The sequence below is a fragment of the Lissotriton vulgaris genome, chromosome 5, assembly GCF_964263255.1.
Source record: "Lissotriton vulgaris chromosome 5, aLisVul1.2, whole genome shotgun sequence".
Lineage (NCBI taxonomy): Eukaryota > Metazoa > Chordata > Amphibia > Caudata > Salamandridae > Lissotriton > Lissotriton vulgaris.
Window position 1 is genome coordinate 1,509,585,495 of NC_141693.1, and position 144,179 is coordinate 1,509,729,673.

Genomic DNA, 144,179 nt, shown 5'->3' on the forward strand with positions numbered 1-144,179 from the left:
TGTTGTTGTGTGTTTGAAACAAAAACTCTTTCTACCCCCAGCAAAGTTGCCACACAAATATTCCCACTTTGATGTCAGAGAAACAAAAGTAAACAAGCTCCCTTGGAAGACAGCGCCTGGCATTTGACCTAGGTATTTGAATGTGCAGCAGCTGGGACGAGATAAGAACAAGGGGCCTGATTCACAGATCTAACTGAAGACAAAATCCGAAATTTACTACCATTTTGGTATTCACAGAAGGCACTTACTCATTTTGGTAGTCACAGAAGGCACTTACTTATTTCGGTATTCACAGAAGTTAGGAGTCCTAACTTTAGGACTCCTAAATGCCTTCTGTGAATACCGAAAGTCTTAAAGTTAGGATTTTTCTCAGTTTAGGAGTAGTAAAGTTAGGACTCCTAACTTTAGGACTCTTAAATGCCTTCTGTGAATACCAAAAGTCTTAAAGTTAGGAATTTTCTCAGTTTGGGAGTAGTAAAGTTAGGAGTCCTAACTTTAGGACTCTTAAATACCTTCTGTGAATACTGAAAGTCTTAAAGTTAGGATTTTTCTCAGTTTAGGAGTCCTAAAGTTAGAAGTCCTAACTTTACTACTCCTAAACTGAGAAAAATCCTAACTTTAAGACTTTCGGTATTCACAGAAGGCATTTAGGAGTCCTAAAGTTAGTGCTCCTAACTTCTGTGAATACCGAAATGAGTAAGTGCCTTCTGTGAATACCAAAATGAGTAAGTGCCTTCTGTGAATACCAAAATGGTAGTAAGTTTAGGATTTTGTCTTAAGTTAGTTCTGTGATTCGGGCCCAAGATTTATATGTCTGTTTACAGAAAGGGAGCACTTGAAAGTTACTGAAATAAGGTTTGGGCAAGGGAGGGTACAAACCCAAGATGGATGGCCTAAAACAAATAAAGCCAGCAAATGGAAAGCAAGAAAAAATGAGTTACAAACCACATAGTCAATGGCAAGAAACGGGCAGAATGTATTTCTAGGTCGACTTTCTGAATGTCCCCAAGACATCTTTAGCACAGCAGAGAGCTGCACTGTCTGGTAGGCTGCAACATTAAAATGGCATTTTCAGAAATGTGACTTAAAATCCGACTTTACCTTTAAAAAAGGATCTACATTACAATTCTTTAGACACCAAAGTCGACATTCCTACCAGCTCCCAAGTTAAAGTTATCACTTATTCATTGTAATAAGTTAACCCAATGTTATCCTATGAGCGAGGCAGGCCAAGCGGCAGTGAAATACAAATTTGAGGTTTTCACTACCAGAACATCTAAAAGGTAAAAGTACATGTTCATTTTTTTAAATACACTGCGTCCTGCCCTCTGGGCTGTGTAGGGCGTACCCATGGGGTGACTTATATGTAGTAAAAAGGAATGTTTAGGCCTGGCAAAAGGTTTGCTTTCCAGGTCGAAATTGCAGTTTAAAATTGCATACCAAGGCTGCATTGGCAGGCCTGAGACATGTTTAAAAGGCTATTTAAGTGAGTAGCACAGATAGTGCTGCAGGCCCACTAATAGCATTTAATTGAAGGTCCTGGATACATGTAGCACCACTTTACTAGTAACTTAGAAGTAAATTAATGTGCCATTTAGGTGTAAGTTTATTTCACCATGTTGAAAGGAAAGAGCACATGCACTTTAGCACTAGTTACTAGTAGTAAAGTGCAAAGAGTCCCATGGCTAACAAAAACGAGATCATCAAAAATGGAGGAGTAAGGCAAACGTTTGGGGAAAGACCACTCTAAGGCTAACATGTCTAACATGTAGCCTTCCACTGCTTATGTCATGGAACTAGTTTTGATATTTTTTCAATATCATTTCTTGCTTGGTTAGTAGAGTACACTCTTTACTTTAAACTCTCCAGCTTCCTTCATCTCTTCACTTCCACTCTTTTCTTGATGCTCCGCAGTGGGGTGCAAGGTACTGGAGGACAGCCTGGATGTTCCGTCCTACTGTCCCTACCAATGCTTCTCAGAGGCATGCCAGATAGCGGCTTTGGTGATGTCCTGGATAACCCCTTCCACCCTCTATCCCTATGGTTCTCTGTGGTGCTCCAATTGCCAAATAGCAGCGTTGGTGATGCCCTAGATGTTTCCCCTCACATGGTGTTAGCCACCATTATTTTTTTACAATGAGTGAATATTTTAAGCTCCACTGGCCACGTTAAAATTATAGAATTCAATGACAAGTTGCTGGTATAAATTGTGTAAGGTGAGATGCAATATTGTTCTGCCTGCTATTTGAATGTTGTTAGGTCTTTAGTCTCGTCTCCTTTGCAAATGATAACAAGCATTGGCAAAGCTAAGAGATATGTCTTGGCTACCAGGCACTAGCTTTGCCAATGACGGTGCTTTCTTAATGTTTTTGTAAAAAAGTTGGCAAAAACATTAAACAAGTGAGCGCTTGTGTGCATACAGGTGTACACACACAGTTGGTGTAACTTTTTTAATAAAGTTTTGAAACAAATTAAATAATTACTGCCCATGTATATGAAGGCAAGTGTATGCACTGTCCAGCATCTTTGAATGTTTTTGTAAATAAAGTTTAACATACCATTCAAGGATAACTGCCCTTACTTGCGCATTTGCATGCCAGGGCGGCTCTTTTGGAGTGGGTTAAAATACCAATTTTAAAACATGGTCCCAGTAGTGGCGGTGAGCTCACAGTAGAGAGCTGGGGATCTCTGGGCCCTCTTAAAGGTTAAAATAAGTTAAAAAAAATAGCAAAGTAAACACTGGCCTAAAAGTCCCTACCACTTAAAGGGACTATTTTCTTTATGGTTGTCCACATCAGATGGCAGAGTACCATCATTAACAGAGAAAGGTACCAAAGACTCATGTGTGTGAAACCACTGGCAATATTATAAGCCATGATAGGCTGAAGCAAAATGTAAATGACAATGGAACACAGCAAAGGTTGAAAAATAGCAGCTGAATGACACTTGTGGTAAGTAAAATGTTATAAAAAATGAAAGGTTTTGGCTAATGCCAGATCTAATTTAAAATGCAGGGCACAACTGAAAGGCTTGTTATTCAAAAAGCAGTAATATCACCCGTAAAATGGCAACATTACTAAATATTTTATAAATTTCGATTTTTTTCCAAAAGCATATTTTTACTTTTGTTGTATATGCTTGCAATATTTGTTTTATTTAGCCTAAGCTTCAGCCTCCTAAGGCAGACCTTTTGGCCTTGCCAGTGCTTGCTTTTATGTAGCTTGTAGCTTTTTAAAAACAAGAGTTTTAATTGCTCATGCTCTTTTTTGGTCACAAATTTGGGAGTTGCCCAAACACGGGTGGCTTGTATTAAGTTCAATGTGTTCTATTTGCCCAGTAACTGGACCAAACAAAATATATTTCAATGTGCTGTGCCGCCTGTGCCGTGTGCCCTCCGTGCCAAACTGGACTCAGAAAACCTCGTGGCCACTTCAAACGGGCCATGCCCACCTGTTGTCAGCTCGCTGAGCATTCCAGCAGAGGAATGGGGCAGAGTGCGGTGACCCACTTCGTGGTGTGCACAATTAATGTCGTCTACTCGTATACCAATACCCCGTTGTAGTGATTTTCCAAGGAAAGCGCGACCAGGGAAGGCGAGGCCATATTGTTTGGAAAAGATCTCCAGGACCGCCAATGGTGGCACAGGGCGTTTAGACACTGCATCCCAAACATTGTCAAAAGTTGTTCCCAAACAGCAGATTCAAGCCGGGGGAAGAGGAAGAGCGGATCTGAGGCTCAGGAGATCCTTCACCCCCAGAAGACCCGGGTAGCTAAATTCGAATCACATTTTTCTACACCACAAGGTGTACACTGAAACAAAACAAAACAAAAACCCCACACGAAATGAGCCAGAAGTGGTGATTAAGGCCTCAGGTGCGGATTCTGACACATCCCCGCTCTCCGCCTCCGGGAAACAATTTCACGTACAGGAATGTGCCAAAAATGGAGCAATTTGAAGCGGCAAATAATTCTGAATCATGCCACACTTGAATTATAATGTCTCGAGTCTCACAAATTAAAGGTTATTTAAAGTTAAGCAGCCGGGAAAGCTTTGCTGCAGCATGTAAATGAATAGGAGAAGCGCAGCTTTCCGACGAGAGGGGGGTATTGCGAAGCAGGTCTGCGTCGAGGTGGTTTCAATGGTGTGCTTCTAGGTGTGCTCTGGTGCGCTTCTGGGTCTGCACCTGAAATATTGTGCTTTGGTTGTGAAGGATCATTGGTGCCTTTTACAGTGTTCCGATACTAATGGGCAGATTTACAAGCCCCTTGTAACACATTTACGCCACCGGTGCGTCACCTCTGTGACGCAGCGGCGGCGTAAACCATGCGCCACGTTGCGACACATTTACAACGTGACGCATCTAGGGAGATGCGTCACGTTGTAAAGCCCTACGCCACTTCAAACCTACGTCAGGTTTAATGTATGCAGGGTGGGCGTTCCGTCAGAAAAAGCCTCGTAAAATTTACACAGTGAAATCTACAAGATTTCACGGAGTCACTTTTCAGAGGCCGCTGCGGAGAAACCTTATGCCTGCTTGAAGCAGGCGTAAGGAGTGGCGGAGCAAGTTAGGTATGGGTGGTCCCTGAACATTGCTGGAGTTGCGTGGCGCTTGCGACATGAGTCCAGCAATGCGCCGCTCTTACGTCGTCAGATGCGACATGCATATGTCTATCCCTGTGCCATGGTGCGCTGTATTGTAAATGCGATGCATCCATGGTGGCCCAAGGTTAGAATTGCGTGCGGGGCGGAGAGGCCATATAAAATAAAAAAATTAGAAATACATTTATTTTACCTTGACTCCTCCGGGTCCCTCGTCTTCTTTCCTGCTCGCCTGTGTCCACTCCAGGTTGGAACAGGAACAGGCAGCCAGGCTTCCACCCCTCAGCCAATCACAATGCTCCAATAGAGCGGTGTGATTGGGCTGAGTGCCGGTAAACAGCACTCAGTGAGGGTCTGGAGGGGTGGGTGTTTTCTCCATGCAGGCTGCAATGCAGCCTGCATGGAGAACAGAAGAGTGTGCATGACTGATTTGGGTGGCCTGAGTGGGCCGATCAAACAGTCATTGTGCGCTCAGGAGTGGGCAAACCAATCCCCTTGTCCTGCTCCGTAAGCAGAGCAGTCCCGTCCACCCGCCCGCTAGCAAAAAAAATCCCATAAAATGGTAATAGCTAAGAGTTATTACCATTTTATGTTGTTGCTTCTCGAACTGTGAGAAAACAGTGGGGCAACACTCCTCCTAGGAAACAACACTTACAACACAACTTTTCCAACGCACTACCTTTACAACAAAACTTTTACAACGCAACATCCATTACAACGCATGCCATTACAACGCAACCATTACAACGAATGTCACTACAATGCATACCACTACAACGCATGTCATTACAACGCAGTCATTACAGCGCATACCATTACAATGCATACCTACACTATCCAACACTTAACCTACTGTTGCAACCCCTGGAGGTAGAATAGTATTTTTTATCCCTACACTATCCAATACTTACCCTACTGTTGCACCCCCTGGAGTTAGAATAGTAATTGCTACCCCTATACTATTCAATACTTACCCTGCTGTTGCACCCCCTGGAGTTAGAATAATAATTTCTACCCCTACACTATCCAATACTTACCCTACTGTTGCACCCCCTGGAGTTAGAATAATAATTTCTACCCCTACACTATCCAATACTTACCCTACTGTTGCACCCCCTGGAGTTAGAATAGTAATTTTAACCCCTACACTATCCAACACTTACCATACTGTTGCACCCCCTGGAGTTAGAATAGTAATTTTTACCCCTACACTATCCAATACTTACCATACATGCAATGTAATGGTATGCGTTGTAATGGTATGCGTTGTAAAGGTAGTATGCGTTCTAGTGGAATGCGTTGTAAAGGTAGTTTCAAAGAATTTGTTGTAATGGCATGCGTTGTAAAGGATGTTGCGGTGTAAAAAATGCGTTGTAAAGGTATGCGTTGTAAAAGTATGTGTTGTAACGACATACATCCCTCCTCCTCCATAGCGGAGGAGCTGCCACTGAGTCTGAGTCCATTCTTCCTCGTTTGGCCCAGGCCCGTACTGAGCCTATGGAACACCAGGAATTTCCCCGGTAGCGCTTCTAAGCTTTAAAAACAAACAGTGAAAATAAAAGAATTTTTAAGGCATGCCCAATCACACCACACTTGCTTCACAACCATTTGTTTTTGCATTTTGTTGGTTCCTGTCTCCTGCGTGGTCGGCAGAAGCTGCGCTAATATTCAGTGCTTTAGGGAGAAGAAGGTGAAAGGTCTTTTGTAGCTTGCCTCAGATAGTTCATTACATATATGATAGAGACTCTTCACAATCCAAAACATTGTATTTCTCTATAATGAAACCTGTAGCAAAGTATTTTAGTTTAATATTTCACCTTTGTATAGAGTAGCAGTTATTACAACTGAGTTATCCTAATCATGAACTTAGAAACATTCTTGCCCCTAGCTCCACTGCCCTGGCAATTATGCTATTAGTGAACCAAGTAGAAAGTCAGTTTTCTTTTGCCCCTTGTACTTGGTCCTAGGGCGTTCCTATAAATGGAGAAAAACTATTGTATTTTGTTTTTGTGCAGACTATATCCTGAACTTATGTATTTCAAGGTGCTGTCATGTAATGATAAAAAAAGGAGGCACTATGAATCAAGTAATTGTCTGGGATCACATAATGTGGTCAAGTGGAAGCCAGGACAGGTGGAACGTTTTCTGGTTTCAAATTACGCATTTAGTCAATGCCTGGCTGGTTCTTTTTCTATTCCCTTATAGATCAAAGCTTAATGTTTTTTTTTATTTAATCAGGCACTAAGTTAGTGCATTATGTTAAATACATCTGGCTATGCATGTTCCACATGGATTGGTGGTAGAAGGGATTGGGGATGGCGATGTTTTAATGCAGAAGCATGAAAGAAAACAGCAACATATACCCTTGGTCAGTGCAATGAGACCGTTTGCTCCACTTTGTGAGGGAAATCCAGCTGGATCTGAGATACGGCAGCTATTGTTGAGCAGGATCCGGAGTGCCCCAATAACATGTCCTGAATTTGTAATTTGCTGACACTAGAACACATCCAGCAGTACAGGCACATTGTCTTCTTTCCGTTCGAAGCAGCACGATGCAAGCTGGGAGGAAACTTTATTATTTTGACCTCTAGCTGGGCCTAAATCAAAGGACTCATTTACAGGGCCACCGGCCTCCTGTAATCAGTGGCGTGGTAAAGGGATCTAAAATAAGAAAAAAACTTACAGCTGCATCTTTCCTCCATCTCTCCTCCTCGTCCCTCCACACTGCCAGAACAGGAAGCACATCCAGGGTCCACTAAGCCAATCAGAATGCTGCAATGCAGTGTTGTGTTTGGTCTGATCGCCATTGTTTGGCGTTCAGCCATGGAATGGGAGGCTGGGCATGTTCTCCACCCAGGCTTGTTAAAATCTAGTTTGCAGCGTCAACATTATCGGCGCCATCTTGTCCCTTTTTATGCCTGTTCGTGCGCGTAAGTGGCAGCCATTGTGAATGCCATGGCCTCTCTGCCCACTGCCGATAGCCAGCATCTCTCTCTCTCTCTCACTCCTAACCTCGCAGGCATCCCCCGCTTGCTGACAGCCCCCGCTCTCACATGCTTGGGCCATAAACCTCTCTCCAGCGCAACCCTGCCTTGGAATCCCATCCTGTTCCCAGCTCAACACCTCCCTCCATTCCTTTCATGATCCCGTATCCTTTGATAAAACCCCCTTTCCTCTGTGCCCGATTGTCCTGCTTGTTCCCAGGCCACCACCTGGCCCTGCGGATGCTGTTTATTGCCCCCATACAGTAGGAAGCTCTCCCATCAAAGGATCCACAACTGATCAAAGCCCCCCACCCCATAAGATCCGATCAACCACATGCATTTCGGGAATCGGCGGAATGCCCAGCCTGCGTGACAATCATCACCTGTTGTGACCGGGGTGGGGACTTCTACTGTAAATGTGTGTGGGAACGGGCTTGAAGCGGGGATTCCGAGGATGTCTTCCGTACATAAAAGTGTTGACAAAGATGTGTTTTATGCAATAAAGCAATAAACTTGTGTATAAGAGGCCAGGCCTCAGAGATGCGGTTAGAGCACCTCGAGAAGATACACTGTTGTCTGAGTTGACGTGTTCTGCTCCGTCAGAATAAACTTCTGTTTCCTGCCTTCCAGTCTCCAGCGCCTGCTTCTTTGTTTGATAGATTGGAATGGTATGAGAGGCGGCTAACGCCGGGCAATACTGAAAAAGGTTCTTGTTTGACATCGGCCCTACTTTTTTCCACAATTGGCGTCCCAAACGTGGGGCCCATCAGTGACTCGTGGATCCAGTGGGAGAGGTCCTGACGACAGAGTGAACGACTGCAATGATCGGGAGAGCTCCTGTCCGATAGACCCTCGTCTGACAGCCGATCATCCAAACTTCACTGGTTCCCAACAGACCTCTCTCGAGTGATCTACGGTCCTGACTGGGAACCATCAGGAGTGCCGCGACAGTTACGGAGAATAGAGGACGATCAGGCGCTGGATTCGGAAGACAAGAAACTGTCCATGCGGTCCGGGTAAGGTCGTGTTACACGACAAATTGCGAAATGATTGTTTGATTGTTTGGAAAATACTAGTATTACTTTTTCAATTGTTGGTTCTTTTTGGAGATTCGCTGTCTGCAAACGGAGAAGAATAGATTCTCTCTTCCTTTGCAGGTAGTGAAGGGTAGGTAACGCAGACTTTTGTCCCCTTTGTAACCCGTCGTGCCTATCTTTCTCCCCCACTGATTGATTATTTGACCCGAACATTGTTGTTCGCGGATTGTTCTCTGGAGATTCTCTGTCTGCAAATGGAGAAGAACAGGTTCTCTCTTTGCAGGTAGTGAAGAGTAGGTAACGCAGACAATTGTCCCCTTTGTAACCCGTTGTGCCTATTATTCTCCCCATTTGATTGTTTGATTGTCCGAACATTGACTGTTCGATATTGGCTCTTTTTGAGGTATTCTCTGCCTGCAAATAACGAAGAATAGAAATATTCTGTCTAGTCTTTGCAAGCAGTGATAAGATAGGTAGTGCAGACTTTTGTCCCCTTTGTAACCCGTCATGCCTAACTTCTCCCCACTGAATGGTAGTTGGTTCAGCCCGGACCGCTTATTAGAGATGAACCATCCAGCTCCACTGGAAGGCACCCCTAATAAGGACATGTTCAAGAAGCATGGATTAATCGCCATAGCCTATAGCAAACTATGGCATAAATATATGAAAAAGGATCAGAAAAGTCAGTGGCCACTGATAGGATCCTTCGATCTTCGATAAAGATAAGATAAGCGCGCTAGAAACAGCCCTTTGTAACAACAAGACAACGCCCACTATGCTTGATAGTCTCGGCAGGTGGCGCAAAGAAACGGAACAACGTAAAAAGAGAAACGAAATTAGATTAGAGAAAGAACTACGAAAGGCAGCCCACCTAGCTGCTAGAAAACTAGAAGAAGAGATAAAGGAGAGAGAGGAAGCCAAACGGAGGCAAGAGTCAGAAACATCGAGTCAGTGTCCTGTTAGAACACCCTCTACGCTCTACCCTGAATTACCCTCAAAGCAGCGAGCCAACGATGACCTTTTATTAGGTCCTCCGATCATCTACATGCCCCCTCCTTATGCCCCTTCCCAAGCTTTAGCACAGCACCCGCTGCCCCCAAGCACAGGCGAGAGTAGTACCAGGGCTTCGGTCCCCATGGCCTCCGCGCCGGCCGAACCCCTTGTACTAGACACAGCACAAGCAACAATGTTAGATGACCCTGAGGCCCGAAAGACAGATTCCACAAGAACGAACAGGTTAAGCAAAGATGAGCGAGCAGGGATTGACAAGGTAGTAAGGACACTAGTAGAACGAAAGGAGAGTGAGGAACACATCATGGATATGTTCAACTCATATGCTGGGAGCCACAGACGGCATTTTGTTGTACGACTATGTTATCATGCCCTAAATGCGTATGAGGACCGATATCGAGACAAAGGTCCCGAGAGCCTAACGACTCTGTATAGAAAGGTTGATATCGGGGATGAGGGCGAGTGTGATGTGACGGACCTCCTTGCGCGAACGCTTGAGGTTTTCCGCCACCTCACTGAACAAGGGTTGGAAGCTAAACCTAGGACTTCTGTAGCGACCGAGCCACGAATAGAGCAAGCTGGCGCCATGATGCCAATAAGAGAGGCTGCTCCCTACTGGGTTCCCCCACGAGGTCAGGGAACACACGATGACGTCAACCACCAAGATGCAAGAGGGAGGGTAATGCATAACGGGGTCTACCAACCATGGGATCGGCAGGATATCCTGACGTTCCGGAAATCTCTGCCCGATTTACGTAAAAACCCCACTGCCTTCTATACCGAATTAGGTACAGCTTTTGGTTCAACGATCATGACCCTAGCCGACATCGAGTTGTTTTTCGGGTTATGTCTGCCAGCTGATGTGTGGAAGCAAATCCGGAAAGTCGACCACCTTGAGCTGTTTGGACATACCTGGTCACAACTCGATGGCATAGATAGATACCAAGAGCCTGGACAGAAGCCTTTGAAATCCATTTTAGAACTCCCAGACAAAATTGTGCAGAAACTGAAGACCCTGATCCCAGAAAAGAAAGTGGACTGGTCGATAGTAACGGCCTGTCGCCAGAAACCCCAGGAAGACGTATCAGAATACTTCTCCCGGTTTGAAACAGTGTTCTCCGATTACAGCGGCCAAGACATGACCACTGCAACCGGACACCATCTATTTGTCCAGAATTATGTCAAGGGTCTGTCGCAGGAAGTCTCTCAGAAACTGCAGGCCAGCGAGAGTAGTTGGGCAGCCTCCAAACCCGCGGCTATTCTCCAGATGGCCCAATATTATGAGCATCAGAAAAACGAAAACGATAGGGCGACTGAGAAAAAGAAAAAGGACTTGAAGGAAAGGGTGATGATTGCACAGTTGCAAGGGGTGACTGTAGGTCGAGAGCAGTACAAAGGGAATTACCAGACGAATGCCCCTAGGAATCCACCCCCTAAAGACCGTGCTCCCGCACCCTATGTTGGACGTAAGGATATTAGCGAAGACCAGTGTGCATTCTGCAAGGGATTCGGCCATTGGAAATCCCAGTGTCCGCTTCTGTTGGAGATGAACAAGAATAGGGATCCTAAAGACGTAGCGGGTGGACCGAGAAATAGAGGACAGGGACGAGGGTCCACGAACGATACGAATAACGACAGATCAGGCAGACCGAACACATTTGACCGTCCCCGACAGAACCAGTACCAACAATCTGACTGTGACGACACCCACGACTTCGCATAGGACTGCCTAGGGCAAAGGAGGGATCCAGTCGAGCTCTATGTTGACCAGCAAGGTCCTTATGTCACCGCTAAGGTCCTGGGTACGAAGTCTCCATTTGTGGCAGACACTGGCGCGACACGTAGTGCGTTATCTAAACGACTGATTCCAAGGGCACCCTTGTCTGGCTCACTTGTAACATCGATAGGTTTCGATAGAACGCCCTCCACTAACCCTTTGTCCACAACAATCTCCTTTGACCTAGAGAACAACACCACTGACACGACGTTTTTGCTTTCTTCCAATACCCCTGATGCCATTATGGGACTTGACTTGTTGAAACATTTCTGAGCTACTATTAGATGTTCACAAGATGGAGTTCGAGTCTTTCTGTACGACAACCCGGTTCTGCTCAGACATTGCCCTTCCTGACGCATGTTCTCCATCTCTGACACTGACTCGTCCCTACTTGACACTCTGCCACCGTATCTGTGGGCCAAGACTGACTCGGACGTAGGACGCATGATGATTGACCCAGTGCACATAACTGTTTGACAGGACGCAATACTCCCGAAACTCCCACAATATCGGATATCGCCCGAGGCGAGAAGGCATTGGTAAAGATTATCCAGTCCCTGATAGACGCAGGAGTGGTGGAGGAAGTAGTTAGCAATGTTTGCAAGAGCCCTATCCTACCCATCATAAAGAAGCAAGGAGAGGGAAATGAGAAAGCGTACCGCTTCATCATCGACCTACGAGAGGTCAACAAAGTAGTTGTACCTCAGTACCCCGTGGCCTCTGCCATCACCACTATTCTGACTGTGATTCCCTCCACTGCCACCACCTTCACTGTCATTGACCTCAAGAATGCTTTCTTCTCTATCCCCATCCACCCAGATAGCCGATACCTCTTTGGCTTCACCCTAAAAGCCCGCTCATATAGATTCTGTCGAGCACCCCAAGGCTACACTGAAAGTCCCAGCATCTACAGTCAGGCCCTCAAGAGACAACTGGATGCAGTCCAGTTACCAGATGGAGTGGTGTTGATACAGTACGTCGATGATATCCTTTTGGCGGCCGACACCACTCCACTTGCAGTCACAGCCACCATCCAACTCCTGCACTTTCTTGCGGAAAATGGCCACAAGGTCTCCAAAAAGAAGCTGCAATTCTGCCAACCCCAGGTCACTTACCTAGGCCACCTTTTGTCCAAAGACGGAAGGAAACTTACTCCTGACGGAATCCAAACCATTCTAGAGACCCCTGTCCCTAAGACTCAGAAACAAGTCCGCTCCCTACTAGGCCTCACTTCCTTCTGCAGACAGTGGTTACCGAATTTCAGCCTCATTGTAAAACCACTGCTTTCTCTGCTGGCTAAAGATGTTCCCTTCCCACTCCCCTGGACCCCTGAATGCCAATCTTCCTTCATAGAACTACGAGATGCCCTCTGCTCGGCCCCTGTCCTAGGAACCCCCGATTACACGAAGCCTTTCTCCCTCTACACTCACGAAAGGGAGGGATGTGCTTTGTCTGTCTTGACCCAGTCCATTGGCCCAAAGCAACGACCATGCGCTTACTTCTCTGCCACTCTTGACCCCGTAGCCAGAGCTTTGCCTGCCTGCCTTCGAGCTGTAGCTGCCGCTGCTATCTCTATCCGACAAAGTGAGGGGATCGTACTCTCGAATTCCCTCACGGTGTTAGTACCCCATGCGGTTGACACCCTCCTGAACCAGACTAAGACACAACATCTGACAAGCGCACGACTCTGCTTGCACCCCACATCACCCTGAAGAGATGCACCACACTGAACCCAGCGACTTTGTTACCCCTACCAGAGAACGATCCCAATGTGTCTCCTGTACATGACTGCGTAACCCTCACTGATGAACAGACTAAGAGTAGGGTCGACCTCAGAGACACGGCTTTTCCTGACCCTGACGGAGAGCCGTGGGTGGACGGTTCTTGCATCAAACTACCCGATGGCACTACCTCAGCTGCTTATGCAGTTACCACAGCCCGGACTGTAGTAGAGACAGCCCGCATCATACAACGATCTGCACAGGCAGCAGAACTGATTGCCCTCACACGAGCATGTATCCTAGCAGCAGGAACCACAGCAAACATTTACACTGATAGCCAATACGTCTTCGGGGTGGTTCATCATTTTGGGCTCCTTTGGAAGGAGAGGGGATTCCTGACCTCACATGGCACCCCCATCTTGCATGGAGATCTAGTCTCCGCCCTAACTGAAGCTGTCCTTCTTCCCAAACAACTCGCAGTAATAAAATGCCAAGCACACAAAAAGGTGACGGACATCATTGGGCAGGGGAATGCACTGGCAGACATCACTGCCCGAACCACAGCTGAGAACAGGACGACGACACACATGTACGTGACCAGGTCACAAGCAGAGAAATGGACAGACGCTAGGGAAACTATTAGGGACATCCAAATGGCCAGCTCACAACACGAATTGACTGAATGGGCACGGTGGGACTGAAAGACGATGAAGGCTGCTGGTGAACAAAAGACACGAACAAATGGTTGCTACCCGATTCATACCTGATTCCCATACTGACTATGGCACACTCCCCTGCACATATAGGATCAGCCCCTATGACCGAGCTTGTCTCCAGAGTTTGGCACAACAACAAAATCGCAGACTCCGCCAAACGTCTGGTCCAACAATGCTTGATATGTTTGCAACACAACCCTGGGAAAGGAACTGTAGTACCCCGGGGAGGGTTTGGGGTTCCCAATCACCCGTTTGAAGTCCTGCAGATGGACTACATCCAGCTAGACAGATGCCAAGGCCTGAAGTACGTACTTGTTGTGGTGTGCGCATTTAGCAAGTGGGTGGAAGCCTATCCAACCCGTGACAACACTGCCATTGCTACTGCAAAAGTGCTACTGAAAGAATTCTTCCCTCACTACGGCCTTTGCCAGATTTTGTGGAGCGACAATGGCCCCCTCTTTGTAGCCGAAGTTATCCAACTCATCTTGAAGGGGTTGGGTGTAAAACAAAAGTTCCACGCAGTCTTCCACCCCCAATCTGCTGGACTAGTTGAACGACACAATGCCACTCTGAAACTAAAACTGGCTAAGATAGTGGCTACCACAGGACTGAAATGGCCAGACGCTCTCCCACTGGCATTGCTATCGATGCGTTCCACCCCCACCAAGCACCACTTGACACCTTACGAGGTCGTTTTCGGCCGACCCATGAGCGTCTGGTCTGCACCAAAACCGACTTCCATTCATGACGTCCCGGACATCCTAATGTCTGATTACTTGTATAAATTGACTGAGACACTGTCTGTTATCCACCAACAGGTGCTGCATGCCATTCCTGACGCTTCCAGGGGTCCCGGACACAACCTGCAACCCGGGGACTTCATCCTAATCCGCAACTTCCAGCGTGCCAAGAGTCTGGAACCCCGGTGGACGGGCCCCTGGCAAGTCCTACTCACCACCCAAACAGCTCTTCGAGTGGAGGGTAAAAGGAACTGGATACATGCACACCACTGCAAGAAAATCGCATCGACTCTGACGACGACCGAAGACGTGGCCACCCAAGAAGAGCTCCTGAACAATGACCGGCCATCCTTGAACTGTTATCCTGATACAGAGACACTCGAATTAGCAAAATATCCCGACCCCACTGTGCCATCCAGAGAAGGGTATAACCTGCGACGAAAGGAGAGAGCTTCGGCTAAGCAGACCATTGACTAAGTCATAATTCTCAGAGCGGCGGCCTAACACTACAAAGGCTGTCAGGAGAGAAAGCCAGACGAAGTTTGTGGTTCTGCCCGCTACCGAGCCCCCTTGAAGATGATGAAGCGCCCAATAAGAAGATGATGGAAGCGCCCGATAAGAAGATGATGGAAGCAACCGGACATCCGAAGATTCACTACAGAAATCCAAAGACTGACAAAATACACAGTTCAAACACTATTGCACTTTTTATCGCCCTTCTCTTTTGCCTCCTCCTCATGACCACCCTCTGGATTGTGGAAGAGAGCGCACCAGCTCATGAGACATTCCTGACCACTGCACAGCCTACCACAATGAAAGAACATTATCTGATTTCTCTTTCACCCCAACTCCGAGAAAGGCGAAAGGAGTTTTGGAATAATTCCTTCGTGCAACTGCTGCACCAGCACAATCTTGCTATCAATGCCACCAACTGCTGGATCTGTGGGTTGCTACCCCACGCCACTTCGCCCTTCTCAATTCATGGATCCTGCCTTGCTTGGCTGATCCTCTTGGAAGAAAGCTACAGGGATAATACCACCTCCAGCAGAACTATGACACTTTTCTTTCATGAGGTTTGGCAGAACAAAACGAAGAAAACTGCTGCACACTTCTGCCCACAGACCTCCAACAACTCTATCCACCTGGACATCCCTGTCAAAGAACGGATTGAAATGCAGGTGTTCAATAATCCAACCAGACCCACCTTTTCCTACCTCCGGAAACGAACAGCTGCCACCCTGACTGTGGCCCTATCCGTCATCAACGTCACAGGCCTTATGTGCATCGAAGGGCTTGGGACACAACTGGTAGGCCACAGCGCTTGCCGCATCACCAGAACTTTGGACTCCATTGATCCACCCTCTTTTATCGTCTCTCCGAACATGTACTTTGTTTGTGGTACAAAGGCTTACACCTGGCTCCCCAAAGGCTGGGGGGGCACCTGTTACATTGCCTTCATCCTTCCTCCGACCTATGTGGCTCCAGAGAATCATCACAGACAAAAACTAGCCAAAGACATTGAACAAGCCGACTCCACCGGAGCACAGTTCCTCGATGCAATGAAGGGACTTGTTCCACTCTGGGGCCCGATGGCAAACAGCCGTGCCATCCGACATTTGACCCAGGCAGTTGAAACAACGATGAACATTACAGCTGGCATCCTCACGAACAATACAGCCGAGCTTCAAGCGGTCCGCCTGGTGGCTCACCAGAACCGCCTTGTTCTAGATGTGGTTCTAGCGGATCGTGGAGGAGCATGCCGCATCATTGGCTCCAGCTGCTGCACATATATACCGGACAATTCACCCTCAGTGTACAAAGCCATCGAACATCTCCACAGACTTTCCTCAGAAGTTCACCAGGAACAAGAAGAATGGTCACTTGGTGGTTGGTTTTGGAGTACTGTGAAGAACTGGGGGTGGCGGTTACTTACAATTATCCTGATACCTGTTGTTGTGATATGCGGGTTCTGCCTGGGGATCCAATACCTGCCACCTCTGTGTTCACTATGTGCAAACTGTATCTGCCCTAAGACTCTGGACTTTGAAAAGGAACGCATGAGAGCATTGTACGATGTTGAGGTTGGGAACTTGATGAAGATAGATATAGATTAGACAAGTTGGCTAGATATGTTGAAAAGGGAGGACTGTTAAAATCTAGTTTGCAGCGTCAACATTATCTGCGCCATCTTGTCCCTTTTTATGCCCGTTCGTGCGCGTAAGTGGCAGCCATTATGAATGCCATGGCCTCTCTGCCCACTGCCGATAGCCAGCAGCTTTCTCTCTCTCTCACTCCTAACCTCGCAGGCATCCCCTGCGTGCTGACAGCCCCCGCTCTCACATGCTTGGGCCATAAACCTCTCTCCAGCGCAACCCTGCCCTGGAATCCCCTCCTGTTCCCAGCTCAACACCTCCCTTCATTCCTTTCATGATCCTGTATCCTTTGATAAAACCCCCTTTCCTCTGTGCCCGATTGTCCTGCTTGTTCCCAGGCCACCACCTGGCCCTGCAGATGCTATTTATTGCCCCCATACAGTAGGAAGCTCTCCCATCAAAGGATCCACAACTGATCAAAGCCCCCCAACCCATGAGATCCGATCAACCACATGCATTCCGGGAATCGGCGGAATGACCAGCCTGCGTGACAATCATCACCTGTTGTGACCGGGGTGGGGACTTCTACTGTAAATGTGTGTGTGAACGGGCTTGAAGAGGGGATTCCGAGGATGTCTTCCGTACATAAAAGTGTTGACAAAGATGTGTTTTATGCAATAAAGCAATAAACTTGTGTATAAGAGGCCAGGCCTCAGAGATGCGGTTAGAGCACCTCGAGAAGATACCCTGTTGTCTGAGTTGACGTGTTCTGCTGTGTCGGAATAAACTTCTGTTTCCTGCCTTCCAGTCTCCAGCGCCTGCCTCTTTGTTTGATAGATTGGAATGGTATGAGAGGCGGCTAACGCCGGGCAATACTGGAAAAGGTTCTTGTTTGACATCGGCCCTACCTTTTTCCACAGGCTGAAATGCAGGCAGGTCGCGAACATGCAATGTGCACACGACTGTTTGGCTGGCCCGAGATGGCCGGCCAAACAGTCATGGGTGCTTAAAAACTGTGCTCACTATTCCCCCTACTCCTGTCATCAGAGCAGCCCCACCCCACCCTGCAAAGCTGCCGCAGCAGCTCAAAATAAAATGATAATACCCTTGAGTTATAATTTTATTTTTCCTTTATTTCACTGCTGCAAAGCAGCGGGGCGACGCTCCTCAGCCTTAGCTGGGGAGCCGCCACTGCCTGTAGTCTGAATCTCATTATGACAGAGAGCTATCTTGAGTCTGGAGTCTAATACCTAGATGCCAATGCAATGGTGGCAAACAAAGGGACACAAGTGTGATTTAGAGGCAAGTTCTTGACTTTGTTCAGGTCAAGTATGTAATAGATTTTCATGCAATGTAAGAATATGGGATGCATATGCGTGTATGAGTTTCAAAGCAAACAACACTTTAAACAGCAGTTACTGGTAACACAAGATATTTCTGCATATAAAGCAGTGACCTATTCACCTATGTATATAAAACACAATTCTGTGATGTGCTTGTTAGACAATATGCTTTGCAGCAGCAGTCCTATGAACCCTCTATGCTACTTTGAGTCAAAACTGTGACAAGACAAAATATAGCTCTCCCCAGAAAGTGCTTTAACCACCACTGCTACCTTACAATTATTATTTGTCCCTGATAATTGATGGGCACACAAACATCTCTGTAGCAGATGCCTTAACCCTGTACTATATTTTATAATGCAGTCTCTTTGTGACCAATTACGAAAGCCCGAATAGATTTACTGTCACATATGTTCTTGTTGCCGATTTCTATGAAGTAAAACAGTTTTACAAAATTGTCTATCAGATTATGTTTATCATTACATCACCCCTTGTGACTTCACCCCTTTCCATCACCATGCCTTGACCCCCCACTTTATGGGTTCCCAGAGTAATTGTTTTCCAATTCCAGTACTGTTGTCATCCATTCTTGAATTAATTAATTCATCCACTTCTCACCCATCCAACTATTCCTTCACTGAGCCACACAGTCATATGTTCAATTTCCATCCATCTATTTAATGCCATGACAAGGTTCTCTAATGAGAAATATTTTTAGAAATGCATCATATTTATATTTTGTTTTTCAAATATTTCTTAGTATGAGGGCATGTATGGCACAACACACCAGGGCTGCTTTTGGTTGCTATTTTTTTGGGGGAAAAACAATGGTTCAGGGATGGCCTGATAAGGTCCTGAGAGAAGTGTAGAGTAAGATTAAATCACGCTGGGGAGCTAAGGATGTAGGTACATAGAGAGTTTTTTATTTTCTTTTATAACAATTATCAAAAAGTTTCAGGTGCTCATATGAGTGACAAGGTGCATAACGTGACATGAGTGAACATAGTGAAAAACGGAATATCACACAACAACAAGGTAAAAGACCACATAGATATATACAATGGGGGGTAGTATTTCCTTGAGTAGGTCGACGGCGTTTCGATCTATATGATTTTAGATCATCTTCAGGACTGAAGAGCCTCCTGAAATTTGTGGTTAAAACAGTCCGGCAGGACCGAAAACTCAATTCAGAATAGGTCCTCAACCGATTTGACAGCAGAGATTTTGAATTCACGGGTGTGCCAAAAAACGAAGTCTAGGCAGCTTGGCAAATTAATTTTAAGGATGGATCCTTCTGGCGCTTCGTTATTTGGCTTTTATAATCTGTATTAGGGGTCCATTTTGCGATTAAGTCGCTATAGAAGATAACATCGTATAATTACCAACTGCTTGCCAGGAATTAATCACGGCATGTAGACGGCTGCAAAGGGGAGTCCGAGTACCTCGCTGCTTGGATTTCTCAAATCATATAGATCGAAACGCCGTCGACCTACTCAAGGAAATATTAACCCCCATTGTATATATCTATGTGGACTTTTACCTTGTTGTTGTGTGATATTCCGTTTTTCACTATGTTCACTCATGTCACGTTATGCACCTTGTCACTCATATGAGCACCACAAACTTTTTGATAATTGTTATAAAAGAAAATAAAAAACTCTATATAAGTACCTAAATCCTTAGCTCCCCAGCGTGATTTAATCTTACGCTACACCTCTCTCAGGACCTTATCAGGCCATCCCTGAACCATTGTTTTTCCAAAAAAAACACTATCACCCCAGGTTCGCTTTATGGGGTACCCTTGTTCTTAAGATATATGCTTTTGGTTCCCAGTCCGGCCCATTTTCAGTCTTTACTAATAAGGAGCCTCTTCCTTCAACAGACAGGCATGCCACACTCCAAGACCAATCAAAACTCCAAACATACGTCCGCCTACTGAATCAAGCACATCCTGAAACAATATAGCTGATTCTCACAAATTCGTTACTCCACACAATAGCTGACCCTGGTGATAAAAAAGGAAGGGAGGGTGGCATAGTTATGATTGAAATGAGGAACAGTAAATTCAGAGTAAAGAAATTGCCATTAAGTAATTTAAGCATTGCCTCTTCATTCCATTCCTTGTGTCAGTAATCTCTGATGAGGCATACCCAAGCAAAGCAGCCAGGTCAAAAATACATTAAAGTCAAAATGTTGAAAAACACACCCAAAGGGCTAGAGCAGTCGACCTCGAAGCTGGGGTACCAGGTTTGAATCTCAGAAGGGTCACTCAACATCCTGTGATTCTGAGAAAATCACGTAATCTCCCAGCGCCTAACAAAATAATTGTGATCATCTGTAATGTAGTTATTTTATTTTATTTTAGGAGTTTTATATAGCGCTAGCTGGACCCGAGGGTATCAGAGCGCTTCACAGCATGCACAATTATGAGCATTATAAGCATATATACAATACAAATATTATGGTAGAACATGAGGGTTCGAGCTGGGTAAGATCAGACAAAGGAGCAAACGTGCTAGGAGCGAATAGGGTGTAGATAAATCAAGACGAGCATCCAAGAGGTTTCTTTGTTCAAGCAGGATGGGTGACCAAGAAGTTTTCTAAATCCGAGTCAGTGTCGACAGTCAAAAAATTGCAGTAAGGTGTAGAACCGTCTCTTGTGCTTCCTTTGCTCTTATCGTTTCGCTTGAGAGCGATCTAGGAAAAGGACTTTGAGCAGGTTCTTGAATTTAGGGAATGAAGGGATCGTTCTGATGTGGGGGGATGGAGTTCCAGATTTTTGGGGCGTTTCCAGCGAAAGATTTAGTTGCGGTTTTTTGCTTACGAGTTTTCAGTGGGATGAGTAGTAGAGTGTTGGAACTCCTGAGGTTCCTGGACTGGCCGTCCCTTTTGAGTTTGGCGGCCAAGTATTCCAGTTTGCCTGTGTGCAGGGCTTTATGTGTGAGGTAGGCTGCTCTGAAGCTGGCTCGCAATTCAATTAGGAGCCATTTAAGTTCCTTGAGTGCAGGAGAGATGTGATCGAATTTCTTAGTTCCTGTGACCATTCTTATTGCAGCATTGAAGGTTGTTTTCAGAGGGCTATGTGTGATTTTGCTGTCCCAGTCAGGGCTGCGATTCCATAGTCAATTCTGGAGAGCACCAGTACTTGAGTGGCTTGTTGAAGGTCCTTTGGGGGAAGGAACATTTTATTTTGTACAGTAGTTTCAGGTTGAGAAAAGTGCTTTTGGCAAATCTTGCAATGTGTTTTTTCATGTCCAGTTTAGGGTCTAGGGTGATATCTAGAGATTTTACAGAGTCCGCTGACATGAGGGTACCATTGAGGGCCTCAATGGCTTTGAGCCATTCCTTACTTTGGGGTTTTTCATCTCTGTTGGAGATGAGGAGTATTTCTGTTTTCTCTTGATTGAGTTCTAGGTGGTTGATTGTGAGCCAGTGTTGAGCCTCTTTGAGCGTGACATTTAGTCTGTGGATGTCAATAATGGAGGTGGTTTTTAGGTATAGCTGTGTATCATCCGCATATAAGTGGAAAGGGATTTTAGAATTCTTGAGTAGTGTGGTAAGGGGTTCCATGTAAATATTGAAAAGTTGAGGGGAGAGCACTGACCCTCGTGGGACACCTCTATTGACGGGGTGGGGGTCAGACTCAAAGTTTTAAATTTTTATTCTTTGTGAGCGGTTGTGGAGAAAGGAAGAGAACCAGTGGAGGACTGTCTTTTCAAGACCAGCTCTTTCTTGTAGGACCTTGAGGAGCAGAGTGTGATCGACTGTATCGAAAGCGGCCGATAAGTCTAGGAGGATGAGAAGGCAGCATTAGTCCGAGTCAAGTGATTTGTGTAGATCGTCTATGACATTGAGGATTGTGGTTTCAGTGCTGCAGCCCTTTCTGAAGCCCAATTGATGGGTGTTTAGGAGTTTGATGTTATCCAGGTGTTAGGTCAGCTAAGGGAGTACACATCTTTCCAGGATTTCTGACAGAAGAGGTAAGTTCGATACAGGTCTAAAGTTGTTCATATCCTCAGTGTCTAGCCCTGTTTAGTAGTGGCATGACTTGGTCTACTTTGAGGCAGTCTGCTACGATTCCAGAGCTCAGTGAGCTGTTAATGATCTTGCACCATAGTGGGGCTAAGATGAGCTTCAGGTCGATTTCCAGGCGTTGGGGAAGATGATCTAGGGTGTGGGATGAGGGTTTAGCATTGGAGATTAGATTGACTATCTCTGCTTCCTGAATGGGGATGAAGGAGGACCAGTGTTTTGGGGGGTTCACGTAAGCACTATCCTTAGTTTCAGATGCCTTGATCTCGGTGAAGGGGGAGAGATTTGAGCCAAGAGAGTAATGCAACTGGTGCCCATGTAAAGTACCTTCAGGTCGAGATTGTGCTATATGATGCCACCTGCCCCCACCCCAAAAAAGATTAAACATATTTTCCATATAACATCATAGTAGGCAGTACGTTGAAAACAAAAAAATTATTGCAATCAATGTGGAAAAGTGTGCAACAATTTTCTAAACTTGAAAGAGAAGCCAAGTAGCTGCTCTGCAATCTCACTCAAAGAAGCACCTTGGAATTCTGCTCAATATGCTTGCAGGCCTCTTGTGGCGTTGCCCTGCGCTCAAAAGGGAGATAGAAGTCGTAGAGTCTGATAAGCCCCTGTAATGATAGACCTCTCCCAGTGTCTTAAGGTCACAACAGAAGACTTGCCTTTCTTTGCCAGACCAAAATTAACAAATAGAGAATATGACTGAGTGTATGTGAAAACTGCTCTTCTGACATCCAGAAAATGTAGCTCACACTCCTTCTGACAAGCAGGTGAGGGAGACTAAACTCCAACAGTACCTATTCTTGCTCTAAATGAAAACCAGAGGAAACTTTATGGGCAAATGAAAAACGTAACTCAACATTAGTCTGCCTCAAAAATCCTTTAAAAATATGTCTGCAAGAGAGAGACCCTAACTCTCCTAGGCATCTAAATTTGAGAATTAGAGACATAGAAACATGACTTGATAAGCAATCACCTTTAAGTAGATGACGAGCAATGACACACACCTCACAATTCTCTAAAAACCTAAGTAAAGGCCAATTGAAATGTACAGATAGTCACTTTAAAAACTAAACGAAACCCTTCCTGAAGAAAGAGCAAGATGTGAATACCTTACCCTCTCAACGTACATGTGCTCCAAGACCAATTCCAAGTTCTATAGGTCTCTTGATGATGAGAGCAAGCCTTTGGTGCAGATTGCCTTCAGGAAATTAGTACTTCTAAGGTTATCTCTCTGAACAAACCACTTTTCTCCAGACCGGCCCACTCTGGGGCTTATTAGCAAGAACCTTGTTAAAATTATCGCTGTTTTAGCGGCAGGAAAATGCAGCTAAAACGGCGATAATGGGCTTGCCAATATGCGTTATAGAATTCTAATGGAAGCCCAGGTTAGATGTGCAGGACATCTAACCTGGGATTCTATTGGAATTCTATAACGCATATTAGCAAGCCCATTATTGCCGTTTTAGAGGCAGTTTCCTGCCGCTAAAATGGTGATAATTTTAACGAGGGTCTTGCTAATATGCCCCTCTACTTCCAGACTGCTAATAGAAATAGAGTCAAAACGTTTATAGGTAACTCTGGAGAACTCAGGGAAGATGGAAAGGTTGAAAACACACCGCAAGACCATGGCCTGAGGAAGATCCTTCTCCTACCTCACAGAAAAGACCTGGAATACCCTTCCTCTCCACCTCAGGCAATCACCGTCACTGCCTCAATTCAGGAAGGAACTTAAGACCTGGCTCTTTGAATGAATCACAGTGCCTCTGGCAAACCAGATGTCCCCCCTGTGCCTTAAGACCCTTATGGGTGAGTAGTTGCGCTTTACAAGTAACCTGATTGATTGATTAATTGATTGACTCTGGACAAATGCTTATCTGAATCAGAAGAGAATGCCAAAATGAGTTGAGTCATTATGAAGTAATCAGAACTACTCGAGAATTCAGAACCTTTCACGCCGGGACACTCTCGGGTATCCATGCGCGCTATAAATGTCGGATAACATAACATAACATAACAATTAGGAAAGGCAAAAAGAAGACCTTCAGGTCATGGACAAGGCAACACATCTATTCACAAATCTCCTTCCTCCTGCACCACTGAACAGAATATTGTAAAAAATAATTCTCGTGATCTGAAAAAAGATTGATGACTGGTGGGCCAGACCTTTGACAGTGTCATAAAAAAGTTAAGGACGGAGAACTCCAGAGAAGAAGGGAACCATCTTCTGAGACTGCCCCCTAACTCATTTCGGTACCCTTTGACTGTGAACTGGCAACAGTGCATCAAATACAAGGTGATAGATGGAATGCTTGGATTGATCTCAGCAACTGACAATTACTCAAGCTGCATCCCAATCCATCATTTTTTGCCCACCATATCACCTAAGTTTGGACCCGCAATATGCAAATCAACCTTGACCCAGCTCCAAAGAAGACAGTCTAGCCTGAACTTCAGGCCAGGTCTTTCCTGAATTGGAACACAAATAACGCAGGACTGGTTTCACCTTATTAGGGATCATCAACTACGAATAGTTTGATTCCAGTGGCACAGCGAGCACGAGGCCGAATCGACGGAACCACAGACCCAGCACCCCAGCACCCAGCGCCATGAAACCCTCATCGGTGAGTAGTCGCACTTCATAAGATTCTGATTGAATTGAATTTAGACCCATGCCTGGTCATACCGACCACACTTAGGGCATCAGAAACATGGTGATGGATAGAATGCTTCAATTAAACTTAAAAACTGTCAATCCCTTGGGGATGCACCCTATTCCGTTGTTTTTTTGCCTACCATGCCAACTCAATTTAGCCATATGCAAATAAGTCTTAACCCTGCTGAACTGCAAGGGCAGGTCCTTCCTGAACCTTAACACAAGCAACCCATGTGAGAAAGTGCCATCTTTCTTGCATTGGTATGCCCCCACTTTTTGCTGAACTGCTGATGTGCTTTGACTGAGTGTGCCCTGGGCTCCTGCCAATCAGGTACCCAGGGCCTGTGTTCCTTTCCTAAAACTGTGTTGAACCTAAAACCCAATTGGCATCTCTGGCCACCTGTCAGCCCCTAGTAAATAGTACCCTAGGTACCCAGGGCATGGTGACCAGAGAAGACCCCTAAGGGCTGCAGCACTTATTGTGCCACCCTTAGGGACCCTGTACCCTGACACCCACACACTGCCTTTGCAGGTTGAGAGTCTAAGTACAAAACTAACCAAAGAGTCGACATGGCACCCATCCCTGAGTGCCATGCCCACAAGACCCACTGCCCTGGCATACCTCGGTCACCCCTCTCGCTGGGTACCCTATGCCAGGTGTGTGGGCACAGATGCATGAGCCCTGTGCCCCTACAGTACCCAGGGCCATTCCTGGGCACTGTAAGTGCAGTGCTACCATTAAGAGTATATGGTGCTGGGAGGTCGACATTACGAACTCCACAGCACCATGATGGCTCCACTAAAGACTGAGAAGTTTGGTATCCAACTGCTCAGCACATTAAACCCACACAGTGTGAGATTTAATGTAAAATGCACCAGAGGGCATCTTAGAAATGCCCCCTAAAACCTAACCTACAATCCACGTCTGGACTGAGAGGCTGCCTAGGCGGCCCCACAGCAGAAATGTTGCTGGACCACTGGGTGGAGAGCCCTCCGCTCTCCTGGACCTGCAAGAATGCACATCCTCGGCGAGGTGCTAGGTCTCCTCCCCCAGGATGGGCAGGGGGAAGCTTCAAAGGCCTGCCGCCTCTGTGAGCTTCTCCAGACCATTTGCTGTACCCAGTAACCGGCCCCCACCGGTTCTGACCCCGATTCTGGCGGGAAGACTGGTGGGAAATCCTACGTCAGGAAGGGGGGTGTGCCAGCCTGTGCCAACCCCACCCCTCAGGTGGAAGAGGCGAGGTGAAGCACAACCCTGGGCTCCGGCCATTTTGAAGATGGGGAGCCCTGCCCAATCACAGCTCGGCTCCTGCCTCCCTCCCACAGGAGAGGAGCAGACTAGGGGGTGTGCCCACCCCAGGACAGGGACCTATTGGTCCCTGCCTTGCCCTACCTGTAATGCCCCTAAATTCAGTATTTAGGGGTTACCTGAAAATTCCTTCCTCAGATCCTGATAAGAAAAGAAGAAAGACGATCATGAAAAAGAAGACCCACCGTGCAGCTGCTAACAACAGGACAACATCCACTGACTTGGTCCCAGCCCTACCGGCCTGTCGATCCTGGAACCTGCTCCTGCTTAATCCTGGTGACTCCTGCAGACAGCAACCTTGGGACCCCCAGAGGAACTGCCTGCCTTGACCCTATTGAAGACTGGGACTCCCATAAACAGAGGCTCTGCTTCAACAACCATACCCCGGGTGCCAGCCAAGAAGCACCAGACCAACCCATTCTGTACCCGCCGAGCCCGACCCGTGCCTGAGTGATCCAAGACCACGAGGACGTCCCCCCGGCCACTGGGACCTGAAGTCCAGTGCCCAAAGACCCTCCTCGACGAACCAGACGACGCCTGCAGCCTCAGAACCAGGGACCTCTCCAACCTTGACCAGCCAAGGTTAAGATTTCCAGATGCCCAAAGACATCCCTGCACCCGGCGCCCTGCAGCCCCCTGTGCCTTCCTTTGGGGTACCTACCTCTTCTCCAAGGTCCCAACTTACCTCTCGAAGTGGTGGTCGCACCTGAAGAATCACCGTCTCCGAGTCTGCAGCCTTTGTTCCCTTTTTACATTTCCCATTGAATAACATTGAGCGCCTGACGCCTCAAAAGCACCCTTCACCCAGCCGCCCGAGTGCCCCTGGCCGTGCACCCTGTGTCCTGTTCTACTTCCCCATTTGCCCTGAGCAAGTGACCAGGAGCCCAGCTTCCACAGCCGCGTGGCCTGCTAGCCAGCCGCCACCAACCGAAGGCCCCCTGCCTCTCATTGGAAAACATTGGGCCTAACTACCTCTGCACCCGGCTGCCCCTGTGCCGCTGAGAGTGTACCAACTGTACATACCTGACCCTGGGGGACCCCTGAGTCTTTGCCCAGAACCTTAACTTCACTGGTCGAGTACTCACCTAGAAACCGATAACTCACTTTCCTGCCATAGGATAACATTAACTGGTTTGACTCGAAAAATCTTGTAAGTGTGAAGTTTTGAAAACCTACAATATTCCTATAAAATCAGCTGAATACCGAACTCCGAAGTACTCACCTCTGATCAGGAGAGAAGTCAGTACTGTACCTTGTAGCCCAGTACTGAACCGCAAAAGTAATCCTAACCGGGTTTACTAGTAACCTGAATTTTCTTTATAGGAATCCATTGTCTGCTTTTCTATGAAATTTCTTCTGTCTACTTTTGAAAACTTGAAATATTCCTTAAAAATCGTACCTACTACTGAAACATAATTACTTACCTGTCTTAAGTCGAGATCCCAGTGCTGGACCTAGGAGCCCAGTACTGGATTACAAAAGTAATGAGAACTTACTTTACCTGTAACCTGAATTTTCTCCTATTGGATAAAATTGCTAGATTTTCCCTGAAAAGTTTCAAAGTGCGAACTTTTGAAATACCTTTATATTCCTTAAAAAGTATTGAAATAACCAAAAGTTTTTACATAACTGTTTTCAGCTTATACCCCAAGACTGACTATAGGATCCAGTCCTGGAATTACAAAAGTAATCAACAAAGTAATTAACTGCATTTTTGTAGAAAAACCCATTGAGCTCAATGTTAGATTGTGTTTAGAATTATGTTGCCTACTGCAACCCCTGTACCTGTTGTGTTTACAAAGTTATTTCCTTTCTGCAAAGTAATTACCTGAGATCACTCATGATGAAGAAAAGTATATTTTGGTTCTAAAAATAAAACAACGATATATTTTTAGATAAAAAACAATTGGCTTGGAGTTCAGTCCTTGAGTGTGTGAAACCTTTTGCTGTCTGAGTGTGTACAAGTGCTTTACACTGTTCTCTGGGACTGCCTTACTGCTCGACCAAGCCACAACTTTTGAGAGTAAGGTCAGCTCTGACTTTAACCTCTGTTATACCTCTGGGGTTGGTGGTCTCTATACACACTGTACCTTACTTTGGTCCAGTATATATAGAGCCACTTTCTCACAACCCAGGATCGGTTTTGCCCTTATTAGCCAGTATACCTTCATTCTAGTGATACCATGAGCATAGGACCCACGTTTGGACATGCCCGTCACCCACAGCACATTGAGAACAGAGCTATGGATGGAATTATTTAATTATTCTTAGCCACTGGCAATCACTCAGGACGCATAACAATCTATCGTTTTTCACCCATCATGCCACTTCAGCTTGGAACTAAAGATATGCAAATCAATGTCGACCATGCGGAGGAGCGCCACCTCTTCCACCCTCCTGGCATCGGTGCCCATAACTAGCGTGCCCCCGTCAAAAAAATTTCAAAGCAGAAAAAGAAATTCCCAGGAACGTCACGGCATCTAGAACACCTGTTATTGGTGGTGCAGAACGACAACTATTTTCGGCTTCAGAAAGACTTTATCAAGCGATGTGCCCCATAAACTATAGAAACAATCTCGAATCTTAGAAACTACTTCATAGAACTGATAGACAAACTATGTCTGCACACTGAGTAAAGACACGATTGTAGGTTACAAGCTCTCAAATCATACAGATTAATTCATTAAAGTACATGCTGCAATGTCTAGCCTGACAGTTTGCAATTATTACATATTATAAAAATAATGCAAGAATTGTACTGATGACCCACCCAGGGCAGGTAATTGAACAAAAATACCCATAAATTAATAGTTCAGCGCTTAAATGTAGACGTTTGTGATGCAGTATTAATTCTTACTGACATATAGTTGTCATGTACGTAATTGTTGTATGAAAACAGCCTAATACAAATAATATAGAATTAATTGTTGGTTGCATATTCATAGAATGAAAGAATGTATAGATGACTCACCAATACATCTGGTCAAACTATATTAATCATGAGTCAATAATAAAGAATGCAGTCAAAAAATAATAAAACATATAGGGCCAGATGTCGGAAGGGTATTACCGGTCGGTAACTGCCGAAATCGGCCGTTACCGACCGGTAAGAGGCCTTTGTGATGTAGGGGGGCAATTTACAGATTATTTAAATACCGAATCGGTATTTACCGATTCGGTATTTACCGAATCATCATTTACCAAATCGGTAAATGACATGTAGGAAGCACTTTAAACAGTGCTCATGTGCTTTAAGGATTCGTTATTTACCACCAACTATTAGTTGGTGGTAAATAAGGAATACCTTTGAAAATGCAAATCAATGCATTTTCAACTGTGCCATGTGGCAGACATACATGCCCTCAGGGCATGTATGTGGGCCACATGTGCGCACAAGCACTAATCAGGGGTGCAACAGGGTGACAAAGTGACACCCTGCCACCCTTGACTCTTTCCCTATTTTACCGAATTGGTATTTACCGATTCGGTAATTGCCATTCATTCCTATGGGCCTCCAGGCCCATAGGAATGAATGGCAATTACCGAATCGGTAAATACTGATTCGGTAGTTACTGAATCTTAACGATTCAGTAATTTTTACCGATTTTTTATCTACATAGCAATTACCGATTCGAAAATACCGAATCGGTAAAATTCGGTATTTTCGAATCGGTAATTTACAATTACCTACATCTAGCCCACAAGTGCTTATAATGCAATAGCAGTTTTAATTGATGTACAATTATTATATCTGTGGTTGGCGCATGAAAGCAAACATCCCAAATAATTGCAACATAATTATTAGTATCCCTAGGCATTTCATACTGTGCATGCTTGGAGGTTATATAGTAGTCAGCTACATGTGGGTCTGGTTAACAGTTGTGATAATATTTAGTGTGATGGTTTCTGAGGGAATATATATGGCTCAGTTCACCCAAGGAGGACATAACACAACTGCAGAGGATTCGTTGCAAGACTGATCAAGTATACATTAGTGGATTCCGCAGTGGCAGTAAGTCAGACCATTCATGTGATAATGTTGCAGGAGAGACTACTGAGAATGTGGGTCTTCTGTTAAGCCCAATTGAACATATATGTTCCATTTGTATGAGTTTTGGTCTTAATCATCCACAAGGCATAACAATAGAAGAAACCGCCTAATAACCGCCATGTGCTGGATCTGAATATAAGAAAAATAACAACTTAAGACGAGATTTGGTTCACACATATAGAGAGGGACCTAAACAGATACAGACTACAATGAATGGAGATAGAGTAGTGGGGAATTATGCGTGCAGTACTTGCAACATATGTAATCAGTGTATTCAAGGTAGAGAATACAAGTACAATGATTACACTCTGAAACCGAGGTCATTAAATAAACGTAGAACCAAAAATGTAGTCTATCTTATTGTATGCCCATGCAATTTGGGCTATGTAGGGGAGACAGGTAGGGAGGTGAGAGTCCGTCTCCTCGAACATAGATCCGCCATCAAGAATCAAAAAGCTAATTGCCCTCTTGTAGATCATTTTAAAGAAATGGGCCACTCTTGTTTGGAATTTTCATGGTTCATAATTGAACGTATAGAAATGAACAAGAGAGGGGGAGATGTCATAATGAAAAGAGAAAACCGCGAACAGTGGTATATCTCCATATTAAATACCGTGAAGAGGAGACTAAATACCAGAGAGGAGTGGATGAGTATCATCACTTAGCAGATAACTAGGTCCCAAACCTACATATACAGAAGAGACACTGGGTTGTTTACAATATTTATGTTAGCCACGTGGGGGGTGTTAACTGACCGACCACAGTAGACCCCATGTACCGGCCATGGAGTTCTATATAAGGGGTCAGTACAACATACCAACAAATGTGAGGTACATATCGATCAATACAGTTTCGAAACAACAACATTAGTTAACAAATAAGAAAATTAATCTAACCAATGGTAACTGTCCACACCTAACAGGTCAGATGTAGCTCAGTGACCATAATTCATGATTATTGTGATTAAGATTGGTATTATTGTCTAGAATCGACACAGACTTTTAGAATCAATCTTTTTCCTCTTCATACAACTTTAGATAATAGGAGGTTTAAAAAACAACATACATTAGGTTAATGCAGATACGGTCCTCTTAAATTAATGTAAAGTATACTTTAGAACAAGAACATTAATCGATCCATTGGACCTAAAATAAATAATATGAGAGGTCTAGTAAAAAGGTGACATCTAATGATTCGAATGATTACCATGTAGTTTTGTTATTTAATTTAGAACTAATTTTACTAACATCAGTGGACACATATCCAGCATAGACGCATAGACACCCAGAATCGAACCCCGTACTCTCCAATATAACTTAATATACGAGGGTAGAGCAAAATAACGGGCATAGAATAAATTAGGGTACGGTCCCTTTAAACAAATGTAAACATCATTATACGTATAGAACGTGAACCACCCACCAAACGCACGGTCACATGACGGAACCGGCGCGTTTTCACACAGGTGCGGGTAATTAGATCTTATATAAAAAAGAGCGCCGAGGTGAGCGTTATCTGATCCATGAAACACGGCAGACGAGTGACGCGCTTGGAACCAACGTGCACACAAGTAAGTGAACAATAGGCACCTGCTACTGACGAGAGAGGCCCTAGTTTATTTACTGCACGAGCTGAGATTGAGTTCATACTTCCTCGGGACTCTGTGAATCGAGCTAGGTTTAGTGGAGGTATCCTCAAGACAATCTGGAATCGAGTATCCTTTTAGAACAGCAGGAATTACATCTAACCGTCCCTAAATTAAACATGTCCCTTGTAAATGCTTGTTCAAGTATAGCCTGTACTAGGCGAGCTTTATATAGGAAGCCCAGCTTCTCTTTTGCTCATTATCTACTAAATAAAGTAGTTGTCCGATTACGGACCATTCCGATAAGGGTCGGGCAAATATGGAGTATGGAAAAAAGATTTACTTGCACTTCACGACATCTCTCGTGAAAAGATAAGTTATTAGCACATTTTACCAATATTAGATCATAGACAACCCCTACGCTTACATAACTTTAATAATTTTTGAAATAAGTAGGAGCACAAAATAACCTAAAGTAATCCCTTGTTATAATAGGTAATACTCCTAGAGCTTAATACCTGCATATATTGAAGACGGGATTAAGAGACTGCCCAAGAGAATCATGAAAAGTTTTATCCAGTGATATCATCACAGTGTGGTGAGTATGATTTATATACACCCCAGGTGAACCCCTTGTGATAAAAACAGGGAAGTTGTATAAACCGAACTAACAATTTAGTAATAAAACTGGTTAATAATTGTTCTACCCATTGCTAAAATATGGGATTATTGGTTCTTTCAGATTAAGTCAAATATACAAATCGGTCTTAGAGAAACGCATGGAATTCTACATGCCTCGCAGGGTTCACAGCACCCGACCAGAATAAAAAGAAATTTCCTAAATAATCGGGTATGTTAAGCCCTAGTAAAGAACTTTATAAGCATTAGAACTTAATATTATGACCACTAAATAACTATGTACCATCATTTCCTATCTAGAAATCTGTCATAGATAAAGAGGACTGCAAGGTTATTTGAAAAACACGGTCTGGTATTGTCTGGAAACAAACCAGTAGTTTCCTTGGAACGTCACTCTGAACTAAAAAGGTGGGTCTTGGTTATTCTTACCCACACTAAGGTATCCATGAATGGCATGCATGCATGAATCTGAGAGTTCGAATGATTGATGATTTTGGTTAAAATCTGGTTCCTCAAGGGGGATTGAGACATCGTTAGTCTGGAGTATTCTATATATATATATACAGAATAGAGCTGTGAGGTCATTCTTCTATTCTTTCCTCCCCCTGGTCCCCACCTTTGGTCGACAAAAGGGACCATAATCACCGAACTAATGACTCTTTGGGAGGGTTAAAAATGTTAAATGATTTATAGTTTTTAATAAAATGTTCTGTTGTAACACAGTCTTCGGCACCATAGGGCATAATAAACAAATCGCTCAAAGAGCAGTGTCTAACTGTACCTAATTGTTTTCAATAGGATATATACGCCGTCACATGAAGAAAGCTTCTTCACACATACATTGTCCTGAAGAAGGTGGCATAGAGAAATACATGAGCTACCGAAACGCGTCGACGCATCGTTGAATGTTACATCCAAAGAACCACATGGGTGTCTCCCTTGATGAAATGATTAATGGACACCTGTTTCAAAAATATACATTGAGTTCAATATGGAGTAACAAAACTTGAGATGCTTTTTACTTTCTTTGCACTTCATTGGGTTGTTAGCTCTCCGATATTTAGATTGTTTTATATAGTGTCATTTCTACATAGTTTGTATTTTTAATTTCACGTTCAGCTAAAAGGAATAGTCAATAGGACTTTTTAACTATTTCTGTAAAAAACTTTTTATTGATGTCATATTATATTTTACTATTAATTTTATTAAAGACAAACTGTGTTTTCTAATTAGTTTTGTTGTTGTATTGATGTTACTTAATCACCCTTGAGGAACTGAACATGTGAGGAATGGAAGTATGATATAAGAAAATGAGAGTTGTCTGATATGAACACTACCCATCGCTAACATTGATTAGAGGGTAACATAATAGTCCCAGGAGAAATCTTCTTTTTCTGCTCTGAATATAAGAGCCATGCCCATAAAATGACTGTCATAAAAAATGTATGTTAAACTGAAGCCTAAAATCAAAAAATAGAGTGGCGTATATATAGTCAAACAATTGATACAAGTTAGCAGCAAGGACAATGTATGATATAAGGAGCCAATAGGAGAATGAAGTCAATCTTTTTTGGCATCCTTAAAGGAAATCGGATGCTTCACACAAACCATTTTATAATGCAATGATAAGGAGCACAAAGGAGGTGGCAGCCATTTAGGGACAAAATGATGGGGTATCATAGCTACGAATCTCATGACTCATTTTGACTTGCATCCAAAATGCACAACACGTTCATTGTCCCCGTTAAGTCCATGAGGATGTTTGGGGTCTAGGTGCAAGATTTAAATATGATTCTAGGACACAAAGTTTCCTCTCGTGGTTCCCCATTTTCGTGCCATGATCGGAATCGAATCAATGGCAAAAAAGTGAAGAGGTTCAGAGTGGCTAATATGTTTGTCAGCAAAGTGTCTCACAACTGTATAGGCCATGTCCTGATTATCTGTAGCCTTAAAGTACTAAAGTACTCAAGTTCTGGTTCCTACATACTTAAGTTTGAGGATACATTCTAGTGCATATACACACAAATCTAAGCCACAAAACATTAGTTTTGTGATCTTTCTCGTTTTATCTGTAGGAAGAGAGTACTATAAAGAATACAGATTCTTACTTGATTTCCAGGCCTTGCAGTTATTACACCTTATAAACCCTTTGGCGTTGTCAAAGGTATCATGCAAAGTTTTTTTTTATAGTGGCCAACTACTAGATAGCCCCTGAGAGATTCTTGCTTTCTGAATGTAATGGAGGAGTGTGTATGGATGAGTGAACCAATTACAATGTCAGATTTCAGAATCACCTAATGTTTATGAAGAAAATGTTTCATTTTTGTTTGACTGGCTGTTGAAACCGGCTGTGAATCTAATCTGATAGTCATTGAGGTTTTTATTGTCACTAAACAAGAATATGGTAGAGTGGAGTGGTGTAGAGTGGAGTGTCATAGAGTGGGAAAAATGTTGTGCAGTGGTGTAGGGTCGAGTGGAGTCCAGTGGGGTGGCAATTCGTGATGTAGGGTAGAGTGGTGTGGAGTGGACTGGCATAGCATACAGTGGAGTAAAGTGTTATAGAGTTCAGTGGTGTGGTACAATGGAGTGGACTGGCGGGGTGTAGCGAGTCAGAATATGTAGAGTAAAGTAGAGCAAAGGGCCACATAGTGGATTACAGTATTGTACAGTAGAGTGGCGTGGAGTGCAGTAGAGTGTGGCACAGTATGGTAGAGCAAAATGGCATAGACTCTCTTAGAGTTGAGTGTCATAGAGTAGCATATAGTGGAGTTGTGTAGAGTGCAGTAGTGGAGTAGAGAGGAGTAGTGTCTCATAAAAAAGAGTATAGTAAAGTGGGATGGAGCAGTGTAGAGGGAAATGCGTTGAATGGAGTAGAGTGTCATACAGCCGTACAGAGTAAAGTAAAGTGCTGCAGATTGGCATTGACAAGAGTATATTGTTGTACAGGGGAGAACTATAGAGTGGAGCATAGTGTGGTAGAATGGAGGGGCGTAGACTGTTGAGTGAAGTACAGTGTTGAGGCAGTACAGTAGAGTAGCATGGAGTAGAGTTGAGTAGTGTACACTGGAATAGTGTATAGTACAGGGGAGTGGCATAGAGTGGAGGTGCATACGGTGGAATAGCACATAGCAGAGTAGCGTACACTGAAATAGCATATAGTGTAGTGGCATAGACTGGAGTGGCATATAAAATAGTGGGGTACAGTGGAGAAGCATAAAGTGAAATAGTGTACAGTGAACTGGCGTACAGTGGAGTGGCATGGTGTCGGATAGCGAACAGTTGAGTGGCGTAGCGTGTAGTTAATACAATTAAATAGTGTATGTTGGATTGTGGTAGAGTGGGATGGGGTACAGTGTAATAGCATACAGTGGAGTAGCGTAGAGTGGACCGGTGTACAGTTAAGTGAGGTACAGTGTAGTGGAACACAGTGGATTAGCGTAGAGTGGAATAGCGTATAGTGGTGCGGCATAATGTGGAGTGGCAGAGAGCGGAGTGTCATAGAATAAAATAGTGTTGAGGAAAGTGACATAGAGAGGAATAGCTTATAGTGTAGAGGCATAGAGTGGAGTGTGTAGAGTGAAGTAGCCTAGAGTGGAGTTGCATAAAGTGGAATAGGTTATATCCAAATGGGGAAGGACTTCGTACACCTATGTTTGCAGATAATAAGCCCCTGATGAAGGGTTTGGCCCGAAATGCATTGAGTACGGGAAACCAAAGTATGAATGAAATATGTCATATCACTGAAGAAAGTTATATGTCATAAAAGATGAACGACAAACAATAATAAAAAAATCATGTGAAAAATTCCTTTTGAAGAGTGATTACATTATTGGAAGCATAAAAGAGTGCAATTGGAGACATCCTCCTGTCCAGGGAGCAAGGAAAACTAAGTATAAAGTGGAATAGCACAGAGTGGAGAAGTTTTCAGTGGAATAGAGTACAGCGGAGTGGCGTAGACTACAGTGGTGTAGAGTGGGGTGGCACAGAGTGAAATAGCATATAATAGAGTGGTGTACAGTGGAGTGCCACAGAGTGGGGTGGCCTAGAGTGGAGAGGCGTAGAGTGAAGTAGTGTACAGTGAACTTGCCTACAGTACACTAGCATAAAGCAGAGTGGTTAAGATTGTTTGTTTTCAGTGAATTTCCATGTTTAAAACAAAAACAGATCTATTTATCACACCTACCTATAAAATTACTTTAATGTTTGTTTGTTTTTCAGTGAATTTCTAGTTTTTTTAATTTAAAATAATATTTTATTACCATACGTAAAGCCAACCCCCAGACGTACACAGCCTGCATTCAGGCCCTGCAACAACACCCCACAACCAACCAACCCCATGCTGCGCTTTGGCCTGGGTCTGTGGCAAACTCACCTAGAGGAAGCTGACTGCCACCCGGCGGCAGCCAACCCCATGCTGCACATGGGCTTTCGTTGCACAAGACATGGGGTTGGCCGCAGGGCCTGGCTTGCAGCAAGACACTACATCCAATTCTCCATAGGCTGCCACTAGAGGCAGCCAACCCCATGCTGTGCATGGCCTTTGGTTGTGCGTGGTATGGGGTTAACCGCATGGTCTGTCTTGCAACCGGGCCATGCTTCCAACTCTCTAAAGGCAGCCAGGCCCTGTGGCTAAATCACCAGCAAGCTACCAACCCCACACCATGCAAAGCCTTTGGCATATGCAGCATAGGGCTGGCATTCGAACCCGGGGGACCCCATCCCTTGGGCCCAAAATATATATTATAAGGCGAGGAGGACTTGCAACCCCCCTCTTCAATGCTTAATCGGTCTCGGGGACGTCATCCTCCAGGGCCAGTTCCAATAAATAGGTAAAGGGGGCACATAACCCCCTTCCCCAAGCCTTAAATGCCCCAGGAACCCTATTCCCAGGGCCCAATACAATTAAACAGGTAAGGAAGACATACAACCCCAGGTACCCCATACCCCTGGATCAAATGTAATAAACAAGGGGGGTGGGGCCATGCACACCCCCTCCCTAAACCTTCTCAGGCCTGGGGGCTCCCTTCCCTGGTGCCAAATCCAATTAAAAAAAGGCAAGGGGCTGCATGCCCCCCCAAGCCTTATTAGGCCCCAGGAACCCCATACCCTGGGAGCAAATTATATTAAACAGGGGAGGAGGGCATGCAGCCTCCCTCCCCAAGACTTAAACAGCCTGGGTACCCCATCCCTCAACCCACCTCTTCAAGCTTTATTAGGCCTAGGGACCCCAGGGCCAAAATCTAAGGGGAGAGGGACATGCAGCCCCCTCATCCCTAATCCTTCTTAGGCCCCTGAGTATAATTAGACTCTGGTGACACCATCTCCAGCGACCAAATACAATGAAACAGGGGAGGAGGCCATGCAGCCCCCCCCCCCTTTCCGAGCCATAAGAGGCCAGGGGACCACATACCCCAGGACAAATAAAGTACGAAAATTAGCAGGGGGGCTGCACAGACCCCTTTCCCCAAGCCTTCTTAAGTCCTAGGGATCCATCCCCAGGAGCCAAAATCTATTTATTTATTTACAAGCTTGTATAGCGCTGGAATCGATTCCAACAGGAATATCTCTGCGCTTTTGGGCCAGTCAACAATACCGAGAAGAACATTAATAGGGATTAGATCTCATTTTTAAATAAAACGGTTTTGAGAAGTTTTCTGAACTGAATGTGAGAGGGGCAGGTCCTGAGATGTAGGGGGAGTCGATTCCATAAATTGGGTCCAGCTACGGACAGTGCTCTGCCCCCGTGTCTGGTCTTTTTGACACGAGGAACCACCAGTTGGTGGCTTGTGCTGGATCTGAGTGGCCTGGACGGGATGTAGGGAATGAATTTCTGTCGCAGGTAGGTAGGGCCTTGTCCATTTATGTTTTTATGTATTATGCAGCAAATTTTAAATTTAACTCGCTGTCGTATGGAGAGCCAGTGGAGTTTTTGTAAAAGGGGTTTGGATGCTGTTCTTGGAGGGGCATTCAAGACTAGGCGCGCCGCTGTGTTCTGGACTACCTGAAGTCTGGCCAACACTCCCTCGTTGGCAGATAGGAGCAGGCCGTTGCAGTAGTCAATACGACTTAGAACCAGGGCTTGCACTAAAGTCTTCCTAAACGTGTCAGGCAGCAGAGGGAAGATTTTACGCAGCATGCTGATGACATGAAAACATGAGCCTGCGACAGTGCTGGTGTGTTGCTTTAATGACAAATCCTGATCCAGGCGGATCCCCAGGTTTTTCACGACCTGTTTGGGTTCTGGGACCACACCAAGATCAGAAGGCCACCAGTCTGGAGCCCATAGAAGCTTGGCTTCGCCAAATAGCATGAGTTCTGTTTTGCTAACGTTGCACTGCAGATAATTGGAGGACATCCACTGTGCAACGGCCTTCATACCAGCCGAAAAGGAGTTTTTTATTTCAGTAGTGAGAGTTTCAAAAGGGAAGAGGAGCTGAGTGTCATCCGCGTAAGATACGGGGATGAACCCAAATCTTCGCATCACTCTTGCCAGGGGAGCCACATAGATGTTAAAAAGTGTTGGGCTCAAACAGGAGCCCTGTGGCACCCCTTTTGAAATCTCCACCTCTGCTGAGCGGTGAGCACCCATGATGACAGTCTGGGTGCGCTCAGTTAGAAAACTCCTTATCCAATCAAGGGCTCTGTTCTTAACTCCTACGTTCGACAACCGGTCAGTAAGGATGTTATGCGACACGGTGTCGAACGCTGCCGAGAGATCTAGTAACACTAGAATCACGGAGTAGCCTTTGTCTTGAAGCATATGTAAGTCATCGGTGACAGACAAGAGGGCAGATTCCGTGCTGTGTTTCGGCCTAAACCCAGATTGGGAGTAGTCAAGGCCTCCATTGTTCTCCACATACTGTGAGAGATGTTGATTTACATGTTTTTCAGTCAGCTTGCCCAAAAACGGGAGCAGAGAGATGGGCCTGAGGTTTGATTGTTCCGTCCAAGGAATAGCAGCATTTTTCCTAATAGGCCTAACTAACGCCTGTTTCCATTGTCTTGGGACAGGGCCAGATTCAAGAGAAAGATTAATGAGTTTTTCCATAGATGGGCCTAGAACCTCCAGCAAAGAGGGCATAAGTCTGGCATAAGTCTAAGAGAAGAGAGGCATGCATTTCCCTCCATGAGCCTTAATAGGCTCTAGGGACACAATCCCCTTGACCAAATACAATACAAAAATTAAGTCTTCTCAGGCCCGGAGACCCCATCTCCTGGGACCATGCATTTATTTTAAAAAGGGAGGTGGCCATACAACCCCCACTCCCCCCGAGCCTTCTCAGGCCCCGGGGACGGTTGTGTGATGGAAAAATGCATGCCTTAACAACACACGCCATAACCATGTGGTCTAAACCCTGACTGCGTCTTTACCGCGCATACCTTTACCACGCATGCCTTTCCCACGCAATTTCGTGGTAAAGACATGTTTGGTAAATTGCCATGTGTGGTAAAGATCACTCTCCTGCCCCTCTACCCTAAACCTTAAAAACACCCAAAACTTAAAATCCCTACTTCTCGACTACCCCAGCCCAACTGCCCCTCAACATAAAAACTGCCCCTATCCTGTCGCCTACCCTGAGCCCTACAACTTAGCCCCCTTTAAACTACTCTGACTCCAGCTCCCTTCCTGGGTCCTAAAACAAGCCCCACCCCCTAAAACCTAACCCCACCTACCCCCACCCCAGCCCAACCGCCCCTCAGCCTTGCAAATCTGCCCCTTTCCTGTCCCTGCCCAGAGCCCTAAAACTCCCCACCCCATCCCTGGAAACTACCACAACCCCCTAACCCCCAAAACTACCCCCAACATAAATAATCTACCTCCACCTGCGTCCCCTGCCCTGAGCCCAAAATAACTCCCAACTGCTCTCTCCACCTGAAAAATGCCCTTTTCCATTCCCCTGCCCTGAGCCCTAAAACTCCTGCCCCAACCCTGAAAACTACCCAACCACCCCAAAACTACCAGCAACCCAAATAATCTACCCCCACCTCCGTCTCCTGCCTGAAGACCTAAAACTTCTGATCCCCCGTCATCCTGGTAAACAACCCTAACACCCTCCCAGCCCTGAAAACTACCTCACAACCACTACAAACTACCCCTACCCCCTCAAAACCGGTTCTACCTCTCCACCTCGTCCCAATCCTTTCTCTTCATGCTCTTCCACCCGGCAGCAGCAACTAGACTGCGCATATGCCTTAACCATGAATATGCGTGGCTAAGACATATCCGTGGTTTAGACGTGCGTGCTACCGCTTGTGTGGTTCAGCCACACGTAGCTCATGCTTAATGGTCAAGGCTGTTTCCCACTGGGGACCCCTGGGTCCCAATGCATTTAAAATGGAGAGAGGGACCACTTGGCCCCCCCTGCCAGAGCCTCGTTAGGCTCTGGGGATCCCACCCCCAGTGCGGTATTTGTTGTAAAAGAGGAGGGAAGGCCGATTGGACCTTCTCGCCGAGCCTTCTCAGATTCTAGGATCCCATCCCCCATGACTCAATGTACTTAAAAAGGGGAGAAGAGCCATATGACCTCCTTCCCAGAGCCTCATTAGGCCCTGGGAACCCCATCCCCCGGGCAAGAGGTGGGTGCCCTGGTGCCTACTGGAGGCACCCACATACCATATGTTGGGCGCAGCGGAGGGAGCCCCAGGGCATCCATTGCCCCAGCCGAGCGGCATCGCTCCCACCATCAGGGAGCAGCAGCATTTATAGTGCTCCCTCTGGGAAGAGCAATATGTTTTCTGTTTCCCTGTTTGCATCAGTGCGGACAGGGAAACAAAACACATTTTAAAATCTCCTGCACACTGTGAGCAGACTAAGGGCCTGATTACGAGTTTGGCGGTCAAAAAGAATGCCAGACTCTCTGTGGCATGCTGGTGGCAGTCCAGACACTGCGTACCAGCGGTCCGACCTCCCCATTACAAGTTAGGCAATCGGACAGTCAAGGGACTGTTGCAGCCACAAGGGAACAACCATTTCCTGGAAGTCTAATGGCCCCTGTGTGCATGCAAAACAGTTCTTGCATGGCATTGACTTTTCAGTTCATGCTTTGCAGAAAACGTGTGAGGAATTCCCATTGTGGGGCCTTTTTCCAATGCACCTCCCTGGGAACGGCACCCCGCCCACCCGCCAGACTACAAATAACTTGTAATCTTGCGGGAGGTGGCGAGTTTAGGTGGTGCGGGGCGCAGCGGTGGAGTACCGACCCCCCCTCGCACTGCTGAAACACGTGATCGTGCCCTTAGTGTTTTCTCCCATTTAGCAATGCTCCCACCAGACGGCAGGAAACTCATGTTTCCCTGTTTGTGGTAATCCCGGCAGGAAAACTACTGTGCTCCGAGGGTGGGTTCCCAGGTAGTACACAGTAAGCCCCTAGTGGATGTGGTACCTGAGGCCATCAAAGGCTCAAGGAGGGGGGGCACGTAGTCCCCCTCCCTTCTGTTTAAAGATGGTTCTGGGGGATGATGTCATCAGGGCCTTTTTAAGGATCTGGTGGGATGCCCTACCCTTTATTTTTGAATTCTGCCCTGGGGGATGGGATATCAGAGTCCTCCTTAGGCTGGGGGAGGGGGTCATGTGGTCCCCTTAATTTATATATTGGGCCTCTGGCGATGGAGCCCCAAGGCACAGCGGATCAGGGGGGGCGTGCAACCTCTCCCCTACTATTATACATTGGGTCCTGGTGATGAGGCCCCCAGGGCCAAAAATTGCTCTGGGAGAAAGGAGGGCCACATGTCCCCTGCCCTTAAATAAGACAGATTTTTTTGGGGTGGCCCAGCGGGGCATCCCTCTGTGTCCCTCACAGGGCCTAGGGGGACAGAGTATGCCTACCTTGGTCCCTTATATTATTTTTTATGTTTTACTTCAGGGCAGAAAAAAAGTCCCCGAGTCCTGTAATGGCTGCCAGCAAAATCTTTCTTATGTTGCTGGCAGCCAGTCAGACCTCTCGGTCTCGCAGGAGTCTGACTCCAGCAGGGGCGAAATGGCCCAGGGAGCTTTTTTTCCCTTGGGCCAATCAGAACTCTCTATTTTTACAATTGGGTTTGAGGGCATCTTGCGAGAGTCCCTCGAACCCAACGGTCCAGAGATACAAATATTTTTAACCATAATTATTCAAAAACTATTGAGCGGAGTTACACCAAATCACAAAAAGCACACTTTCTGGACCAAGATCTAGCTTCATGACGCATTTGGTGTTATTCCATTCCGCAGTTTTTGCTGTAACCCTGTCTAAAAATGTCTTTGGAAAATGCTTGGGTGTTTTGTGTTTTGGGACCCTCCTTTCCCTGCCAACTCCCCCCTCCCCCTTGTCAGATCAACTGGAAACTTTCCATGCACAAAGTAGGGAAAAAAGAGCACTCTAAGAAAAATGTTTTGTGAAGATTGGTCAAACGGTGCTTACCAACACAAAAAAAAAAAATCCCATGAAAGTGCGGACCTAACTATCTAACTGGGCAATCTATATATGTATATTCATTACATATTACATCACTCATTACATGGTCAGTGACATCACTGATGACATCTCTGATGACATCTCAAATGACATAATCCACTCACACATCCATACATTCACTCACATACCCACTCACTCACTCGTACAGCCACTCACAAAACCATCTATTTATTTATTTGAGTTTTATATAGCGCTGGCTAGACCCAGAGGTATCAGAGCGCTTTACATAAGGGTCCACAAAGTTACAAAATTACATCAGTTACCAGTTACAAGAAAAACATGTCAAGAGCGTAAAGACGAGATAAAAGAATCTTAAAAGGGAGAGGGGGTAGGGTAAAGGGGTAGGAGGGAAATAGGATGGTGAGTCTGCCCAAAGTCTGGCTGGGTAGGTGACGGCCGAGGGGGAAGTCCACAGCCCAGCTCCTCTACAGCTATCAGGTAGCTCCACCGGGCATCGGCCAAATAGCTAGTTCTCAACGAAGAATCTTATGAAGGGGACGAGAAAATGGAGCATAGGGGACAGGGAGTAGGGTAAAAGGGTGGGAGGGAGAATGTGAGAAAAAGTGTTTAACACAGGAGGGGTAAAATGTACTATTCCCACACCAGTCTGTGCAACAGTAGGGAAAGCGTTGGAATCAAGAGCGGTTAAATTCACTTTTCCCACGGCTGTCTTTGCAACAGTAGGGAAAGTGTTGGACTCAGGAGGGATTAGATTTACTATTCCCACTCTAGTCTGTGCAACGGTAGGGTAAGCTTTGGACTCAGGAGGAGTAGAATTTACTATTGCCACTTCAATATATGCAACAGTAGGGAAAACATTGGACTCAGAAAGGGCAAAAATGTACGATTCCCCACTCCAGTGGGTGAAACAGTAGAGAAAGCGTTGGACTCAGGAAGGGTCAAATTTACTATTCTCACTCTCGTCGGTGCAACAACAGGGAAAGTGTCAAACGCAGGAGGGGTTACATTTACTATTCCCACTCTAGTGGATGAAACTGTAGGGAAAACGCTGAACTCGGGAGGGGTAACATCTACTAATCCCACTCCAGTCAGTGCAACAGTAGGGAAAGCATTGGACTCATAAGTGGTAAAATTTTCAATTCTCACTTCAGTCTGTGCAACAACAGGGAAAGCGTTAAACACAGTAGGGGTTAAATTTACTATTCACACTCCAGTGGATGAAAGTGTAGGGAAAATGCTGAAATCAGGAGGGGTAAAATGTACTATTTCCACTCCAGTCGGTGCAACAGTAGCAAAAGTGATGTACTCAGAAGGGGATACATTTACTGTTCCCATTCCTGTCTGTGCAACAGTAGGGAAATCATTGGACTCAGGAGGAGCAAAATGTACTGTTCTCACTCCAGTCTATACTGCATAGGGAAAGCGTTGGACTCCAGATGGGTAACATTTACAATTCCCACTCCAGTCGGTGCAACAGTAGAGAGAGAGCAGTTCACTTCAATCAAATAACATATTTTAACAACTCTATAAAATAACAATAAATGTAAATATTAAAATTGTAAAACTATATACGTCTATATTTTAACAAAAATTAAAAAAATTACGTAATTAATACATTTTTAATAATCAATTAAAACAAATAATATTAATTTCATTAAAATACCACACAATCAATCAATCATCGTATTTATATAGCGCACTACTTACCCAGAGGGTCTCAAGGCGCTGGGGGGGGGGGGGGGATCCGCTACTGCTCGAACAGCCAGGTCTTGAGTTGCTTCCTGAAGGCGAGGTGGTCCTGGGTCAGGCGGAGGTGGGTGGGGAGGGAGTTCCATGTCTTGGCGGCGAGGTAGGAGAAGGACCGTCCCCCTGTGGTGGCTCTGCGGATGCGAGGGACAGAGGCGAGGGCGTGGCTGGTCGAACAGAGCTGACGTTTGGGAGCGTAGAAGTTGAGGCGGCTGTTGAGGTATCCTGGGCCTTGGCTGTGTAGGGCTTTGTGTGCGTGGGTGAGACGGAAGGTGATTCTCTTGTTGACCGGGAGCCAATGCAGATCTCTCAGGTGTCCGGAGATGTGGCTGCGACGGGGGATGCCCAGGATGAGTCGTGCTGAGGCGTTCTGGATCCGCTGGAGTCTCTTCTGGAGTTTGGCGGTGGTTCCGGCATAGAGGGTGTTGCCGTAGTCCAGACGGCTGGTGACGAGGGCCTGGGTGACCGTCTTCCTGGTCTCGGTGGGGATCCACCGGAAGATCTTACGTAGCATGCGCAGGATATTGAAGCACGACGAGGAGACGGCGTTGACTTGTCTGGTCATGGAGAGGGAGGAGTCCAGGATGAAGCCCAGGCTGCGTGCGTGGTCTGTTGGTTTGGGTGCGCTGCCTAGGGCGGGGGGCCACCAGGAGTCATCCCAGGCGGAGGGTGAGGATCCCAGGATGAGGACTTCCGTCTTGTCCGAGTTCAGTTTCAGGCGGCTGTTCTTCATCCATTCGGCTACCTCTTTCATCCCTTCGTGAAGGTTGGCTCTGGCGGTGGCGGGGTCGTTGGTAAGGGATAGGATCAGCTGGGTGTCGTCGGCGTAGGAGATGATGTTGAGGTTGTGCTGGCGTGCGATGTCTGCGACGGGGCTCATGTAGATGTTGAAGAGGGTTGGACTGAGCGAGGAGCCTTGAGGGACGCCGCAGATGACTTCGGAGGCTTCAGATCTGAACGGGGGGAGGCGGACTCTCTGTGTCCTTCCGGCGAGGAAGGAGATGATCCACTCCAGTGCCTTCTCCTGGACTCCGACGTTGCTGAGGCATTGTACTAGGGTACGATGGCAGACAGTATCGAAGGCTGCGGAGAGGTCGAGGAGGATGAAGGCCGCTGTTTCTCCGTTGTGGAGCAGCGCTCGGATGTCATCGGTGACTGCGATCAGGGCGGTCTCGGTGCTGTGGTTGGCCCGGAAGCCAGACTGCGAGGGGTCGAGGGAGCCGTTTGTCTCGAGGAAGGCGGCCAGCTGCTTGTTGACGGTCTTCTCGATGACTTTTGCAGGAAACGGGAGCAGCGAGATGGGGCGGTAGTTCTTGAGGTCGGTGGGGTCAGCCGATGGCTTCTTGAGTAGAGCGCTGAGTTCGGCGTGCTTCCAGCTCTCCGGGAAGGTGGCGGTGTCGAAGGAGGTGTTGATGATGTCCCGCAGGTGGGGTGCGATGATAGCGTCGGCCTTGTTGAAGACGTGGTGAGGGCAGGGGTCAGTTGGAGATCCGGAGTGGATGGAGTTCATCGTGCGGACGGTGTCTTCGGTGCTGATCGGAGTCCAGGAGCGGAGGGTGGTGGTGGGGGGCGGTGGTTCGGTCGTGGTGCTCGTCGGTTGAGTGCTGAAGCTGTTGTGTATGTCCGCGATCTTGTTGTGGAAGTAGGAGGCGAGGGAGTTGCAGAGGTCTTGCGAAGGGGTGATGTCGTTGTTTCCGGCGTTGGGGTTGGAGAGCTCTTTGACGATGTTGAAGAGTTCTTTGCTGTTGTGTGCGTTGTTGTCCAGTCGTTCCTTGAATGCAGTTTTCTTGGTGGCGCGGATGAGTTGGTGGTGTTTCCGGGTGGCGAGCTTGAGGGCAGTCATGTTGTCCGGTGTTGGGTCTCTGCGCCAGGTTCTCTTGAGGGCTCGGCAGTTCTTCTTGGAGCTCTTGAGTTCGTCGGTGAACCATGGGGCTTTCTTGCTGCCATGTCTGCTGGGCGGGGTCCTCAGGGGGGCGAGCTCGTCTGCGCAGTCGTTGATCCACTTCGTGAGGTTGGTGGCCGCCTGGCCAGGGTTCGTTGTGCTGGTGGGAGGGTTCGTGCTCAGGGAGGAAGCGAGCTGGTCAGCTGTGATCCTGTTCCAGTTCCTGCGTGCAGCCTGTTGCTGGTGGTGGTGGGTCGTGGTCCTTGCGAAGCTGAAGTGGACGCAGCTGTGGTCCGTCCAGTGGAGTCCGGTGGCGTGGCTGAAGGCGATGTCCTTGCTGGATGAGAAGACGGGGTCGAGTGTGTGTCCGGCGTAGTGGGTGGGGGTGGTCACCAGTTGCTTGAGTCCCAGGTTGGCGAGGTTGTCCAGCAGGGTGGTGGTGGTGCGGTCGTTGTTGTTCTCCAGGTGGAAGTTGAGGTCCCCGAGGAGGATGTAGTCAGCGGAGCAGAGGGCGTGCGGGCTGATGAAGTCGGCGATGTCTTCGCTGAATTGTGTGGGGGTCTGTAGATGAGGGTGCCTCTGAGGGTGGTCTTGGGGTTTATGTGGACTTGGAAGTGCAGGTGCTCGGCGGTAGCGAGGGTGTCATCTGTGTTGGCCGTGATGCGGATGGTGTTCCTGTGGACGATGGCGATGCCTTCTCCGGTGTGGTTGATGCGGTCCCTTCGGATGATCTTGTAGCCGTCTGGGATGGCGATGGCGATGTCAGGCGCGGAGGAGGCGTTCATCCAGGTCTCCGTGAAGAAGGCGACGTGTGGGGCTGTGGTGTCTAGCAGGTTCCAGATCTCGATGGCGTGCCTGTGGACGGAGCGGGTGTTGAGCAGGATGCATCTCAGGTGGCTGCTGCTGTTGCTCGTCGAGGTCTTGGGCACTGCTGGAGTGGTGCAGGTCCGGATGCAGGTGAACTTGCAGGCGTTGCAGCAGAAGGGTCCGTTGGTGCGTCTCGGGGTGGCTCGGTAGCAGCCCGGGACTCGGCCGGCGTTGAGCGCGTTGAGGGTGGCGGCGTCGTACGTCCGGCGGGAGGGCATGGGACTGCGGGGGCCAGGGGTCCTGGCGCTGGGCGCGGTCCAGGCGCGGACGGGCGCAGACGGGCTTACCTTTGGCGCGCCTTCGGCGCACAATCGGTGCGCCCGTTGCGCGTCAACGCTGCACGTATGCACGGTCGCCATTTATGGCGAAGTGGGAGGGAGGGAGGAGCAGCTGGGAGGCGGGAGCGGGGAGGGCAAAGAAGGTAAAGGGGGCGTGGCCGCACGCAGGCGGCGGGAAGCGGGGAGCGGGGCGGGGGTCACAGGGGCACAGAACAACGATAAGGCACACACTATGGGCAACAGGCAGACAATATGGGGGACAGAACACAATGGCAAAAACGGAAAAAAGCTGCACAAGAGTCAAACACACGCTAGAAAGTATGGCGGGGGGCGGGGTCAACGGGGCGGGCTCAGCGAGGCTGAGGATAGCAACGGGTGGAACGCACACGCTACAGCTGGTGGCCGTGCGGCGCGGGGGTGTCCTAAGGTCAGGTCACACTCACCTGCGCTGCACGGTCACCTTTTATGGCCAAGTGGGAGGGAGGGAGGAGCAGCTGGGAGGCGGGAGCGGGGAGGGCACAGAATGTAAAGGGGGCGTGGCCGCACGCAGGCGGCGGGAAGCGGGGAGCGGGGCGGGGGGCACAGGGGCACAGAACAACGATAAGGCACACACTATGGGCAACAGGCAGACAATATGGGGGACAGAACACAATGGCAAAAACGGAAAAAAGCTGAACAAGAGTCAAACACACGCTAGAAAGTATGGCGGGGGGCGGGGTCGACGGGGCGGGCTCAGCGAGGCTGAGGACAGCAGCGGGTGGAACGCACACGCTACAGCTGGTGGCCGTGCGGCGCGGGGGTGTCCTGACCCCTATGGGGGGAGTACGATGGCGGAGGGCCCGTCACTGCCAGCTGGTCGGTGGCGGGTCCAACGCCATTGTACTGATGTTTTCCCCCTGCCATATTATGAAGGCGGGGGGAATCGCTGGTTAAGCGTCGCGGTCTTAAAGACCAACAGCCACGGTTCCAAAAGGTAAATCTTTTTGGACCGCCTGTAGGAACAGCACATTGGCCAATGTAGGGATTATGATATCCCTTTCCTCCATTCGTTTTGCGGCGGACAACCCGCAGCAAAACAAAGCACGGAAATGGTTTTGGGGGCCCGTAGCGGGCCCCTAAATCCCAGGTGCAGGGACATGTACCCTGGGGGTGCACCTATGGTGCACCCGTACATATCCCTGCCCCATGTGGCAGGCACCGCAGGGTGCCTGCCACCTACTGTGGGGATGTGTCTGCACCCTCTATTTTGCATTGTGGCGGGGGCTGCTGAACGCATCCCCTTCCACAATGCAAAATATAGGTGATGCGACCGCTGTGGTGGTGGTCACATCCTCAGGATCAGGATTGTGGGCCAGTCCCAAATCCGTATCGATGCGGATGGACTAAAGTCTGTTGTCCATCGTAATGAGGCCCTATGTTCTACCAATCATAACAGCCAATAATAAAAATGTAATTGAAATTAAAAACCATAGCATAATTAATATTTTACAAAATAAATAACACAATGTGTAATAAATGAATAAATAATTTTAAATTCATTATTACTTAAATAACTTCTCACCCTATACCTCTACAAACTAAAAAACACTCCCCTAAAATATAACTTAACAAATATGATAATTTTGCAATTTACATAATTATCAAATAAATATTTAACAAATTAATCATGATCAAAAAATATTTCTTAATTAACTTCTCACTCTGTATCCCTAAACACCTATTTATCCCACACCTAAAATATATCTTAAAAATTATAATAATCACACAATTTACATAATGATCAATTTAACCATTAATAATAATTAATTAGCTATGTTAATTAACTTTATATCCTTTATCCCTACAAACACAACAACCGGCACCTGAAATATAACTTTAAAATAGCTTAATTGCACAATTTACATAATTAAAGATCAATTAAACAATTATTATGAATTAAACATTAATTATTAATGTATTATAATTCATTTACTTCCCAACCGGAATTGTACCCATACAAACCCCTCAACTACGCCGAAAACATAACTTTAAAAATGATTTAATTACACGAGTAGCATAATTAATTAGCAATTAAATAATTAACAAATATTGTTATTAATAATAATCAGAATTAACTTACTTCCCACCCTGTACCCCTACAAACTTCATAATACACACCTGAAATATAACTTAAACATATCTTAATTGCACAATTTACATACCTAATTAGAAATTAATTAATTAATATTAATTATAAATTATTTAATTATAATTAATTCTATTCCCACCCTGCTCAACTACAAACCCCACAGCCCACAGCTAAAATTCAACTTAAAAATAAAAAGAATTCAATTGCCCAATTTACACAATTGTCAATTAAATAATTAATGATAATTAATGTATTGTTCATTAATTATAAATAATTCACTTCCCACCCTGTACCCCTACAATCCTACAGCCCACTATGATACTAGAAATTACAATAAACAGTTACATTAAGTTTACATACAACTAAAAATCTACCAACTGTATAAAAACATTAATAATAATTATACAAACAATTTATAACATATAAAATTAAAACCTATACTAAAATACATTAAAATAAATAAAATACGATATTATAAACCGATAGTTTTGTAAACGATATTTACAACATACATATTTTTGTAAATGCTATTAATAACATAGATATTTTGGACATCTACATGACTCACCTCTTAAAATTGATATTCCTGTCAACAAAATTTCTACATCATTATTATTTTATTCAAAGTGTACTATCTAGACCCTCAAGGCTCCTTAGGTGGCAAACTGCGTAGAAAGTAGATATTTAATTCTGTGTAAAACTGTTCACATAGGTACCCTTTATAGTTTATACACTTAACTTCACTGACATGCCTAGACCTTCTAATGTAGAGATTTAGGGCCTTATTATGAGTTTGCCAGTTCTTTGGCGGTCTGAGAACAGTGAGCTCAGCGGTCGGACCGCCATATTATGAGTTCAGTGCATCAGCTTTGCAAAGACCGCCGCTGGACCGCCAGCCGACCGCCGACCACCGGGTTTGCGATTGGGGAAAAGCAGCTAACATAGGGTGGAACAGGGGAGCTGCACCGTCGTACATATTAGGAGTTGTCTGTTCTATGAGCGGACCACAGGTGTCCGACCATCCTCCTTCACAGTGGCGATGACAAAGGATTTGGGGTAAGGTACAAAAAGCACAGCAGCAGGCCAAGGTCAAGCACATCGATTCTGTCAGTTCCAATTATATGTTGGTGCAACTTCTCCCAACACCCTCTGACAGAGGATGTATAAGAAACAAAATGTTCATAAGTAAAGGAAGGTGCACTCCAATAAAGTCAGTTGAGCGAAAAGTTTTTTTGAAAGTTCTGCTCTTTATTAGTATTCATTCTTTTCATAAAAACGGCACAGCCAACGCGTTTCGTTCCCCTAGTGCCACAGGAACTTCGTCAGGGCTTACGCAGAGAGCACCTACATAGTAGTGATCTGAGACAGATAAGCGAGAGTCCTCAAGTGCGTCACCAAGGTTGGGTTATCCCAGATATTCACATTCTCGCAGCTAGTCACAAGAGTCAGCACAGATGATGCTTCTGAGAGTAGTATCCTTATTCAAAGGTCAATAGCTAATATCTTCCTGTAAAAAAGGGGTCCTCCTGATATCAAATCCAAACTTAGAACCAAAACCAGTAGAAAATATATTTGGCGGAAAACCACCATTTTCCAAATCCCGGATAGTTGTCCAATTTCACGTTCAAACTCTTTATGAGCACCGTATTCAATTAAGGGTAGCAGGATTCATAGATAAGTTACCTCGATATTAGTGAATCATATGTCTAAATGTTTGCCCAATATGCTCAGTGGTCATTGGAAGAGCCCCTCCCAATATTCATCGTCAAAAACTACTGCATCACCTTTGCCTAAAATTGGGCACCATTCCAAAAAAACGGGGACAGGAGGTGAAGGATGTACGTCGCCTTCAGTGTAACCCAACGTCCACCTGATCAGTGTTTCGCCCGTAATGCGGATGAAGGAAGTCTCCGGCACCTGTGATTTCGTGCATCCGATAGCCAGCAAAGACTCACTCCTGTCTTCTTCTCCAGGCAGATTCCAACATGGATCCCTTTCTCCAGGTCCCCCCTTCACAGCAGGATCTTCACCCAGAGGATTACGACTCTGTGTGCAGATATCTGCAGGTGAGACCTTTTCGTACCATATACCCATTGCTAAGACTGCCTACATACGGGTCAAACCCTGGTAATTGGTATATGCTATTGTCCCACATTTATTATGCATATGCGTGCATGCAACACATATGCAGTCGAAATGCACATGCAGGCATCGATATATTTGGTAATAGTACTCACCACTGCTGCAAAATCCCCGCCTCTACACAGCCAGCCACGACTCGTAATATGGTGTTCTTTGGACCGTCAGCGCCGTGGGCTGCTGGCGGGGGCGGTCGCGGTCCTATGGCAGTCAGACTGCCAAACGCTTAATAAGCCTCTTAGCCTTTTACATTGTTACTCACAAAACGGCCAGCCCATCACCACAAACAAGCTCCATTATATGGGTATGCCTACACTACACATAGACTTTGCTCTCTACAGTGTTCACTCTAAACAGAGCTCTTGACAGAGATGTCAGTCCCACATCACAACCAAGCCCCATTAAATGGGCAAACATGTACTATGCACAATCGTCACCCTGGGCAGAGCACTTAAGGAAAATGATAGTCTCTCATCCCACTCAACCCCCATTATGGTGCAAAGCCTCTCCTATAGACAGGTTACACTCAGTACAGAGCTCTTCATGGAGAGGCCAGCCCTTTACCATACACACCCAGCATTAGTTGGGCAAGCCCCTACTACGCACAGCTTTCCCTGTGCACTTAGGTGTTCACAAATATGCCAGTTGTTTTTCACAGGCAAGGCCTATTTCATGGTTAAGTTTGTAATATGTACAACTGTGAACCTACACAGAGCTCTACACAAAGATACCCAAGCTATGCACAGGGTCCCCGCTATTCAGAGCTCTTCATGGAGAGGCCAGTCCCTCATCACCCCCAAGCCCCATTATGTGGCAACACATACTGCACACAGTGTTCACCCGGTGCAGAGCTGTTAAATGACTCACCAGACCCTCTGTACTCCTACACCCCATTATGGGGCCAAGACCCTACTGCATACAACTTTCACCCAGTACTGATGTCTTCACGGAGAAGCCAGTCCCCCACTACTGACATCCCCCACTAGTTGGTCAAGCACTTACTACATACACTTTCACCCTGCATTGAGCTTTTCACAGAGAGGCCAGTTCATTACTAAAGCCAAGCCCAGTTATATGGCACAAAGCTACTACACACATGTTTATCTCCGCATCTAGTGCTGGCTCTGCTCCAGGGGCATAGCCAGCACTAGACGCGGAGATTCCTCCTCGTGCGGCTCAGGACCAGAGAGTCCTAATGCACCCTGTTGAAGCGCGAGGTTTTCAGAATCAAGGAAACTGAAGCAAGCCAAAATAGAGTGTTTAAATTAACACTACTGAGTACTTCACAAGTTGTGTAAGTAATTGACCTGTTGTTCGTTTTTGTTTGTCCTGACGAATGCTCCGTAGACCTGGCTGGGTGGAATAGAGCAGAAACATGTTGACTCTGTCAACTAAGTGTTATAAAGAGATCTAGTAACACGATCTCCAGTTATACCCATTTTTTTTAATAACAAAACCTCACCATTTTTATTAAAGTTTACCTGTGGTGAAGTTTTGCTTTTAAGCCACGATTTTCTAACTCACTTTCACCTTCCTTCCTGGGGGTGCCTTTCTATCTCTGGACACTACTACCTAGACCAGAGGTTGCCTCGGGTTGAGGCAGGCATACAGCACAAATTTGGACACCCAATGATAATGCCGTAATGCATATGTGGGGTGGAAAAACGATATACACCGCACAATTTACATAGCGTTTATGAGGGTGATTCAATTCAACCTACGGTCACATAGTCACAAGTGTCCATTCTCTCACTTGATTACTATATATTAAGATTGGGGAACTGAATGGACCAGAATTCCTCCTCCCTACCTGTTGATTACATATTTCAATAAATACATTTTTGGGAATCAGCTACTCCTGGCAGCACAAATGTAAGAATTGTCAGCATTGATCAACAACTCGCATTCATTCAGAGTGAATTGTGTATCTTACCATACAAGATTGAAATTATTTGCCATTTGAAATTCGAATAAGGAGAGCTTTGCAAAATAATACGCTTTCAAACTGTTGAGCAGATGTTTGCAGAAGCAGCAACTATGTCATCTTAATGCTACAAAGGTGTAGAGCAGATAGCTCTTAAATAAATGCACATATCTCTAACTTTAAAGCTGGTCATATACCACTGCCTGGAAAAACAAAAACTACCGTTGCCATCATGTTTCATGAGGAACAGAGTATTAGATCAGGTCACTATGCAGTCCATTTAGAAAATAGATCTGGTTGAACTGGATGTAATAACAATAGTCTTACCTTCAAACAAACATTACCATGGAAACTACTTAATTCCAGTCTCCTTTTTCTGGATCAAAAGTTCTAGGAAAGGTAGAGTTCTTTGCATTAGACATAGGTGTACATTGAAACATATTGTAACTGTTGTGTATCTATGTCAACATGGGACCTAGCAAGGGTCGTGACCCATTTAGGCCTTAATTGTCTCTGGATGGACCCATTAATTACTGGTGAATGCTAAATTAGGACACAGTACATAGAGCTCTTCAATAAACGATCTGCCTTTTGCTATCTAGAAATTGAAGGAATTTATAGTGAAAATGATGAGTGACTGATAGCGAAGTGCAGAATCTGCTCTTTCCAATTCATTTAGTGTGACATACACAGTATTAATGTTTTTTTCCCCAAAATCTACATACTTTTTTCCCCATAGTTCAAGGGGGACAAACATTTTTATTTTTTAATTTTTTTAAATAAAAATGTATTAGATATAACAAGCAAGGCAAAAAACAATATACATAGCGCTTTGTTCACATGAGGCCAGATAAACAGTACATCAAATAATAAGCAATCATTATAAGGAAGGAGGAGTACAGGGGCGAAACAGTAAGCAGACAATATTGCAAACATTGAATGTGGGGTCAGGGGGAAAGTGGGACATCGATGTTATCTACTGCAGGTGGTGTACATATGTCTCCTGAATACCTATTCCACGGCCCCCAGACTCTATGCCATTTCGGGGGGCGGCCCCGGGCCAGATACACCGTTTTTTCCCGAAACATGCACCAGTCCATGTTTTCCTTCCATACCTCAACCGTAGGCGGCCTTTGGGACCCCCACAGTTGTGCGATATCACGCTTAGCGATCGTGCCCCCCAGTGTCGCCCACTGGGTCTGGGCCACGTTGTAATCTGTGGGTTCCCAGACATTTAACAAGCAGCGCCTGGCCTCCGTTAAGAGAGGAACACCTGTAACTTCTTTCATTACATCATACACCCCGTTCCAATAAGCCGCCACTTCAGGACATTCCCAAATAATATGAAGAAATGTCCGCACCAGACCACATGCCCGCTTTGATAAACCCTCCTCAGAAAAGCCCATGCGAACCAGACGGGGGCCCGTGATGTACACCCTATGAAGGATCTTAAGCTGGACCAGCCGAAGTCTTGCTGGAATCGCAACCTCCTTGGGAGAGGAGATCGCTGACTGCCAATCCTCATCATCCAATTCAAGGCCGTCCCGGACCCAGAGGTCACGCAAGGGCAACAGGAGATCCGACCTATTGTTGATCAGCTTTTTATAGACAAGGGAGATTGTACTGTCTGGAACGTGACCATCTAGCAATCTATCTTCAAGCGGGGATGACTCGGGGACCGCCTCCCCCATCGAAAAGACCGACATCAATGCATGGCAGATCTGGACATAGCGGAAATATTCCGAGTTCCCCAATTCAAACTCCGTCTTTAAAGTATCAAACGATTTCACTTGTCCCTTGACCCAGAGGTCTCCCACCTTGCTAATGCCAATGAGGTCCCACTTATCCAACCCTTTTGTCTTCCACAGTGTACCAAGTCTATCAGAGTCGAAAAGTGGGGTCGCTAAAGTCAGGCGGTCCTTCCATCCCATAGAAGTAGTTGCATCTTGCCATACACGAACTGCCGTCTTAGTAGGCCCGACAATGACTTGATCACTGATTTTGAGTACAGTGCCCTATAGTAATTGCCCCCAGGCAGCAGCCATCTATCCATAGCGAACGCAGGATTCAATTCGGGACCATACATACCATGATTAATGTCCCCCAATTGAGACACCCAGTAATATCGCTTGATGTCCGGGAGGACAATACCCCCATCGTACCACGGGAGTGTTAGTTTGGCCAGCGCAATGCGAGGGCTACCATCCCATATCAGTTTCCTCTGGAGACCCTCGGCTTTACGAAAATAACTGTCGGGGACTATATCAAGAGTGTTTTGTAGGGCATATAGGAAACGAGGCAGAGACATCATCTTAAAGAGGGCCGCGCGTCCCAACGGTGAGAGTGGAAGTCTACGCCAACCCGCGACATCCTGCCGCAATCTAGTTAAAGGTGGGAGAAGATTCAGCTCATACCGAGCCACAGGGTCAGTGGAGACCCAGATACAAAGATATTTAAATCCCGTCTGCGTCACCTGTATGGGGCAGTTACGCGGGAGGAGGGGGACGTCACCAGAAAGAACGTACAAATAGGATTTTGCCCAATTGATAATTAAACCTGAGTTTCTACCAAAGTAGGCCAGGACATCACAGAAAACCATCAACGACTTCCTGGGCGAGGTCAGATATAGCAGAATGTCGTCTGCATAGAGCGAAATGCGATCTTCATAGCCGGGGGACCACCGAATACCCCTTATTGAGGGCTCCCAGCGGATCCAGGCGGCAAGGGGCTCAAGGGCCAGGGCGAACAGGAGCGGTGACAGGGGGCACCCCTGACGGGTACCACGCCCGAGACTAAACAGAACCAAGACTCGACTGTTTACTACAATTTGCGCAAGGGGGTCTTCGTAAAGAAGTCGGACCCAACCGACAAAACAAATAAGGCCACTCAATAGTGTCAAAAGCCATTGTGGCATCCAAGGACGCCAAAATGGCCGGTTCGCCCTCCGTGCAGACGCCTGAGATTCAGTGCAGTGTTCCGATGGGGAATAAAACCGGACTGATCCGGATGGACCAGTTCGCTAATGACAGTAATCAATCGATTGGCCAGCACCTTTGCGAGAATCTTAGGCTCGGCGTTCAAAAGAGATATAGGTTGGTACGACCCACACTTGTCCCTCGGTTTCCCTCCTTATGTATAACAACAATCGCCGCAAGTCGCTGATCTCGGGGGAGAGAACCACGTTCACGAGACTCCAAAAACATATCTCTCAAATAGGGAGCTATCTTGTCGGGCCGCAACTTGTATAGCTCTAGCGGCAGCCCGTTAGGACCCTGCAGTTTGTGTGGTGTTATGTGTTCATCTGCCTGTTCAAAAGCGCCGGGACGCCCCTTTGCAGGGGCAGCTGTGCGCTAAAAAAATGTGTATAACATAACATAACATAACATGGCCTTACCAGACCGCAAGGAGCAGATCGCAAGGGCAACCTCATCAGCGGTTATTGCGCTGTCCATTTGCTCTCTATCTGCGTCCGAAAGACTCGGCAAAGCAATGTCACGCAGCAACAAATGAGAGTCTTCCTCCGGTCTATCCGACACGGGGGAGTACACCGTCCGAAAATGATCAGCAAAGCACTCAACAATCTCTACTGGGTCCGAGACCCGCACACCACTCACCATCTCAATCTCAGGCACAACACGACTAGCTCTGTCCCTCTTGTCCAACCATGCTATCAATTTACCTGCTTTATCTCCCACGTCATATAGACAACCCTGTTGCTCTCGACTCATGGCCTTAGCTGCATCCGTAACCAACGCCCTGTATTCCAACTGTTTTAATCGCAGCGTATGTGTCTTCGTGTGGGTAACCTCCTGTTCCAGGTCCGCTATTTCAGTCTCAACCTTCACTACCGCCTCATCTCTCTGTTTCTTAACGCCCGCAGTCAAAGACAGGGCTTGACCCCTAAGAACTGTTTTAAAGGCCTCCCACAGTGACACTGCGGACGAAACAGAGCCCTCATCCTCTGAAAAATATAGATCAAGTGACTTTATCAAATCGTGACGAGTTTTAGGATTGCGGAGATACCACGGGTTGATCGGGGCCACCCGCCCCTCGGTCCCCGAAGACAATTCAATTCGAAGCCACAAAGGAGAGTAATCAGAAATTCCCCGAGCCATTTGTTTAACCTCAGCAACAGAAGGCGCCTGTGCAACAGGCACCAAGACGTAATCAATCCTCGAAAGGCTACCATGGGCACCAGAGTGGAATGTGTATTGCCGCTGAGAGGGGTGCAACAGTCTTCAACAGTCTACAAGGCCTAAAGTATCAATGAGATCATGAAGCCAGTTCTGCGCCCCCTTGAGGTCTCTAGGTGGGCGTCTATCAAAGATACCAGATACAACCGCATTAAAATCACCACCCAGTATTAATGATCCCTCGGGGAGAGCAAGGAGAACCCGCCCCAAATCTGCAAAGGTAGTGGACTGTAGGCCGGGAGGGACATACACGGAGACCAGGGAAAGCGTCCTGCCCTCCCAACGACCAGTAAGGACGACATAGCGCCCTCTACCCTCCTGGACCCTCCTTCAGATCGGTTGCTCCCCCACGCTCCTGCTGACCTGCAGCTGCCACGCTCAGCCGACTCAGTGGTATCGTTTTCTCTCCTACTTTCAGCTCTGTGTACCTGACCCTCGCATCACTGCAGCACTTTGCTCGCGTAGCGCTGCACTATCGGATTTAATTATTTAATTAATAGCGCGACCTTGCTGAGGCTGTAAGATTTATTAGCGCTACACTGAGGCTGGTTGGTGTGCTTAAGTTTCTTTTTCCTGCACACTCTGCGCATTTGCTGCCCCCGTCGGTGTTCGCCTTTGACCCTCCATTTTGTGTTGTTTTCCCCGCCCCTCCTCCCGCCACCGCCTCCCAGGTGCTGCCCCTCCCACGCTCCGCCCCTCCACCATCCATTTATGACCAATGCCCCCACGTGCAGCGTCAACGCGCTACGGCCGCGCCAAAGGTGCGCCAAAGGTAAGCCCGTCTACACCCGTCCGCGCCTGGACCGCGCCCAGCGCCAGACCCCTTGGCCCCTGTCCCACCCACCCCTCCCGCATCACTTACGACGCCTCCACCCTCCTAGCCCTTAACCCCGGACGAGTCTCCAACTGCGCCCAAGCCGCCCCTGGACACACCCATGGACCCTTCTCTTGCAATTCCTGCAAGTTCGACGGCACCAAGAACAACTCCTCATCCTCGAACACCAAACAGAGCTCCGACACCAACCACCTACAATGCATCCTGCTCAACACCCGATCGGTCCACAGACACGCCATCGACCTCTGGAATCTACTAGACACCATCTCCCCGGACGTCGCCTTCCTTACAGAAACATGGATGAACGCCTCCTCAGCCCCAGACATCACCATTGCCATCCCGGAAGGATACAAGATCATCCGTAAGGACCGCACCGACCAAACTGGAGGAGGCATCGCCATCGTTCATAAGAACTCCATCCGCATCTCCACCAGCTCAGACGTCAACCTCGCTAGCGCCGAACACCTTCACTTCCAGATCCACACCGACCCCAAGACCACACTCAGAGGCACCCTCCTCTACCGACCTCCAGGATCCCGCGCACAATTCAGTGACGACATCACCGACTTTATCACCCCTCACGCTCTCCCCTCCGAGGAATACATTCTACTTGGAGACCTCAACTTTCACCTGGAAAAGAGCTTCGACTGCAACACCACCACCCTCCTGGACAATCTCGCCAACCTCGGACTCAAACAAATTGTTAATACCCCCACCCACATCGCTGGTCACACACTCGACCCCATCTTCACCTCCAGCAAACATATCTCCTTCAGTCACACCACAACTCTACACTGGACGGACCACAGCTGCGTTCACTTTACCTACAATAAGACCACAACTCACAACCTCCCTCAACCTACTCTACGAAGAAACTGGAACAAAATCACCATCGACCAGATCTCCTCATCGCTGCTTCAAAACCCCCTTGTCCACACCTCAAACACCGACCAAGCAGCCATTAACTTCACCCAATGGCTATCCAACAGCGCCGACATCCTAGCACCGTTGAAAAAACGTCAAACCAAACTAGGCAGCAAAAACGCCCCCTGGTTCAACGATGATCTTAAGAAATCCAAGAAACTCTGTCGCTCCCTCGAGAATGCCTGGAAAAAAGACCCAAACACCAACACCAGGGACGCCTTCAAAAACGCCACCCGCATACACCACCAACTTATCCGGACTGCCAAGAAAGCCGCATTCAAAGACCGACTGGATAACAACGCCCACAACAGCAAGGAATTATTCAACATCGTCAAAGAATTTACCAACCCCTCCGCCAACTCCAACAACATCACTCCCTCTCAAACCCTTTGCGACTCCCTAGCTTCGTTCTTCCACGACAAAATCGCAGACATCCACAACAGCTTCGACAACCAACCCGGAGACCAACCCACCCAACCTTCTGCCGTACCTTCACCCCCCTTGAACATCCTTAATGACTGGAACCCAATCTCCACTGAGGACACCATCCGTCTGATGAACTCCATCCACTCAGGATCCCCAACAGACCCATGCCCTCACCACATCTTTAACAAAGCAGACTCCATCATAGCACCACACCTCCGAGACGCCATCAACTGCTCCCTCAACTCCGGCACCTTCCCAGAAATCTGGAAACACGCCGAACTCAGCGCCCTTCTGAAAAAACCCACAGCTGACCCCACCGAACTCAAAAACTACCGACCCATCTCGCTCCTACCTTTCCCGGCCAAAGTCATCGAGAAAGCCGTCAACAACCAGCTCGCCGCCTTCCTCGAAACCAACAAATCCCTCGACCCTTCACAGTCCGGCTTCCGAGCCAAACACAGCACAGAGACCGCCCTCATCGCCGCAACAGACGACATTCGAACTCTACTGGACAATGGAGACACAGCCGCCCTCATCCTCCTCGACCTCTCCGCAGCCTTCGACACAGTCTGCCATAACATCCTTCTACAGCGCCTCAGAAACATCGGAATCCAAGGAAAAGCACTGGAATGGATCACTTCGTTCCTCACCGGAAGAACCCAGAGAGTCCACCTCCCACCATTCAATTCAGAGGCCACTGAAGTCATCTGCGGCGTACCGCAAGGATCCTCACTCAGCCCCACCCTCTTCAACGTATACATGAGCCCCCTCGCGGCCATCGCACGCCAACACAACCTCAACATCATCTCCTACACAGACGACACCCAACTGATCCTCTCACTCACCAAAGACCCTAATACCGCCAAAACCAACCTTCATGAAGGAATGAAAGAAGTAGCCGAATGGATGAAGCATAGCCGTCTAAAACTTAACTCTGATAAAACAGAAGTCCTTATCTTAGGAACCTCCCCCTCCGCCTGGGATGACTCCTGGTGGCCAGAGGCTCTTGGAAAAGCACCCATCCCGACGGATCACGCACGGAACCTGGGCGTCATTTTAGACTCCTCACTCTCGATGCCCAGACAGGTCAGCGCCGTCTCATCATCTTGCTTCAACATTCTTCGCATGCTCAAAAAAACATTTCGCTGGATCCCCACCGAAACCAGAAAAACGGTCACCCATGCACTGGTTACAAGCCGCCTGGACTACGGAAACACCCTATACGCCGGCACCACCGCAAAACTCCAGAAAAAACTCCAACGCATCCAGAACGCATCAGCCAGACTCATACTTGACATCCCACGTAAAGACCACATCTCCAGTCACCTGAAAAAACTCCACTGGCTCCCCGTCAATAAGAGGATTACTTTCCGCCTCCTAACCCACGCACACAAATTACTTTATGAACTCGGACCCGATTGCCTCAACACTCGACTTTCCTTCTACACCCCCCCCCCGCCAGCTACGTTCCTCCAGCCAAGCCCTTGCTACCGTGCCTCGCATCAATAAAACCACCATGGGAGGTAGATCCTTCTCCTACCTGGCTGCTAAAACCTGGAACTCACTCCCCACTCACCTTCGTCTCACTCAGAACCATCTAGCATTCAGAAAGCAACTTAAAACTTGGATATTTGACAAGTAATCCCCCCACCCTTCCTCCAGCGCCTTGAGACCCTCTGGGTATGTAGTGCGCTATATAAATCCTTTTGACTTGACTTGACTTGACTCTATCATCGAGGATCGTTGCATCAACTTCCAACGGGAGAGAGTTCCTAATAAGAATACCCACCCCTCAGGAGCCTGAGGAGAACCCTGCATGGGCGACTAAACGATACCCCTTCCTATTCATAGCATAGCATGCATTTCCTATCAAGTGAGTCTCCTGAAGTAGGACCACATCTGGGGAATGACGTTTTAACAGCTGCAACACTACCCCACGCTTTATCCTATCCCCCAGCCGATTCACATTCCAGCTCAGAAGCCTCAACCCCCTACCCCTCATCCCATACGAGGAAGAAAATCCAACCCCAAGAAGAAACCAGCGCTTCAATCAGAAAGTCTTGCAATACTTTGCGTTGCGGAAAACAACAAAACCCCCCTCCTCCTCCACCAACAGCCCGTTACAAAACCCCCCACCCTGCACCCCTGCATAAGACTAGAAAGCCACCCCAACTTGCAGTGTGCCTGTTGCCCCCACATCAAAACTAATCTACAGAAAGTCAAGCAGAGGAGGAAAACGACCCCCCGATAGCCCCGCAACCCCCCGAAATGTCTCACAGAATCATATTACACAGTTAATGCACCACAGTTCGAAACCTCCAGAATACCCCAGGAACCAGTCACTCCTTCTAAAGACTACTCCTGGGCTGATTGTAGCTCCCACATTCAATAACCAAACTACGGTTGATTATATAATCCTAAGTGGCAAACTCCAATTTTTAATGTCAAATTTCTCAGTTCAACCACGTAGTGACAGCGATCACGCCGCTCTAACCGTCACTTTGAACCTCAACCACAAGCTTGAATTCATCGGGGAAGCCGACGGGGAAGAACTAATAAAGCTGCCCAGAAGGATCAAATGGGAACAGACTGCAATCAATAGATTCAACAGCTGGGCTAATCATTGAACAGGGTGGTCACTTAGCGATCAGAATAAAGACGCCATAGAAACTTGGAGTGTCACAATAGAGACCCTTGCGGTGACTCTTCGCGGGAATTTGAATATTACATCGCACAGGCGCGCCTCACCTACATATGGGTATAACTCTGAAATTAAAATAAGCGCCAAAAATTTAAACAAAAAACGAAATCTTTTCCGCAAAATTGGGACAAGTTTAAACAATTTTGAACTACAAGAAGCCAAAAAAAGCCACGCAAAGAAGGTTTGGGCAGCAAAACAGGCCCATTGTGAAGCACAATGGCTAATAATTTTTGACCTGTTGAGCCCGGGGAAATCACAGGAGTTTTGGAAGTACATATGTAACCTGGGCAGAGACATAAATCACAGAGAAAACTCCCTTGAAGCCTCTACTTGGGTTGCCCATGTAAAAGCACTATATACTAATGATGGCGCAGCTAACATGCAAATTGACACACCCAAGGTTGGAGACAATCTAGGCACACACACCAAGCTGATGGATCCACCGGGGAAATTGCTTGTCTCTAAAATCATTAAAAACATCAGACAAAATGCTGCTCCAGGTCCTAATGGTCTCCCTGGGCATCTATTCAAGGCAAATGTCGACTTTTGGTTCTCTAATCTGACCCACTTGTATTCTGAATGCTGGCTTCGGGGGGACGTACCAGACTCTTGGAGAGGCTCGCTTTTACAGCCCATCCACAAAAAAGGCCCAAAAAATGAACCTACCAACTACCGCATGATTGCACTGCTTGATATTGAGGGAAAAGCTTATGCCAGCACTATCTTGAAGGCCCTCGTAGACTGGACGAGCGCAGAAGGCATCCTTCCATTCTGTCAAACAGGGGTCAGACCAGGGTCTGCCACAGTCGACAACATCATCGCTCTTTCTTTCCTGGCACATCGCGCTCGGAAAAGCAAAAGCCTTCCCCTCTTCGCATGCTTCATTGATTATTCGGCGGCTTTCGATGGGGTAGACCGTGCAATTCTGTGGAACAAGCTGGTCCAATGGAACATCAACCCGGTACTGTTAAGAGCGATACAGTCCCTTTATCAAAAAACATGGGTGCAAATTAAACTCTCGAGGGACCACGCATCAGCTAAGATCAACACAGACAGAGGCTTAAAACAAGGGTGTGTGTTAGCCCCACTATTGTTCAATTTATACACAGCGGACATGGAGAAGGCTCTGACTGGGGCTGCCCTGGCCACCCCAAAGATTGGTGGAAAAAAAATCCTTTTCATGCAATACGCTGATGACTTGGTTCTTTTTGACCACACGAAAATGGGGCTACAGAAGGTGCTGACGGCTCTTGCCAAGTACAACGACAAAAACATGCTTGTAGCAAACCCAAGCAAGTCAAAAGTAATTATTTTTGGTCACTACCCTAGGAAGAAAGCAATAAAATGGAGACTAGGCAACCTCCTTCTGGACTCTACGCAGCGGTACACCTATTTGGGCATTTGCTTCCAGGAATCAGGACTCGCAAGTGCCCACCTTAAGTCTATCCAAGCCAAAGGTAAATCCATCACCTATGCCATTTGTAAGCTGCAAGCATCCTTACATAGCCCGTCCACCACGGCCATTAATAGAGTTCTTAAAGCCAAACTTATGCCGGCACTTAACTATGCTCTACAGGCATTTCCGGGCAAACTGAGCAACGAATTGGAAAAAATTCAGTGCAGAGCATACAAGAAAGTCTTCCATCTTCCAAGGTGTACTAGAAACACCCTTGTTCGCCTGGAGTTCTCGCTCAACCAGCAAAATCTGGAAGAGTTGGCCGCCCTAAGTAAATATTACTTTTTAACAACGGCTGCACAGGAGAACACATTAAAGGCTGTCTTGAAATGTATTTTCATAGAGCTTGACAACCCCTGGTCGGCCACCCTACAAGTGGCTAAAACCCAGCTCAAACTTGCAACGGACTCATGGAACCCTGAATATGTCAAATATTTTGCCATCAAGAATGCAATAAAAAAACAAGTGCGTGCACGGTCAAGGGAACTGGATCTGGACTCCCTGACTAGAAAAGACTTGCATAAGACCTTGTGCCTTCCGCATACCCAGCATACTCCCAAACATCATCTCACGCAGGCGGTGGGCTGTGCAGCCCTCCATAAGATTCTGGCTTACAGACTACACCCACTGCCCCTTAAAGAACTATATTCCTGCGGTCAGGCCAGCTTTGAAGTCCGGGATTGCAGGCTTTGCAAATATAAGCGTGAGTCCTTGGTCCACCTCCTGTTCTGCTGCCCGGCCCTACGCCTGGCCCGTAGTCTTTACCTCAGGCCAGTATTAAGACAATCGGGGTCACGCACCGCTGAGGAAGGGATTACTCATCTGTATACCCTTGCCACGGTAAAGCACATGGCGGCCTTTGGAAAGTTCATCTTTCAAGCTCGGGCTGGGTTGATGGCTTCCACAGGCCGGATTCCAGAGTCTTCTGTCGGCCTATGAAGCTTTGCCCTGCTTGCTCTGCGGCTATGGACCTTTGCAATTTCCTTGATTTTAACTTTTGTAATGTTGTTACCTTTGTATTTTGGTTCTATGTAATGGTTTTTAGTAACCAAACAAATAAATTCATTCAGTCAATGATAAGGCTTATTCCTGGTCCATCGATCCGCCCTCCGCACCACCGCTCTTCCCGTCCTGCGGATGATGGGCCGGAAGAGTATCAAGCCAGTCGGCCACCACGTCTGGTCTGTCGAAAAAATAAGTCCGCTCTGCATGTTCAATGCGCAACTTGGCCGGAAAAAGCATGGCGTACTTGAGGCCCATCTCAACCCCCTTTTCACCCAAAGAAAACCAAGTCTCTGTTTCTGAACAGTTTGGGTAAAGTCTGGATAAAAACTGATGGTAGTGTTATCAAACTTTATGGGACCGCCTGCTCGCGAAGCCTGCAGGATAGCGTCTCTATCACGGAAGTTAAAAATCTGCACTATCATAGGCCGCGGCGGGGCACCCGTCTTGGGTTTTCCACCCGAACTCTGTGAGCTCGTTCCACAGTGAAAAAATTACTCAGTCCCTTGGGTGCAAGGTGATTCATGATCAGGTTCTCCACAAAAAGATCAGCTGCTGGATCCTCCGCCTTCTCTGGAACCCCTATGATACGGACGTTGTTCCACCTAGACCTTCCTTCAAAATCCTCCAGACGACGCGCAAGGAGGTCATTGGAGGCCCTCAAATTGCGAACCTCCGTCTGTATCTCAACGACGTCGTCCATCAGACCAGAAGTCTTAATATCCAACGATTTAACCTTTTCGTTGGTTTTCGTTAGGTCCGTGCGAATCAAATTTACATCAATCGCCACAGTGTCGAGTTTGTGGGCGAGAGTCTCCATTTGTTTCCCGAGGGACGATCTGATCCCATCGATGGCGGCCATGGCGTCTTGCAGGGTAGGCTCCGCTGCAGAAGTCAGTGGATCTCTCGTTCCCTCCAGCGACCTACCCGGTCCACTGGGCAACACCTTAGCCTGGGCATAGCGGTCCATGATGTTGGTTTGGGTATAGCCACCCCGCCGAGTGGTCTTAGACCTCTGTTTGTCCCCCTCCGGCTTCCCCGCCATTGTGAAAGGCAATAAGTGTGCTTCCAAACTGGGGTGGGGGGATAAAAAGCGCAATCAAGAGGCTGAGTGGTAGGCTATGCCCGGCAGCAATCGACGTTGGTCAACCCGAGATAGTCAAACAGAGTAGAAAGAGGGAGGTCTCAAAGGTCCCTCGAGCGGAAGTGCGGAATCAGCACAAAAACACGGCTCAAACATCTCTTCAAGGCAGGTCCATCCGTGAAATATGCACACTTGAGTACCAAACCAGACCGTCACCTTCAGCGAGAGGGGGACACTCACAGCATCTGGTCTCTCCAGCAGGCGAAAGCGAAAGTGAAAGTGGGCCGGACCGGTCGTCCCCGCCACCTCAGGCCGATGTTGTTCAACTACATCCCGGGCACCATGCCAACTCCACAGCCGGGCATCACGGAGGCGCAGGCCGCAATCTTCCAATCATCACAACTCCGGTTCCCGGGGTCCGATCTATATTCTGTTGCAGTTTTCGCCTCCCCAGTGGTTCGTCTTCACAAAGACATATATGAAAGTCAGGATAGTCTGCAGGATATATGCGGGAGGTTACGAGGGTCTCGGGAGCCCTGTGCTCACGCGGCCATCTTGGTTGCGCGCGAAGCTCCTCCTCGACAAACATTTTTTTTGATATGTTGCCTGTGCTGGGCACGTTCGGGTTCTTATATTTCATTTAAGAATCCACTCAGTGTAAGAGCATGATCCGCGAACACACAAAAAAGACTGCTTAAATATGTTCAGTGTTTAAATATAATAGTTGTAAACGATTTTGTAAAACATACGTTTTAAAACCCACATGATAGTATTTAATGTTTCTCACTGAACTACTGATTTCTGCAGATTGTAGGTAATCACGGTCATAGTGATTACCTAACTACAGTCAAAGCCCATAAGGCAGTGAAGCCCCTACAACAGATAGACTCTCCTCTCCAGAAAGCTCCTCATACAGTGCCACAGCTTCAGACATTCAAAGTATATTACATGCACAAGTCTGTACTATGCATACTCTTTCTCATGTGGAGACTATTCTCTCATCATAAGCCGGTCCTTTTATATGTGTAAGCCCCCACTATTTTACTGTTTACAGTCTTCACCCATGTATTAGAGGTAGGCCAGTCCTTTACCACACACAATCATCATTCCATGCTTAAAACTCTACTACGCTCAGACTATGCTCTCTTCTAAGCTCTTTACATAGAGCCTACTACTTCACCACACTAAACCTCCATTATGTGGGCTGGGTACATCCAACCTCTTCTGTAATAGGAGCTACTTAAGTTCAATAAACATTATCCAGAGCTACTAATATTATTGTTTTGTCATAGGGACAGCATTATGCTAATGGGCACCGTATGTAATATTACGAGCAGTGATCACCATGGTTCAATAGCCAGGGTTGCCAGCAGCAACATAAAAAATGTTTAGACAATTACATTGGTAAAGCATAAGAGACTTTCGGGGCCCTTATTGCCAAAGTAAAAATATTAGTAATAACTCTCCCCGGCACCACATGAATGATCTGTCACATATCAACTTTAAATATATTTTGGATATTCAACTATTTTCCCCAAGCATCAGTTAATGAGTTCTAAAAATGCATAGAGTGTTATCTCAAATATATGCTTTTCAATGTTGATACACATATACTAATTTAACCAATCAAAGCTTCTAATATAGTAGGCTAGGCTGAACACAGGAGAACTAATTATAGGAGACTGGAAAGCTACCAGTAGCTTACGAACTACTGGTCGGAGAAGCCTGATGTGGGCAATCTTCATCATGTAGGCAATCTCCTACGACGCGCAATCTCACCCTGAACTCAGTTCTTTACACAGAAGTCAGTTTCTCAGGACACCGAAATGACATTACATGATCAAGCTGCTACTAAGTCCAGACTTTTTCGTGAACATAGTAATTTATACAGAGGCTACTCATTTACCATAATGAAGTCTCTTTATATGTGTAACTACCTAGTATATACAAGCTTGTACCCGCTCAAAGCACTTCAGAAAGAGCCCAGTAACTCTGGATATTTAAGGTCAATCAGGTTTGTAAGATCCTACTGTGCATAGATGTTGTACTTCACACTATAAATACTAAGGGCCTGATTTATATCTTGGCGGAGAGGATACCTTTTTGCTATGGAGGTCCCTCCCTACCAAGACTATGGCCCACCCACCCGATTTAAATTTGCGGGAACCATATTCTGATGATGTCAGAGACTACTCTGTCTCTGTATCAGTCAAACTCCTTCAACTGAGTAAGTGTTGTTGGGGGTGTGGCTATGTGGCTGCCTGCCTGCCCAATTTAGATGGGCGAACATATAGCCATTTTTCAATGACCGTCACCACCAGGAAAAATCTGGAAAAAAACTTCTTATGTCAAAAGCTACCACAACTTCCCTGTGGACATTAGAAAATTGCACATTTCGTTGGAATGCACCTGACAGTACACTGCGCCCTCAGCAACATAAACAACTTTATGTTAAATATTAATGTACATTTATTTGATATACTAATTTTAAATTTAGAACAAAATTTTAAAAAATTGACAGCACTAGTAAATTATTTTGTAATTAAAACCTTAATTAATGGAAATATATTAAATTAAATAAAAAATATTTTTATGATGTTTAAAATAAAAATGTAATTCCCAACTAAAGAAAAAAACGTAATGTGCTTTAACAATTCTTAAAGGTGATGTATAGAATTAATTAAAATGATGTAATTACTTTTTAATAACACTTTGTTACATTATTTTTAAAACCAAAAAAGGGTATTAACAGATTACTATTTTATAATCAGATAATAAATATAAACTGTATCTATATGGGGTATTATTTTAAGGTCCTACCTCCATTACAAGGGCGTTGCAGTACCAGTGGCTTACCATGAGTAGTGCTCGACTGATTCGGTTTTTTTTTTAGTAACTTGTGGATAGCAAAACGCAGTCAACTTACTCAAAGGTTTAAGTTACTTTCGTAAATCAGGCAGTGTTTGTACAGTCCTCAACTTACAGGAAACCAGAAGACCTTTGACTGAGGACTTGGGGGGAGTCTGGTGACTGGGGACTTGGGAGGAGTCTGGTGACTGACTTGGAGGTGATATGTCCACGTCAGCAAACACATCACTGTACAGTCGTTCAGAGGCATCAAATCAAGGTTGTGTCTCAACAAGGGTTGAATGTCCTAAATAGTGTGACAAAATCTTTTTAACATAAAGATTAGCATTCTTTGGGGTTTGGAACACAAATGGTGTGAAAAGGCGTCAACAACTTTTAGTATAGATAATCCCTGCTGACACTGCCACAAAGAACTTCTGCCTTGGACATAGATGGAGAACATGCAGATTTCCTCAGCACTAAACCCACATCTTTAAGACCTCACCCCAAATCTTCAATACAAGTTGTTTTGTTAAGGCTACCGCTCAGGTTCTAACAGCACTGCAGTGCTGGGTATGCAGGACCACTGCCTGCTCACCTTGAGGCCACCAAAATCATTGCCAAGGACTAAGCTGTCCCCAGGAGACATCTTCCCCCTGTGCATATTAACGGCCACTCTAACTCAGGGGCCAGTAGCTGATCAATGGTTTGCGACCTCAAGTTAGTCACAAACCATTGATACACACCTTTCTATACATTGCAACTCAGAAGAGGTTGAAAAGCTCTTTTACGAGTCAAAATGACTTTTCTGACTCTTAAGTGGTCTTTTGTACCTTCTGAAAGGCATTTTGTGTTCGCAGACCCTGTAATTTTGTGAATCACAGGGTTTGGGTCTGAAAATGGTCTTTGCAAATTTCGCCGTAAGTATTTTAAGAAGTACCTTTCCCTTTGTGAATCCTATTGGTGGCCTCCATGGGAGCAGGTAGTGGGCTTTGTTCTTGAATTGGCATCTAATAAGAGGCGGTTACAAATTGTGACTGGCTTAATTAATATTTATTAGACAGGACATTTTGCAAGCTGCTGTAAATAGACAATTTGCAATGCCACCTATTAGTACGTAGGTCTTGTTAGAGCTTTTGTGTTTTTTTTACTAAAAATCTGCAGAAATTTCGGATGAACTGTGCTTGATTTACTCACGTATAGACTGACATAAGGTTATTACATTTGCCATGATGTGTAGAAGTGTGTTTTTTCTGGCTTAACTAGGCCTCACTTCAGCCTCGACGTCATCTTGTTCAAAATGGATACCTTATCATGAGGTTCATTCTGTGTTTACATTTCTGCCTGACACTTCGTGCTTCAAATATGTGGTTTGTTTATTTCTGTATGAAACTTTTCTCGAAGGATTAGTTATAGGAAGCCCAATTGCTCGCACACTGTACTTCATTCATTCAAAATTGGTCTTCTGTTGTTTATGCAACTAGTATGTTCTAGCATATCCGGATGACATAAGGTCAGAAAGGGCGAATCAATATTCATATAGTGGGTTAGTATTTAGGTGACAGGGCTATGTGACGTTTTCTAATGTAATAATGTGATTTGCTGATGAAATGACCATATCTGACTTTTCAATGTCTGTACTTTTGTATACAGGAAAAGTGTATATACATCCTTGAATATGGGATAAACCCAATATTTTTGAGAGATCTTTCTTAAGCCTAGGGATAGTGTCAGATTTCTTCTTGATTTTACTGAAAACTTAAGACGTAGAACGTTATGATGCTGCATTGTTTTTTTTAAATTCTTTGTATATTTTAATAACTCAGTTTTTCCTAAATTTCTGATCTTTAACTTCCTTTTTGAGTCACTCCTTTCTAATTGGTTGTATATTAATGAAATACTAAAATGCTGTTTTGACTCTTGTTTTTGGGACCCTTTGCCTCTTAGTTTTGAGGTTAACACTGTCCCTGATCCATACAATGTTTAAGTGCTTCACTGACATATAGATTTTCTATGGACCGCATTAAAAATTGCGTTTCCATTCACTTTTCGAGTTTATGTGAAAGGGTGGAGGGGATTTAGGTGTATTGTTTTATTCAGTTAATATTTAACCGTTTTATATAGCACACGGGCACTGAGCGGTATAGGTGCGCTTTACATCAACATCGTCACAAATGTATTACAATGTATTAAGATTAGCCCTGCCAATCTAAAACAAACTGTGTGTGTTTGGAACTAGCAGATTGGTTTTTCGCGCAATAAACAGACCACGCAGAGTGTAAGCGTAAAAGGCCATTTTATTAGACCAGGCTGCGTAATCTTACATAACAATAAACATCAACAGATAATTAACATCAAACCCCCAACTCACACTTCACTTCTCATACGCTTCACCCGTTCCACCTCATCACAAACCCCTACATGCCCCATACCGTACCTCATTCATATCCACCAATCACCTGTCATCCTGCCCGATCCTTGTGTCCTTCCGGTCATGCCTCTATCCGCCATTCGAACTCCCCCACAAGGGATGGGTGTGCCCGCTCTTGACCCCCCCCGTCCCTTCAAAGTACCGCCAACCAGGGAACCCCCTGTAGGGCAGTTCCCTGTCCCACCCCTGGTTCTGCTGTCCCACACGCCCGGCACACCGCCCGCACTCACTCCCTGCAACAGTATATCGCCTCATTCCACAACTTGCTCACCACATCTCTCATTTCCATCATGTAATATGCGTTTCCCAAACGTGACAGATGCACTCCGTCGTCCCTAAAAACTAAAGGCTCCTCCAGTCGAATTCCACAGTGCAAGATCACTTTGATGTCCTTGTCCCCGCAAAAAAGTCTCATTGCCCTGTTGAGTTTCCTTCGTGCTTTCTCAATTGCCCCATGCTTCATTGCCCCCCTCCAGACTTTCCTGGGGACCTGCTCCGTCCAGGCAATGCAGGTCCCTGCAAGCCTAGCCTTAAATACCCCCAGATCCCTCTGCATCAGCTGTAAAAGCGCCAAACCTGACAGCTGTACCAAGTCATTTTCTCCAAGATGGATAATCCAGGTCACCGTCTTAGTCCCCGGTCCACCCACGCAACCTACGAAGAGAAATATGTTAGCATAGAAAACAAACCCCACGTCCCAACCAACTGACTACCTAGGACCGTCTCACTTTCTCACATAGCGCTCACAACAACGTGACTTCCACCGTCCAATCCGCCTGATCCTGTCGCGGCCCCAATACGGAAGGAGTGAGTCCCGAAGCCAGACGCATCCAGACCCAATCGGCCCACAGCCTTGCTCAACACCGCCAACAACTGGCCAGCCGTCATTCGTGCCCCCGATGCATGACAGAAAATCTCACCTTCCGACACCCGAACCAGCCCCCGCAAGGTCCGCCACTCAGCCACCGGCCCCATCATCCGTCTTATTCAACCACACCCCTTTACCCCTACCCAACTGATCAGTCTTCGAGCACCGCAACCAAATCACCAGGCACCCCCCATCCACCGAATCTCCTCAAACAACCTGCCGCGTTGAAATTCTGCTGGGCTCTGGAGGTACGAGGCGTACCTGGCGTCCGGCTCATAGGTCACGAGCTGCGTTGAAATTCTGCTGGGCTGTGGAGGTACAAGGCGTACCTGGCGTCCGGCTCGTAGGTCACGAGCCGCGTTGAAATTCTGCTGGGCTCTGGAGGTACGAGGCGTACCTGGCCTATGGCTCGTAGGTCACGAGCCGCGTTGAAATTCTGCGGGGCTGTGGAGGTACAAGGTGTACCTGGCATCCCGCTCGTAGGTCACGAGGTGCTTTGAAATCCTGCTATGCTATGGAGGTACGAGGCGTACCTAAGGTCCATAGAGGGCGAGCCGCCACAAAGTCAGCAGGGCACTTTCCAGGGTGCTACGGTGCGTACAGGAGGTACGGGGAGGGCGAGCCGCGATGAAGTCAGCAGGGCTCTTTCCAGGGTGCTGCTGTGCGTACAGGAGGTAAGGGGAGGGCGAGCCGCGACGAAGTCGGAAGGGCTCTTTCCTGTGTGCTGCGGTGCATACAGGAGGTACGGAGAGGGAGAGCCACGACGAAATCAGCTGGGCTCTTCAGTTCCAAAAGTCAACCTCCCTCGTAGCAAAAAGGGTCCTCTAGTTATAGTGCCCGGGGTCTTTGAAGTTCTTTGATCCGGCAGGGGGTTCCCTGGTGCCCAGGCCATGGTTGTGGGGGTTTCCTGCCAGATGGCACCTCAGAAAGTCAGCGGCAGGGTCGTCAGATGACCAGCAGGGAGTGGGGCCGGCCTCAAGGAAGGCAGGACGCTCGACTGAAACTATTCCACCCCTCTCACTTAGGGGCTGCCAGCTAACACCATGCTGGGGAGACAACCTGGCATCGGGTTTAGACATCCGACTATACGTCTTTAATGGCCCGCAGCAGGGTTTGGGGGTAAGGATTCAGTTATCTTAAAAAGAGGCTATTTCTAAGCTTGGTATTTCCACAGTCTTTCTCTACAAGGATGTCTTATGAACCCTGGAGATCAGGGTCGCTACTCTGGAGTCTCTACTATCTCCCCGGGGTCATATATGAATATACAAGATCATAGGGCAGTTTATTATTAGGACCCCTCGCACGGGGCCACTGTTTTGAGCGCAAAACGAGCCCAGCATGAAAATGGGTCATACACGTAGGAGGCCTAAGGAAGAGATGGTAGGGAGACCCACGCCATGGAGGCTGGGTCTAACACGCGTCCCCCCAGCTGAAAGCCGGGGAGAACTACCCATCCACTTGGGAGTTCTCTTCCCTAAGGTGGAAAAATCTAGACAGGCCATCAGCTTTGGCGTGGTCGGTACCAGGGCGGTGTTCTACCGTGAAGTCCATCACCTGTAGGGAAATGGACCATCTCAAAAGTTTTGGATTCTCCCCCCTCATCTGCATTAACCATCTGAGGGGCCTGTGGTCTGTATATACCCGGAAGGGAGTCCCGAACAGGTATGGCCTCAGCTTCTTTAGTGCCCAGACCACAGCAAAAGCCTGACGCTCAATGGTACTCCACCTTTGTTCCCTGGGGAAGTAACCTCCTGCTGATGAAGGCTACAGGTTGGTCATTGAGCTGTGAGAGAACCGCCCCTATGCCATGCTCTGCGGCGTCTGTCTGGACAACGAATTCCCTGGAGAAGTCAGGTGCCCGAAGTACTGGGATCGTGCACATGGCCGTCTTTAAGGTGTCAAAAGCTTTCTGACAGGTGGGGGTCCAGTTCACTCTCTAGGATTGTTTTTTGGAGGTCAATTCTGTCAGAGGCCCCACCATGCTGCCATACCCTTTGATGAATCTCCTATAATAGCCGGTAAGGCCTAGGAAGGCCCTTACCTCTGTCTGGGTCCTGGGGGGTTCCCAAGCCAGGATGGCGTCGGTCTTCGGTTGGAGGGGCGCCACGTGGCTGCTCCCTACCTGGTACCCTAGGTATACCACGGAACCCTGCCCAATCTGCCACTTACTGGCCTTGATTGTGAGGCCTGCTCGGCCAGGGCCAGCAGCACTTCCCAGAGGTGTTGCAGGTGTTATTCCCAAGTGGTGCTGAACACTGCAATGTCATCCAGGTAGGTGGCGCAGAATTTCTCCAGCCCCACCAGTACCCGGTTCACCAGTCTCTGGAAGGTGGCAGGGGCTTTCTTCATCCCAAAGGGCATCACCCGGAATTGGTAGTGCCCATCTGGGGTGGAAAAGGCTGATCTCTCCTTTGCCCCCTCTGTGAGGGCGATCTGCCAGTACCCCGAGGTCAGGTCGAAGGTGCTGAGGTAGTGGGCAGATCACAGGCGGTCAATGAGTTCATCTGCTCGGGGGATGGGGTGTGCGTCCGTCCGGGTGACGGCATTGAGTCCACGGTAGTCCACGCAGAACTTTAGTTCGGGGGTGGTAGCAGGCGCGGCCACCTTTGGAACCAGGACCACTGGGCTGGCCCAAGGACTGTCAGAAGACTCAACTACCCCTAGAGCAAACATTTTGGAGACTTCCTTCTTAATACAGATTCGGACTCTGTCTGGGACTCGGTAGGCTTTTTACCGCACAGGGGTGCTGTTCCCAGTGTCTACATCGTGGACACACCAATCTGTGACACTGAGGACCAGAGAGAATAAATCGGAGAACTGTATTAATAACTGGCGACAGTCTTCGTGCTGTTCAGGGGTCAGGGAGGTGGAGAGAATAACACCTTCCACTGATCCATCCTTTTCCTTAGCAGACAGGAGATCTGGCAGAGGTTCGGTCTCCTCTTCCACTCCATCATCGGTGGCTAGGAGCATGCCTACTTCAGACCTCTCAAAGTGGGGCTTGAGGCGGTGCACATGCAGGACCCTTAAAGGGTTCCTTGGAGACTGCACGTCAACCAGGTAGGTGACTTGGCTCTTGTGTTCCACCACCTTGAAGGGACCCGTCCACCTGTCCTGGAGAGCACAGGGTTCTACCGGGGCCATTACCCATACTTGTTGTCCAGGCTGAAACTCTACCAGAGTGGCATTCTGGTTGTACCAGCATTTCATTTCCTCCTGGCTGGCTTCTAGGTTTGCATCGGCGAGTTCCCGGAATTGCAGAGTCTGATTCCTTAAGGTCAGTATGTATCTAAATACATCCTGGAGAGGGTTCCTGGGGGCTGTCTCCCAGCCTTCTTTGACCAGACTTAGAGGTCCTCGGACGGGGTGGCCATAGAGCAGTTCAAAGGGGCTGAACCCTAAGGACTTCTGTGGTACTTCCTGGTAGGCAAACAGTAGGCAGGGTAAGAGTACGTCCCACCTACGCCTCAGGGGCTCCTCTAGGCCCATGATCATGCCCTTGAGGGATCGGTTGAATCTTTCAACCAGCCCATTGCCTTGTGGGTGGTACGGGGCGGTGAACTTGTAAGTGACACCACAATCCTGCCACAGGGACTTCGTGTATTTAGAAATGAAGTTGGTCCCCCTGTCACTCACTATCTCACTGGGGAATCCCACACGGGAGAATATCCCCATCAGGGCATGCCCCACCATGGGGGCCGTCACCGTTCGGAGAGGGATTGCTTCTGGTTACCGGGTGGCATGGTCCACCAAGACCAGGATGAACCTGTTGCCCATGGCTGTCTTGGGATCCAGGGGCCCCACAATGTCGATCTCCACTCACTCAAAGGGGGTACTGACCACCGGGAAGGGCTGTGAATGAGGGGAATCTTGTATCGCGCAAACTTAGCCCAGTGGGCGTCAAGGCGCTGTAGGGGAGCCTTGCACTTTCTTCGCCTCTTTGCACTTGCCTGGCAAGTCTGACAGGATTGACAGTGGGTTCCTAAATTTTGGCGCATCCGGGGCCAATAGAAATGGGTGACAAGCCGGTAGTAGGTCTTGTCTTGCCCCAGGTGCCCAGCTAAAGGTACATCATGAGTAGAGCTCCCGGTTTTATGGTATTTATTTTTTGAACATTTCCGTCTGTATTAATCCATATTTATTTTCTGACCATTTTATCTGTATTTATCCATATTTATGTTGTGTTTTGCGTATAAATGAAGGTGTAAAACTGTACACGGTCCCATATTCATTTAACGGAAATATGTGCACTCATACTTTGATGTCTGTCGTTTTTTAGCTATTTAAGCTGCCAAATATTGCATAATGATACATCCACTGGTAAATACTAGCATTATACCACAAATGTGTATTGACACATGCTGGTATTTAAAGAAATTTCCTCCTGTTTGCTAATTTCCCTTGCTGTACATCTGCTCAGCTGTTGTGCTATAATGCACGAAAGATAGAACGTAGTCACAAATTTCTGTATTTATCCACTTTTAAAGATAAATGCAGACAGGAAACACATTGTTTTCTGTCTGTATTTATCTGTAAAAATCAGTAAAAACAAAAAACAGGGAGCCTTAATCATGAGCCAGGCCCAGTAGGAAGTCTCTGAACCGTAGGGGTACCACCAGCACACGGGCTGAACCTAGCTCAGCGGACTTAGGCTCACTATACAAGAGACCATTCTCCCAGTAGATCAAGTGGGACCCTAACTGATCCCCGGCGGCCTGGGCGGTGGCCTGCTGCCGCTCGCCCACGAGAGAGGGGCAGATGTTTTGGTCTTGGCAGAATCCTTCCCTGGAGGGCAACCCTCTTGCTGCCACTGGGCCAGCTCAGGTAGATCCCCCAGTTCTGCGATCTGTTCTCCTGTAGGTCCCAGGGCATCCCCCTAAGGGTTTGCCTCCTCCTGGGCCATGGGGATGGAGGGGTCCGGCTGCCCGTACCCCCCCTTCTCTCTCTAAGGCGGGGGTCTGGGCCACTCTTTCCGGCTCCAGGTCCTTTTGAGCACCCATTTTGGCAGCCATGGACCGAGTGGTGACGCACACCCACTCGGGCAGTCCTAACATCTCCATGTGAGCCTTCAAGTCCACGGGGAGCTCTCTAAATGGTTGCCCAGTAAACAATCCACAGGCATGGTGGGCCGGACAGCTACTTGTAGAGTGCCTGAGACCCCCTCCCACTCAAAGGAAATTTGAACCATTTTGCAGAGACTCTCAGAGTTGTCAGCAGCAATTACTGGGCAGAAGGCGTGAGGTACAATCTGCCCCTCAGGGACCAGGTGACAGCTGACAGCCGTTAAACTAGCACCGGTGTCGCGGAGGGCCCCTACCCTGTGCCCATTGATGGTCACCCACTGCCTGTATTTTTTTGTGTTGGCAGGTGTTGGAAGGCGGTGACCCCAGGGGTCAAGAAGACTCTCCTAACCACCTGGAACCTCCTCTCTCACAATTACTGCCGAGTCTTATCGAGGGGGGAGTCCCCACCGGGGAGGACTGATCGTACACACTGTCGACACACCACACTTATGAACGGACACTACACCGTGATTCTTTATCAAGAAAGACTTTATCAAGATTAAAAGTAAGGAGCAATACACAGCGATCGAGGGATCGCGAAAGTCTCGTAACGAGGGATCGGGGAAGCGGGACAGTCTTAGGAGGCCAGCTGGCACGCCACGCACCCTGCGCACAGTTCTCAATCCTCGAACTGGGGGGTACGGGGGCTGGCGATGGGACTTGCTGTCCTACTCACTTTGGGTTCAAGATCCTCGTGAGGGTAGCGTCGATGGTCCAGCTGGACCAGAGAGTTCGTCAAGCCGCGACGAGGTCAGCAGGGCTCGGGCAGGAGTACTCCGTCGTACTCGTAAGTAGATGGAGCCGCGACAGCGTCAGCAGGGCTCCGATGTTCAGGTCTTGTGCTTCAAGAGGGAGCCACGACAGCGTCAGCAGGGCTCCGTTGGTTCAGGTCTTGCTCTCGAGAGGGAGCCGCGACAGCGTCAGCAGGGCTCCGATGGTTCAGCTCTGGTACGTCGAGAGGGAGCCCCGACAGCGTCAGCAGGGCTCCGATGGTTCAGTTTCCGTAGGTTCTAGGGTGAGCCGCGACAACGTCAGCAGGGCTCGGTGGGTCAGAGTCTGTTCTCCTCAAAGTCAGCCGCGATCAGATCAGCAGGGCTTTCTTGTCCAAGATACAACTGCCGATTAGGTGTAAGGCCGGCTGTCTTATAGTCGTCGAGCTCTTTGATGTCCGGACCCTCATAGGCAGGAGGCCGGAGGTCCGAGGGCCAGGCGCCTGATCGTCTGGGCGGTTGGTTCTTTGATGCTTTGGACCATGCGCCCATGGAATCCCAGACGCCCATCAGGGCCTGGAGCCAGCTCACTAGGAGGCCCAGGGTGCCATCGAAACCAGCCCCCAGGGATAGTTCAGAGGTGTGAGGGAAACCAGTTCCTCGGAAGGGGGCCGGAGGTGTGATGGAAGTTTTGGTTTCGGGTACTTGGTGAGTCGTTCACCCCCCGGGCGGATCTGGGCGCGCCGGACACGCAGGCTTGGCTGCAGCCAGGAGAGGCCAGGGCTGCCGAAAGGAAAGAAGGTGGCCGGCCGGCCGGGGTGGCCAAACATGGAGTCTGATGGTCACGTGCACGGGTTCAGGCACGCGGTCTGGGGATCGTCTCAGGTCCAGTGTAGGATTGTCATGTACAGTTCGGGGTGGACGGGAATCAGTTCCACCCGTAGATCTGGGGCTGCGGAGATCAGCGAGGACCACGCCACGAGGCCAGGTCCAACATGCGTCCCCTCCAGCTGAAAGACGAGGAGGACTACCCATCCTCTTGGGGGTTCTCTTCGCTGAGGCGGGAGAAGCGGGACAGGCCGTCGGCGTTGGCGTGGTCGGCACCAGGCCTGTGTTCCACAGTAAAATCCATCCCTTGGAGGGAGATGGACCAGCGTAGCAGTTTAGGGTTCTCTCCTCTCATTTGCATGAGCCACCGGAGAGGACGGTGGTCGGTCTGGACCCGGAAGTGGGTCCCGAACAGGTAGGGCCTCAGTTTCTTCAAGGCCCAGACTACTGCGAAGGCCTCTCGCTCGTTGGTGCTCCATCTCTGCTCCCGGGGTAGTAGCCTCCGGCTGATAAAGGCTACCGGATGATCAATCCCCTTGTCATCCACTTGGGAGAGCACGGCCCCGATGCCGTGTTCGGAGGCATCGGTCTGAACCACGAACTCTCGGGAGTAGTCAGGGGCCTGTAGGACTGAAGCGGTGCACATGGCCTGTTTCAATTCTTCGAAGGCCCTCTGACAGACGGGGGTCCAGATAACCTTCTTGGGGCTGGCCTTGGCCGTCAACTCGTTGAGGGGGCCTAGAATACTCCCGTACCCCTTGATGAATCTACGGTAGTACCCTGTGAGCCCTAGGAAAGCCCACACCTCGGTCTGGGTCGTGGGGGTCTCCCAGGCATTGATCGCGTCAATCTTGGGTTGGAGGGGGGCCACGAGGCCGCTGCCGACCTGGTGCCCTAGGTATACCACTGAGCTTTGTCCTATTTGGCATTTACTAGCTTTAATGGTGAGCCCGGCTCGACGCAAGGCGTCCAACACCTCCCAGAGGTGGTGCAGGTGTTCGGGCCAGTGAGCACTGAACACCGCAATGTCGTCTAGGTAAGCTGCACTGAAACTTTCCAACCCAGCCAGGACCTGATTGACCAGTCGCTGGAAGGTGGCGGGGGCGTTTTTCATGCCGAAGTGCATGACTCGGAAGTGGAAATGGCCATCCGGAGTGGAGAAAGCAGACCTTTCTTGGGCCCTCTCCGTGAGGCCGATTTGCCAGTAGCCACTGGTGAGATGTTATGTTATGTTATGTTATGGTATTGTTATTTGTAGTGCGCACAGCTACTCCAGCTAAGGAGCGTCCTGGGGCATTGACAAGGTAGTACATAACATAACAGGAACTAAACTTGAGGGGGCTAACTAAAACAGAAAGGTTTTTATGGCTTTCCGGAAAGCCATAAGGTCCTCCAGCAGGCGAATTTCAACCGGAAGAGAGTTCCAAGTTGTTGCAGCTTTGACGCTGAAGGAACGTCCCCCCACACGGCAAAGTCTGTATCTAGGAACCACAGCAAAGGCCTGGCCTTGGGAACGGAGGGTGCGCGTAGGGACATAGAAAGAAAGAAAGCTGGACATAATTTCAGGGCCTATACCTCTCAAGATCTTAAAGGTCAAACAAAGGACCTTAAAGAGGATACGCTTCCTCACTGGAAGCCAGTGCAGGGGGCGAAGGACACTTGACACCGGCAAAATCTGGGCAGGCCAACAATCGCTCTGGCCGCAGCATTTTGTACCCGTTGCAAGCGGGTAAGCTCAGCCTGATTGGCCCCGACCAGGAGAGAGCTGGCGTAATCTAGGCGAGAGATGACAGTAGCCTGGATTACCAGCTGCCTGGTTGGGGCGTCAAAGTATTTGAGGACAGGTCGTAAGCCTCTCAGCAGGCCAAAACAACAAGCAGCTGTTTTTTTGGTGTGTCCTACGAAGGTAAGACCAGCATCCAGCCAGACTCCCAGGTTTTTCAGCTCTGACACCGGAGTCGGAGTTGGTCCCAACTCTGGCGGCCACCATTGGTCACCCCATAGTTCCACTCCCCTTCCGACAATCATAACCTCTGTCTTAGTGGCATTGAGCTGGAGACAGTTCCCCGTCAACCAGCTGGCCACCGCCTTCAGTCCAGCCTGAAACCTGGGGGCATCTTGTTCCGCATCCCCGCTGAGAGTAACCGCTAGCTGTGTGTCGTCGGCATATGAGACCAAAGTTAGGCCCCACTGCCTGGCGACCTCAGCCAGCGGTCTCACGTACAGATTGAACAACGTGGGACTCAGCGAGGATCCTTGCGGAACCCCCATGGCCAGTGGCTGGAAATTGGACTCGAAGGTACTAAGGTATTGAGCCGACCCTAGGCGGTCAATCAGTTCATCGGCTCGGGGGATGGGGTGTGCATCGGTTCGGGTGACTGCGTTGAGTCCGCGGTAGTCTACGCAGAACCTCAGCTCAGGAACGGTGCCGGGGGCGGCTGCCTTCGGAACCAGGACCACGGGACTAGCCAATGGGCTGTCGGAGGCTTCCACCACTCCTAGGTCCAACATTTTGTCGACCTCAGCCTTGATGCAGGCTCAGACTCGGTCCGGGACTCGGTAGGCTCTGTGCCGTACCGGAGGGCTGTCCCCGGTGTCCACGTCGTGGACGCACCAACTGGTGATGCCGGGAGTGAGGGAGAAGAGGTTTGAGAATTGTCCCAGCAAGTGGCGACATTCCTCACGCTGCAAGGGGGTGAGGGAGGAGGAGAGACTCACTCCCTCTACGGAGCCATCTTGATCCTTTGCACACAGGAGATCGGGTAGAGTGTCCGTTTCCTCTTCCTCTCCGTCGTCGGTGGCAAGGAGTAACCCCAACTCAGACCACACAAAATGGGGTTTGAGCCGGTTTACGTGTAACACTTTCAGGGCGTTCCTGGGCGATTTCGTATAAACGAGGTAGGTGACCTGGCTCTTGCGCTCTATCACCTTAAATGGTCCAGTCCACTTGTCCTGCAAGGCACAAGGTTCCACAGGGGACATGACCCAAACCTGTTGGCCTGGTTGAAACTCGACCAGAGTGGCATTCTGGCGGTCATGGCCCGGGTGCTCACACAGGCCCATTGGGGCAGTCCTAACATGGCTAAATGGGTCCTTCTCTCTACCTCTTTCCACTGGGAACTCTCTAGGTCATTCCCCAGGAGGCAGTCTACAGGCATGTCCGTGCGAACTGTGACCCGCAGATCGCCCGAGACCCCCTCCCACTCAAACGGGACCTGGGCTATCCTGCAGGTGCGGACAGAATTGTCGGCTGCTATCACCCGACAGGAGGTGTGGGGGATGATCATGGACTCAGGAACTAGCGTGTACCTAACAGACGTGATGCTGGCTCCTGTATCCCGAAGGGCTCCTATGCTGCGCCCGTTAACCTTCACTGTTTGGCGGTACTTTTCGGTGTTGTCGGGCAGATAATCTCCGGGGATCATCTCACTATTCCCCAGGGAGGCGAGGACCATGGCTGCGGGTTCCCACCCCCCCTGTTCTTCTATCTCTTCCTCTTCTAAGGCTACTGAGGATATCTGTCTAGAGGAGGGCCCAGTGGGAGTGGATTTCGGGGTCAGGGGACATCGGGGGTCACCGGCATAGTGCCCGGGTTGCTGACACTTGAAGCACGTGGAGCTGGGGCGGAGCCCCGGGGGTCCTGCACTCGGGGCGGCTCTCGTCGCGGGAGGAGAGCGCGAGGTCTGGTTTCTGGGGGGACTACGCTGAGGCCCTGACTGGGAATTTTGCTGCTTGCCCCGACCTCCCCCACCCCGCTGGCGGGAAGATCCTTGGTCGTTCCGTGGGGGGTCTCCCCCGGGCGCCTTCTGGACTCGGGTGGCCACCCATCGATCGGCTTCCACAGCCAGTTTCCGTGGGTTGGCGAGCTTGCTGTCCAAGAGATGCTGTCTTAGTTCCACAAAGCAATTTGTGGACAGGTGTTCGTAAGCTACTAGGTCGACTAGGCCCTCGAAGGTGGTCACATTGCTGCCCTTGATCCACCCATCTAGGGCCCGGGTGTAGTAGTTCACATAGTCTACCCATGTGGTGCCAGGAATCTTCTTGCACTCCCTAAACCGCTGGCGATACATTTCTGGCGTTAAGTCGTAGCGGAATAAAAGAGCGTCTTTCATGTGTGGGTAGGCGTTCATGTGTGCCGTCGGTAGGTCCAGCAGGGTGTCCCTCCCCTCGCTGAGGAAGCGGCTCCACAGGCCGGCCCCCCAGTCCTTCTCCGGGACCCGGTGAGCGGACATGGCCACCTCGTATGCTTTGAACCATTGCTGGATGTCGTCTCCTTTGTAGAATTCCTTTACAACGTCCTTGGGGATATGTACCTTTGTTTCTTTGGGGACCACCTGCTCCCCAAGGCCCGGTGATCCGGCTGCTTCTTTTCTGGCTTTCAATTCAATTTCTTTGAGGCTGCGCTCGTGCTCGAGCTGAAGTTTCCGTCCTTCATGCTCCCTCTGGAGCTTCTCCTCCTCTAGCTCTCCCTGGAGCCGCAATTGCTCCACCGCCAACTTTTTTTCTGCGAGTTTGAGTTCGCCCTCTAATTTGAGGCGTGCCAGTTCGAGCTCATGGCTTCGGTCACGTTCTCGATCGGCCATCTCCTCCGATGGCCGCTCTCTCCCGGTTGCTGGGCTCCGGGTCGGTTGCTAGATTCTCTCACCGGTCGGTGTACCGGGTTCGGTCTGTGGCCTCCCTCCCTCATCTTCGATCGGGGGAAGAGATGCTCCGGACTCTACCCAGACGGTCAGCGCTTTCTGGAAATCTTCCTTAGTACTTAGTCCGGTACTCGGGATACTCAGTTCTTTGCAGAACTGCTTCAGCTCTCTATGTGTGTAATCTTCCAGGAGGTCCTTGTCGAAGGTTGTTTTTACACCAGATTCTGTAGTCGTCAGTGTTGCTCTTTTCTTGTGTGCTTGCTGCGTGTAGGTTCAGGTAGTGTGTCAGTGGTACGATCTTCAGACGTAGGTTCGTATCGCTTTGCTGCCACCAATGTTGGAAGGCGGTGACCCCAGGGGTCAAGAAGACTCTCCTAACCACCTGGAACCTCCTCTCCCACAATTACTGCAGAGTCTTATCGAGGGGGGAGTCCCCACCGGGGAGGACTGATCGTACACACTGTCGACACACCACACTTATGAACGGACACTACACCGTGATTCTTTATCAAGAACGACTTTATCAAGATTAAAAGTAAGGAGCAATACACAGCGATCGAGGGATCCCGAAAGTCTCGTAACGAGGGATCGGGGAAGCGGGACAGTCTTAGGAGGCCAGCTGGCACGCCACGCACCCTGCGCACAGTTCTCAATTCTCGAACTGGGGGGTACGGGGGCTGGCGATGGGACTTGCTGTCCTACTCACTTTGGGTTCAAGATGCTCGTGAGGGTAGCGTCGATGGTCTAGCCGGACCAGAGAGTTCGTCAAGCCGCGACGAGGTCAGCAGGGATTGGGCAGGAGTACTCCATCGTACTCGTAAGTAGATGGAGCCGCGACAGCGTCAGCAGGGCTCCGATGTTCAGGTCTTGTGCTTCAAGAGGGAGCCGCGACAGCGTCAGCAGTGCTCCGATGGTTCAGGTCTTGTTTTCGAGAGGGAGCCGCGACAGCGTCAGCAGGGCTCCGATGGTTCAGCTCTGGTACGTCGAGAGGGAGCCGCGACAGCGTCAGCAGGGCTCCGATGGTTCTGTTTCCGTAGGTTCTAGGGTGAGCCGCGACGACGTCAGCAGGGCTCGGTGGGTCAGAGTCTGTTCTCCTCAAAGTCAGCCGCGATCAGATCAGCAGGGCTTCCTTGTCCAAGATACAACTGCCGATTAGGTGGAAGGCCGGCTGTCTTATAGTCGTCGAGCTCTTTGATGTCCGGACCCTCATAGGCAGGAGGCCGGAGGTCCGAGGGCCAGGCGCCTGATCGTCTGGGCGGTTGGTTCTTTGATGCTTTGGACCATGCGCCCATGGAATCCCAGACGCCCATCAGGGCCTGGAGCCAGCTCACTAGGAGGCCCAAGGTGCCATCGAAACCAGCCCCCAGGGATAGTTCAGAGGTGTGAGGGAAACCAGTTCCTCTGAAGGGGGCCGGAGGTGTGATGGAAGTCTTGGTTTCGGGTACTTGGTGAGTCGTTCACCCCCCGGGCGGATCTGGGCGCGCCGGACGCGCAGGCTTGGCTGCAGCCAGGAGAGGCCAGGGCTGCCGAAAGGAAAGAAGGCGGCCGGCCGGCCGGGGTGGCCAAACATGGAGTCTGATGGTCACGTGCACGGGTGCAGGCACGCGGTCTGGGGATCGTCTCAGGTCCAGTGTAGGAGTGTCATGTACAGTTCAGGGTGGACGGGAATCATTTCCACCCGTAGATCTCGGGATGCGGAGATCAGCGAGGACCACGCCACGAGGCCGGGTCCAACAGCAGGCAGCTGGGTTCTGGGGACCATTTCTCCATCTCCCAGTTAGACCAGGGACATTGCTACGGGTTCCCACTCCTCGGGAGCCTCTAACTCCTCCCCTAGGGCTACACTGGTTACCTGGAGGGGTGGGGCACCAGGTGTGACTGGCTTTTTGTATAGGGGACACTGGGTATCACTGGCATGGTGGCCCGGTTGCTTACACTTATAACAAGATATGGCGCTCCTGAGCTCAGGCCTACCTGGGGGTGCTCCTGGGTTTGTTACCGGGGGAGGCTGGGAACTTTGCTGCTGGTTCCCTTGGGGGTTACGTTGGGGCCCTTGCTGGAACTCCCGCTGCCTACCTTGGTTTCCCCACTCGCTGCCCACCCCTGGCATAGTCTCCCACTGGACCACTGGGGGCCCGGGTTTTCCCCCTTCGGTCTGCCTCAACAGCAAGCCTACTAGGGTTAGAAATCTTGCTGTCAAGTAGGTGCTGGCGCAGTTCTACAAAACAATTTAAGAAAAAGTGCTCCCAGGCTATCAAATCAACTAACTCTTCAAAAGTGGTGACCTTGCTGCCTTTGATCCAACCTTCCAATGCCCTACTGTAAAAGTTAACATACTCTACCCAAGTGGTAACAGGGATCTTTTTGCAATCCCTGAATCGCTGTCTGTACATTTCTGGGGTGAGCCCATATCTAGATAACAGTGCCTCCTTCATGTGGCTGTAGGAATTCAGTACAGTGGAGGGTAGGTCTAGCAAGGTATCCCTCCCTTCACTAAGGAACCGCTCCCACAACCCGGCCCCCAATCCTTCTCAGGGACCCGGTGGGAGGTCATAGCCACCTCATATGCTTTAAACCATTGTTGTATGTCATCATTCCTATAGTATTCCTTTACTACGTCCTTGGGGATGTGTACCTTGGCTTCTATAGGGGGAGGGGTCCCTCTGCTTCCCAGGGGCACGGCTTCTTCATTCCTAACCTTGAGCTCGAGCTCCCTCAAACTCCCTTCATGACCAAACCGGGACCCACCTCCTCTAGGGAGAGTATAAGATAACCCCCCCCCTCAGTAGTGTTGCCGAGCACTTAGGCTGATCCTCGAAGAAGAGTGTCATGCATTTATGACCATGTACAGTAAGATCTGACCACACTACAGACCGACACCACACCAGTCGTAATGAAAATAGAGTGTCTTTTATATAATATTTATCACAAGGCCAATAACGGTACAAAAATTCTACAGTAGGTCTGGGGACGAAGGCGACCCCACGTGCTTTGTCACGAGGAATAGTTCAGTTTGCTTTTGAGCCGTGGGGGTGACTCTGATACTCACAGTCCACTGGGGGCGTGGTGCAGTCCACTGGTGCGAGGAGTCCGGGAGTCCGGGTCGGTTCTGGGGAATCGCAATGAGGAGAGGCTGGTCTGCGGGGTGGGTACGAGGCGTACTGGCCTTCTGGCTTTCAGTTCACGAGCCACGTTGAAATTCTGCTGGGCTGTGGAGGTACAAGGCGTACCTTGCTTCCGGCTCGTAGGTCACGAGCTGCATTGAAATTCTGCTGGGCTGTGGAGGTACGAGACATACCTGGCATCCGGGTCTGAGGTCACGAACCGTGTTGAAATTCTGCTGGGCTGTGGAAGTACGAGGCGTACATGGCGTCCGGCTCGTAGGTCACGATCCGCGTTGAAATTCTGCTGGGCTGTGGATGTACGAGGCGTACCTGGCGTCCGGCTCGTAGGTCACGAGCGGAGTTCAAATTCTGCTGGGCTGTGGAGGAACGAGGGGTACCTGGCATCCGGCTCATAGGTCACGAGCCGCGTTGAAGTTCTGCGGGGCTGTGGAGGTACGAGGCGTACCTGGTGTCCGGCTTATAGGTCACGAGCAGCATTGAAATCCTGCTAGGCTGTGGAGGTACGAGGCGTACCTAAGGTCCGTAGAGGGCGAGCCGCGACGGGAAGTCAGCAGGGCTCTTTCCAGGGTGCTGCAGTGCGTACAGGAGGTACGTGGATGGCGAGCCGCGACGAAGTCAGCAGGGCTCTTTCCAGGGTGCTGCGGTGCGTAGAGGAGGTGCGGGGAAGGAGAGCCGCGATGAAGTCAGCAGGGCTCTTTCCCGGGTGCTGCGGTGCGTACAGCAGGTACAGAGAGGGCGAGCCACGACGAAGTCAGCAGGGCTCTTCAGTTCCAAAAGTCAACCTCCCTCGTAGCAAAAAGGGTCCTCTAGTTATAGTGCCCGGGGTCTTTGAGGTTTTTTGATCCGGCAGGGGGTTCCCTGGTGCCCAGGCCCTGGTTGTGAGGGTTTCCTGCCAGATGGCACCTCGCTCTTTTGAAAGTCGGTGGCAGGGTCATCAGATGACCAGCAGGGAGTGGGGCCGGCCTCGTGGGAGGCAGGACGCTCGATTGAAACTACTCCACCCCTCTCACTTAGGAGCTGCCAGCTAACACAAGACTGGGAGACAACCTGGCATCGGGTTTATACATCCGACTATACGTCTTTCATGGCCCACAGCAGGGTTCGGGGGTAAAGATTCAGTTATCTTAAAAAGGGGCTATTTCTAAGCTTGGTATTTCCACAGTCTTTCTCTACAAGGATGTCTTATGAACCCTGGAGATCAGGGGCGCTACTCTGGAGTCTCTAATATCTCCCTGGGGTCATATATGAATATACAAGGTCATAGGTCAGTTTATTATTAGGACCCCTCGCACAGGGCCACTGTTTTAAGCGCAAAACGAGTCCAGCATGAAAATGGGTCATACATATAGGAGGCCTAAGGAAGAGATGGTAGGGAGACCCACGCCAAGGAGACCGGGTCTAACAGGAGATATCACAGAATATTTGGGACAAAGTACACCTCATTGTATAATATAAGGATATAGCAAGTCATCGAAGAGTACTGTGACCATATAGAGGAACGAAGCTGAAGGTCAAGTTTCTTTATAAGGTCATGGAACTCCTTATAATGTATAGCAAGGGTAGTACTTTATTTCTTATAATTCTTGACCACACCATTACCTTTCCCATGCACTGCTAATATCCTTGGTGCATTTTTTTATATGAAAGATATATAATGCATACAAAAAGAATAAAAGTAGACTTCCTAGTGCAAAAAGTAAACAAACCAAAAAAGCAGTTACATATGTGTTGCAAAAAGATATTAGAATCACTTTAATGCAAGTAGGATTAAGAGAAAGCACAGTATCTCGTAATGTGTAGAAACACATAGAAAGATTCTATCTTTTCTACACCTAAGACATGCAAAAAATAAACATGCTTCCATGAACACCTTCTTTCTGCTGATCCCTGTTCATCTAGAAAAACAGAGGAAGAGTAGGAAAAAACAAATTTTTTTCACTTTTTTAAATTGCAGCTTTAATTATGCTTAGCCTTTTATCCTGGCTGCTGGCTGAATCAGCAGACATTGTGACATCAGAACTCATTTATAGTAAGTTATTACAGTTGAGCAGCTACATAATTTCTTTATTACAGGTGACGAGGTGTGTCATAATGAAACACAAGGAGATGATGGACGGAGCGCTAAAACTTTTCAAAAACTCACCCCCAGTCACAGATCAGGGTTGAATCCATCATTGTTCTTTAGCTCACTTCGCCACCCCAGTTCAGACACAGCTATATGCAAATCAGTCTTGACCCTGTTCCTCATGGGAACAGTCCGGCCAGAACTGCCAAGCCATGTCTTCCCTGGACCAGAAACAGGCACAGGGTCAAGACTGATTTACATATAGCTGGGTCTGAACTGAGGTGGAGAAGTGAGCTAAAGAATGATGATGGATTCAACCCAGATCTGTGACTGGGGTGAGTGTCAGAAAAACGTCAGCGCTCCATCCATCATCTCCTTTTGTTTGCTTTGTTCGCCCTAAGTTGGCAGTGTATGCCCAGACGTGGGCCCCTTGCTCACTTTGCCAGTGGATTTAAGCTAGCCTGGCTGATGAAGGGTGTTACTCAGACACCGGTCCCAGGATTCTTGTTTCCGTTTCAGGGAAGAACTGGCTTGGCAGTTCGGGCTGGACTGTTCCCATGAGGCACAGGGTCAAGACTGATTTGCATACAGCTGGGTCTGAACTGAGGTGGCGAAGTGAGCTAAGAATGATGAGGAATTCAATCCAAATCTGTGACTGCGGGTGAGTGTCTGAAAAGTTTCAGTGCTCAATCCATCATCTCCTTGTGTTTGCTTTGTTCACCCTAAGTTGGCAGGGTATGCCCATACGTGGGTCCCTTGCTCACTTTGCCACTGGATTCAAGCTAGCCTGGCTAATGAAGGGTGTTACCCAGAATCCGGTTCCAGGATTCTTGTTCCCTTTTCAGGGAAGACCTGGCTTGGCACTTCGGGCTGGACTGTTACCATGAGGCATTGGGTCACGACTGATTTGCATATAGCTGGGTCTGAACTGAGGTGGCGGAGTGAGCTAAAGAATGATTATGGATTCAAACCAGATCTGTGTCTAAAAAGTTGCAGTGCTCCGTCCATCATCTCCTAGTGTTTGCATTGTTCGCCCTAAGTTGGCAGGGTATGCCCAGACGTGGGTCCCTTGCTCACTTTGCCACTGGATTTAAGCTAGTCTGGCTGATAAAGGGTGTTACCCAGAAACCGGACCCAGGAATCTTGTTTCCATTTCAGGGAAGACCTGGCTTGACAGTTCGGGCTGGACTGTTTATTGTAAGCAGGGACACGCAGACAGGGTTGCTTGTCGATCTTCTTCTTTATTTAACAGTAGCAAGTAGTACAGCAACATAAGCACAGGACCTCCTCCGCCTTTCCCTCCAGCAACTGCCTCCCACCTGCATTCTACAAACGACCTACCACGCACTCCACACTCGCACTCCATGCACGCTCTACACTCACATGCCATATACGCGCCACACACACACACGCGCCACACACACACGATACATGCACGAATACCACACACCCTCCTCCTCAAAAAGCTAAGGAACCACCATTAAGATCACCCTAACTTGAAATCCAAAAACCTAGCTGGCATCTTCCTTACTCTATCGCCACGGCGGAGACATTCACCACTAATGTCAACATTAGAGCGAAATGGTACGGCACCCTCAGCATCTATAACATTTCTAGCACTAGAAGGACCAACGTCACGAACGTCAACAACATCCCTAGGCTCACACGTACCTGCATTACCGGTCAGCCTCAAATCCTTAACCAAACCAAAATCATCGCCTAACAAGTAACCACTACAAGACCCACCATCGGAATGTACACCAACCACACCCCTCCTCTCATTACAAAAACTCAATTGACGAAAATTCCACCTTTTGCCATCTTCCAATTCAACAGCACTACCAAAAACCTTAATTACTTTTAAAGGTTTGGACCATACACTTTCACCTTTCAATACCTTCCTAGGGTTCTTTACCCTAACCATCTGACCTATCTTGACTAGAGGCCAGTTACATCTGTTCCCATGATACTGCTGATTGCGGTCTTGATACCTTTTAACTTCAGATCTGACTTCTTCATCAACATTCTTGGTGTTACATTGCATCTTATTATTTCTCTTTCTTAACCACCAGGGAACCAATCCCGTAAATGGCTTCCTGCCTCTTAAAATTTCGAAAGGTGTCTTCCCGGTAGCTGAGTGGGGAGTTACACGATAGGCAGTCAACCTCTCTTGCAAGGCCTTCCTCCAGGGTAACCCTGCACTTAATGCTAATTCAATCACTTCCTTGACCACCCTGTTGAAGCGCTCAACTTGGCCATTTCCTTCTGGGTGGTACAGAGATGACTTAATGTGCTTAATGCCCATTACCAATAAAAACTCTTCCATTTTTTGTGAAACAAATTGGGGACCATTATCCGAGACCAACATTTCAGGTACACCCTCTCTCGAAAATACATCCTCTAAAAACTCAATGACAACATCCGTAGTCATCCCATTCACCATTCTTACCTCGGGCCATTTCGAATAATAATCCACTAATACAATGGCATAGCAGTCTGTAGAAGACAAGGCTGAAAATGGTCCCATAAAGTCGATAGCTACTTTCTGCCACGGGTATTCAGGTAGCTCCACCATGGTCAATGGTACACTCAACGGCTTAGCTACTTTATCACTGTTATTACAAATTTTGCAGTCCCTTACTAGTTTGTCCACCATAGAGTCCACACCTGGCCACCAAAACCACTCCTTAACCCTTCTCTTTGAACTAGACATGCCACCATGTCCCAAATGGCTTCTCTCAGCAATGTCCTTCCTTAAACCAACTGGAGGCACAATCCTGTCACCCCTTAAGATGATATCATTAACAATGCATAACTCATCCTTAATCTTGGAAAAGGCAATAGATTCACCGCGTAAATATGACTCTCTAGGCCATCCTTCAACTATGAATCGTTTAATTTCTTTCAGGACCACATCCTTCTCCATCTCACTCACCCAAGATGCTTCAGAAATACTGCTAACAACATTCTCAGCGTCAATAAGAAATACATCCTTAGTAGTAAATGCCACTTCACAATCAGTGTTGGTCTTGGCATCAGACACATCTGCATTGGGTAATCTAGACAGACCATCAGCAACAACATTGTCCTTACCGGGAATGTATTCAATATCAAAACTAAACATTTGCAGCTTTGAAGCCAAACGAGCTAATCTTGGCGTTAAGTTCTTCCCGCCCTCAGGCCTCAAAATGTTCACTAATGGTTTGTGGTCAGTACAGATTTTAAACTTCCTTCCCCATATATACATTCGAAATCTTTCAGCTGCCCATGCAGCAGCTAACAATTCCTTTTCTATAACGGAGTAGTTCCGTTCTGCTTTGGTTAGAGTACGTGAAGCATACGCTACTACCCACTTTTCAGACTTGGACCGTTGGGAAAACACAGCACCAATGCCATACCCAGACGCATCCACAGATAAAACACATTCTGCCATTGGTAAAAAAGGTTTCAAACAAGGCGTGGTAACTATTTCCTTCTTCACTTTCTCAAAACACGTTCTCTGTTGATCGCCCCATGAGAATGTAACACCTCTCTTTAGTAAGGATCTTAGCGATTCAACTTTTGAAGCATAGTTCTCAATAAATCGTGAATAAAATTCTGTCAGTCCCAGAAATGACATTAATTGTTCTTTGTTTGTAGGTTCTGGAACAGCTAAAATAGCGTCAACGTGGCTAATTTTGGGTCGAATACCATCCTTAGATATGACATGACCTAAGTATTCCACCTCAGATTTCCCAAATACACATTTCTCATTTTTAATAGTTAGTCCACTCTTTCTTAATGCTTCCAAAACTGCAAACAAGCCTTTATCATGACATTCTTTGTTCTTCCCAAATATTAAAATGTCATCCTGAAACACTTTAGCATTTTCGATCCCTTGTAAGACCCTGCACATTTCCCTTTGGAACACTGCAGATGCACTAGCGAGCCCAAAAGGCATGCGCTTATACCTAAACATCCCTTCTGTGGTGATAAAGGCAGTGCAATGTTTAGAATCATCCTCTAACACAATTTGGTGGTATGCACTAGTTAGGTCTATCTTGGAAAACCAAGAAGAACCACCCACAGATGATGTTAATTCTTGCAGATTTGGAAGAGGGAATGTGTCAACCCAAATAGCCTCGTTTAAACATCTTAGGTCTACACACAGGCGCAAATCGCCATTGGATTTAAGCGAAATAACCACTGGCGAAACCCAATCAGAACTTTCAACCGGTTCAACAATACCATCACTACACAGTTTTTTAAGTATCTCACCCAATTTTTCTCTGTAACTAATCGGGACATTTCTAAGTTTTTGCCGAATAGGACATGCGCCTTCCCTTAGTATTATTTTGTGCTTGAATCCAACCATTTTGCCAATTCCACTTGAAAATACATCAGGGAATTTTTCTGGAAGATTTGAGTAAGCATCTTTTTCAACACACTCATCCTGAATAGATTAAACTGGGCATTCCCGTCTAGGATCAATTTTCATGCCTAAGTCATAAATGTGTGGCCACCCCAAGATAGTCGCACCCTTATTGGCCACATAAATTTTTCCCTGACAAGAGTTACATCCAAAACTTATTTTGGCTATTATAAACCCTTCTAACGGTATTCTGTGTCCGGTGTAACTTCCAGGATGTATGTCAAGACCTAATAATGGCCTGCTGGGCCATAGAGATTTGAATGAATCCATACCCATAATAGTATACCAGGCACAAGAATCTACCATGACCTTTACTTCTAGCCCATCGATATTAACAAAACAAGATGGTAACTTTTTAACTCTACATGCCCCTTTAGCTATTTCGTCGTGGATACTGCATATGTCACCCACAACATGGAAAACATCATCTTGATTTCCATCTTGGACACAATTAATGTCATCCTGCTCGTTATCTTGTAAATAATTAACTTTAGCTTTGAAATTCCGGCATACTCTGGTAAAATGTCCTTTCTTTTTACAGTTGGTACAAATTTTATCAAGGGCAGGACACCATTTATAATTAGCTAAATGAGTAGAAGACCCACATCTAAAACATGCAAATTTTTTCAGGTCATTATTTCTTTCGAAACTTTTTTCATTTCCTTTCTTACTGGGATAAGATGAATAATTTGTTATCTTATTATCACTCTTGAATTTGGACATGTCACCCTTATTTACAACATTAATGGAATTAGAGTCAGAATCATTCTTTTCATTCCTGACCTCACGAATGCATTGATCAGAAATTTCTACACCCCTAGCTACTTCAATGGCATTTTTTAAAGAAGTGCTTCCAGATGACCATAATTTCTCTTGGATTTTCTTCGATTTAGTCTTCATAAGGATCTGATCACGCAAAACTTGGTCATACGTCATGCTTTCAAATTCACATGTGACAGCCAAACCTCTTAGAGCTGATACATATTGGTCAATAGATTCGTCACTTTTTTGAGCCCTTGAATAAAACTTAAACCTTTCCATCACTACGTTAATTTTCCTCCCAAATCTTTCTTGCATTTGTTTGACAGCACATTGGTAAACCCCCATGTCACCAGCATTCTCAATTTTAGGAAGATTTTTAAACTCTCTTAATCCTACAGCACCTAATCTGTGTTTAAGCAATGACACTTTCCTTTCTTGTGAAGACTCTTCTTCAGCTAAAACTTCTACATAGGCTTCAAACATATCTAACCATAAGTCCCATGCAATAGGAGGTTCACCAGATTCTGCTAAAAAAAATGGTGGTGGATGAATTGAAGACATTTCAATAAGGTACAAGTTACACCATACAGAAAAAAATGTTTAAAAAAAAAAATTTCTTTGTAAATACTTGCGCAAAAAGTTCACCAGAGTTCAAAATGGTATGTTAATACCTGACTTCCTTCTAATCATGTTGCTCAAACAATTGCCAATGCTTGCGCAAATAGTTCACCAGAGTTCAAAAATTTAAGATAATACTTAACTTCTTATGGTTATGTTGCTCAACAGTTCGCCGAGGTTAAATAATGTTAAAAATGGTAATTTGCGGTTAAAACAGCAACCGGCGTTGGAATCAGCATTCGACAATTAATGTTTGTTGAATTCTTCTCAAGCCGCATTACTCCCTTAACGCATCCTGTACTTGACGCGTTGCTCCGTAAACGCGTTGCTAAGCTACAAGAACAACAGAAATGGCCGCTGTGCGTAAAGGTAAACGTGGGCGTGGTGACGATAAGATGAAATCACGTGGTGACGCTCAACGTAGTGACGACGTTCTGGAGTTCCTCGCTTGGGAAAAACAGCTTGCGCGTGCCGATGCTGGTTCAACTTGAAAGATGCACTATATAAAATAGTGTGTTTGAAGGTAAAAAAACAATTTTAAAAACGTACCAATTCGTCGAGGAGATCGCCGCTTAGCTTGGATCGGATAGTTACCGTTTTGAAGGTAGTTGAGCAACAATTAAATGAAACAAGTAAAAAATTTAAAAATGCAAAAAAAATTCGTGCTCAATGTTGCTGTCGCTGTAAATCCCGCTCGTCGCCATGTATTGTAAGCAGGGACACGCAGACAGGGTTGCTTGTCGATCTTCTTCTTTATTTAACAGTAGCAAGTAGTACAGCAACATAAGCACAGGACCTCCTCCGCCTTTCCCTCCAGCAACTGCCTCCCACCTGCATTCTACAAACGACCTACCACGCACTCCACACTCGCACTCCATGCACGCTCTACACTCACATGCCATACACGCGCCACACACACACACGCGCCACACACACACGATACATGCACGAATACCACACTGTTCCCATGAGGCACAGGGTCAAGACTGATTTGCATATAGCTGGGTCTGAACTGAAGTGGCTAAGTGAGCTAAAGAATGATGATGGATTCAACTCAGATCTGTGACTGTGAGAGAGTGTCTGAAAAGTTTCAGCGCTCCATCCATCATCTCCTTGTGTTTGCTTTGTTCTCCCTAATTTCGCAGGGAATGCCTAGACGTGGGTCCTTTGCTCACTTTTCCACTGGATTTAAGCTAGTCTGGCTGATGAAGGGTGTTACCCAGAAACCGGTCCCAGGATTCTTGTTTCCGTTTCAGGGAAGACCTGGCTTGGCAATTCGGGCTTGACTGTTCCCATGAGGCACAGGGTCAAGACTGATTTGCATATAACTGGGTCTGAACTGAGGTGGCGAAATGAGCTAAAGAATGATGATGGATTCAACCCTGATCTATGACTGGGGGTGAGTGTCTGAAAAGTTTCATCACTCTGTCCATCATCTCCTTGTGTTTGCTAGGTGTGTCATAAGTCACCGGTATTGAGGAAATTAGAGACAGGTTTTTATACAGGGATTGCAATCTCTCATGCGTTTTACATTTCTAATAGACCCTAACCATAATACAAGACTTCACTTTAGTTCTAAGTGAGAACTAGCTAGCTCAGTGAGGCTCTCCAGTCTGCTGGGTGTACCTGCAGCAGGGCAATGTTGCCTGCTATGGACAACAGTTTGGTGCCCTACGTTTTGTATTCTGGGAACCTAGTAAAGGTGTTGCTCTAACTCTTCACAAGTGGCTATTTCCACATTGGCTTTTTGAAGAGTTTCGGCTAAAGGCGGGTCTCAAATGTGTCCATTCCCTGCTACATTGACTACCACATTTATGAGGCCATGATAATTGGATACTCAAGAACCAGAGATGCTTCAAGTTACTATGTGTCAACAAATGCACCTGTGTTACTTATGAATAGGATTCCACTTTATTTGTGGGTGGTTAGTTTTATTTCTATCACTTGCACTAATAATTTGTACGTGCAAGAGGCACTTGTGGGGCAATACTTCAGCCACTAAAGATGCAACAATGTTTTGTATTACCATGGTGTGCCTGTCACTCCCGTGCCTTTCTTATGAAGTAGGTAGTATCCCTGCCTTTAGAAATGGTGCTTGGCTACTGCTCATGTCAACAACTCATGTACTTGTCTGTTTGGCATCATTTTAATCATCTGACAGCATCTCTGCCTTGTGCATTTTGCCAGGCGGATTACTGGGCCTTAATGACCCTCGCTCACAGTGCTTAGCGCTGAACCCCAAGACAAGGTAAGAGCATCTCTCCGGTCACTCCTGCACAACACCAAAACTCTTTCAAACAGAGTACCACAGCAAATACAACACTGCCAACCCTACACCCCACCAGGGTGCAGCGTGCATCCTTTCTGAAAAGTGCTTCAGTGCCCGCATAGGGTACAAAGCGTTATGTAAATGCTACAATAACATGCGATAATAAAGATGCATTTCTTTTAAAAACAATAAAATAAGCGATTTTATTGTGCGGGATTACAGTGCCATATTCTTGGTAACTTTAGAATCGACTACCACTTCCTGTGAGGTAAGCCATAAAGGTTCGACTTAATTACCCTTGGAGACTCGAGTGGACAAGGGAGTTACTCGGTTATCTAAAATGGGATCAATGAGAAACTAGTGGTTATGGAGAGAAGCTGCCACCACAGATTCTGCCTAATATTCACTGACTGTCGCAGGACGCAGAGAAGAAGGAAGAGTAGCCGCCTTAGGATTCGTCTGCGCTTCCGTCTCTCACACTGAGCCCCTCCACTGGGTACACACAGCTTCCAAACCACAAGTCAGGCCCCCCTCCATCATCATATCTAAAACCTCTCGTCGCCATGTCATCATAGCCCCCTCCCACTAATGCACCATTAGCACTGCAGCCTGCTGCCCTGCGCCGCGCCTGCCTTGCACCGTGTCCTCTGCCTGCACCCTGTCCTCTGTCTGCTCCCTGCCCTGTGACACCATGTCTGGGTTTGATCACACTGCACACATTCACTGATTAAAGGACAAATGTAAATACATGGCCACAGGTCATACACCTCCATAGAGCCCCGCTCAACGGCCTGACCTGTCTCATCGCGTCAATAAAGCGTCACTCATTCCCATCATTGACCTTAGACATCTCAGAGGTGCCACACTCCTTCCCCCATCACTGGCCTCACAGACTTCAGCGAGGTCTTACTCATACTACATCACGGGCCTCTTACGTCAGGTGGGTCTCACTCATTCTCCATCAATGACATCTCACTCATTCTGTGTCAGTGCCCCCAGTCACGGATATGAGGTCTTATTCTCCATCAAATGCCTCTTATGCTCCAATGAGGTCTCACTCATTCGCCATAACTGGCTTCATTCACATCAAAGACGCCTCCCTCTTTCTCCATCACTGTCCTCAAGCACTTCAAGGAAGCCTCACTCATTGCCTCCTCACTGGCTTCACACATGTCAACAGTGTAACTCCTTCCCCTGCCACCGGCCTCATCAGCATCACGGAGGTCTCACTCATTCTCCATCAATGGCCTCATGGATTTCAAGGAGGTTTCACTCATTCGTCAGTGCCTTCATGCATTTAAATAAGTCCTTACTCCATCTTCCTCACTGGCCTTTAAAGTTCCATTGAGATCTCACTCATTCGCCATCACAGGCAGTATGATGAGGTCTCACTCTTTCGCCATCACTGGCCTCGATCACCTCAGAGAGGTCTCACTCATTCCGGCTCAATGGCTTCCTGCTCTTCAATGTGGTTTCATTCATTCTCCATTAATGGCCTCATACACGTAATTGTGGTCTCAGTCATTCTCCATTAGTGTTCTTATATGTACCAATGGAACCACTCTCGTTCAAGCACTACAACTCCTTTCCCCATCAGTGTCCTCATAAACCTGAATGAAGTTTCATTTTTCTCCAGCACTGGCCTCATTCTGCTCAGTGAGGTCTCACTCAATATCCGTCAATCGCCTCATATACATCAGTGAATCCTCACTCATTCTCCATTAATCACCTCATACATTTAAATTAGGACACTTTTTTCTCAATCACTGGCCTTATATATTTCAATAGTACCACACTAATTCCTTTAGTATTGGTTTTACACAGTAAGTTCAACAGTTTCACTCCTCCCCCCATAAGTGGCCTCACAAACTTCAAAGAGGACTCACTCATTCTTCATCACTGGCCTCATGCTCAAATGAGGCTGCGCTCATTCGCCATCACTGGCTTCAGGCACTATAATGAGGTCTCACTCGTTCACCTTCACTGACCTCATGCACCTCAGTGAAGTCTTACCCATTCTCCACCACTGGCCTTGTGCACTTCAATGAGGGCTCTTTTTCTCCATCACTTGCCTCGTGCACCTCAGTGAAGTGTCACTAATTCTCGTCAGTGGCCTCATATCCTTCAATGATGTCTCACTCATTCCCATCAGTGGCTTCATGACCTTCACTGATGACTCTCTCATTCTCCATTACTGACCTCTTGCATTATAATGAGGAATCCCTCATTCACCTTCACTGGCTTCATGGACTAAAATGATGTCTCACTCTTTTTCATCACTGACCTCATTCGCCTTATTGAAGTCTCACCCATTCTTCGTCACTTGTCTCATGCATTTCAGTTAGGACTCTTTTTCTCCATAACTGGTGTCATGAACCTTAGTGAAGTCTCGTCTTATTCTCCATTAGTGGCCTCATATGCTTCAGTTAGGTCTCGCTCGTTCTCCATCGGTGGCCTCATACACTTCAATGAGGTCTTGCTTCTACTCCATTAATGCCCTCATACACTTCAACAAGGTCTGTCTCCTTCTACATCACTGGCCTCACATCTTGTAAGGAAGCCACATTCCTTCCCTTATCACTGGCTTGAGACATTTCAACGGGTTCACTTCTTGCCCTATCACAGGCATCATGAACGCCAATGAAGTCTCACTCCTTCTCCATCAGTGACCTCATACTCGTACTCTGGGCCCCTTGTGGCAACTACGACTAAAGCCCGGGCCCTAAGAACTGAAATTAGCTCACAGAGGCATACAGGTCGAGACTGACCTTTTGCCCCATCTTTTATTGACTGCCCGCACCCTGTGTTAGTTAGTGGTATGAGTTGTCAAAGTGTGGTAGAGTATTGTAGATTGGAGTAGAGTAGAGAGTCATGGACTGGAGTAGAATGTCATAGAAGAGAGTGGAGTAAAGTTGCACGGAGTGGCATAGAGTGGAGTAGCACATAGTAGAGTGTCGTAGAGTGGAGTGTCATAGAGTGGCGTGGAGTAGAGTGGCATAGAGTGGAGCAACGCAAAGTGGAGTGGCGTGGAGTGGAGTACAGTGTCATAAAGTGGAGTGGGGTAGAATGGAGTGGTGTAGAGTAGAACGGCATAGAGTGGCATAAAGTGGCTTTGAGTGGAGTAGCGTATCGCAAAGTGGAGTAGTTTAGAGTGGAGTATGGTAGAATGGAGTGTCAGAGTGGACTGGCATAGAGTGAAGTTGAGTAGAGTGGCATACAGTGTTGTAGTGGATTGGCATAGGGTGGAGTGACGCAGAGTGGAGTGCACAGAGTGGAGTAAAGTGTTGTGGAGCAGAGTGGAGTACCATTGAGTGGCATAGAGTGGAGTGGAATGCAATAGAGTGGAGTGGAGTGTCATGGAGTGGAGTGTCGTAGAGTGGATTGGGAGGTGTAGAGTGGAGTGGCGTACAGTGGAGTGGCCTAGTGGGGAGTGGAGTGTCGTGTAGTGGAGGGGTCTGGAGTTGAGTGGAGTGGCATATAGTGAAGTGTCTTGAAGTGATGTAGAATGGAGTGGCATGGAGTGGACGAGAGAACTCTACTATGGAGTGGTGTAGAGTGGCACAGATTGGAGTAGAGTGTTGCACAGTGGAGTGGCATGGAGTAAAGTGTCATAGAGTGGAGTGGCCTAGAGTTGAGTGGGGTAGAATGGAGTAGTTTAAGTAATGCTGGTGCATTTAATAGTAAATTAGCAGACTGGGTTATATTTCACAGATCTGCACCTCATTTACATCTCTTCCGATGTGGCACTTGTGCTGGTGTCTATTTGGTAATAATTTAGTACATTTATATGAATCATTGAGTCAGTGCAGACCAAATGCAGGTGAAGTATTAGGCAGAACACCAAATACAGGTTTAGGCATGCAGGTTCTGCAAGAATTGGACAAAGCCCAGATCTATTTATCGTTTACCTCTTTCTCACACAGAACACCTCACATGAACACTGGTATTCATCTGCCTCACCGCAAACCGCCACTGAATGGCCCTACGGTCTGAGAGAATATAATCTGGACCTGGATTGGCTGACAATATTCTGTTCTCGAATGGTTTATCTTTGCAGTGCAAGAGTTCCATGCCTTACAGTTGAGTCTGGGGCGCAATAATGCAACGTTCCACTATAAAGTGGTGAAGCGTGTCATTAAGCCAAGAATGCTAACAACACACTCCATCACTTCAGAAACGCAGGGCTGCACCATATTAACTAGAATATGGTGCAGCCCTGCGTTTCCCCCTGCACTGGCGCTAACTTTCGCTGCCTAGCACAAATGAAGGCACCCCTGCATGGTGCAAAGGTGCCTGTGTTGAGGGGAAGATTGTTTATGTGCAGCCCCCCTTGTAAATATGGAGCAGTGTCAAAATCTATGGGTGTTGCAGTGGACACCCACCGCAACACCCATTGCCCTACCCTTTCATGCTAAATACAGCGTGAAAGTGGGGCATAGTCACAAGGCAGAGTTAAGCCACATTATTGCCTTGTAAATATGCCCCTGGATCTCTTCATTAAAACAGTTTCCTGTCCTTTGTTTCTAGAACACTACAGGTCACTCATGCCGAGCTCCTCTATTTTCCCTCCTCGTCATTGCCTACCTCTTTAACTTATTCAGGATCTTCCTCCTGTTCCGTTGATGTTTTCCTCACCATCAGACCCTTGTAAGTTCTTTGTAGCCCATCCATGTAAATGGAATTGTTCATAACTACTACTGTCACTGATGGGACTATCAAACATTGAACATTTGGAAGTACTCTCCACATACCCTAAGCAGTGCAGCTAAATTATTCATCACCTCTAGTGCTTTTCAGGCTAGGCTGCTGCAATAGTCTGTAGATGAACCTCACAATATTCTTTTGTCCTACCGACAACAGTTTTAAACTTTGCCACGAGATATCTGCCGAGACACACAAACCTCATCCTATGTCTCCCATCACATGGCGAGAATATGAAACTGGTGCTGTGCGACAATCGGATATGACTGCCGATAATTATTGTCGAAAGTTAGATGTAAGCTCTAGAATCCCATGGTTTTGCTGTTAAATGCTTGGATGTTATTGAATAAAATTTGTTTACAAAAAAGATCATATGTCTCCCATACCGCCCTGACATCCTATCCCTATACATTATAGCCCAGAACCCAAAATTCCCTAGACGTTTTCCTCTATTCTCACCCACGCTACCATGTGCTAGCACTAGGTTTGAGTCCATTCACGTTCTAGGACCTCTACTCTGGCACTTTTTACAACCATACGTTTGTGCATGTTCCACTATATAGGCTTTCAACACAGCATTAAAATATCATCTCATGGGTTAGGAGGTGAATGGGCCGAGTGGCAGGTCTGGAGTGATTCAAAGGTTGGTATAATATTGGCATATCCAAGCTGTGTGAAATATGGGAGGGCGACCACATGAAATCCTAGGACCTTCCTTCTCTCTCCACAAATCAAATTTTTTCTATTACATTCAACTCTCAGGACCTACCGACCGAATTCACTCTCGATGAATCACAATTTTTCCATTACATTCAACTCCTTTAAGCCCTGTTTGATTACCAGGAGACAGCTGACTGCAACCCCCTGGAAGTCAGATTACTGATGGTCCCCTGGGCTAAAGGGAGGATTTCTCAGATCTACAGTACCCTGGTGAATCCATCCCTGAGCACACTCGCGGCTTGAGGGAGCGATGGCAAGGGGGGTAAGGTCCACTGGATGAGGCTTGCATGGCTCCACACACCTCAGCCATTTTACCATGGCTGAGCCTCATCCAATTGGATTTTATGCACTGTACCTACTACATAACCATTCACCATTGGAATGCCTGACAATTCCTGGAACCCCCCTGCCCCAGGTGCTGAGATGGCCATGGCGACTTTTACCACATGGTCAGGGACTATCTCACCATACAGCAATGCTGATGAACGATCTTGGTGACACTGTCTGAGGAACAAGGCCTGAGCATGGAGGCGTGCCCCAAGATTGCACTGCTTCACCTTGTGGAGGGCATGGGTGCCCTAAGGGGGGATCGAACACTGGCAAGGACGGGGACAATAATGGCTAAATGGGACTTGGCCAAATACTGGAACACTCAAGCGTACCCCGCTGCTGCAGGAATGGAGGTCAGACATGACCTGCTCGAGCAAATTAGAGGAACTGATTTACCTGGAGCGAAGCCGCCCCCGGAAACCTTCGAGGATATGGGAGAAATGGGAGAAATGGGGATCATATTACGGACTAAACATCGCACTGGGTGGAGGTCAGGGCGGGGAGAGGGGAGTCTCTGGGAATGTAATGATGTCTCTTATTGGCTCCATGCGAGGGCCTGCAAGGCGAATGAGCTAGTTCTGCTTTTGTTAAAATCAATAAATTATGTTATAAAAAAAATCATCTCTTGCCACTAGAAGGACTAAAGAGAATGTTTTGGCACTGATTTTCCTCAAAAGCACCATAATATGTAAACAGTTGGCCTGTATTTTCTCATTAGATATTGATGTGTGTTTGACTTCACCAATTATGCCTGCAACATTGGTTCAGATATTGTTGACCTAGGTCCTAAATATTTCATCTTGGCCAAATGTCATCAAGATGGATGAACAACAGAGTCACAGGACAGGGCTAGGTTCAGGTTTAGAGGAATGGTCAATAATAAGCTTTGTCATGGCCTGCCACCCGTTCACCAAATCATACACCCACCATAGTGACATGCAAGGGCCAAGAAGAGGTTTAAACCACAGACCATGACAAATCATGCGAAAAAGACTTTCAGACATTCACTCCATGTTCTCTGGTGAGAACATGAGAATGTGCACTATATTTCCCAGCAGACACAGCCGCTAGGTCTTTGTCCTCCCGCAAATTCGGTGATATCTTTTTGCCTTGCGGGACCACCAAGTCTAATATTTTTGCTCTCAGTATAAACATTATGTACTCCTCCTAATGTCCAATAGGTAAAAGGTTTTTTCCCACTGACTTTGGACCACATAAGGTGACAAACCTAGCAATGCTTATTCTCAGCTTTTTGAATGGCTGATAGAACATAATAATTGAACATTCGCCTAGAGAAACTTATCTGCTTTGGCTACATATATATCTAATATATATATATATATATATATATATATATATATATATATATATATATATATATATATATATATATATATATATATATATATATATATATATATATATATATATATATATATATATATATATATATATATATATATATTCACTGAAAAAACCATAGGTTATAGACCATATATAGTTAGGAATTTGCATTTACAAAACCTTGAAAATTCACTGAAATTCACTGAAAAAACCATAGGTTATAGACCATATATAGTTAGGGATTAGCATTTACAAAACCTTATTTTACTTGCACAAAACCATTGAAATTCCATATATAGTTAGTTGCACTAACTATATATCGCGCACCCGCAATCCACTGCTAATGATGTCACATATGACATCATTCATGACATGGTCAGTGACATCACTGATGACATCACTGATGACATCTCAAATGACATCACTGATGACATCACTGATGACAACACCCAGTGACTGTATGTTTCTGTAAAGTTAAAATATGTCTTACACATTGAAGAATGAGTGGATGTATAAGTGTCTGGATGAAGGATTTAGTAGGTGCATGACTGACTGTATGAGAGAATGATTAAATGTGTCTCACTGAGTGCATGGGTTAGTGACTAAACTGTCTTAATTTTTGCATCATTATATATGTTGTTCTGTAAACTGCTGCATGTTTAAATCAGTAGCTATATGAGTAACTATATGGGTTATTGAATGGTTGCCCAAGTATTTGTATGGGAGACTGAGTATGTGTGTGGGTGGCTGGGAGGTGTATGACTCTGTGCATAGATGTGTGAGCAGTTGATTCACTAAATGTATGGGTTCAAAAGTGCATGTGGAAACAGCTGTATGGACAGTTGACTGTGTGCATGAGTGTATTGGTGAGTGAATGGATATCTCAGTGCTACATGTCAAAGTAAGTACATATGTAAAACACATTCCATGTGAGAGTTGACATATATAAATAACAGTGCATAAGAGCCAGTGAATGTGTGAGTGGCTGTATGGATCATTGTGAACTTGTATCAGGGATTGTATAAGACAGTAAATATGTGTTAGTATATGTTTGAATAAGTAAGGTGTGTATAACTGTATAGTTGAGGAAATGGAGGTGTGATTGATTTTTTGCATAACTGACTAGGTGTGTGAGTAACTCCATGGATAAGTGACAGTCTGTGAGTGTCTGTTTATACTGATTGTATCTAAGGTTATATTAGAGTCTGAAGATGTTCATTGTATTATCACATAAATGATTTCATCAGTGATGTGATCAGTGATGTCATTTGAGATGTCATCAGTGATGTCATCAGTGATGTCATTTGAGATGTCATCAGTGATGTCATCAGTGATGTCACTGACCATGTCATGAATGATGTAATATGTGACATCATTAGCAGTGGATTGCGGGTGCGCGATATATAGTTAGTGCAACTAACTATATATGGAATTTCAATGGTTTTGTGCAAGTAAAATAAGGTTTTGTAAATGCTAATCCCTAACTATATATGGTCTATAACCTATGGTTTTTTCAGTGAATTTTCAAGGTTTTGTAAATGCAAATTCCTAACTATATATGGTCTATAACCTATGGTTTTTTCAGTGAATTTCATTGGTTTTTTAAAAGCTAATATCTATAGCTGTAAAATATATTCTTTATTACATGACGTATCACATAGCCCGTGAGACGCCTCATGACGCATCGCATAACCGTGACGTATCGTCTCTGCAGCGCAAACAAAACCCGTAACGTAAGCGTGCCAGAGCACGCTTAAAAATATATATATTTTTTTTAACCTTAATTAGACAAAATCCACACGTGCACATATCACAAACGTTCCAAAAACACAATATGTCGGACTCCCGTTACGCTGCCGGTTAGCTGCCCGGTTAACGTACCGGGGAGCACCTCTACCGCGAAAAATCGCGATTTTTTTTTTCTTTTGCCCCGCGGGGAACTTTAATAGCCCCCTCATCAATCCTAGGGGTTCAGGAGGGGTCTACCTTACCCCTTTCCTTCATTTACACCTTTTTTTTTTCCACCTCTTGTCTCTCGATCCCACCGAGAGACAAGATGGCGGCCGCTCCAGACTGTTTACAATGTTAACAGCCAATCAGCTTCTCCTCAGACTCCCGTTACGCTGCCGGTTAGCTGCCCAGTTAGCTGCCCGGTTTGCGTACCGGGACGGGCCTCTAAGGCGAAAAATCGCATTTTTTTTTTTTTTTGCCCCGTGTGGCTCTATAATATCCCCCTCATCAATCCTAGGGGGTCAGAAGGGGTCTACCTTGCCCCCTTTCCTTCATTTCCCCCTTTGTTTTGGCCTCCTCTTGTCTCTCGATCCTACCGAGAGACAAGATGGCGGCCGCTCCGGACTGTTTACAATGTTGACAGCCAATCAGCTACTCCTCAGACTCCCGTTACACTGCCGGTTAGCTGCCCGGTTAGCTGCCCGGTTCGCGTACCATGACGCGTCTCTACGGCGAAAAAATCGGAATTTTTTTTTTTTTGCCCCGCGTGGCTCTATAATATTCCCCTCATCAATCCTAGGGGGTCAGAAGGGGTCTACCTTGCCCCCTTTCCTTCATTTCCTCCTTTGTTTTGGCCTCCTCTTGTCTCTCGATCCTACCGAGAGACAAGATGGCGGCCGCTCCGGACTGTTTAGAATGTTGACAGACACCGGAGAGCCAATCAGCTTCGCTTCGCAAAGTTCCGTTACGCGAAAAGTACGCGAACCGGAGCGCTGCCCGGAGCGCTGTCACAGATATATATCTTATTTTGAACGTTAATTTCTCAAAATCCACTGGAGCACATATATTGAGACCTAGCAAAGGCACATCGGGCTAACAGTCCCTACAATTTTGCCAAGTTTCGTGCAAATCCATTCAGCCGTTCGAGCTAAAAGTGAGGCCAACCGCCCTATTGAAAAATGAATGGGAAAAACGCGTTTTGGGACCCCCCTTTTTTCTCGGCCCCCCCTTGACGAACCCCCCCCAAATTTTCAGGGGCTGCTCAGAAACAAAATGTGCCATTTTCCTGAAAATTTCAGCCAATTCCGTCCACAAACGCCAAAGTTATTAGACATAGAATTTTCAAAAATCCCATAGAGAAAAAATCCTAACTATATATACCTACTGGCTATCGCCAGTAGGTAATATATACACAATCTCCACTAGTACCTGTACAGGAGTTCGGCTGTCACGGGCGGTCCTGATGCAGCCACCGGTAGGCTTCCAAATTCACTCCACAACAACTTTAATTTACTGAAGAAAGCAGGACACCCATAAGCTCTGCAGGTGAAAAAATCTCCATGACGCGTTTCGTCATTACGCGTGACCAAGCCGTAATGGCGAAACGCGTCGTGGAGATTTTTTCACCTGCAGAATAAATTCTTGAACTAGAGCTTATGGGTGTCCTGTTTCTTCAGTAAATTGAAGTTGTTGTGGAGTGAATATATATGTATACATATATATATATATATATATACATATATATATATATATATATATATATATATATATATATATATATATATATATATATATATATATATATATATATATATATATATATATATATAATTGAATTTAAAAGAAAATTTGAAACTGAACTCTTGAACATCTACTTTTTAAATTATATGAAGTGAAGGTACCAAGATACTTTCTACTTTGAACTACATTAATTGATCAGGCTAAGGGTCTTCCCCAGTAGCTGTCTCTGGTGCACATATCTCAAGGAATACTTGAGAGCTGTGCTATCACCAGCCCAGACACTCACAACTGTCTATACTCTTCGTCGTTGCGCGTCAAAATGTCTAGGAGGTGGTACAGATTGGAAACGCAGGAACCAGTGTACATAAGGCCATGTTGCAATGCATCAGGTGTCTGTGCACGCTGCCTACATTGCGGCCTATCCTTTATTATGTGATGTGACATATGTGCAAATCAGTTGCATTGCAAGATTTGGATTCAGAGGAGTCCCCCAACCTACAATTTAATAGCAATCATGTCCTAAAAGGGGCAGGTGCTGCATTTAAAAATGGTCTGCAGGCACAACTGCTTAACTTCCAGTTCATGTCCTCATACCGGAATACAGATGTAAATCAAGGAGTGGACATAGCAGGACATTCCTTGTGACATTGTCTTCCACATCAGCTCAAAGGATTGCAACCTTCTCATGCTAGAAGGCAGCCATGAAACATATCTCTTTATGAGACCTTGTCCAAAGCAGTAAAGCGACACAAACATCATTCTGCATGCATGCATTCATAAACCCAGGAGACTTACACCCGCCCTCACGAAGTGAAGTATGGAGATTCTTCAGGGTACTAAGAGCTTTGATGTGTGGTCAGATGGCAACTCGGGGTCCTCAAATGGTTACTGGAAACATAGTTAAAAAGGACAGTCCACCTTCATGCAAAATGCATAGTCCCTCTACTCCACGAGAATGACTAGCCCCTGTGCTTCATGCTCCCTAAGGATGTGAGTTTCTTTAACTGAATACTGCCTAAGGATTCATACTCTTTGGACTGTATGCTGCCTAAGAAGCCATACTCTTTAAATGTAAAGTTCCAAATGGATAGGCACTGCGTAAGAAGCATACTTCCCATGATGCACTCTGTAAATTATGCCTTAAACATGCATAATCCTAAAGATGTGTACTTTTAAAAGAAACTACCTACCTGCAAGCTTCCTAAATTTGAAATTTCACTATGTCTATTCCCTAATGAGGTGCATTTTATAAGCCCTAGGCACACATTCAGCCTGATTCATCATTGTTAAATCCGGTCGCAAAGGGCCAGATTCTGAGAATCTGGCCCTTTGCGAGCGGTATTTTTGCATTTGGGATTCATCATCCCAAATGCAAAAATCGCTATTTAAGAATTCGCATATTTGCGAGGAATAGCATTTAAGGAATCTCTATTAGAGATTCCTTAAATGCTATTCTTGAAACATTTTTAAATTGCGAATTCGCAAAAATTTCCCGCTATTTACCGCGAGGTCAAACCTCGTGGTAAATAGCGGAAACTTAGAAAAATGCATTTAAAAGCATTTTTCTAAGTTTCATGTTACACACACACATGCCCTTGGGACATGTGTGCGCGCACACCAATGTAGCCTACATTTCAGGGGTACTACAGGGTGTCCTTTGGACACCCCTGCACCCTTGAAATCGCAATTTCAATATGCGAATCGCTAATTGCGATTCGCACATTGAAATGTCTTCCCATTCATTCCTATGGGCCTTTGGGCCCATAGGAATGAATGGGGAGATATTCCTTAATTGCGATTAGCAATTTGCTAATCGCAATTAAGGAATATTTAGAAATCGCAATTTATTTAGCGATTTCTTGGTGAATAGCATTTTGCTATTCCTTAATAGCGATTCCTTAATAATCGCTATTAAGGAATAGTAAATACTCACCTTGATGAATCAGGCTGATAGTCCTTATATATATATATATATCCTACTGGCAGTCATCAGTAGGTAGTTATAATTAGGACCTAGTTTCCATAGGAAAAACGTTTTATTCTTTTCCCAATAAGTTTGGCGCGGGTTGACGAATTTACGCGAAATGTTCAAAACTAGTGGCCCGCTCCGGTCAGCTACTATCTTGAAAGTTTCAGGGTGATTTTTGAAGCAGGGGCCGAGAAAAAAGGGGGTACCAAAACGCATTTTCCCCATTTTTTTTTTCATAGGAAAATTTAGATAAAGCTACAGCCGGAACTGGTGAACGGAATTACACCAAATTTGGCAAAAAAGTAGCCCTTGATTCAGAAAGAGTCCTTTTTTGTTAAATGGTCTAAATCCGTTCAGTAGTTCCTGAGAAATTAGAAAAAGAAAAAGTTCCGAAATCTAGGGCAGCGGTGGGTTCGCGAACCCTCCCGAGCACGAGCTTCACTGTGAGTGGCTGCCAACACTCCAAATCAGGAAGTGTTGGCAGCCATCTTGTGACTCAGTAGAACCGAGTCATAAGAAAACAGTAAAACAATGTGAAAAATATAGAAAAGGGGCAGGGTAGAAACACCCTGACCCCCTAGGCCTGCTCAGGGGGTCCCATCCGGACCCCGAAGGCCAAAAAAAGCATTTTTTTAAAAACTTCTGCGGAATTTACGCTGGATGTTGCGAATCCCACGGTAATTTTTTAAACAATGAAGCGCAGGCGCCCGTGCTTTATTTTAATGAGGCCCCCAGGTGGGCCAGGTTCCAGGGCATTGCCGTAAAAATAATAGCAGGGGCCTGCTGGGGCCCCCGCAGTCCTGGGGACTGGCACCTCCCCGGAGCTAATTACAATGTATGTGGGGGGCACTACGGCCCCATCCCCAGTCATAATAAACCGCGGAGGCTCGTGGCCCCCTCCGCAGCCCCGGAGACCGCCACCTACCCAGGGCTCTTTTTTATTTTTAAAATATGGGGGGGGGGGGGGGGTTCGAGCCCTCCACACACCCCAGGGACCACCACCTCCCTGGGGCACTCTAAATTTAAAATCGGGGGTCCGTTGCAGAACCCCATGCCCCGGGGACCACCACCATCCCGGGGCTTTTCAAATGTTGGAAGGGGGGCCATGCGACCCCCCCTCCTGGAGGCCTTGATGGCACTGGGGACCGCAACCCCACAGGGCTTGCTCCTGCAGCGTCCCAGGGTGCCCACCCCCGAAACACTGCTGTTTGCAATGACAGGGTGGGAGCCGTGCGGCTACCGCCCTGTCATTGCAAACGCTGCTTTTCTTCATTGAAGCAAGAGCAGGGAAAACTGCTCTCCCTTCAATGAAGCAAAGCAGATTGCTTTTCCACAAGGGGAGCTGCATGTTAGCAGCTCCTCTTGTGGGAAAGCAATGCTGGCTCCCGCAGGAGGCGGGGAGCCAGTGGGACCATTGGTGCATTGGGGCTCCCCCCACGGTACCCTAATGGAAATGGCAAGCCCCAGGTGATGGGGTCCCCTGGGCCAGAAGTGGCTCGGGTGGGCGGCCACGTGGCCCCCTCCGCAACAATTTAAAAATGTAAAAACATTTTTTTAAAAGGATAAGGCCGGGGAATGGGGTCCCCGGGGCCAGTAGTGGCCCGGGAGGGGTGCCACGCGGCCACCTCCCCCCAAAATAAAAAAAGTGAATGGCCAGGCCCCGGGGGTTGAGGTCCCCGGGGCCATAGATGGCCTTTGGAGGGGACCACGCGGTCCCCCTCCGCATCATTTTCAAAAATAGCAGAGGATGGGGTCCCCTGGGCCAAAAGTGGACCAGGGAAGGGGGCCACACAGCCCGCCTCCCTAAAAATGCAAAAATAAAGCAAAAAAGAAGTAACGGGCAAATCGCCGGAGGTCCCGCCCCCTCCGTGCACCACTGTGCAAACACGCACTGTGGCGCATTTTAAGGTGGCGAATTAGCTCACCTTGAATCCTGAGAGTCCCTGGGGACTATCTAGCCCACCAGGTACCTCCAGTAAGCTCCACAGGGCTGCATTGTAGAGAGGTGGTCTGAGGCCACGCCCCTTTTTACACCTCTCTGAAACGCATCTCTGTGGCACTTATTGGAGGTACCTGGTGGGCAAGTTGGATCCCAGGGACTCTCAGGATTCAATTCAATTCAATTCATAAGCTTTTATTCGATTTGAAAGTACAAATCATACAAGCAAAACATTAAAATACGATTCCTTATATATACAAAAAATGACTCGAAATGTACACATGGATAGTGCATAAAAAGGGATAGGAAACATGTACAAACAATTAGTGGGCAACAGTTAATGGTTTAGAAATATAAGCAATATAGGAGTTATACAAAAAGATCATATATGTACAGACAGGAAAACAATATATTTGTCACACCAAGTGATATTTCCTGGCAGCTGTATATTAAAACAGAGGTCCGAACGGCTCAAATGGGCACGGGAGGATAAATTTGATGTATGAAGAGGGACCATACAATACATACTGTAAGCATAATACATGAATAATAATTCGGCATTTACAGAAACATTTATGTACAGACAGGAATGTATAAAAATAATAGCAGCACTATACATTTCCTGGCAGCTGTACATCTCAAAGGGCATAAAACGGGCATAGTACAAAGTTAAAATGTTTTATATACAACATATACTAATCATTTATGTACAGACAGGTATGTATAAGATTATTACAACACTATACTTTTCCTGGCAGCTGTACATTTCAAAATAAAAGTGGCCACAAAAAAGCAAATATCCACATTCTCCAAAGAGGATAGTAATATCAAAACAGTCTTTGAAGATCGGATGTTATATTTTATAAAAATAGGCTTAAGGTACTTTACCCTTAGAAAGTGGTAAAGTTTGCAAAAAAGTAAAAAATGGCAACAGCTCTGTCGTGAGGTATTGTCGCACGGGCAGGGGGTCTCGGATCTGACTTTCTGGTTTGGGAACGCAACAAGGTGATGTACGATGCCCAATCTGACTCGGGTTAGTACAAATTGGTGGGAGGGACGAGTCACGTTCACAAGGTAGGATTGGAGCCCCGGAATTAAATTCAGTTCCTTATAGAACTTCACGGTGGCTAACTTACCGTGCACTTTGTCTCGCTCAGCCTTTTTAAAATTTAAAAACGTTTGCTTGATTTCATTTTTGGGAATAGCGACTGCCAGTTCTGGATCAAGAAAGACATCAATATCAAATAAAAGTTTATACCAGAATTGAATGTATCTCAGCCACTGTATACGTGACGAGTGGTCCAAACCTATACAATCAAGAATAATCTCTTGAGTGAATCGAGTCTCTGGCTTAGCCCAAATAGAACGCCACAATAAGAGTGGCCGAACGGCTGCTAAGTCAGATATAAACTCGATCCCTACCTCCTCGTGAATTAATTGTACAGAGGCAGAAGGAGGGACACATAACAGTCTCTTTAAAAACTTATTTTCATCAATTTGGAGCGAAGAACCTTCGCTATGGCCCCACACACCCGCCCCATACAGTGCGGAAGAAACACAACGGATGTTGTATATATTGATCATATCTGGGATGCTTCTCGATCCAAGTTTAGATGCAAATCGAAATATACTGCTGGTGGTCCGCAACATTTTCAAACTGATATTATCGAACTCAGAAGTCCATGACCCATTGTTGGTGTAAGTAATTCCCAAATAACAGAAAGATTTAACGTGTGTCATTTTATCACTATCCAAGAAAAAGCTATGCTTCAATTTGTTTACAGCCTGCCCGCATGACATAACATAGGTCTTGGATTTGTTCACACAGAGCCTCCTATTTTGGATAAATAGCATAAAACTATCGATTAGGCGCTATAGGCCAATCTGGGTGCGGGATAAAAGAACAGCGTCGTCCGCATATAGTAAAAGTGGGACGGGTTTACCTCCAATCGAAGGGGCATCCGCTGGAATATCAACCAGGGTACGATCAACGCAATTAATAAAAAGGGAAAATAAAAGAGGGGCCAAAACGCATCCCTGGTGAATTCCCCTTGAGACTTTGAGGAATGGGGTGCATTCGCCTAGGGTGCCATAACGGACCTTGCAAGAGAGTTTTTCGTAAAGCCTGGCTAAAAAGTGGACAATTTCCTTCGGTGCCCCTGACTCTAGCAAAACCTCCCAAAGAATAGCATGATTAACTAAATCAAACGCGCTGCTCAAATCAGCAAAACATAAAAAAAGATTGCCCTTTTTGGCTACAGTATATTTATTAATAATAAGGTCCAAATTTACACATTGCTCCAGAGTGCCCATACCTTTCCGGAAGCCATATTGCACTTTAGTTAAAATATTCGAATCAGCTGCCCAGGTTTCTAACCTTTTGAGCAGAATCCTGCTCATGACCTTTACTGAGGCGTCCAGCAAAGAGATCGGCCGGTAATTGGAGGCCTCAGATTTGCTACCTTTCTTGAATAGGGGAATTATAACTGATTGGCCCCAAGAAGGAGGAAAATTGCCTTCTGCCGCACAGTTAAAAATCCTCACCAGAATGGGGGCCCACAAATTCGGTTCAGCTTTTAGTAGGTCAATGGGAACCCCATCCGGGCCTGGGGCTTTCCCCCCTTTACTATTAGAAAGCCCTTCATAACCTTCCTCCAGTGTTACTCCCAAGGGTAGAGGAGTCCAAGATGAAGCCTCAGTAGTTGATACAACTAGGGGTACCCATTCTGGGTTAAAGATGTTAGTAAAATGGATAATCCAGTCATTACATGCAACATAGGAAGTTAATTCCGGGATACCATCTTTATTGAGAAAAGGGCTGTTAATTGTTTCCCAATAAAGTTTGCAGTTTTTGGTCTCTGCTGCTTCCCTTAACTTGTCCCATGTTTCACTTTGTAAGATCTTTTTTCTATTGAAGATTGCCATTTTATAGTTGGCCCTAAGTTGTTTTATTCCGTTACTGTCTCGTGGTTTGATACCTAATGCCTTCTTTAATTCCCGAAGGGCAAGTATACAGGGTTTGTCAAACCATCCCTGCTTTATAACTCTGTTGGATGAGGAAACCTTGGTAAAAATACCTTCGATAATAGTATTAATGGTGATGAAATGTGACAATAGGGAATCAGGGTTAATTACATTTTTTAAACAGTAGCTGATTTGTGTTTTACAGCTGGTTATAACCTCCCTCTGTTTGGCCATGGAGTTGGTTCCAGACCATCTGATCCTCAGACCATTTGGTCTGATAGGTACTAAGTCAGTGGAACACATTTCTCCTGTCACTGGTGATGTACCGTGACCCAGGAGGGTGATACAAATGCTATTATGGTCACTGAGACTTTCCTCTTTAATATACAGGTTGGAAAAGTCTCCTGTGCTAGACAACAAGATATGATCTATAAATGTCCCTGCATCCCTTCCTGTAAAGGTGGGACATGTAACTGTCTGAATGTTTTTGTTACAGCTTAACAAGTGTAGGTCTAGTTTAGTTAACATTTTATTAAGTATTGAACCATAATGACAATGTGGAAAGTGGAGGAAGTCCTCCCTCTCACCCGCTCCCCCCCATTGGTTAGACATTACTGTTCCAAGGCCACAAGGATTCCCTTTAGACAGGTGGCATGGCTGCAGGTTAAAATCCCCTGCCCATATGACATCTACCTTTCTGTTCGAAATGCCCATAACCCTTACAAATTCCTTTTCAAGGGGGAATAAAATATTCCCTCTGGAGGCGTCAAAGATGTTATTGTAAAAATGTACAATGACCAGGTCAATTCCCTTACTGCAATCAACCCTCACTACCTGGCTGTGGGTTCCCACAGTCGAACTGCTTCTGACTACACAGTTACTCAACTTATTGGACAAAAGCAACAAAAGACCCCCTTGGCCCTACCTGAACTGGATTTGGTGGCGTTAAGACAATGGGATGAGTAACCTTCAATATTAATTTGTTCCTGGCACCAGGTTTCCTGGAGGAGGATTATGTCAAAACCTTCCCCAATAAACCTGGACCAAAAGGGGGAGTCTAATTTCCCAGCAATACCGGCAATGTTCCAGGAGATAAGGGTAAGACCGGCAGACTTGATGGTATCATAAGCAGCCATCACCGGCTGGGGAACACAAGGTATGATCGGACTAACTTCCAGGGTACTCACAACTAAGCCGGATCTAGAGACGTCAGAGGACGCACTCACTTTGGGACTAATACATGAGGCACCTTTGTATGAGTGCCCATCAGCGAACCCCTGGGTGGTTTGGTTATTACTTATAATAATATTAGGTGGAAAAGGTTCTGTGGGGCTTCCTTCATTAACCGAAACATACCGTAGGTCCGCCCGACCAACGAAGGGTACACAGTCCGAGGTGAGGGCTGCTGTAACTCTATCGTGGGCGGGTAGCTTACGTACATGGGGGGACCCTAACTGCTTGATGGCTGGCTGGCTAGAGGGTGATGGAGCACTAAGTCAGTCAACCATCTCCAGACAGTCAAATCTGTTGCTGGTGTGAATACCTTGCCATCCATTCCCCATAAGAAGGCCTTTATTGGGGTACCAAGGACGGGGTACCCAATCCCTGTTCCTGCTCTTTTGTGTCATCCAAGGACCTCCATAATTCCATGCTTGTTCTTGAGGAATAACCCAATTGGGGGGTAATATTGGGGGATGAAAATTAAATACAGGTAGATAGAAAAAGGAGAGCCGCTGGGTATCGATTCCCCCCTTCTTCTCCAACTCTGGCCACGAGCAGATATGATTCACTGAGGATGCGTCTTCGCAAGTAACAATGACGCAATTCCCCTGAATGCTCTTTTGACTCGCCCCCACCCATGATACCCTACGGACAGAAGATATTCTACAGGTATTAGTAGGCTGTAGTGGCCTGTTGATACTAAGCCATTGGAGAATTTTATTCAAGAGGGACCAGGAAGGTTCATCGGTACCTGCTGGGAGTTCCGGGACTCCTGTTAGAATTACCGTAAATGGGGAGACCTCAGGTGGCAGATGAACTGAGCGTTTAGACCTAGGCCCCCTCTTAGCATCTGTATGGCTTAATTTTTGGGTCACCGAGGGTTTATCTTGGGGTGGCTGCAGAGACCCTGGCAGCTGTGGGTAAAACTGCAGGAGAGGGTTGGGTGGAGTTTAGTTGACTAGATAAGTGTAACTGAGTTGTAGGTTGAGGTGTGGATTTGACTTTGCATTTGGAAATTGCACAATTGTTTGGAGCAGGTAATGAGGTGGTTAAAGGCTCTTTAGTTTTTGCCTGTACTTTGGGTGTAACAGGCGGTCTGGGTGGATTAACCGGTGTGGTTCCAGAATTAAATGCTACCGGTACCCCTCCGGTTTTGGTGGTTCCCACCCTGTTCTGATTGGGTATTTAGGTGAGGAGTATGGCGAGTTGCTTTTCTATTGCCATGATACTCCTCTCCAAGGGTTGGAGATGGAATTTTAGTAGGTCCCTGAAACTAGCAAGAAGTTGTGAAGTATCGCTGTCAGACAGACTGGGGCCACCCTCTTGGGCATTGTCCAAAGTGGGGCATTGCAGATTGGATGGATCTAATCTAGCAGAGTTTTTACTGGGAGGGGCATTGTTGGATAATGGAACAGTAGGCCCTTTCTTTTTGTTGGTAATATGGTGGTCTATGTTGGTATTCCCCTTTTTGTGAGCTTCTGGCTGTTTTGGGACAGCACCTTCTCTGACCCCCCTAAGCTTATTAACTTGTACTGGATCCTGTACCAGATCTTCGGATAAGATATGCTCAAGGTCTGGGGTTGTCTCAAGGTTCCCGGTCGATTCCAATTCCAGTGACAGATTGGTAGCTGATAGATCTACAGCACTAGGGATGGAATGAACTTGTGCTGTGGTGCCAGACTGTATTAGAATTGGGATAGGGGTAGCTGATGGCAGTAGGGTTAAGGCTGCTGCTATGGGGCCCATTGAAGATCTCCGAGCAATCGCAAGGTCCTGGGACACCCTACGTTCTAAAACGGCAATATTTTGATTAATGGCCTCAGTTGTTTTAGTAATGAATAAGTCAATAGGTCCTGTAAATGAGGCAGCTTTAAAGGCCGTTTTGCTTCTTGAACCCCTAGTCATAGTTATAACAGTTTAAAGTCTCTCAATTAAATGTTCAAATATCCAAAGTCAAAAGGACAAAGTTAGTACCTTTGAGGCAGTATAAGGAAAGAACTAAGCAAGGGGGGTGGCCCAGCCCAGCCTGGATCGGTCTGGAACGGGCTGAAACGGGCCCGCCCTTGGCCCGGGCTTCGCCCGGCGTCCCGCGAGACGGTGAGGATGCTGCTTTTGAGCGCCTCCTGGCGCTTGCAGGTGGCGCGGCAGGGCGCTGGGGCTTCTGGGGGTTGTAGTGTGGTCCGCGCTCGTCTCCGCTCGGCGGCCCCGCTCTGATGTTAGGAGAGCGCAGGGCGGCGGGAGACAAGCAGCGAGGCGTCCACGGGTGATTCACACAACCCCAGGCACTGGACAAACGAAGAGTAGCAGCAGGTCAGCAATTGGCAAAGGTTTCCCCCACTCGACCGTGAGGATGCTGCTTTTGAGCGCCTCCTGGCGCTTGCAGGTGACGCGGCAGGGCGCTGGGGCTTCTGGGGGTTGTAGTGTGGTCCGCGCTCATCTCCGCTCGGCGGCCCCGCTCTGATGTTAGGAGAGCGCAGGGCGGCGGGAGACAAGCAGCGAGGCGTCCACGGGTGATTCACACAACCCCAGGCACTGGACAAACGAAGAGTAGCAGCAGGTCAGCAATTGGCAAAGGTTTCCCCCACTCGACCGTGAGGATGCTGCTTTTGAGCGCCTCCTGGCGCTTGCAGGTGATGCGGCAGGGCGCTGGGGCTTCTGGGGGTTGTAGTGTGGTCCGCGCTCGTCTCTGCTCGGCGGCCCCGCTCTGATGTTAGGAGAGCGCAGGGCGGCGGGAGACAAGCAGCGAGGCGTCCACAGGTGATTCACACAACCCCAGGCACTGGACAAACGAAGAGTAGCAGCAGGTCAGCAATTGGCAAAGGTTTCCCCCACTCGACCGTGAGGATGCTGCTTTTGAGCGCCTCCTGGCGCTTGCAGGTGACGCGGCAGGGCGCTGGGGCTTCTGGGGGTTGTAGTGTGGTCCGCGCTCATCTCCGCTCGGCGGCCCCGCTCTGATGTTAGGAGAGCGCAGGGCGGCGGGAGACAAGCAGCGAGGCGTCCACGGGTGATTCACACAACCCCAGGCACTGGACAAACGAAGAGTAGCAGCAGGTCAGCAATTGGCAAAGGTTTCCCCCACTCGACCGTGAGGATGCTGCTTTTGAGCGCCTCCTGGCGCTTGCAGGTGACGCGGCAGGGCGCTGGGGCTTCTGGGGGTTGTAGTGTGGTCCGCGCTCGTCTCCGCTCGGCGGCCCCGCTCTGATGTTAGGAGAGCGCAGGGCGGCGGGAGACAAGCAGCGAGGCGTCCACGGGTGATTCACACAACCCCAGGCACTGGACAAACGAAGAGTAGCAGCAGGTCAGCAATTGGCAAAGGTTTCCCCCACTCGACCGTGAGGATGCTGCTTTTGAGCGCCTCCTGGCGCTTGCAGGTGACGCGGCAGGGCGCTGGGGCTTCTGGGGGTTGTAGTGTGGTCCGCGCTCATCTCCGCTCGGCGGCCCCGCTCTGATGTTAGGAGAGCGCAGGGCGGCGGGAGACAAGCAGCGAGGCGTCCACGGGTGATTCACACAACCCCAGGCACTGGACAAACGAAGAGTAGCAGCAGGTCAGCAATTGGCAAAGGTTTCCCCCACTCGACCGTGAGGATGCTGCTTTTGAGCGCCTCCTGGCGCTTGCAGGTGATGCGGCAGGGCGCTGGGGCTTCTGGGGGTTGTAGTGTGGTCCGCGCTCGTCTCCGCTCGGCAGCCCCGCTCTGATGTTAGGAGAGCGCAGGGCGGCGGGAGACAAGCAGCGAGGCGTCCACAGGTGATTCACACAACCCCAGGCACTGGACAAACGAAGAGTAGCAGCAGGTCAGCAATTGGCAAAGGTTTCCCCCACTCGACCGTGAGGATGCTGCTTTTGAGCGCCTCCTGGCGCTTGCAGGTGACGCGGCAGGGCGCTGGGGCTTCTGGGGGTTGTAGTGTGGTCCGCGCTCGTGTCCGCTCGGCGGCCCCGCTCTGATGTTAGGAGAGCGCAGGGCGGCGGGAGACAAGCAGCGAGGCGTCCACGGGTGATTCACACAACCCCAGGCACTGGACAAACGAAGAGTAGCAGCAGGTCAGCAATTGGCAAAGGTTTCCCCCACTCGACCGTGAGGATGCTGCTTTTGAGCGCCTCCTGGCACTTGCAGGTGACGCGGCAGGGCGCTGGGGCTTCTGGGGGTTGTAGTGTGGTCCGCGCTCGTCTCCGCTCGGCGGCCCCGCTCTGATGTTAGGAGAGCGCAGGGCAGCGGGAGACAAGCAGCGAGGCGTCCACGGGTGATTCACACAACCCCAGGCACTGGACAAACGAAGAGTAGCAGCAGGTCAGCAATTGGCAAAGGTTTCCCCCACTCGACCGTGAGGATGCTGCTTTTGAGCGCCTCCTGGCGCTTGCAGGTGACGCGGCAGGGTGCTGGGGCTTCTGGGGGTTGTAGTGTGGTCCGCGCTCGTCTCCGCTCGGCGGCCCCGCTCTGATGTTAGGAGAGCGCAGGGCGGCGGGAGACAAGCTGCGAGGCGTCCACGGGTGATTCACACAACCCCAGGCACTGGACAAACGAAGAGTAGCAGCAGGTCAGCAATTGGCAAAGGTTTTCAAGGATTCAAGGGGGCTTAATCTCCAACTTACAACATGCACAGGTGCTTTTGTACAGTGGTGAAGGGAGGGGGTGGGGCCTGATGTGACAAGTGTGCAAACATGCCCCATGGCGTGTTTTAAGTAGGAAGATTAAGTCCCCTTGAATCCTGAGGGTCCCTGGGGGCCAACTAGCCCACCAGATACCTCAAGTAAGTGCAACAGAGCTGAGTTGCAAAGAGGTGGTCCGCCCCTTTTTACACCTCGCTGCAATGCAGCCCTGTGGTGCTTACTGGAGGTACCTGGTGGTCTAGTTGGCCCCCAGGGACCCTCAGGATTCAAGGGGACTTAATCCCCCAACTTAAATTACGCCACAGGCACATTTGCACAGAGGTGATGGGAGGGGGTGGAGCTTGATGTGACAAGTGTGCAAAGGTGCCCCGTGGCGTGTTTTAAGTTGTGGTATTGAGTCCCCTTGAATCCTGAGGGTCCCTGGGGGCCAACTAGCCAACCAGGTTCCTCCAGTAAGCACCACAGAGTTGCGTTGCAGAGAGGTGTAAAAAGGGGCATGGCTTCGGACCACCTCTCTGCAATGCGGCGAATTTGCACACTTGTCACATCAGACCCTGCCCCCTCCCTGCACCACTGTACAAACGCGCCCTCCGGCGCGTTTAAGTTGAGGGATTAATTCCCTTTCAATCCTGAGGGTCCTTGGGGGAACACTAGCCCATCAGGTACCTCTAGTAAGGGCCACAGAGCTGCATTGCAAAGAGGTGTTCCAAGGCCACGCCCCTTTTATACCACTCTGCAAACACGGCTTCTGATGCACTGCTGGTGGGACGATGAGGTCCTCTTGAGTCCTGAGGATCTCAGGGCCAAGTGAACCTCATCGTCCGAGCAGCAGTGAGTCAGAAGCCGTGTTTGCAGAGTGGTGAGCTCATTGCTGTAAAGTCATGTGCTCTGTGTAGTATTCCAATGTAAGACATAGTAGAATGTTAGTATGTAATTCTACTAGAATGTAAGTATTTAATGTTAGAATGTAGGGCTGTCATGAGGGGAACCTTGGGGAGTTTGTACACGGTGCTGGAGAAGATGGTTGCCTTGCTGGCTGCTCCTGTTGGTGGCTGTTTAAGCTGTCTTGTTTTCCTGCAATAAGTCTACTTATCGGATCCACTGCTGTCTGCCTCTTCACTACATACATTTGGCGATGAGTGGGAGAAGGTAAAAAGAAGGCAGCACTCACCAATACTTCAAAGTAGCTGCGTTGTGCTGAAGACCCGTTTTCTTCGTGTAGCTGTTTCTACTCATCCCAAGGTCGTTGGCTCATTGAACTATGTCATTCAACCTCTGGTAGGATTTATATTTTTAGATTTTGCGCTTCCTCTCCCTCTTCACTACACTCTGGTCACTGTACTACACCTGTGTAAGTAGTGTTAGTATGCGTTTATACTAACCAATGCATCATTGTCCTAGGGAGCGCGACCTCCCAGACGCAGCTCATACAATGTCCCGGGGTGTGTATCCGCGGCACATTTATGTTTGCTATTAGAGGGCGGGTGCATGGCTTCCACCCTGTGATAGCAAATCCTTGTTTGACTTGTTGAAGCGAGAGGAGGAAAACCTTGATCGCTTTAATAGTGTGGATCCGGATGGTAAAAATGGAGGAAAAAAAAGCGGGATTTCACTTGTTGATTTAAATTAGGCTCCTGCTGGGTAATGTTCCGTAGCTAATACTAATATTATATTGGGGGTCTCTGTAGGACTGGGGAATGTAAATTAGGCACGGAAGGACACAGAGACGTTTCAAAGCCTAGGGGATCGCCACCTTCTCGGGTATTGTTTACTAATTGTTCAGGGGGCTTCGAGGCCAACTGAAGTCCGGGGATCGCCACCCTCCGGGGCTTTACTTAAATATACAGGGTGGGCCTCGGCAGTTCTTGAAGTTGCGGTGGTCCTAGGCAGTGTCTTATTGGTTCTGTAATGACACGGGCAGTACTCATGGTGATATAAAATGATACACACATAGAACCCTTGCAGTTGTAGAATTACGGAGGCTTCATTTATGTAATAGTCTATTGGTTTATATTTGGTAGGAGCACCGCAAAATTACAAATGTTTTCTCTCAAAACCTCCAAGAAACAGACGATTTTCACAATAAACTACAGACAAGTGTTGTCAGAAAAAGAAGACCTATACACTCATTTATTGGAAAAAATGTATCTTTATTAAAATAACACAAATAAATGAAAACGCAAGTTTATTAGAACAAACAACACTATAACATGAAAAACGTGGGTGGGACTCTTCCGGAAGCAGCGTACAAAATCAAATGAAACATAAGTATGTGTGCCATGTGGAAGAGGAAAAGAAAGGTAGTCCGAATGAAAGGAAGATAGTGAGAATGTTATGTTATGTTATGTTATGTTATGTTATGTGGTTTTTATTTGGCGCACAGATGCTCCAGCTAAGGAGCGTCCTGGCGCCCGACAAGGCAGCTACACAACACAACTAAATAAAACAACACAAGCAAATAGCTAAGGGAATAAAAACGTTTTCAAGGCGCGACGGAAAGAAAGCAAGTCGCTCATAGCGCGAATTGCCGGGGGTAAGGAGTTCCACAAAGCAGCGGCCCGCACTCGGAATGAGCGTCCACCGGCCCTGCTTCGCTTAAAGCGCGGCATCACGGCCAATTCGAGGTCTGCCGATCTCAAGGGTCGTGCAGGGATGTAATTGGCCATGAGGGTCGTAAGGATCGTTGCCGGGGACCCCTTCAAGATCTTATAGGCGACGCAGAGGACCTTAAACTGAATCCGCTGAGCCACCGGAAGCCAGTGCAGCGCTCGTATGGTGCTGGAGGTAGGACAGAATCTTGGGAGGCCTACCACCGCTCTCGCTGCGGCGTTCTGGATCCTTTGCAGGCGCCCGATCTCAGCTACGTTCAACCCGGCCAGCAGGGAACTTGCATAATCCAGCCTGGAGATGACAGTAGCTTGGATCATGAGTTGCCGAGTGGGGGCATCGAAGAACTTTAGCACAGGACGGAGCCCACGTAAGATGCCGAAGCAACATGCAGCCGTGCGTTTAGTGTGGCATGCAAACGTAAGGGAAGGGTCCAGCCAGACCCCGAGGTTCTTAAGCTCGGCGACTGGGATGGGAGCAGAACCCAACTCCTCCGGCCACCATCTCTCTCCCCACAGTTCCGGCCGTCTACCAAATACCATGACCTCGGTCTTACTAGCGTTTAGCTGTAGACAATTACACGTCATCCAGCTGGCGACCGCCCTCAGTCCTTGTTGAAACCTGGGAGCGTCGACTTCGGCATCCCCGCTGATCGTGACCGCTAGCTGGGTGTCATCGGCATATGACACCATGGTCATACCCCATTGTTTGACAACCTCAGCTAGCGGCCTTACGTAAAGATTAAACAGCGTAGGACTCAGCGAGGAGCCTTGGGGGACGCCCAGGTTCAACGGGTGGAATTTGGACTGATAAGGCGGGACGGTAACGCTAAAGGCCCGGTTGGTTAAGAACGACCGGAACCACTCGAGAGCAGTGCCGGTAACACCAGCCTCCTCTAAACGCAGCAGAAGGATAGGGTGCGAGACGGTGTCAAAGGCAGCGCTTAGATCTAATAGCACCAGCGCTGCCGTTTGTCCCGCGTCAAGCACGGAGCGAAGGTGCTCCACCATATAAAGCAGAGCCGTCTCCGTGCTATGACCTGCCCTAAACCCATTCTGCGTGGCGTCGAGTTTATCAGCTCGACGGAGATGTTCCGAGAGAACAGCATTTACGTGTGCCTCCATCACCTTAGCTGGCCACGGCAAGAGTGAAATAGGCCGATAGCTCTCCGGCTTGCTCCCATCCAGGCTCGGTTTCTTCAGGATAGGACGAACCATGGCTCGCTTCCACTTCAGTGGAACTTCGCCAGATGTAAGTGACGAATTGACCAAGGAACAAAGCGGTGAGATGTCATGTACCGCCAGGTCCTTGAACACTTCAGGGCAAAGTGGATCCTCTGGGGACCCAGACTTCACTCTGCGAGCCAAAGTGCCTAGGCTATCCGAGGTTAACAAAGGTAGAGAATATAGTCCCTCAGATGGTGGTGGCTTAGAAGATGGATTAGCCGAGGGAGCGACCACAGGAAAGGCTCGATAGATGGCGTTCACCTTTTCCAGGAAAAACTCTGCCGACTTTTCACAGTGCTCCACAGAGCTCTGATGTGAAGTTGTGACTTTTTTGGCAGTGAGGTCTTTCAATACCTTAAAGAATGGGAGGGAGAGGAGTGGGTGGAAGGGAGAAGGGGAGGGAGAGTCAAAAAAACAGAGGGAGGAGGGGACAGAGCGTCGGCCTATTGCACCCAGCCCTCGGTGTTTATGTCCCGTCACCCATTTGTCTAGGACGCTGGAGTCGGCGAGAAAGAGTATGGTCGAACAAGTCCTTAAAATGAAACATATGAATGAGGCCAGAGATTACATTATTAGCTATGGGAACATCGATTGCCTGCACCTGTGAAACCAGGGTGCTGCACCCCAGCACATTTCCCCGTCTGTGCTCAATTGTAGGTACCGCGCACTGAGGCTTCACTGCTCACCTGTCACCATCGGTGTGCCCAACGACGTGTTGATGCACGCTCCGAGTCCGGGGTACCTATGTAGGGTGGGAGAGCAGGTCTCCGGTCGGGGACAGTGTCTTGATACCACAATGGAAGGTGTCAGAAGGCCAAGTGCATCATTTTGGGATGAGCACCCGCTCCGCCCATTTTGGCTCAATCAATTCAGTGTCTGAAAAGGGAGAAATAATTGAAAGGTGGAAGCATCTGGAGGTAAATGAAGGTTTATTTTCAAGCTTTATAGAAAACACCAGTTGAGTGCATCCTTCGTTTTTAAAGTACGATTTACCAACTGTTAGTGGTAATCGTGGTTCAAAGAGGAGTTGGAGTGCACGGGAATACACAAGGTTAAATAATAATATGTTATGCTAACGTTTACATACAAAGGAACAGAGCGCATGCTAGAAGCATAATGTGCGTGTGTAATGCAGTGGTGGAAGCCTGTGTGCATGTTCACTTAGTAATGAGCTCACTACAGTGCCGTAAAAGACAGCGCCACATGTCTGTATGGCAGCGCATCCCGCTGGCTCAGGCCTACAGTACGGTCCCGCAGGTTCTTAAAATGAGACAGAGATAAGACTGAATCAGGTCAGGGATCACATCATTATGCACGGCAACATCGCTTGTTCGGACCTGCGCACCCAGGCTGATGTACCCTACCCCTTCCGCAACACCGCACTCTACACGTGTCTGTAGGGTAGCACTGCCCGCCGGTTCAGGTCTACAGTACGGTCCAGCAGGTCTATAAAATGAGACAGAGATGTGACTAAATGAGGTCAGATCACATCATTACGGACGGCCATATCGCTTGTTCGCACTTGCGCACCGAGGCTGATGCACCCCAGCCCCTTCCCCGCACTGTGCTCAATTGTAGGTCCTGCACACCGAGGCTTTACTGCTTACCTGCCACTATCGGTGTGGACGGTGTCTTGTTAACACCAAGGAATGGTCAGAATGCCAAGGGCATCATCACGGGGTGAGCACCCGCTCTGTCCATTTTCGGTCAATTCAGTGTCTGAAAAGGGAGAAATAATGTAATGGTGAAAATGTCTGGAGGTAAATAAAGGTTTATTTCAAGCTTAATAGAAAACACCAGTTGAGTGCATTCTTCGTGCTTGAAATATGATCTACCAACTGTTAGTGGTAATCATGGTTCAAAGAGGAGTTGGAGTGCACGACAATACACAAGGTTAAATAATAATATGTTATAACAAGGATTCACATACAAAGGAACAGAGCGCATGCTAGAAGCATAATGTGCACGTGTAATGCAGTGGCGTAAGCCTTAGTAATGAGCTCACTAGAGTGCCCCAAAAGCCAACGCCACGTGTCTTTAGGGCTGCGCTGCACCCTGGCTCAGGCCTACAGTACGGTCCAGCAGGTCCTTAAAATGAGACAGACATGTGACTGAATGAGGTAAAAGATCACATCATTACGCATGGCACATCGCTTGTTCGCACCTGCGCACCCAGGCTGACGCACCCCACCCCTCCCGCCGCACCACGCTCAATTGGAGCCGCTGTGCACCCAGGCCCCACTGCTCACCTGCTGTCATTGTTGTGTGTGCAAACACTACGGGCAGCAGTGTTCACAATTCAGTTGTAGTGTTGATTGCAGGATGGTGCACACCTCATGAATCCCTTTGGAAACAAGACAGGCAGTAGGGTTCACAATTTAGAACCAGTGTTGGTTGTCAAGATGGTGTACACCTCATGGATCCCTTTTTTTTATTACGTATTGTGATATACGAGATGGATGCAGCCATATCACCTGAGGCAGTATGGAAGAACTGGGGCATGTGGCGTCATCATTATCCTATTTATACATACGCAAAGTGGGCTGGGCTTGCATACGCCAGACCAGCGTAGTGGTGTGAATAATTGTTCCGGGGATCTGGGCGTTGTTCAGTCCCTGCCTGGCCAGAAAGTGTAGTTATGTGTGTTTCTTTTGCAGTTTTGACGTCACAGAATGCACAATTTATATTAATGTAGCATGTATCGGGAGGGCGGCAACTATCGCTAATGAGATGCCGTTCGAAAAGATTGAATGGCAAATATTACATGTTGTTGTCAAAGTTGTGGATATGTGCAGACTTGCATGTGAATGGTGTGTGGTTTTATTGAAAGTGTTGCTATCGCGAAGCGTACACATGTGAATGTGCTCGGATGGAGGGAGGATCATCAGTGAGGCTACCTCATACACAGTGATAGCGCTCATTACAGTCAAGCAAAGTATGTCAAACGTGAATCAGAAAGTCTCACATATGACACACTACTATATTGGTAAAGCCTGACAACAGAGCATACAGCAATACAAATCTACACATTACTGTTTACTGTTTGTCACATGTGATCTAGTATGTGCACTCTGCCCGTGGCTGATGATACTCCTTAGAGCCACCAATACCCAGGCCGAAAGGCAGCACAATAATGTGCACACACGCAACAGGGGCATCGTGTAACACACATTTGTTTTTTGATGTAACGTTTGAGATGCATGGCCATCACACATGGAAGGCTTAATGTACAGACCATGAATATTGATCAAGATGATTGTTACATGTTTGTTGTAGTATAAGATATGTGTACACAGAAAAAAAACTTTTCAAAAAAGCTGTTTACGGTGAAGTGGTGTCTCTCATCAAACGCTGTAGAGAGAATGACTAAAATGGGTGGGGTCGTCCAACCGTTCCAATGGGAAATGTTATGAAGCAATTAAAAGCTTTTTTTTAAGGTCACATGGCAATCGCGCACCGACCATGGATGGAGGCCGCACTGGACGCGATTTTGAGAAAATATATTTATCATAATATAAGTTTATTACAGTCAAAAAATACATAAATGTTAAAAATATTTTAGATTATCGCTTGCTGTCATATACTGTTTAAAGTTATTTAGATATACTTTTGAGACAAAAAAAAGAGGGAATGGCGTACCCGGTGTGACGCCATACGTCTGTGACATAACACAGGGCCTGGCTGCGTGCACTCGTCGCATACGCAACTCGCAGCGGGCGCGAACCCATACGTACATGACGTAATGTATGGCTTAGTACTGCGTACCCGGCGGATACCAAAGTAGCAGCTGGGGCGACTTTATGCATATATGATGTTCCGCGGGATGCGGTGTCACAAACCCATTGGATACAAAATGCGCATCATTTATGAGTTTAGCAATATGGTGGATCGGATTCACGTGGTGATGGAGCTTGGTATGCTACCGGTATGGGAGTGCAGTTTTCTCAACAACAACAAAAAAGAGATACATATTTTTGGGGGAAGATATAAAACATTACATCATTTTTAAAGTAAAAAAAAAGTATAATAAAGTTCCAAAATATTTAAAAATATAATAGAAAAAATATAGTTTTTTTAAACATTAAAATATGAAATTAACATTTAAAAATACATTGAAATTCACTTAAACAACCCTAGGTTTTACAGACGTTATAGTTAGGAATTAGCATTTAAAAAACCTTAGAAATTCACTGTAAAAACCATAGGTTTCAGGGACGTTATAGTTAGTTGAACATATGACTCATATAAAACCAGAGAAATTCGCCTGTTATAGTTAGTTGAGCTGACTATAACTCGTGCGCCCGCAATGCACTGGTGATGACGTCACATATTACATCACTCATGACATGGTCAGTGACACTACTGATGACATCACTGATGACATCATCCACTTGACAATCTGATGCATATACTGATGCCCTAATATAAAGTTTGATACATGCTCCCTAAAATACAGACTACTATTTTTGAAACCATACACACAACAATGCCAGATACTACATACCACCCACTATTTCCTAGGTCTGTACACACATCCAGTCACTTATACATGCAGTTACTCATCAATACAGTACTATAATATGCAATCATACACCTATACATACAGTGACACTCCGCTACTCATCCATAGAGTTACTCACACATCTAGTCAGTCATGCAAAGAATCAATCACATACCAATTTACTCATGTATACAGTTATACACACCAACTCCGTTATTTATACACACACCACATCACTTATTTATGCAGATACTAACACATACTTAATGTCTTATAGAATCACTGATACAGGCAGACACACATTTATACACACACTCTTCCGATAACTTACTCTCATGTATAGTCATTTATATATTCTAACACTCACATATACTGCCTTAAAAATTATGTAGTTACTCACACATATACCACTGAGACATTCATTCACTCACCAACACACCCATACACACACAAACTCACCCATACAGCCCTTCCTAGATGGACTTTTGAATCCATGCAACCAGTGAATCACCCACTCAGACATCTATGCACAGTCACACACCCTCCCACCCACCCACACAGACACTCAGGACACCATACAGATACTCAGAAAACAAATCAATAACCCATATAAACACTCATGTAGCTACTCACCAACCCATGCAGCCGCTAACACACCACATGAGAGACTAATACAGACTTTCACACAGTTTAGTCACTAACCCATTCATTCAGTAAGACACGTTCAATCACTCACTTATACAGTCAGTCGCGCACCTATTAAATAATCCATTTAGGCAATTGTAAATCCACTCATTCTTCAATGAACCTTGGCATAGATATATTGAAAAATATTTAAACTTTCCAGAAACACACATTCACTGGATGATGTCATCAGTGATGTCATTTGAGATGTCATCAGGGATGTCAATGATCATGTCATGAGTGATGTAATATGCGACATTATCACCAGTGCATTGCGGACCCGCAAGTTATAGTTAGCTCAACTAACTATAACAGGCAAATTTCTCTGGTTTTATATGAATCAAATGTTCAACTAACTATAACGTCCCTAAAATCTATTTTTTTGAGTGAATTTCTAAGGTTTTTCAAATGCTAAATCCTAACTATAACGTCTGCAAAAACACATTCAACGCTGAAATTCACACCTTATAGTTTAGTTCAGTGAACTACAACTTATGCCCCCACCGTGGCAAGCTTCTGAACTCACATATTATCTCACTCATGACTTGCTAAATGACATCACTGATGACATCTCAAACTGCACTTTGTCGGTTTTTTCAGTGAAGTTGTGAGGTTTTTTGAACAACATGAAAATACTTAACCTAACTATAACGCCCTTGAAACCTTTGGTTTTTCAGAGATATTCCAGCCTTGCACCCTAGTCCAAGGATCACAGTTTGGATCCACAGGTCCCTGGAAGCAAGCTTCCAGACCATGATGCACCTCCCATAACATCCAGGAGAAAATCACAAGAGAAAAGCGTTTTCTCTCAAACATGACACATAAAATCTTAGCAGACAATCATCATTTTTCAGGAAGTAAAATCGCCGTAAACATATTGCAACTCCAAACATTAGCAAGGTGCCCACAAAAAATGATTTATATTGGGTCTTCAAACTGTTAGAATTGTCCATATGTGTTCCTTTTTGTGACTCTCAAAAACAGACTTTTGCTGCAGTGCATTTCAATGGGCCTATGACCCCAAGTCCTGTAATAGCTGCCCCAACATGTTGTCCATGTATTGGCAAGTCATCCAATGGGAGAGTGTTCACATTACTACCTAATATTTTTTTTATTAATCTGCAGCACACATGGACTACTTCCCTGTGCACGGTAATGGCTGCCACAGCATATTGTTCATGTTGTAGCCAGCCCTTTCTTCTTAACAAATACTCATTAAGTTGGGAAATTGGGAAATTATTTATATCTGAGTACCAATGGTCCAGATATCACTAACTTTTTCTCAAGTTTTCCTCAAGGTTGACCCCTTCATGCCCAGTCCTAGTACCTCTCTAAATGCAAATTTCTCTGAACGGAGTTATTAAGTAAATGAAAAATGTTTTTTCTATGGAAACTCTGACATAACTATAAATACTCTGATGCTATTGCCACTAGAGTAATACATATATACAAAGATTGACGTTAAGTTATCTTTGTTTATATCATGTAAACATAGGTTTAACAATGCCACAGAAAATGATTCACTGAAAAAACAGAGTTAAAGTGCATTCATGGTTACAAAATAAAACCAAAACATATCTGACATTTCTAAGTTATGGTTAGGACTTACACAACAGCCATGCAGATCATAACTCACAAACCAAATGCAATGCTCATGACCCCACCATTAAGGAGACAGATGTAATTACAAATGTCGCAAATTTCTTACGGATCAGATTACATATCATATTACCCTCACCACTATCAAAGGACTGACCATCAATGTAACATTTAGTGGTTTATGTATATGTTGTTATCTAATTAGGTTTTGTTTTTAGATATTACTTATTGGTATAAAAATTGAGAGGTCTTTGTGAGGTCCTAACCATGTAAGCACTAACCCAACACTTTTACAATTTGTTTATAAATCAATTATCTATCTATCTATATATATATATATATATATATATATATATAGATATACTGCATCCAGTATTCCGGGAGGAGGAGCAGCGGAGGACGGGGGCCATACCTAAGGCACCGTTGCGTCACTACGCCTCTGCAGACTTATATTGAAATCGGACATTTTTCCGAGCGTTCGGACTCCTGTTACCCTCCGGAGTTCCCCCAAGGGGTCCGGAACCTCTACCCTCATTCACTTGCCATAGCGACAGCAATCTGACATTTCGGGGGGACCTGGATCTTCATTCTACTTGGAACCTAACACAGAGTATTTTGCAGGTACACACTGTGACCTACCGTGACTGTCCTTTAAACGGTTTTCGAAGAAGTACGACGTCGAGAGACACCGCATAGATTAGATTGTCTGTATACATGCCCTGATGAAATTCCCAAGGCACGAATGGGAATGAAACGCGTTGGCTGTGCCGCTGTACATGAAAATAAAGAAAACTTTTACAAATAAGAACTGAAGACATATATAGTCTATATATATATATATATATATATTTTTTTTTTAATGTTTTATCTGGATCCGACCCCTAGGCTGAGCACACGCTGGTGAGCGCACTCGACATCTGCTGGATCACATTGTGGCAAACATATACATATATATATATCAAACTCCAAAGGTGCCTGTTGTAAGAAAAGCCACGTCAGGTACATATGAATTCGCCTTTTATTTCTAGTAGGGCACACAAACTGCAACCATCACCAAAGTCTCGCATAACTTGTTTCGCCTGCCCAACGCGTTTCATGTTCCAACATTTCATCAGGGGCTGCGGCTTTCTGGAGGCAAAGTTCTCGGCAGTGTTCATTTACACCAATTATATGAAGTGTTCACCCTGCCTCCTTAGGGTAAGCCACCGCGTGGCATTCTGGCACTTGTGGTGCACGAAATCTTCCTGCAGGGAGGCGCCGTCTGTTTGCTTCAATAAAATTCATGCCATAATCCCAAAGTGGGTTGCGCCAACTGAGCTGATGATTGTGCTGTCTTTCCTGCCCTCACAACGGCATACCTGCTTCCAAGTTGCAGCGTCGATTGGCGCTTCAACGGGACTGCACTGGGTGCAGCGGGCTACTTCTCGCGGCTCAGGCTGGGCCGCTAACATCAAACACCAAAGGTGCCTGTTGTAAGAAAAGCCACGTCAGGTACGTATGAATTCGCCTTTTATTTCTCGTAGGGCACACAAACTGCAACCATCAGCAAAGTCTCGCATAACTTGTTTCGCCTGCCCAACGCGTTTCATGTTCCAACATTTCATCAGGGGCTGCGGCTTTCTGAAGGCAAAGTTCCCGGCAGTGTTCATTTACACCAATTATATCAAGTGTTCACCCCGCCTCCTTAGGCATAGCCACCGCGTGACATTCTGGCACTTGTGGTGCACGAAATCTTCCTGCAGTGAGGCGCCGTCTGTTTGCTTCAATAAAATTCATGCCATAATCCCAAAGTGGGTTGCACCAACTGAGCTGATGATTGTGCTGTCTTTCCTGCCCTCACAACGGCATACCTGCTTCCAAGTTGCAGCGTCGATTGGCGCTTCAACGGGACTGCACTGGGTGCAGCGGGCTACTTCTCGCGGCTCAGGCTGGGCCGCTAACATCAAACTCCAAAGGTGCCTGTTGTAAGAAAAGCCACGTCAGGTACATATGAATTCGCCTTTTATTTCTCGTAGGGCACACAAACTGCAACCATCAGCAAAGTCTCGCATAACTTGTTTCGCCTGCCCAACGCGTTTCATGTTCCAACATTTCATCAGGGGCTGCAGCTTTCTGAAGGCAAAGTTCCCGGCAGTGTTCATTTACACCAATTATATCAAGTGTTCACCCCGCCTCCTTAGGCATAGCCACCGCGTGACATTCTGGCACTTGTAGTGCACGAAATCTTCCTGCAGTGAGGCGCCGTCTGTTTGCTTCAATAAAATTCATGCCATAATCCCAAAGTGGGTTGCACCAACTGAGCTGATGATTGTGCTGTCTTTCCTGCCCTCACAACGGCATACCTGCTTCCAAGTTGCAGCGTCGATTGGCGCTTCAACGGGACTGCACTGGGTGCAGCGGGCTACTTCTCGCGGCTCAGGCTGGGCCGCTAACATCAAACTCCAAAGGTGCCTGTTGTAAGAAAAGCCACGACAGGTACGTATGAATTCGCCTTTTATTTCTCGTAGGGCACACAAACTGCAACCGGCTGGAGGAGCGGCGGCTGAGGTAAGGTAGCGGTGGACATGGCGCGTGGGAGGAGCGGTGACCTGAGGAGCAGCGGACAGGCCAGCAGCGGTGCGAGCAGCGGACAGGCAGGAGGAGCGGCGGCTGAGGTAAGGGGACCCATGTCGGGGCAGGCGGGGTCGGGGCAAGTGGGGGTCGGGGCAGGCGGGGGTCAGGGCAGGCGGGGGATGGGCCGGGCGGGGGCCCGGGCTGCTGGACAATGTTGGGGCGGGCGGGGGTCGGGGAAGCCTATTACTCCTGGACAAGGTCGGGACGGGCTGCTAGTATATATATACATACATACACATATACATATATTTATACTTACATCAAAAATTACTGCACAGATTTACACCAAACTGTTATGAATGTACAGCTTTACCCAGAAAGCGTACTTTCATTTGTTTGGTGTAAATCTTTTCAGCTTCATAAAGTTTCTTCACAGGCTTCAAAGAGCTAACATGTTTATATACTTATGTCGTTTACTATAACAAGTCAAAAACATTTGATTCCTGTCAATGATATATATTTATGTTTTATAAATGTGACTGCCTGGATAAGGTTAAAAACTTTTTGGGGGGCCCTTTTGAGATTTTGTTTTTTAAAATAAAATTGTTAGTCTTAGGGTGTGAAAAAAAAATCCACAGACATGCAAAGGTACCGTTCCTTCCTTGTTTGTTTACAACTGCAAGTTTGCACATGGACTTAACCCATATACTGCACTTTATGCCCACTTGGGCTGAATCCCTGCCAGTTTTAAAATACTTATTACATAGTTTTTTAAATATTCTGGTATCAACATGTGATTTTAGATTTTACTGTTGCGGATACCTAAGCATATGGTAGAACTGTGCACACATTTTAGCAATCTGGGCAATCATTGTGAATATTTATTGTTTTAAAACAGATTACTAGCGTAGGTGTTTTTAACATTATTCATAATTGCCCCCAATGAGTTACTTATTTGTATAACATTGTGCAAATCTGAGGGTAAGCTTTCTAGAACTTAACATTTGCATATAAACATTTTATGCTGATGCATGTTTTAGATTACTTGAACTGGGTCAAGTCTGTATGTTATGCAATACGCGACTAAAATTGTGAAAGTATTTCTTTAATTTCCATTATGTTAATTAACACTGTGCACTTTAAAATGGGTCATCAGCCCCATGTCAGTGTCATGTGATCAAGGCTTAGTGAAGCCGAAACGCGTCATGGCGGACTGGTGTTGGGTCTCTAAATAAAGAAATTCTGCACTATCTATGGGTCTTGCTTCGTCTATCCAGCTGCTGGTCTTTGGACGTTTTTCATACCGAAAATATTTCCGGGATTGCTTCCTCGGAACCAGCACGACCCCTCCACAATGTGGGCAGGAACGGCTTGAAGCAGTTGTTCTGTTTACAGAACTCTTTTCGTTGTACTCCGGGTGAAGGAGTTGCCGTCGGAGCCCCAGGAGCAGCGGACACTCTCGTCAGCGAAACAGGAAGAACGGTGGTGGTTCCGGGTCAGAGGTCGGCGGAGGCTGATCGTGGACGGGAGCCGCATCGAGAACGCCTGGGACGCTGAAGGATCCCGCGGAAAATCCTGTGTGGGGTGTGCGAGGCGTCTACTCTTCGGCACAAGCACAAGTAAGAGTATCGACAGCCTTTCTGATAGACTTTACCCAACCAAATCAATTACCATGTCCGCAGACACGGTCAGGGGGTGTGTGGAGGCATCAAGGGGCATGTTCACGGACCCTCCGGCTGGGGAAGGTTCGACCGGCACAGCTGCACCATCACTGCCCGAGCCTCAGAACAGTGCTAAGGAACTATTTAAAGCCCTGGAAAAATGTTGTAAGCAGGAACTCGGGAAATGGTGGGAGCACTCTTCCCTGTTGGGTTATCTCGAAGTATGTAGAGTGCCCCGCGGTCTCAGATGTATGCTGACCCCATCCTATGAGAACCCTGACCCACAAATGCTGTTGGACTGGGCACAGTGTAACCTTGACTCATCGCGGCGCCTCATGTTAATACTCGTGCAATATGCCGAAAGTGACAGAGTGAAACTTTTGGCGGAGATAGATAAAATCAATGGTGAAATTGAAAAACTACCCAGTACTCCGGCTATAACCAAATATCGGGAAGATATGGAAATGAGGCTTAAGCGCGAGGAAGATGTAATCAAAAAACGTAAGGCGTTAAAATTCCAGCGTGATTGCCTTGATTACGAGAATGGACAAATTTTCACATTTTCCAGGAAGTATGACAGCCTGAAAGCCCACAAGGCGACCAGTAGTTCTGTCAGCGCAAAACCCTCGGGCTCAGCAACCAACAACATTCAGGCTGAACTATCATCCATCTCGGAAGAAAGCTCACAAATAGATAGTGAGTCTGACTCGGAACAAAAAAGAAAAGAGAGGTCGGGGTTTCGCAAATTTACCATGGGACAAGAATTGGAGGTAATGCAAATGGACCGAAAAATGACTCTCCGATCAGGTACCCAGGGAACATCCACAAACAAATCTGCAACAGGAAACGCGCACAAAGGCGCAAATGCAGCTGTAGGCCGCAACGCAGGAGGGAGGCAGAGAAGGCAACGAGCGAAGTGGCAGCGCAATCAGGCACAACAGTAACTGATGTACAAACAGTTGTCAATCTGTCTGATATCGTACTTACTCCTGGAGAAACCTCTATTCTATCTTTAGGTTTGTCCTAAAGTGCCCGTTGCAACTTTGATTATGCGAACACAAAAATAGACCTGTTTAAGTACGTTTGCAAATTGAAGCTGAAAAAATACTATGCCACATCAAAACCCATTGAAAATGAGACACCGTCAATTACGGCATCTCCTGCTATCAGGGGGATGGCCCTCACGCAGGAACTTATGGAAATGCAACAAGAGGAAGGGGTGCCCACGCAACCAGTTCCCGGCTGGGGACTGGCACCAACATTGCAACCAACCCCTTTTAAGCCTAAATTGAAATTCTGCCCACTGCTGTTGAAAGACAATTTGGATAGTTTCCACAATAGGGTGTCTGCTGAATTAAAGAATTTGCATATCAATTTGTACAACGCAACCAGGAGAAGAAATTACAAAGACATGCAGTACTACAAACTGATCAAAAAACTTAAGGCAACTAAAAATGTGATCATACGCCAATCGGACAAGGGTGGCAATGTTGTCCTTTGGGCAAGAAATCAGTATATGGAAACAGCACTGAGCCAACTGACAGACCGGGATTGCTACAAGAGAATTGGTGTTAAGGAAGTACAGCAGGCACATATAGACATCTACTCCAAACTGATTGCTTGGAGAAGTATCGGCCTGCTGACTATGGAGGAATATAAATATGTAAAAGTTGACTGCCCAACCACTCCAGTTATATATTTTATTCCGAAAATCCACAAGGACCACCAACGACCACCCGGGCGCCCTATTATATCTGCACGAAACAGCATATTAGAAAATGTGAGCAGGTATATAGACTTCTTCCTGCAGGAACATGTCAAAACGTTGCCATCTTTTGTCCTGGATACGGGTGATCTGCTCAAAAAATGGCCAACTTCAAATGGCAACAGGGGTATTTGTTAGTGTCAATGGACGTGTCGTCCCTATATACCAGCATTGTACACAGGGATGGTATCAGGGCAGTGGAACATTTCCTCAAGAGAAGACCCCCCTATTACCAGGAACATTCTGAAATGTTATTGGCTATGATTGCACTCTGTCTGGAAAATAATGTGTTCCTTTTCTCAAATCAGTTGTTCTTGCAAATCAGGGGAGTGGCTATGGGGCCCTGCTTCTCTCCCAGTTACGCATGTCTCCACATGGGTTACTGGGAGGAGCGGGTCCTCATGGTGGATCACAACCTGACCATGACCACCAAGGTCAAAACTTGGTGGAGATATATAGATGACCTCTTTTTTATCTGGGAGGGGTCTATTGAGGAGGCAACATCATTTATAGAGGAACTCAATATTAATACACTAAACTTACAGTTTACAAGCAATATGAGTGAGGAAGCTGTTGTGTTCCTAGATGTTGAATTCTTTGTCAATGAAGGTCAGTTAGAAAGCATGCTTTACCGTAAACCCACGGCAGGCAACTTGTTACTGCATTCCAGTAGTCATCACCCAGCGCACCTGATAAGGAGCATCCCCTACGGAGAAATGCTCCGCATCAGGAGAATTTGCAGCAACAGAACTGACTGTGAGATAGCACAAAATGCATGTAAGGTCAGATTCCTGGATAGGGGTTATACCAATTCCTGCATTGATAGTGCCATGAAAAGAGCGAACAGCTATGACAGAAAGACTCTGTTGGACCCAACAACTAGTACTGTCAGGGACCAGGTCCATAAACAAACAACACACAATGAGGTTCACTTAATTATTGGATATAGTAATCAACATCAGGCCATACATAAAATCATAAAACAACATTGGTCTCTGATTAAAAGTGATCCAATAATAGGAGAATTGCTCAATAATTCCCCCAATATCACCTACAGAAAGGCCAGGTCTATGCAAGATAGCCTAGTTTCTAGTAGCCCTGAAGTAACCACGGGATCGTGGTTGTCCGGTAGTAGGGGCTTCTTGCGCTATTCCACTTGCGCTATTCCACTTGTAAAGCCTGCAAAAACGGGATCAGCAGATCAGAATACCAGTCTGCACTTTTTCCTACTCCCTTTAAGATTAAAGAGAAGTTGAACTGTAGATCGGAATACGCAGTTTATGTACTAGAATGTCCCTGTGGTCTGAGGTACATGGGGAGCACCAGACCACAGGTGTACAAAAGGATCCTACAACACCTGAGAGCTATCACCAATGTGGATCCAGCGTACCCGGTCGCAAGGCATTTTGACAAGGCCCATGCTAGAAATGCTTCACTCTTAATCTACTTTGTAATAGACACTGTGCCCCCACAAAGGAGAGGTGGTGACAGGGAGGCCCTGCTAAGGAAATTGGAGACCAGGCATATCATCCTACTTGATACCAAGATACCGAACGGGCTTAATACCAGTGATGATTGCTACACTTACCTATAATCAGTTAGTTTTAAGTAAACATTTTCTGATAATGTATTGTTCAGACAGTAACCAACAGTGTTGTGATTTTACTTTATATTAATCTGTATAAAACATATTTCAACTACCCCACCTATAAGTCCTCCACACAATTGTAAATACATGATATTTAACATCTGTTCTATGATTTTAAATTCACTGGTAGCACTTTTAATGTATTATATAATGGAGTTTTGTTTGCAATTTTGCACAATGATTATAGCGTATTTTGCACAGTGGTTTCTGCCCACTTGGGCGGTACCGTTCCTTCCTTGTTTGTTTACAACTGCAAGTTTGCACATGGACTTAACCCATATACTGCACTTTATGCCCACTTGGGCTGAATCCCTGCCAGTTTTAAAATACTTATTACATAGTTTTTTTAAATATACTGGTACCAACATGTGATTTTAGATTTTACTGTTGCGGATACCTAAGCACACGGTAGAACTGTGCACACATTTTAGCAATTGGGGCAATCATTGTGAATATTTATTGTTTTAAAACAGATTACTAGCATAGGTGTTTTTAACATTATTCGTAACTGCCCCCAACGAGTTACTTATTTGTATAACATTGTGCAAATCTGAGGGAAAGCTTTCTAGAACTTAACATTTGCATATAAACATTTTATGCTGATGCATGTTTTAGATGACTTGAACTGGGTCAAGTCTGTATGTTGTGCAATACGCGACTAAAATTGTGAAAGTATTTCTTTCATTTCCATTATGTAAATTAACACTGTGCACTTTAAAATGGGTCATCAGCCCCCATGTCAGTGTCATGTGATCAAGGCTTGGTGAAGCCGAAACGCGTCATGGCGGACTGGTGTTGGGTCTCTAAATAAAGAAATTCTGCACTATCTATGGGTCTTGCTTCGTCTATCCAGCTGCTGGTCTTTGGACGTTTTTCATACCATATATATATATAATATATATATATATATATATATGTATATATATATATATATATATACTACTGTTATAAAGAGAGAACAGAAAACTTTTGGCAAGGTAAACTCGGGAACCACACCGCCAATCCACACACCCAATACATTGTTGGAATCCTCAGGGTGTGCAGATGGACATAGGCGACATAAAATAAAAATAAAACGTAAATTAAAAAATTTAAATTTAAAAACAAAGTAGTCCCCTAAAACTAGCGCCGGCCGTGACGTAGCGCTGACCGCGACCTAGACGTGCGTGATGACGACAGGCGGGGAGGAGCGGTGACGAGCGGCGAGGAGTGGCTGTGAAGTCCGGAGCGGGCGGCTCAGGTAAGGCAAAATGAGGCGGGAGGCGGGAGGCGGGCGGGAGGCGGTCTGGGCAATGTCGGGGCGGGCGGGGGCGGCGAGGCAGGAGGCGGGAGGGAGGCGGGCGGGAGGCGGGCTGGGCAATGTCGGGCGGGCGGGAGCCCGAGTGGGAGTGCACAGAAGCATAAAATGCTGCCCCCAGCCCCCTTCTGCCCCGGGCAACGCCGGGGCGGGCTGCTAGTATATATATATATATATATATATATATATATATATATATATATATATATATATATATACTGTCAGCCCGTCCCGACGTTGTCCGGGGATAAAATAGAATGTGTGCAATGTTTATAATAGGCAATGCTAATTTATTGTAAAACCTCACGGTATACAACATTTCTTGTTTTAGTCTGATGAATAACATTCCTCGTTTAGCAAATATGGGACGTCGTTCTTTACCTGTCCAGTTGAGGTGTGCATAGACGGTAACGTGAATGCGTGCACTCCGAGGCCGTGTGTTTGATGCAATATTGGAAGGTCTGTGCTCCAGCCGCGAAGGTGTTTGTTTTCGCCACGTGACGCCACTTAGAGGCCCCACATCGCGCCCAAATCAGCAGTCCGTGTAATGTGTGTTTGCGCCGCTGCGACGCTGACTCGCCTCGGCACCCGCCTCAGCAGCCGCAGATGAATGCGTGCACTCAGAGGCCGTGCCTTTTATGCAATTTGTGAAGATGACGGCTCCATCCGCGAAGGTGTTTGTGCGCTCCACCTGACGCCACTTAGAGGCCCCACATCGCGCCAACGCCCCCAACAATAGTAAATGCAATGCCCACTGGTATTGTAACGCTAGTACGCCACTTGCAAGCATTATAATCTTTTACCGAACGCCGCACCCACACACCATCGCATAACCCGTCCACTCTTGGAACGCTAGTACGTCTCTCGCAAGCGTTATAATCCGAACGCTGCGCCCATCGCTGTATGCAGACGCCCATCACGCCGAACGCCGCGCCCACATCGCTGTATGCAGACGCCCATCATGCCCCCAACGGACTACTTTTCCCCTAACGTTCTTTCCCCCCCCTAATGTATATGGTGGGCTGCTGTATAGCCTATGTCCATCTGCTGCAACCGTCCTTTCTAATGCTGTATTGGGTGCTGTGATTGGTGCTGTAGTTCCTGAGCCTCAAAGGTTTGGGCTCTCTCTTTATAATAGTAGTATAGATAGTATAGATATATATGTATATAAATATAAATATATTTGAGCACAAGAAGGGCGGCACAACCGGATACTTTTAAGAAGCTTTTATTCGCACTTTACAACACCCCACCGACGCGTTTCAGCCTCACTACTTTTCTCACGGTTAGCAAGTCCTTTTTTAGTTTTCATTTTTATACTGCCCCATATTAGCCTTAAGGTGGCATTATGGGATATGTAGTTTATGAAATAATTTTTTTTAAAAAACAATTATAACAGACAAAGGACTGGTGTATTCCTTGAGTTAATGTATAGTACATTGCGTCCAAAGTTGACAGACACCCGAAAGTCAATCAGCTTCCCGCGGGCGAACTCGTGTAGCGCGCTGGTGCGCGCCCCTGTGCGCGTCCCGGGGCGCGCTTATAGATATATGTGAGCACACATATATTTTTTTTTAACCTAGATTACTCAAAATCCACTGGAGCACATATCTTGAGACATAGCAAAGGCATATCGGGCTACCAGTCCCTACAATTTTGCCAAGTTTGGTGGAAATCCATTCAGCCGTTCGGGCTAAAAGTGAGTTTGACCGCCCTATGGAAATTAACATGGGGAAAACACGTTTTGGGACCCCCCTTTTATCTCGGCCCCCGCTTGACGAATCCTCCCCAAACTTTCAGGGAAGGAGCAGAGCGCCACCGGGCATTTTTGAGGATATTTTCAGGCAGATTCATCAACCGGCGCCAAGGTTATTCCCAATAGAATGTTGCGAATTCCTTATTAAAAATAATCCTAACTATAACTACCAACTGGCGACCGCCAGTAGGTAAAAAAAAAAAAAAATATATATATATATATATATATATATATACTACTATAATAAAGGAAGAGCTTTCAGCCTTTGAGGCAGGTAAACTCGGGATTCACAGCGCCAATCCACACACCCGCTACACCGTTGGAATCGTCAGGGTGTGTAGATGGTTATAGGCTATATACATTTTTTTTAAAAGTTATTTAAATAATAAAGGAAGAACTTTCAGCCTTTGAGGCAGGTAAACTCGGGAACCACAGCGCCAATCCACACACCCGATACACAGTTGGAATCGTCAGGGTGTGTAGATGGTTATAGGCTATATAAATTTGAAAAAAAGTTATTTAAAAAAATGTACAGTAAAAAAAAAAGTATTCCCTCTGAAGTAGCGCCGGCCGCGACGTGCGTGCTCACGTCAGGAGCGCGGGGAGGAGCGGCGTCCAGGAGCGCGACGAGGAGCGGCGGACATGGCGCGTGGGAGGAGCGGTGACGTGAGGATAATAGGAAATAGGAAAATTGGAAAACATTGGAAAATTATTTTAAAACTGGAAAAAAAACAGGAGCAAGGCCAACAAAGACTTTACAGTTCAGTCAGTTCATTAAGCTTTATTCGGTTTTGTTTCAACCATAAAAGCATACAAAATATAAAAACACAGTCATAATTTAACAAACAACATACATTTTTAAAAGCAACAAAATTTCGTTAGGTCCAGTAAAATAGGCTGATCCAGTTGTTGTTAATGACTAAGAAGTTTACACGGTAAGCACCCGCCTAGTATTGACAGTTGTTATATGGCGAGAAAGGGTTGAATTGAGGTAGCTTGCTATGCTTCAAAATACATTGCGGATAAAAATTAAGAAAGGGGAAAATGTGCTCATTTGATGGGCAGAATCTATAACCCTGCTTAATGTTGTGATCGACATTTTGTTTCCGGGAGGGGATAAATGATTCACTTGGATAGAAGTCATGTAGGTCCCAAGTTTTTATAGGACCGTCACCTTCCTGGGGCTGCCAAGACTGGAGATATGGGACAACTAGTCTACTTCTGAATCTGATTAAAACCAGATCCCCACCAATATCTTTACGAAGGGGGCCCAACCATCCCACTCTCCTCACGCTGACTATCCTGCCATCAAGGTTGTGGGGTAGGGGTCTGTGCTTTGATAGCCAGAACTTAACTTTGTTTAGCAAATCAGTCGATCTCTCAGATTTTCCATGTTTCAGGGGAGGAACCCCCGATAGAATGGACACGAATGGAGCGGCCACTGGGGGAAGATTGATACGAAGAGTCTTAGTACTTTTTAATCTAGGCTCAACAATACGTTCTGAGGCAGGTATAGATGGAGCTTTAGAGACAGGGACAATTGGATACGCAGTGGTGGACACAGTTTCAGGTGATAAGGGAACTGGGTTTTGCGTAGTTTGTTTGGGCAACTAAGGAAGACCAACCTGTGGTAAACACTTAGAAGTTACTGTGTTTGCCTGGTTAAGTTTGACAATTTCCTCAATCCCCGTCAGTCTATCCCCCAAGGTGTTGATTTTGTCGATCAAAGGGTGGATAATAGTTTTGATCAACTGTTCAATCATGGTCAGTAAGACCAATTGGGGGGAGGATGCAGGGTCATCTACTTTTTTGCCCAGCTCAGGAGTTAACACATCCATGATAACAGGCGGGTTAAAATCTGATGATGCCCTTTGCAGTTTAGATGTTTTGTTTGGGGACCCACTTTCTCCAACCCCGTCATGTTTCCTTTCACCAGATGTAACCATAACGGGGGTAGTACTTTTTGCTATTACTTTTATGGGTGTCAGAAGAAGCCCCTGTGAGCTGCCAATGTGGGCTAGCGAGCAGACGTTAGCTACCAGATGGGGTGGGGTAACTAAGGTATACCTGATATTGCACATACTGTTTAGATCGTCTAGCCAGGATGGATTGGACGATGTATTAGACGTTACAGAAGGGGGATCCATACTGATAGGGGAATGTGTAAGGTGAACAATGCAGGAATAACAAGACAAACATCTGTACTATTTGTTCAGTCGTACTACCATGACAATCCCATGCCCGTCTTGTGTCTTGGGGCTTAGGTTCAACCAGGGGGAAATAGTAAGTAACAACTTCCTTATGGGTATGAGTAACAGTAGCAGGCCAGTAGTGATAGTCAGTGGAGTGGACAATAAGTGGAAATACCTCCTCGTCGAAGGCCAAGTGGGGTGGCCCGTCCCGGCCTCCTCGTGCCTATGAGGGCCACAGAGGGCCCGCCCTTTGCCCGGGCTTAGCCCGGCGCGGTCCCGCGACGCGGAGGGAGCGTCCAGTTCAAGTAGCGCCTCCGGGCGCGCTGTGGCCGGAAACCGGAAGTAGGAAGTGGGCGCAAAGCACCCTGGGAGCTGTAGTCTCCAGCCGCGAGGTGGAAAGCGGCGGCGGCGAGACTACAGCGTCAGGAGCCCAGGAGCAAGAGAACCAGCGTCTGCCCACAGGTAGGAATCCCTCCAAATGCAGTTACAGC